The sequence below is a fragment of the Microtus pennsylvanicus genome, chromosome 13, assembly GCF_037038515.1.
Source record: "Microtus pennsylvanicus isolate mMicPen1 chromosome 13, mMicPen1.hap1, whole genome shotgun sequence".
Taxonomy (NCBI): domain Eukaryota; kingdom Metazoa; phylum Chordata; class Mammalia; order Rodentia; family Cricetidae; genus Microtus; species Microtus pennsylvanicus.
The window spans coordinates 81,624,089-81,727,533 of record NC_134591.1 but is presented as its reverse complement, the minus strand read 5'-3'; the positions used below and the strand labels follow the sequence as shown (position 1 = coordinate 81,727,533).

General features: G+C 50.5%; 5 protein-coding genes across 11 annotated transcripts; 2 read left to right on the top strand and 3 right to left on the bottom strand.

Moving 5' to 3' along the window:
• The first annotated feature begins 829 nt into the window (after positions 1-829).
• Smim1 (small integral membrane protein 1 (Vel blood group)) lies at positions 830-3,271 on the top strand. The gene is made up of 3 exons (XM_075945035.1): positions 830-956; positions 2,748-2,866; positions 3,060-3,271. The coding sequence occupies exons 2-3, from the start codon at positions 2,757-2,759 to the stop codon at positions 3,184-3,186; spliced, it is 237 nt and encodes a 78-aa protein (XP_075801150.1). The 5' UTR covers positions 830-956; positions 2,748-2,756; the 3' UTR covers positions 3,187-3,271.
• A 2,160-nt stretch (positions 3,272-5,431) lies between these two features.
• On the bottom strand, positions 5,432-14,077 carry Lrrc47 (leucine rich repeat containing 47). Its single transcript, XM_075945034.1, has 7 exons — positions 13,424-14,077; positions 10,057-10,509; positions 8,813-8,929; positions 7,960-8,075; positions 7,514-7,616; positions 6,923-7,012; positions 5,432-6,798 (listed from the first exon to the last, which is right to left on the bottom strand). Exons 1-7 carry the CDS (start codon positions 14,036-14,038, stop codon positions 6,553-6,555), a joined length of 1,740 nt encoding a protein of 579 aa, XP_075801149.1. The 5' UTR covers positions 14,039-14,077; the 3' UTR covers positions 5,432-6,552.
• Positions 14,078-21,857: 7,780 nt separating this feature from the next.
• On the bottom strand, positions 21,858-59,343 carry Cep104 (centrosomal protein 104). 4 transcript variants are annotated; one of them, XM_075945897.1, is made up of 22 exons: positions 58,934-59,343; positions 53,803-53,954; positions 51,153-51,326; positions 50,819-50,957; positions 49,263-49,325; positions 48,925-49,007; positions 46,137-46,464; positions 44,237-44,464; positions 42,354-42,551; positions 41,571-41,738; positions 40,900-41,073; positions 37,969-38,145; positions 35,728-35,934; positions 35,158-35,265; positions 33,688-33,724; positions 32,738-32,804; positions 32,448-32,556; positions 27,152-27,290; positions 26,990-27,057; positions 24,315-24,405; positions 23,688-23,768; positions 21,861-22,317 (listed from the first exon to the last, which is right to left on the bottom strand). In XM_075945897.1, exons 2-22 carry the CDS (start codon positions 53,913-53,915, stop codon positions 22,310-22,312), a joined length of 2,760 nt encoding a protein of 919 aa, XP_075802012.1. In that variant the 5' UTR covers positions 53,916-53,954; positions 58,934-59,343; the 3' UTR covers positions 21,861-22,309. The 4 variants fall into 4 exon arrangements, with proteins under 4 accessions (XP_075802010.1, XP_075802011.1, XP_075802013.1 ...); XM_075945895.1 differs by having other exon boundaries at positions 21,858-23,768; XM_075945896.1 differs by having other exon boundaries at positions 21,858-23,768; positions 53,803-53,929.
• Positions 59,344-59,407: 64 nt separating this feature from the next.
• Dffb (DNA fragmentation factor subunit beta) lies at positions 59,408-72,427 on the top strand. 3 transcript variants are annotated; one of them, XM_075945901.1, is made up of 7 exons: positions 59,408-59,684; positions 59,841-59,967; positions 61,557-61,745; positions 63,593-63,672; positions 66,165-66,335; positions 67,357-67,457; positions 68,286-71,726. In XM_075945901.1, exons 1-7 carry the CDS (start codon positions 59,562-59,564, stop codon positions 68,443-68,445), a joined length of 951 nt encoding a protein of 316 aa, XP_075802016.1. In that variant the 5' UTR covers positions 59,408-59,561; the 3' UTR covers positions 68,446-71,726. The 3 variants fall into 3 exon arrangements, with proteins under 3 accessions (XP_075802016.1, XP_075802017.1, XP_075802015.1); XM_075945900.1 differs by lacking the exon at positions 68,286-71,726 and adding an exon at positions 72,021-72,427 and having other exon boundaries at positions 59,410-59,684; XM_075945902.1 differs by lacking the exons at positions 67,357-67,457; positions 68,286-71,726 and adding an exon at positions 72,021-72,427.
• On the bottom strand, positions 71,636-77,173 carry C13H1orf174 (chromosome 13 C1orf174 homolog). 2 transcript variants are annotated; one of them, XM_075945903.1, is made up of 4 exons: positions 77,047-77,173; positions 74,654-74,760; positions 73,299-73,763; positions 71,636-72,882 (listed from the first exon to the last, which is right to left on the bottom strand). In XM_075945903.1, exons 1-4 carry the CDS (start codon positions 77,156-77,158, stop codon positions 72,775-72,777), a joined length of 792 nt encoding a protein of 263 aa, XP_075802018.1. In that variant the 5' UTR covers positions 77,159-77,173; the 3' UTR covers positions 71,636-72,774. The 2 variants fall into 2 exon arrangements, with proteins under 2 accessions (XP_075802018.1, XP_075802019.1); XM_075945904.1 differs by having other exon boundaries at positions 72,337-72,882; positions 74,654-74,767; positions 77,047-77,153.
• Positions 77,174-103,445: the final 26,272 nt, after the last annotated feature.

Below are 103,445 nucleotides of genomic sequence, written 5' to 3'. Positions count from 1 at the left end.
TCTGCCTGGGGCATGCTCTTGCTACTGGGGCCCCTTTGGAAGGTGGGAAAAGCATGGGATGGGGTAGGGAGTGAAGGGGCTGAGGACAGCTCTTCTCAATCCACGGCCTCCTGGCGTCTGTGGTCAGGATGTTTTCACGTACGACTGTGCCCCGGTACCCTGATGAATATAAAGCGGCTCTTTACACACATATTATGCCATACACTCTCCTGATCCTGCGGCCGCCCGTGCACTGGGCGGCATTAGTGCAGACAGAAGGCCTGACACCGAGCCTTCTCTGAGCCTGACTCTGAGAGGCTGGGCAAGGACCTGGCGCCCTCTGCAGGTCTCTCCGGTGGCCGGCTCGGTTCCGCAACTCCAGCAGCGAGAGGGGTCTGCCCCTCCCGATCTGGATCAGACTTCCCAGTCCACTGCCCCCTTCTCAGCCGGGCCTCCCTCAACTCGGCCCCGCCCTTCAGACCCGCCCCCAGCCTCGGGCCCCGCCCCCGTCACCCCCAGGGCTGGAGACGCGTCCCGGGCTTGCGCAGCGGCCCTGGCGAGGGGCGCAGGTGAGACGCACTCAGCAGGGATTAGCAGCTTCCCGTTGCAACCCACGGAGGTGGACCCGACAGCTCGCCCCCACCACTCCTATGTCCTCCCTCCGGGGCTAGAGCTTCCCTGGCCCTAGAATTCCGGAGTGGGAAGGGCTAGATAAGGCCTAACTACCAAGGGCTATCAGGCCCGGAACTGGCGGCCCAGCTTCTCTCGGGACCCAGGAACTCCCTTGGGACCTGTTTCTTCCTTTCCTTTAGCTATCTGCTCCTCTTCCCCCCTTTGTTTTCTGTATTTAAGGCTCGAGGCACCAACCCTACCTCACATCCTGGCTTACCCTGCTGGGGGAAGGTGGGATCCACTGACCAGACCCTGACAGCCTTCCTGGGCACCGGAGGCTTCAGCCCCCACCACGACTCGCCTTTGTAAGTTGGGGTCTCAGAGGTACTCTGTGGGCAAACGGGTCTAACGAGCAGCCTTACGGCATGTTGGACTCCTGTGTGCACACCTCTTCGGGGAGGCTCTGGGTTTAGAGGGGCCTCGTAGGCCCTTCCTACTGTGTCTATGACGATTATACAGATCAGGGTGCACGAAACCCAGGAGACCCCGGCCCGAGGAGCCCATTGCTCTCTGGTGGCCTGTCCAGCCACGGATGGTTGGCAGATAACAAGATCCCACTACCTCCGGCTTGAACAAATTGGGGAGACCCCCACACCCCAAATTCCACATGTGGGCAGGTTTTGCTGTAGAGACGGTCCCTGTTAGAGCCAGTGTTACATTGACGTCTAGACTGCATGTGTGGTGTAGCAGCTCCGGCCACTGCAGAAGCAGGAAAGAGGTGGCCACTCTTAACTGTGAAAGAGCAAAAGCTTCCTCTCCCTGCATTCCGCTTCACCCCGCACTTAGCCAACAACCAGTGGCATGGCAAAAGAGGGGTTCGGGTATCAAACTCATCTTGGCGTGGCTGCCACTCGGAGCCAACACTCCTGTTGTCCACCTGGAGGAAGGGATTGAGCCTTGTGCAGGTAGCTGGTGTGCTCTGTCTTGAGGCAGGTAACAAACAGGATACTCCAGTCACGCTTGCCACCCCTGGCGGTCAGCCAGAGGCCCCACCTGAAGACACTTGTGGTTAAGATGGCGTCCCTCTTCCACCCAGCCAGCCTGGCATCCTGGGTTTCTGTAGCCGTCTTCTGCAGCCCGCTGGCCTGCTGTGCCTTTGGGTCACTGGCACAGGGTTATCTAGGACACATGCTGCCTTCCCGTGGCCTCAGCGGCTGTGAGGCAGGGTCTTGGAGCTGGGTGTCGCGAGGGGACACTTGGATGCCCAGAACACAGGAGCCCTAACCTTCTCCTTATCTCAGTCTGTACCTTCTAGTGTGTGCCCTGTTCCCCTCAGGTAAACAAGAGGCCACGGGAGAGGTCAGAGGGTAAATGAGAGGGTTAGTCAAGTATCCAGTGCAGGCAGGCCTGCAGGGAGGCAGGAGCAACCATGCATGGCCACATTGTCACTGTGACTCCTCCTCCTCCCAACCCACTGTCTGTGCCCCTGGGGTGGCTGGCCCTGAAGGAGTCAGGGATGGTTTGGTGGTAGGAACCTTCCTGCTCTAGGCACTCATGTGGCCCCTACTTCCTGCTAATCTATAATCTACAGGGGCCCCAGAAGCCCTTGCTTGACGCCTCTCAGGGGCAGCAGGTGGAGGAGGGGAAGAGGACAGCTGCTGCCCAGCAGCTCCCTGGCTGGCTGGACTGGTGGTACCAGCCACCATCCACTGCTCATCCCTCTCCTTGCCAGCCTCTCTGGAGGGCAGCTCCAGGCCTTATCGGCTGGGCCGGGGAGGAAGACAGTTATCGGGTCCTTGGCAGATACACTTTCCTGGTCTCTGAGGGCGGCACTGGCTGCCTCTCCTGATAAATGTCCCGCAAGGGAGGAGAGCCCCTGACCCCTCAGTAGAGGCCCCAGCTGGCAAAGCAGAGGCTTACATTCCTGAGGGTCAGGGCTTAGCCAGGGACCGCCCTGCCCTCTGGGTTGGAATTCTTGCTTTGCTTAGTCCTTCTGACCCTGAGCTAGTTTCTAGTTACCTTGGTAAGTACCGCCCCCTCCTTCCGGGCTGACCCTTCCGTGACAGCAGCAGGCCCGCCTTCTGGGAGACTGGTCTGATACCTGTCTTGTCTCCACTCTGACTGCTGTAGCCTCCCCCCGTCCCCCACTCCCGCAGGCCTACAGCATGCAGCCCCAGGAGAGTGGTGTCCGCTACAGCAGGTGGGACAACAGCAACCGGGATGAAGTCAGCATGACTGCCATGTCCAGCACAGAGGAGCCCTCATGCTATAGGAGGTAAAATCCCAACAGCCCGTGACCCCCATTGCACTGACCAGCCTTGTCCAACCATTGGGCTGTCCCTCTGGATGGACAGGTAACTCCCAACTCCAGCAGGGCACTCAGGAGGCCCTGATCTTCCTTCCCCATCCAAACCTATCCAGGTCTCCCTGGAGCCCTGGCTTGGGCTCACTGGTGGTTCTCGCTCTAGGCTCTCCCAGAAGTTGTGCTCGGGCAAGCTGGGGATCGCTATGAAGGTGCTGGGTGGAGTGGCCCTCTTCTGGATCATCTTCATCTTGGGCTACGTCACTGGCTACTACGTGCACAAGTGCAAATAAATGCTGCCAGCTCCCATCCCTGGGACTCGCCCCCCCCCCCGGGACTTGCTGCCCCCCACTCCCACACCCCCGGGACTCGCCCTCCCCAGGACTCGCCCCCCCCCCCGGACCCGCTCCCACCCCTGGGATCCGCTCCCACCCCTGGGACTCTCTCCCATGCACACAGACCCCAGGGCATATGAAGATGCCAGGGCGCACTGTGCAGCTCCAACAGCCCGGCGCAGGCAGCGCCAGCCGCTTACTTGCTGGGGATGAGGCTCAGTCTCAGTAGAGCTGGAGGGGACCTCCCCAGGCTGGTCGCTGCCTGTGGTGTCCACATCCCTTTGACCAATGCTAGGCGCCCCAGTCCAGGGCTTGGCCTGTAACTGAGGCAGGCAGGCCACTGTGTGTGCTCCTCCCTGTGGCCTTGGGCTGGGCTCCTGGCCCTCTTAGGCCTTCCAGATTCCTGATTGTGCAGGGAGGGCCCTGAATAATGATGCGTCCCCTACCTATTCTTTTTAGGGGACACAGATAGGGCCCCATATAGAAGACCTGTTTCTGTGCTTGGCACAGAGGCCTTTTCAAACACAACATTGTATGCTTTTTATTTGAGACAGGGTTTCTCTGTGTAGCCTTGGCTGTCCTGGAACTCACTTTGTAAACCAGGCTGGTCTTGAACTCAGATCCACTTGCCTCTTTCTTGAGTGCTGGGATTAAAGGCATGGGCCACCTGGCATACAACATTGTATACTTTTGTTTGGTTTTTGATTTTTTGTTTTTCGAGACAGGGTTTCTCTGTAGCTTTTGGAGCCTGTCCTGAAACTAGCTCTTGTAGATCAGGCTGGCCTCAAACTCACAGAGATCCGTCTGTCTCTGCCTCCCCGAGTGCTGGGATTAAAGGCATGCGCCACCACCCAGCACAACATTGTATTCTTTAGCAAACTAGGGATGTCTTCAGGGATGGCCCTGAGAGAAAAACGGAGGCTGGTGCTCTGCTTGCTGCCTCTCCACAGGCTCCCCCCCCCCTTATAGAGCCTGTAGACAAATCACTGCTTACTGAAGGAACAGTGCTGCCCAGCCAGGCATGACTTGCTGCAGGCCTGACCCTCCTCCACAGCTCTTCCAGTTTGGCTCCATACTGGAATGTGCCCCTCCTGGCTGGGCCATCTCCCAAGAACACAGGAGTCCTAAGGGTCGGGATATGGTTGGACCTATCCCTCCTTATTGGACCATGGAGGACAAGGCCTTCAACACTTGAGGGTACTGTGGCCTCCTCTCCAGTGGTCTACACAGAACCTCTCTGGGCCACCCGTCATCCCTGCCATGCTGTGAAAAGGTTCCAGGCTTGCAGGACATTTGCTAGAAAATATTGAGGTGAAGTCTGCACCCTGGGCTGAGAGGGTGGAGGGTATGGGAGAAGGGGAGCCAGACAGTAGGTGGCAGGTGCCAGAAGACTAAACCCACTGCTCTCGGGTTGGAAAGACTCCCCCCTCCCATTTGCCTTTACCACACTGACAAGTTGAGGGGCTTGGCCACACTGGCTGGGGAGGGCTGGTATGGCTGGCCTCATTCTCAGAACTCCTGGTTTGTATTGTCCTGAGCTTCAGTGGCCCTCATGAGGGAATCTGCAGTGGAATTGCTCCAACTGGCCTGGGTTCTAACAGACACCACCTGTCCCTATTCACAGGCCCCAACTGAGGTAAGACAGTGGAATGCCCTCCTGTCCCCACAATAGCAAAACAGGCATTGGGAGGTCCCAGGGAAGGGACCTCAAGGCCTAGTGTGGCCATTGTCAAGAGCAGGGCACCCTAGCCTCGTAGCCCTTGGAGTAGGAGCAGGTGTGTGCTTGGACAAGTCAGACCTGGCTGAGCCAGGTATATGGGGTGCGGTTTGGTGGGGGGGCGGGACAGGGAGGATCAAGTGTGTTCCACCTAAGGGGCTCCAGGTAAGAGAAAGGAAGTGCCCAGCTTCTCTTGGTAGTCCTGCACCCCTGGGATGACGGTAGTGGATGGGCATCTAGCCATATCCTATACTCCAACTGAGACAGGTGCTCAGCCCTGGCAACTGACCAGTGTCTTCAGCCTAGTGCTCTCTGGCCAGTACTATACAGGGAGTGGGTAGTCTCAAGTAGCCACAGGCCATGGGCCCTGGTGGGCGTCTGGAACCAGGTGGGGATTTGGGCTGTTTTCCCATGTCAATGCCAGGAACAGACCCTGGCACTGTCCTGTTGATGAGAGCGGGCAGAAGGCTGGATGCAGAAAACATGCTGTTTCCAAAGGGTTTTATTAGTTTTATTAGAACAAAGAGGCGTTCTGCTTGTGTCTGTAAAAAGTTCCAAAAATTTTAATCTCATACATGGGACTGTTCTGGAAGAAACAGCAGGAACTGGCAGGGGTGGAGAGGTGGACATGGGGCAGCTCCACCCTTCCACACTTTGGTGAATCCACACAGAATAGGTGAGCCCTTGCCATGGTCACTCACAGGGACCCAAGAGCAACTGTGCAGTCACAGGCTTTGTCCAGGACACTGCGCCTCGAGGGACCCGCAGCCCCACTGGCTCTGACAACCACAGGACCTTGCACAGCCTCAAAACTAAAACCACAAACCCAAACCGTTGTTGTTTTACAGAAGACAGGAACTGTCCTTTGAGGTCAAAGACCACCAAAGAAAGGCAGAAGGGCCGGGTCCCTTCTGCAGCCAGATGGTAAGGCATAGGATAGGGCCACTAAGTCCCTTGTGCAGCTGGCTGGGTCCTCAGGATCAAGCACTTTGGCTCCAAGGATGGCAGGTGTGCCCGGTACATACGCCAACACACGCAGAGTGAGACAGGTGGTGGACAAGGACAGACTGACACGGAAGCCTGTAGGGCCGTGTGTGTGGCACACCTTCCCGCCACTGGCTCAGCTCACAAACCAGCCTTCCCATCACGCACAGAAATCTGTCGACTACCCAGGACTACATGGGAATGACCTCTGGGACTGAGGAGTGGATGGACCGTGCTGGACGCAAGCTCTACAGAGGTTACAATCACATGACGCTCTCCACGTCTCTGCTATTAACATGCTGTCGAGAAGGAAGCGCAGTCCCACAGGATGCCTGCCGCCATTTACCCTGAATTCACACCTGCACATCAAACCCTGCTCAGCTTCCCCCCGTTCCCACACGATTCAGGACATTTCCAGCAGTTATGTGAACATCCACGAGAACAGCAGAATCTATTAGTGCTGTAATGATGACACAACTCATTTTACAACCGTCACCCAGACAAAACGCAGACACCTTAAAACACCCAGAGAAAAGGGACGAAGAACAACCAACCACACAGAGACATCTACAGCCAGTGCCCCCACAGGGGCCACAAGTGGAACCAGTTATGCAGCCTGGATGTCAGCGAACCACAGTCACATAGGGAGGGGTGGTGACCAGGTCGGCCTTGGACGGGTAGACCACCTTCAAGCTGCCCTCCAGGTCCACCACTCGGACCTGCTCCACCACCAGGGGGCACTGTCCATCCTTCCCAGCTCTCTGATTCAAGCTGGGATCAGAAACCCCACAGCTGGCATCAGCTTCCGTCCCCGAGAGTGCATCTTCCTCTTTATTTTCTGAAGTGCTTTTGCTCAGTTCTGCCATTTTCTGCAAAGAAAAATAACTTTTTAACAGGAGAAGTGATCTAGGAAGTCAGGCTGCCGTGATCCAGAGAGCAGCAAGCAGCAGCCATGGAGGGTGGGGACACAAAGCTGCCCTCATGGCCACTCACCAGAATGAGGCTGTCCATGATGTCCTTACAGAGCTGCAGGCTAGTGGCACTTGTGACTTCCAAAAACAAGTCGCATGTGGTTTTCTTAATCTGAAGAGTTAGAGTTCAGGAGAAAGTTATTGGTGCGGGGACACCAGCTGCTCAGTGGATTCAGGAGAAAAATCTATGAGCAGAGTTATGTAGGCTGGAGGTGCAGAGCGCCTGCCTTGTTTGTATGCATGAAGCTGGGTTAAGTCCCCAGCACTGTATAAACCAGGCAGGAATGGCGGTACACACGGTACACACCTATAATCCTATAGCGTTAGGGATGTGGAGGCAGGAGGATTGGAAGTTCATGGTAACTCTTAAGACTATATATCAAGTTAAAGGCCAGCCTGGGCTATGCGAAAACCTGTCTTACACTGAGAACTTGTAGCAAGGGCCACAGGCTGGGGGACAGCACAATGGTGACTTTGTAGAGGTGGGCGGCACCAGGTGTGAGCAACTCCAAGGAGCAGAGGGCCCCAGTCCTCCACTTTGCATATCTCTCACGAGCGGGCACGAGCAGGTGGCGCAGCCTAGAGGACGAGCCACACACCACACACTGCCTACCTTTGTCTTCTCGCTGTTTGTTATAGGTGGAAAAGAAATCACATCTCCTTCGGCATCCACGAGACAGGGGTAGTTTTCCTTCCCATCCAGTAAGTGAAGGTACCTGTGTGGGAGGGAATCCAGGTGACAAGCAGTGTGAGCCCTGCATCCTCATCTGCCCAGAGACCTGGGAGGTGAAGTGACAGAGGCCTTAGGTCTGACAACCCTGACCACCACTGAGAACCTGATGGCTGCATGGAGCATGACCCCCGCCCCCCACCCCCCCGACCACCTAACACCTCACAGTGGAGTCTGGCCCTTTCAGGAGGTACCGACTCTCTCTTAGAAGAAAGTCTGGGGAGGGTCCCTCCCCATCTGCTTATGCTGTCGTCTGGCAGCTGGAGGGCGGGCCGAGATAGAGGGATTTGTGGTGGGCAGTGTGCCGACCTGTCTGCCAGCTGACTGACCTGTGTAGCCCAGAGACGCTTTGCCGCTTCTTCTGCTTTCTCTGCTCCTCAGCCTCCAGCTGCAGCTGCCTTACCAGCTCCTTGGCCTTGGCTTCTTTCCGCCCCAAGGGCACAATCTGTAGGAGCAGAAGCTCATAGCTCATTGTGTTACTGAGGCCACCCATAAGCATGAGGGATGCCATACTCTCTCTACCTTAATCTCTAGCCAGGGAGTGGGCTGCCAAGTCTCCAAGTCTGAAGCAAGAGACTATATTTCCAGAGACCCCTCTGCAGAGGGGGTGCTCAGACACCTGTATTTCTATAACATGCGACTGCTCAGAAGGTCAACAGAGAGATAGGAATCAGTCACCTGAGCTGGCTGAGTCAGGCATGCAGTTGGCACCTGAGTCCCTACCCCTGGGTCTCTATGTAAATCCAAGCCTGGAAATGACAGCCCAGAGAGCAACCTGGTGATTCAGCTCACACTACAGGTGTTAAGTGGGACCAAAATCTTTTGTTAAAGTTGGCAATCTACCTAGGCATGGTAGCACACGCCTTTAATCCCAGCACTTGGTGCAGAGGCAGGTAGATCTCTGTAAGTTCAAGGCCAATCTGCTCTACACAGAAAGTTTCAGGTCAGACAGGGCTACAGAGTGAGACCTCGTCTCAATAAAAGTGGGTAAGTACTGGAAGCCCTTTCCAAGGCCTGCCTTAGGACGGGCATCTGCACAGCCGTGCCCTGGGTCCCAGAGCAAAGGCAGAAATCACGCCCCTTATGCACTTGCCCAGAAAGTACCAGGTTAAGCTTCCCAGGCCCAACCCCCAGCCTGTGAGTACAGGGAAAGTGTGGACAGAGGGGCAGAGCAGTTGGTACCTTCAGGTCATTGGGTGGCCGGGCTGCATACAGCAGGGGCCCACGCACTGCCTGGAGGTCGTGGGTCGCAATGGTTGCTGCTGTCCTCTTCTCACAGAGGTCATCATGGAGCTTGGTCTGCAGATGAGAGCAGAGGAATGGGCTTCAGAGTCCCTGCTGTCCAGGGAGGCCTGAAGCTCACCACCACAAAGCGGCACCTCCCTGCCTCCCAACTCTGTGGCTATCTGGTCACCAGCACCCTTTCTCTTCTCTTTAATTCTAGAACTCTCATCTCAACCTATCACTCCATCTACAGGGCAGATCGCAGGTCTGCTGCTAGGCTGGGCATGGCTGGGGTGGGGAGGGGGCACTACTGGCTTCCTCCCTGAGCTGCTGAGGGACGTCTCAGATGGCAACTCTGGCCTTGCCTGCACAAGGCTGCACCTGTCTCTGCTGGGCACAAAAGGCAAAGATGTGCTTTTCAGTGCACAGGGAGACAGCTGCCAGGAGTGGTCCAGTCAGCCAGACCCAGGAACTTCCATGAGGATGTGCTGCTGAGAAGGGACAATTGTACTATTATTTATTATTTGTTTGTTGTTGAGATAAGACCACACTACATAGTCCTGATTGATCTGGAACTTGCTATGTAAACTAAAATGGCCTCAAGCTCACAGAGATCTGTCTGCCTCTGCTGGGACTAAAAGTGTGTGATACCAAGCTTGGCAAGAAAAGACAATTCTAACATGGTCTCATATAAACAGACTGCATTTTACAGAAATTTCTCACTAGCATCAAACATCATCAATAAATTCATGTCTAGAGTGGGGCGACATGTGGTCACTGTGTGGAGGAACCGATAGCCCAGGCCTGGCAGACACTGGACAAGGGTGTGTGCTCTGGATCCAAGGGGGTAGGCAATGGACTTTCTGCACCCTGAACCAGGGCCTGCCATACTACCACTGATGTAGGGAAACTGAGGCATGGAGACTACCTCACACCTCATGACCCTGACCTGACTGCTGGCTCCAGTGGTACACCCAGGATGCAGCCACTACACCCAGTATACAGGCTCCCCAAATCTATCTGCTGCATGTATGCCCACTCCAGCATGCAGCACCCGTCAAGCCAGCTCGCTACATGCATACCCACCCCAGCATGTAGCACCCATCAAGCCAGCTCGCTGCATGCATACCCACCCCAGCATGTAGCACCCATCAAGCCAGCTCGCTGCATGCATACCCACCCCAGCATGCTTAAGTGCCCACCTGGGAGTTGAGAAAGCGACGGAGTGCATTTCCCGGCTGCAGGTCCATGCCTCTCACGATGGCCCCCACGATGTACGGGCGCACATCCCTGACCTCTGGGCTCACCTTGACTGTCAGGGGTGTGGGGTTCTCAGAGACGTGCAAGACCTTGAGCATCAGCCTGGCTGAGTCTGCTACCTCCTCCTCGCCCTCCCCACTTTCCCGACGCTGCTTCCGCTCCCGCCTCTTCTTTCTGTCCTCCTTTTCAGCACCCTCTTGCCGGCCCTTGCTCCGGCCACCGCGGCCGCCAGCACGTAGGTACTCTAGGATGGATTTGGTCTGGCAGCCACCCACCATCTTCTCCAGGCGCTTGTCTCGAAGCTTGTTCCCTCGGAAGTTGATCTCTTTGAGCTTAGGGCAGTCTGCCAGTTCAGCAGGGATCTCGGTCAGCTGGTTGTTGGAGAGGTCCAGTGTCTGGAATGAAAGAGGAAAAAAAGTCCTGCTGTGGTCCAGGCCCAGGAGCCACAGCCAGGCTAACCCTCCACAGAGGCTGCTAACTCATCAGGCCTGTCAGCAGGCAGGGGACCGACCAGAACTCCTTCCAATCTGAAAACAGGGTCCTCAAATGGCACCCTTCTATTTCTTGAATATAATGACAAAATCAAGCACCAGTAGCCCCCTCCCCAGACCAAGTATGACATCAGGAGTGGAACACCGCCTCAGCTGTGGAAAAGGACATCCTGTTGCTATCCCTACTGCCGGACAATGCTGCTGTTGCCAACATGGGGAACAGTGCAGCCACTCGGCCTCCACAGTCATTGTGGCTGGGGGGAGCTCAGCAGCAGGCTAGGTGTAAAAATCCCTTTCCAGGGAGACAAACTAATGCCTGCCCTGCCTTATAGATCAGGAGCTGGTGGTTTTTAGTGAGCCTTCTCATAGAACGTGGGCCAGGGTTACTTACAGGAACCTCAAAGCGGCCACACCACTGGAAATCCTCATCACAGCATGGGTAATAGATGGAGAGTCTACACAAACACACACCCCAGATCACAAGGCCACATGCACGCGGGGCAGAATTACATACATTCTGAGAATGTAGCTGGGAAGGACTGAGACAGCTCCAGCGACCCTCCTTCTAGGAGTGACATCAACAGTCAACAAGCCTGATCTGGTCAGAGACAGAGGTTTTGGTCCCGGTGTGAGTGACCCTTGGCCAGGAAGAATCTCTATGGGGTATCTTTGATGTCTAAGGTACTGACTGTCTACTTCAGAAGTCTCAAGTGACAGACACTGCAGAAGTAGACCAGAGTGATGTCACAAAACCCTCCCTGGCTTACCACAGCCCTGGCATGATTCCTAAGAGACCACAGAACCCCAGGAGAAGAGAATGGATATTACTCTGGGTTCACAGGTGATGTGGGAGTCCCCTCTGTGTGTTGCTTGTATTGGTTAATAAATAAAGAAACTGCCTTGGCCTGTTGATAGGGCAGAACTTGGGTAGGCAGAGAAGATGGAACTGAATTCTGGGAGGAAGAAAGCAGAGTCAGGGAGATGCCATGGATCCCTGCCAGAGTAAGACATGCTGCTGAAACTTAACCAGTAAGCCACTGCCATGTGTCGATACACAGATTAATAGAAATAAGTTAAAACAAGATGTAAGAGTTAGCCAATAAGAAGCTAGAGCTAATGGGCCAAGCAGTAATTTAATTAATACAGTTTCTGTGTGGTTATTTCGGGGCTAAGCTAGCCGGGCAGCCGAGATGAACAAGTGGGCCCTCTGCCTGCAACACGCAGGTATCCTGCAAAGAGAAACCAAGCCACACAGGTCTGAGGCAGAGCAATGAACTCATGTCCCAGCAAGCATAGTCAACAGAGAGGGACAGGACAGAAGAGGGAGGCCAGCTGCTGCTTGCATTCCTTGCCCCAAAGGCCGAAATAGCAGATTCAAGTTTTCCTATTGTTCTCCTCAGATTAGGGTTGAGGAACTGATCTAGCTTTGTGTTGGTAGTCACTCAGGCTGGTATGGGGCCAGAGGTGGTGGCAGCTCCTGGGCAAAAGCCAAGGCACCTGCGTTCGATTCTCTTTTCTGGAAGTAAAGAGATAAGCAGAGGCCTTGGTGTCAATGCCCTGGGCCTAATCAAGCAGGCTTTGTGTGTCCACATCCTTGCCTGTAATGGATTTGCTTTAACCAGTGGAATGTGGTTTAGTGGCAAGAGGCTAGGCCTAGAGGCCTGACAACCTGCTTCTGAGTTGCCAGGTGAAGAGAGAGAGGAGTTCCAAGATGATGGATGATATGCAGACAACAGTCAGCTGACACACACACACACCCAACAGCAAAGGCAGCTGCAACCATTTGTGGAGCCAGATCAGGTACAAAGAGAGGCACCATGCTATTGCAACCATCGGCCTCCTGGAAAGTCAAAACATCTACTACATAGGAAGGCATAGTGTCCAGCCTGTGTCCCACCTAAGCCATAGGGATGCCTGACCTAGTGGTCCGAGATACCACAGGGAGTGACATCCCACAGCCTCCTCCAGTCCTCATGGAGATTCCAAAAAACAGGTATCATTCTGCAGAGTGGCTGGCTCATTTCTCTCTCTCTCTCTCTCTCTCTCTCTCTCTCTCTCTCTCTCTCTCTCCTCTCTCACACACACACACACACACACACACACAGAGAGAGAGAGAGAGAGAGAGAGAGAGAGAGAACGAACATATTACCAGTCAAGTCTTTTCATTCATTCATATATATATATATATATAGAGAGAGAGAGAGATAGAGAGAGAGAGAGGGGGGGGGAGAGACAGAGACACACAGGCATATTGTCAAAGTGAACCCTTGTGAACCAGCCGCTATGCCAATTCATCCTCATTAGGAAAAGTCTGCATAAGGTTGAGAAGCCGGAGAAGACACAAAGGCCTGCCCTGCCAAGGTTGCACATGGGGTGGGGGTGCCGGCAAGACTGGAGAGATCAGCCTGGAGTCAGGTCCGGCTGTGGCTCTGCATCTTCTGCCTTCCCATCCCTCACTCAAAAGACTTAAAGAGCACCTGGTGGGCGTCAAGCATGGTGTGAGCCTGGGTCCACAGAACGCATGAACCTTCTATGAAGCGGAAGCCCCAACCCAAGCGACCTCTGAAGGCTGCTGTTAGGGTGAACACCGCCAATTCCAGTTCTCTCAGGCTTTTGTGCCTCCTCTGGATGCACTGCCACTTGGAAACCCGATCACTTACACACAAAAGAACGAGACCCGGCTCCCTGCTACTGGACATCACGGGACAACTTTTAAAGTGCCCTACATTCGGAGACGCCCGAGCACGCGGGTCTGCGCCCCGATCTGGGATGGACCGGGGCGGGGGGCCAAGGCAGCCTCCGAGGGGCCCCAGCTGACCTTGAGAGAAGCCAGGTGCGCGATGTCGGGGCTGAGCTCCCGCAGGCAGTTGTCGGCGGCGGCCAGCTCACTGAGCAGGGGCAGAGCTCCCGGGAGGAAGAGCTCGGCGGGGAAGGCGTCCAGGCGGTTGCCGGTGAGGTTGAGGCTCTGCAGGCGAGGGGCGCAGCGCGCCAGGTCGGCGGGCAGCTGGCGTAGGCGGTTGCCGCTGAGGTTGAGGCTCTGCAGTTGGGGCAGGCCGGGCGGCTCGGCGGGGCCCAGGCCCTCGCCCGGCGGCAGCGCTTCTAGCGCGTTGCCGGACAGGTCGAGCACGCGCAGCGCGGGCAGCGGCCCCAGCTCGGGGCTCAGGCCGGGCCCCAGCGCGTTGCGCCGCAGCACCAGGCTGTGCAGCTGCGGGAGGCCCTGGGCCAGGCCGGGCCCCGGCGCACGCAGGCTGCCGCAGCCGCTCACCTCCAGGTAGTGCAGCAGCGGTAGCGTGAAGAGCCGCGGCGGCAGCCGCCCTCCCGCCGCCTTCACCCGCTCCTCCAGCCCCGGCCCCGTCAGTAGCAGCTCGCGACGCCGCTCGCGCTCCGCGAGCTCCAGCTCCGGCCAGGCCTCTGATACCGCCGCCGCCGCCATCACACCCGCCCGCGCGCCGCTTCCGGAGTGCGGCGCCTTAGTTCCGGCGGGAGCCGGAAGTGACGGCAGACAGTTTGCGGGGTGGGTGGCCGGAGACGGTCACTCAGGCTCCCGGGGGCTGTCTAGTGCTGATGGTCCTGGGGATTCTAATAGGCTAGGGTGGCCTCCTTTCCTAACGCCCAAACACCAGCTAAGCACACAGTTGTGCTGGGGATGTCGTTTAATTAGTAAAGCCCTTGTCTGGCGTGCATGAACCAAAGCTGGCGGTTTGATTCCCAGCTTTGCATACTCGGTGCACGGTGGTGCACACCGGTCACCCGAGCCCTCAGCAGGTGGAGGCCGTGCGGGACACTGGGGGAGTATACAGCTGATGGCAGTTAGCATTCAACAGGTCGACCCCCGAGATGAGTAACTCTCTGATGGGGAGCCCCACTTGGCAAAGATCGTGGGGTCACTGACAGTGAATGTTTGTTTTTGTCTGTGATTTTTCTACCTTCCTTCCCTAAAAAGAGCTATGTGTATTTTCCCCACCGCCTGTGTGTTTATCTTGTATTCCATCTTCTGGGCATACATATCTGTGGATGGTCAGGAAGATGATTTCCATTGAAGGTGTATAATGTCGATGAGTAGAAATAGTAGGATTTTTTCATAGCTCAGACTGTCATAGAAAAATTACAATATTCTCAGTTACAAAACAGCTTTTAACTCATTTAATTGATTTTAGACTTCAGTGCAGATTCAAAATGGACTAGCTGCCCTGGCAAAACGTGCACAAGGTCAAGTTCCCAGGTGTCTGTTGAACCAAGTCAGGCTGACAACATTAAAGACATAACTCCGTGCCGCAATTGACTTCTTGCATGCACTCCTGGCCCCAGCTTGTGATTCAGAACACAAGGTCCAGTCAGCAAACTGTTTATTGCTTAGGTCCTAAATTTTGATGTCACTCTCCATGCCTCTCAGGCTATGTGCAGAGAGGCTGTGCCTTCCTTCTGTATGGCCAAGCATTGCCATGCATCCAAATGCTATGTGAGCCTGAAAATATAATTTATATATTGTCCAGAGCCCCCCCCCCCTGTGTGTGTGTGTGATGTAGAAGAGGGATGTAGCAGTGTGAGTGTGTGAAGAAATGTGACAGAGTGGAGCGAGGAAATGTGTGTAGAAGAGAAATATGTGGAGGAAAGAGATGTAACTGTGTAGAGAGATTAAAGAGAGTTTCAAGAGGCAGTAATAAAGTTATTATCATAACACATAAGTTCTTTTCCTAAAGATCCTCAGATAAGAATTTTTTCTAAGTCCTGTTACTCTGAAGGCATTCTTTCTGCAACCCTGGGTGCAGTCCTGGGAGCAGGAGGATTAGGAGTTCACAAGGCAGGAGGATTAGGAGTTCAATGCCAACCTTGGCTCTATAACAAGTTTGAGGTCAGCCTGAGCAACATGAGACTGTATATAGAAGGTAATAAAAGAGACAGGCAATGAGAATAAAATTTAGTCAGTATGGCATACAGGGATGAGGAAAAGATAAAGGGCTCCAGTGAGCCCCTCCCACCAGGGTACTGTCTGCAGGGTACTGACAAGAGCCTTAGATTTAAGTAGAGGAAGAATTGGGACAAGCAACAAGATATAGCCCAGTTGGTAGAAACATATGGTTCAATCCCCAGCCCTGGTGGGAGGGAGCAGTCTTGGGCCAAGGTACGACCTAGCCATCTGTATGTTCTTTCTGGTCCTGGAAGGTGGTTCAAGACATTGAAGTTGTATCTGCTGCCTTCCTTCAAGGGGGAGCTATCAAGTTTCCATGGGTGGGGCCTAGTGGTCAGAAATAATGGGTTAGGACAAAACTCGCTGCACTGGGCCTGGAATGCAGTAGGTTTATTGTGGTGGGATAATCCTTCTGATGTTGTGAAGATGTTTTACTCTCATTGGTTAATAATAAAGCTGATTGGTCTATAGCAGGCCAGGATAAAGTTAGGTGGGACAATCCAATTGAGGACTGGGATGAAGGAGGGAGGACTTGAGATAGAGGCAGCCAGCTGCTGGGAAAGCAAGATGCTAGAGGACAGGTAAAGCCACGAGCCACGTGGCAATACGTGGATTAATAAAATGGGTTAATTTAAATGTAAGACTTTAGTAACAAGCTTGAGCTATTGGCCAAGCATTTGTAATTAATATAAGCCTCTGTGTGTTTATTTAGAAATGGGTGGTCAGGACAATTTGTCATAAGATAATAGGAAGAGTCAGGCACATCTTTGGAGACTGGATTGTGATTACTAATCTTATCTGTAGTTTGCTAGGGAACTGTGCAGGAAAACACAACCAGGGTGAAATGGGGATAGTAGTAATCATGGTGATTATGACTCAGGATGGCTTTGGTTATGTCGGGTGGAACCAATGCAAGAAGAAAGGGCAGTGGTGGCGTAGCCGGGCAGTGGTGGCGTAGCCGGGCAGTGGTGGCGTAGCCGGGCAGTGGTGGTGTAGTCGGGCAGTGGTGGTGTAGTCGGGCAGTGGTGGCGTAGCCGGGTAGTGGTGGCGTAGCCGGGCAGTGGTGGTGTAGTCGGGCAGTGGTGGCGTAGCCGGGCAGTGGTGGCGTAGCCGGGTAGTGGTGGCGTAGCCGGGTAGTGGTGGCGTAGCCGGGTAGTGGTGGTGTAGCTGGGCAGTGGTGGTGTAGTCGGGCAGTGGTGGTGTAGTCGGGCAGTGGTGGCGTAGCCGGGCAGTGGTGGTGTAGCCGGGCAGTGGTGGCGTAGCCGGGCAGTGGTGGTGTAGTCAGGCAGTGGTGGCACACACATTTAAAGCCAGCACTCAAGAGGCAGGTGGATCTCTGTAAGTTTGAGGCCAGCCTGGTCTACAAAAAGAGTTCCAGGACAGCCAGGACTGTTACACAGAGAAACCCTGCCTCAAAAAGACCAAAAAAGAAAAGAGGAAGAAGAAGAAGAAGGAAGAAGAAGGAAAGAAGAAGGAAAAAGAGGAAGAAGAAAAGGAAGAAGGAAGAAGAAAAGAGAAGGAAGGAGGAAGAGGAAGCCCAACACATTGCCAAGGGTCTTTAGAAGTAGGAAAAGGAGGAAGCAGACAGATGCACAGTGGTATAGTGAGTAGAGACATGGAGACACCTTAGCGGGTTCTCCCCTACAAAGGAATGGACTTCATGTATGATTCATTGGTTTGAGTCTGGTGAGATTTGTAGCTGACCTCAGCACAGCAGGACTGTAAGGTGGAGGCCTCTGTGCTATCCTGCTAAGGAAGCATTGTGAAGTACTGTTGTATTTCAGTAGTAATTATTTTCACCTGTAGGTGGAATGGACACTGGGCTGGAGGGAGGTGTGGTGCTTGTTCCTTTACTAGCGCATAAGAGCCTCCTCCCTCTGAGACACACAGTTGTGGTTGGTTGAGCTTTGAAAGTCCTCCACCCTCCTCTCTGGGTCAGAGAGGCAAATGCTGTGCTCCTTGACCTACACATCTGTCCTAGTCAGGGTTACTATTGCTGCGATGAAACACCATGACCCCAAAGCAAAGGTGGGGAGGAAAGGGTTTATTCAGCTTACATTTCTACAGCACTGTTCATCATTGAGGGAAGTTAGGGCAGGAATTCAAGCAGAGCTGGAAACCGGAGGCAGGAGCTGACGCAGAGGCCATGGAGGGGTGCTGCTTACTGACTTGCTCCACATGGCTTGTTCAGCCTGCTTTCTTATAGAACCCAGGACCACCTGCCCAGGGCTGGCACTTACAATGGTGCCCCCATTGATCACTAAGAAAATGTCTTACTGCTGATCTTCTAGGCTTTGGCTGGCTCCACTCCACTGCTCCTTCTGTCCTTGTTGGCCCAGGGTACTGGCATCTCCAACACTGCTGGGGTCCTCTACTGCAACTGGACTGAACTTTCACCAATAGCCTCTCCTAGGCTCTACATGGAACCAAGCCTCCGCTTCTCGTGACCCTTTCATTCCTGGATCTTGAACTGTTACTGAGGCTGCCCCTTCACTAATGGTCTCTCCTGGTCTCCCACAGTGCTAAGCCTCAAGCTGCTCTACATACATGATCCCTTCATGCCTTCAAAACTAATACCACCTGGGTCACTCTTAAAGTCCAGTTCAGCTTCCAGCATGAGACACAACCTAGACCAGTTCCAGAACATGGCTTCTCTGTGCTCTCAGGAAACACTTCCCAGATTTCACCTCCATGATGCTGGTCTCTCCTCTTTTTTTTTTTTTTCCGAGACAGGGTTTCTCTGTGGCTTTGGAGCCTGTCCTGGAACTAGCTCTTGTAGACCAGGCTGGTCTTGAACTCACAGAGATCAGCCTGCCTCTGCCTCCCAAGTGCTGGGATTAAAGGCGTGCGCCACCACCGCCTGGCGTGCTGGTCTCTTTTTAATCACTAATTTCTCACCTCCAGCCAACCAGTATCAATTGTCCCAGTAATGCAAAGGTTTCACTTCAATGGTGCTGGTCTCTTGATAATCGAGGCTGATTATTCAGCCCCAGCTGACAAGAATGACAGACTCTCAGTTCAAAGTAGCAAACCACCCTGACAGAATCGTCAAGCTTTCCCCCACCCCGAAACATCCCAAGCCAGGCCTCCATCAACTGCACTGCCCTCAACATTCTCAGCTTCCAAGCCCCTACAGAACATGCCACAGAGCTCTTAACACTCAAGGCTCTTTTGCCCAAAGTTCCAAAGTCCTTCCTTTATCCTCCTCACAACATGACCAGGTCCATCACAGCATACCCCACTTGTCTTAGACCACTGTTACTGTGATGGAACACCGTGACCAAAAAAGCAAATTGGGAAGGAAAAGGTTTATTCAGCTTACATTTCTACATCACTGCTCACCATTAAAGAAATCAGGACAGGGACTCAAGCATGGCAGGAACCTGGAGGCAGGAGCTGACGCAGAGGCCATGAAGGGGTATTGCTTACTGCTTGCTTCCCGTGGCTTGCTCAGCCTCCTTTCTAACAGAACCCAGGACCACTAGCCTGGGGAAAGCACCACTCACAAAGAGCTGGGCCCTCCCCCAGTGATCACTTTTAGAGGAGCAGCAGGAGGCAATTGAAGTTCAAGGTGTTAGCCCACCAGGAGGCAATTCCCTGGTGGATGAATCTCTGATAGAAGAGGCCCTGAGACCTGAGACTCTGGAATGTCTTTTGTTTCTGCTGTGCCTTTACGTGTTTGCGGCTGCTGTCTTTTTCTGGTATCTGGCTTGGTGTGAATGAGTGTGGGAGATCCCCACTGCCTGTAATATAGTATGCTTATCTCATTCTGCTGGGCATTTTTACCTGTGAATTCTTATGAAGATGATTCCTTCCTAAGCTGTGCTCTCTGATTGATAATAATAATGTTTATACAGAGTTTTGATGAATTAAAATACATACAAGGACATGTTACAGAGCCAGGGCCTATGAGTTTCACCTAAGGAGCTGCACAGATTGCAGCTCAAGTTAATAATGATTAAGAAAAACGATTGAGGGCTGGAGAGATGGCTCAGTGCTTAAGAGCATTGCCTGCTCTTCCAAAGGTCCTGAGTTCATTTCCCGGCAACCACATGGTGGCTCACAACCATCTGTAATGAGGTCTGGTGCCCTCTTCTGGCCTGCAGATATACACACAGACAGAATATTGTATACATTATATATATATATATATATATATATATATATATATATATATATATATATATGAAAAAGAAAAACGATTGAGTCCCAGGAGCCAGGCTGGCTCCAATTCCTTTCATCTTAATGTAGAAAGAAGCACTCACAGACTTCAGTGGGCATCATTAGCTCAAACAAAGCCTCACAATAACCTCAGGTTAGAGCAGATGCTTTGATGATAGCTCTGAGGTCACAAACCCAAGAAGACAATCTAAAGTTTTAGAAAGCCACACAGCTGAATGAAGAACTCTCTAAGTTCAGAGAACAGAATGAAACAGCCTAATTATTACTGGGATTGGTTGACGAACAACGGTGACGATTAATTCCTTGTACCCATTTCTGCCCTCAATCTCCTGATATAAACAATATTTATGAGTGGGTATGGACTCTAAACATTTAAAGTAGAGCTGACCGACTCTTTCCCATATAGAAAATTTTAGATTCATGATTTATTTAAGATTCCTTGTAAGATCACCTTTTAAGATAAGTAGTAAAGTGATTGGTCCTTTCTTTGGCTCTACAAAATGTAGCCTGCCTGTAGAAGAATACCTTGCTTGCTTACACACTGCTGATCTCTAACAAGTTGCGTGAGTGTGAATATGCCTGGGTTCTTGGAATAATCAATTTCTCACCTGTCATACAGAAAATCATGGAAGGGATGTGGAAAACAGGCTGTGTTTTATTTGTACTCATTGTAATAATTCACTTGAAAAACAGAATGTAACCACACTGTAATTTTTATTCTCCCTGAAAGATTTTCCTGAGGTATATAAGATGTAAGTGAAAGAATGAAGAGAGAGTTAAAATAGATTAGAAGGAAAACATCAAGAATAAAGTTAGAAGGAAAACATCAAGAGAGATAGAAGGGACATTTCTGGATAGAGATAGAAAAGAGAAGATAGAACACAGAAGAATAAAGAAGGAAACCTTCAAGAGACAATGTGTCTCTTCCCTTAACCCTCCTCTGCTGTGGGATAATGCTCTTGTACACTGTAAAGATTTGTCATTTGTATTGGTTTAATAAAACGCTTATTGGCCAGTAGCCAGACAGGAAGTATAGGTGGGGCAATGGGACTAGAATTCTAGGAAGAGGAAAGGCAGAGAGTCACACCAGCCAGATGCAGAGGAAGCAAGATGAGAATGCCTTACTGGGAAATGGTTCCAAGCCATGTGACTAAATATAGATAAGAATTATGGGTTAATTTAAGTTGTAAGAGCTAGTTAATAATGAGCCAGAGCTAATAGGCCAAACAGTCTATAATTATATAAGCCCCTATGTGTTTCTTTGGGACTGAATGACTATGGGATTGGGTGGGACAGAAACTTTGTCTACACCCTTCAGATAACGAAGTCACAATAAGTGCTGACTCTGAGGATTCCCTTTGTACCCTGCACTGCTGGGGCTAGTCCCCAAGACATTGATAATCACTAATTGAAGAAATGCCTTCCTGCTGGAGCCATTTCCTCAACTGAGGCTTCTTTCTTTCTGGTGACTCTAGTGTATGTGAAGTTGACATAAAACCAACCAGGACAACACCCAGCTGCTCATCTTTGTTTACATAGGTGACTTATCAAACTTTAATTCTAGAACCATTCATTCATGGTTGGCTGGCTTTATCACTGGGCCTGCGGAGGAGCAGAGACGTGGTGTTGGAAGCAGACAGAAGAGGTGGTACACCTCATGGGAGAGCAAGTCAGAGAGGAGAAGGAGAGGTCAGGGTAGAGAGATCATGCCCAAAGGATGCAACTCTTAAGGCCAGTCTGGTTAATTCTCTCTGGAAACTTGCCCCACAGACACCCAGAACGTGACTTACAAATCCAGTGAGCTGGGCACAGTGGTGATTGCCTTTAGTCCCAGCACCTGGGAGCCAGACTCATGTGGATCTCTGAGCTCGAGGTCAGCCTGGCCTACACCACAAGCTCTAAACCAGCCAGGGCTGCATAGTGAGACCTTGACTCAAACACAGAAACAGGACTGTAGAGGTGGCTCGGTGGTTAAGAGCTCTTATTGCTCTGTAGTGAGCCTTGGTTCAGTTCCCAGTACTCACACGGTGGGTGGCTTATAACGATTACTCCCGTTCCAAAGAATCTGGTGCCCTTTTCTGACTTCCATGGGCACCAGGCACACATGTGGTGCACAAACATACATGTTGGCAAAACACACACATGAAAAAGGAGTAAATCTAGTAAAAAAAATGAAATCTGTATATAAAATCTTGAAATAAAAGTGACAAACACTGAATGATCTTTTTACTGTATTAATGTACTCAAGTCAAATTAGCACATAAATCCTAAAACAATAAAAATATATTATTTTATACTTCTGGCACCTGAAATAAAGACAAATAGAAAAACTATGTTAAAACATTAAAAAGTTGCAGGTTTTCATTAAAGGTATTTACAATGTATTTCAGTATCAGATATGACACAATTCTTTTAAATTAGGTTTAATAGAATATCTTTTATGAAAAATAATATAAATAAATATTAAATATCCACAACGTGTCGTACGTGAAGCTTGAGGAGTGTTCCACACTTTGATATTATGAATGGTGGGCTCTTAGCTCCCTCCCTGAATCAAGCACAGTGGTGTGGAGCTTTGAGGCTGCCGAGACCGCCAGTCACCTCTGCAGAAACTCATGATTCTGTAACAGGCAAACACGGGAGCTAAAATAAGGGATTCTTTTTTGTTCTGTTTAATTTTGAGCCAGCGCCTCACTCTGGAGCCCAGGCTTCCCTTGAACTTGTGGTGAGCTTCTGACTCCGGCCTCTCGAGTGCCAGGAGCACAGGTGTGAGCCACCACGCGGGCTAAGAAGGAAGGATTTTTACAAATATCTTAGTAAAGGCCTCCGACAGGATCCTCCTCTCAACAGATCCTGCTCCACGCGACACTCTCAGCCATGCACAGCAGCTGTCTGCCAACATCAGGGGTGAGCTCATGGGATTGACTACCCAGCATGCTCGCTGCTCAGGCACCTATACATATGGATTTTGTTTTACATGGTTGGGAATTTTAAAGAAATATGCCCTAATTTTATAACACTCATTTTCTCAATCCCAGACATTTCAAGGGGAAATGAGGAAAACCTCAGGAAGCAGGCACAGGGCAGGGCCTCAGTGGCCTCCTTCAGCCTGGGGCGGAGACAGGGGCATGAGTTTCAGATGGACTCAGTTCTCCACAGATGCTTGTCTGCTGGAGCTCCTGGGAGGAAGGCGGGCGGAGGATGCTGTAGCTGCCCCTGAGGTCTTGTGAGTGACATCCTGTGAATGATCTGGGAAAGTGGGTTCACTTACATCATAGGACATAACACAACTTTTTGGGTTAGCAAATGTGGAAGGTGCTTTCTTGTGCCGTAAAGAAACTGAGGCTTGCAGGTGGGTAACCAGGGGACATCACTCAAAGCCCATTGAGGACTCTGCAGCAGAGGATCTGAGCCCACTGAGGGAAGGCATCAAGGTAGGGCTGTCAGTGGGGAATGGGGACAGGTGTGCACAGGAGCACTGGGCAGTGTGTCCTGGAGGGGCTTGTTCTTAGGACGGCTGCCTTTTGCTTGCTTCCCTTTATTTCTTCTCAGTGTATATGCTGTGACAACCTAGCAGACAGGCCGTGAGAGAGACAACACAGGAGGTTCAGTCTGGCTTGCTGCTGTCTGCTAGGGCCACCAACGCTGAGCTTAGCCCTGTGCAAAGTCTAACATGTGCAACAGACACCAGTGAGCTCAAAGTTTGGGGTACATCTCAGTAGTAAGGAAAGTGGGTGCTGTACTTGCTGGCTTCCTGAGCAAGAGGTACTTTTGTGCCTGGGCACTGACAAAGGGCCTAGCGTGGGACAGGTTCTTTGGTCATATCCATACACTCTGTTCCTGTGACACAAGAGGCCAAGGTCAGCAGGCACAGAGTCCTGCATCACTATATCAACACACATGGCTTAGAACGGGGAGACTCGCACAGCCCCTGGCAGAGACAGAAGTGGAAACTGTCACCGTCTCATGTACGTCCTGCTGGAGCTCTTACTCGGGCCCCCCTTTGGGGTGGGGATCTTGCTTCCAACCTTGGGTCCTGAGGTGCCTGACTTCGATGCTGCTGGGCCCTTCCCTGTAGTGGAGACAGACGCACAGAACACAGAACCACATGAAAAGAGGAACTCTTACCTGCAGGTGGACTGCAGACCCCACAGTGACTGTGAGAATGGCCGAGAACCCACACTAGGCTAGAAATGCATATGGCAGCGGGAGAGGAAGACACAGGACGCATGGCACAGAAGGCCATCAGTTCAAAGACCCAGGAAGGGAGTGGAGAGCCTTCCTTGGGCATAAGTACGGAGACGCAGAGCTACACCCCCAGAACGAGCCACTGTTTCACGGTATCACCACATCGGTCTTCTGTTCTCTGGGAGGGTGTCTTAATCTGAAATGAATGCCTTAGATGGTGGGCTGAAAGAAGGCAGTGGCTTCCTCTGTGGGTGCAGCAGCTGTGGGGAGCCTTACAGCCCCCAGTGAGCTGCCAGGAGGCATCTGTGGGGAGCAGCTGCCCCTTGGAGAATGGGGTTAGCAGGTCAGATGCACACGGACAGGAGACTCAGGATGCATCTCACCTAAGTTGCAGCAGAACGCAGGGCTCCACATGTGACTTCTGACTCACCTTGCTGCGGGGCTGTGGCCCTGCTGAGAATGTGTGTTTTGCGCAGGTTCATTGTACAGCCAGTAGGGCCCATCAGATGAGCCTTCCACGCCTGCAACAAAGAGGAGGCTCAGCATGTTAGCCTGGTGGCTCCAAGGGACCCGGGGCGCTGCCAGAGTACAGAACTCACTGTTCATAATGGGAATGAGGTGCCAACCAGTGAGAGACCTGGCTCCCTGCCCTTCTTTGGCCTGAGCACCAAAGTCTTACAGGCTGGTTTTGCATTTCACATTCCACCCTGGATGACTGGAACCTGAGTCCTGTGGCTACGAGGACTTATTTTTGCCAGCTGCTGGAAGGCACTAGGCAGTGGGCTCTTCCCTTGTTGAGCTGCAGGTGAACATGTAGGTTAGCTAGCATCTCCATGGCAGCCCAGCCTGGAGTCAGGGGAACCATGAGGTGGTAAATGGATGTTGTCAGACAGAGCTAAGGTAGCATAGACACCGGAATAGGAAAGTCACGTGACAGCGAACAGCCACCGATATGGACAGGGTATTAGTACATGGCAGATGGTGGGCACAGAGGGCAGAAAGGAGGAAGCTGCTGGCTGGTTCAGTACTGTTCAGGGCAGAGACCAACAGAGCGAGGGCAAGAGAGAGAAGACTGTGGGCAGCTGGAAGTGAGTCAGTAAAGGCAGTGATTATGATGAAAACTGAAGGCTCCTAAATTACAGATGAGTCTGGACGTGAGGACGTGCAGGTATGAACAAGTCCTCTTACACAGGGTAGCAGGGTAAGCACAGCAGTCTCAGCCTGGATGCGGGTCTTACAACAAGCCCTATGTACAGACTGGGGAAACCAACGCTAGAGCCCAAAGCCTGGGCCTGTGAGATGGAAACCATGCACCCAAGCGGGTCTTCAGCGGGCGTCCAGGCTGCTGGAGCCACGCCCTGGGCTCCAGAACAGAACCTGACAATAGCAGGGGCCGGACCCACCGACTCCAGGGTTGTCCTAGGGCACACACATTGTGTCCTTGGACCTTTTTTGGTTGGTGAGGCTACAGAACTTGGGGACAGGGGAGGAGGGAGCATGCAGGGATTCCAGGAAGACAAGGCAAGAAAGGTGCACTGGCTGGGTGTGGATGGGAGACAGCAGACAGCAGTGTGTACTGACAGTGTTGTGACACCAAAGTGTCCCAGCTCTGTCCACTGTGGCTTGGCAGCAGTGGCCCTCCCTGTGCTGAGGCCTGCTGAGAGAGAGGGCCACACATCTTGGCAGGACAGCTGATTCCTGTCTGGGTAGAATGTTCCACACAGGAGGATACACGTCAGCTACAAAGCCTCAGAAGACCAGGCAAAAGGACCCTTGCTGTCCAGAGGTGACCATCTATAGGGCAGGGTGGCCATGGCTCTGTATCTACTCCCATCCATGAGTTTAGCAAGACACTAAAAGCAGACAAGCCGCCACCTAGAGACTAGAGAGCTGGCCTGACATTCTTTTTTATTTTTTGGATTTTTTTAAAGATTTATTTATTTATTATGTATACAACATTCCTTCCATGTATGTTTGTATGCCAGAAGAGGGAACCGGATCTCATTATAGATGGTTGTGAGCCACCATGTGGTTGCTGGGAAATTGAACTCAGGACCTCTGGAAGAGCAATCAGTGCTCTTAACCTCTGAGCCATCTCTCCAGCCCTGGCCTGACATTCTGATAGCCACTAAGAGTTCCTCCAAGATCGAAAAAAAACTCATGCTGTGGGAAAACTCCTTAAGCAGGAAGGTAAACAGCTTCAGGAAGTCCCCAAAACTGACCAGGTTCACTACGCCCCTCCCTGTCAGTAAATGAAGTCAAGCTGCAAAGACCCCAAGACCAGCCCAGCTGCCTGGGAGAGGTTTAGACCAGAGTCACCAGGAAAGGACACCCCATACAGCTCTGTATGCAGAATGTGCAGTGTGCTCCAGGTTCCCAGCTTCAGTAAATTGTCGCTCACGCTGGGGCGAGCTTTGGTGATACGACAGTCTCCTATAAGCAACCCCTCACTTATTCTCCTCCTAAGTTATCCCAGTACTACTCAGGCTTCACCAAGTTGGACTTTGGTAGTTTCTGTACTGTGTGGGCTCCTTCTCTGGGGTGGTTAGATGTGTGTTGTGTCTCCCCAGTGAAAGTCTTGTCACACAACACTGGGGATGAAGAAAGGTGACAGGAAAGAATATTGGACTCCATAGCATCTCCAGGGGCAGAAGCACAGCCAAGAGAAGGTCTCCAGAGCTGCCTGGCATATAGGGCACCACCACTGTGCTATGCAGGCAGAAAGGGGGTAGGCCCGTGGATATCTTGGCCCCTGCATGCATCCCCAAACACCAGAGGCAAAGCACATGACAAAAAGCTGCCTGTGTCACCATGGTACCTGCTCAGGACAGGGGGAGAGCATTGCACTGAGTAGGAAGAGAACCATCAACCACCATGGGGCACATTCTTTTACTCCAAATGGTTATGGGCTACAGACATGACCATGATGCCAGGGAGGCCTGGATTCATATATGAAAGCCACACCAAGAAGTGTAAAACCATGGGTGCCCAGTGACCAAGACTCTGCTGTTAGGAAGTCAGGAGGGCACTGTGCCTCCTAACTGTCATCCTGAGAGTGTGTTCAGTGCTCCCCGGCTGCCCGCATCTTGGTTCAGGCCCCCTTACCTCTTCTCCAGGGGCAAAGTTTTCATGACACAGAGGACATCGGTTTGCCACCTTCTCCGATTTGGCAGCTGCAATGATTTCAATAAGAAGACTTGGTTACTTGGATGACCCCTCAGTGAGAGGAAGGGTCCATCCAACCCCACAATTCTAGATGGCACTCACGGTTGCACTCCTTGGTTTGGATGTGCCTGGGAAGCTCCTCCGTGGGGACAGCCTCGCTGCAGCGGTGGCACTTCCCAAACCCATGCCTCTTGTCACACTCTGTCAGCAGGTGCTCCGTCAGGCTGGAGATCTCAACCACCTGCACCAGAGACAGAGCCGTGTGACTGCTGTGGGGAGGCCAGGGCAGCTGTTCTGGATCCTCTGGCATTTGTTTAACCAACAGTGTCCACAGTCACACACTTCGTAGAGACCCTGGGTCCTCCTCATGTCACCTGAGTGCCATGGAAAGGCCATGGTATGGGCTGGGGCTACAGCTGATCTGAGTGTCTGCTGTGGCTCTGGGTTCAAATTCTGGCTCCCCAGTATTTCTTAAGAATGTGCATATGAAGAAGGTTCTCCCATCCATCCAACACTTGCTCAGAATACCTTCCGCATAGACATGGAACCACACACTGCTGAAGAGGTCAGTTGCACACCCGGGGCTGTCAGAATCTGTACGGCCGGATGGAGGAATGAGTGTCCAAAGGGCGAGACCTGCCCTCTTACATCCTTCCCTGTGCACCAGATGAAACAAAACACTTCCCATTTGTCTTCACTGTTTGAAGACAGAGGCCCAGAGCAGGAGGGAAGCAGCGCAGGGCATGACCCCTAGGAAGGACTTCCGTTGTGGGATATTTGTACACTGTGTGAAGAAGGGTTGTGGTTGGTGCAATACAAAGCTGAATGGCCAATAGGTAGGCAGGAGGTATAGGTGGGACTTCTGGGTCAAGAGTGGAAGGGGAGATACTGGAGGCATGCAGGAGACACCAACGAGACACAGAACAACTCAGACACACAGAATGGGGAAGAGGTTGTGTTTTTGTTTGCACAGGAAATGAAAAGCTATGGATTCCTTCAAAATGAACAAAGATCAGATCTGACCAGGGGAGACCTCCGAGGATCTTAGCTGCAGACGTGAGGGAGGAAGACAGGAAAGACCACAGGACAGATGACATGTACGCTGATTCCTTGACATGGGAATAGCTCTGAGATTGTATGAGACATGGTAAATCCTTCCATGGTGTGGATAGAGGTTGGTTATACAGTTCAGACAAACTGTTTATAAGAATGGCAGATGCCTTTTACTGCTCGAACACAGAGCAGAGAATCATCTTTAGCTGACTGTGCTTACGGCACATTCTGTTCTTGTGTTAATGCTGATATGTATGCTACCTTTAAAAGTCTGTGTTTTCAGAAAAAAATGATCAGACACCAATGAAGTCAAGTAGCCCAGCTGATCCAGTCTCTCAGAATTTCCTCAAAGTTCTGCATCCAGAACAACTTCAAAGCTGCTCGCTAAACTAAGATGGTCCAGTCTCACAGACTACTCCAGCCAGGACTTTCCCTGCACTTTCCCATCACACAGAAACGAAACAAAAAATAATATAGCTAGCTCTCCCAGGACTTGACCATTATCCCAATTTTATCAGGATCCCCTGTAGGTACCATCACCCCAGACACTGGAAGCAGTCTAGAAAACCTAACACCTGCATCCCCAAGAGGTGGGGTGAATGGTTTTTGGTCTTCTGGAAGATTAAGGATGTTTATCATCATTTAGGGGAATTGGTTACAAATTGTTGTTGATCATGGTCAAGAAAAAAAATTGAGCAAAAGAGATTATACTCATGGATCTCATTTTGAAAAGAAAAAGGGGGATATAGGAATGATAGGATAAAAGGGTAAATTATTGAATCTACTTCTAAAGTAAAAAAAAAGCAACTACTAGTCTTAAGTAGTTTACATTGGTAAGGATTTTTGTATACTGATACAAATTTAAAGTTATTTTTATTTTAATATACTGTATATGTGTTCCTACTCTTGTGTAAGGTATTGTACCTATGCAGCTCATTTTAAAATGCAATGTAAAGCTCTAGTCCTTAAAAGCTATTATTACAAATTGTTTAGGACAATTAAGAAAATGTAGGTTAGTAGTTAGTCATCTATAACAGTCAAACTTGTAGCCATGTTAGGTATGTTTTCAAGGTCAAACAGATATTTTAGATAGATGGTCTTCAAATACTTCAGAGACCTACAGGATATGGCATTTAAGATGTTTTTTAATAGCATAAAACTTTTCGTGATAGTGAGACACATCTGCTCCCGGCAGACTCCAAAAAATGACGACAGACATTGAAGAACCTCCATATGGAGTTTGCTTTCATTGGGGTAAAGCTAGCCATTTGGGCAAGAAACTGCCCTTGCCTTGACTGCTGACAGTATACTGTCCAAATTGGACAAGCAGGACACAAAAGAGTGACTGCTGAACTTTGTCAAGACACAGTAGGACAGTCCTTCAAAATTCCTGCTTCACAGAAAAGCCTGTGAAATATTCTAAGCCTGAAGACGTAATGCCCCAACACTGTGGAGGAAACTTTGTTGACTGTCCAGGAAGTCAGCTGTTCTGTCATTTCTACAATTTTAGAAGTTGCTTGCTCTGCACTTCCTGTTTTCTCAGGTAATATTATATCCGTCTCGGGTCTCTGATGGGGTTGAAGATGAGACAGTTAAAGTTATGGTTTTGTTACCAAATTCAGAAAAGACACTCATATAAGAGATGTCAAGCTTATAAAGGTTGAGAGACATATAAACCTAAGTTGTTTGTCTACGAAAACATTTTAAGGTCTAAAAGGTAAAAGGATATTTTTAGGATGGCAATATAAATTATGATAAAAATGATTTAGGGCTGGGTGATAGTGGCACACACCTTTAATTCCAGCACTCAGGAGGCAGAGGCAGATGGATCTCTGTGAGTTTGAGGCCAGTCTGGTCTACAGAGTGAGTTCCAGGACAGGCTCCAAAGATCCAAAGCTACAGAGAAACCCTGCCTTGAAAAACCAATTAAAAAAAAAAAAAGAGCTTAGGTATAAAACCTTGGATTCATCAAGATAGAATACATAATAAAATAATCTTTCCAAATTTGCCAAATAGTTTTACTGTGTTAGAGTTAAAATCTTTCCTTTTTATTTAGACAAAAGGGAGAAATGTTGAGGATATTTGCACACTGTGTGAAGACGTACTGCTGTGATTGGTGTAATGAGAAACTGACCAGCCAATAGCTAGGCAGGAGGTAGAGGCGGGACTTCTGGACAGAGAGAGGAAGAGGAGGCAATCAAGGAATGCAGGAGACACCATTGAAATGCAGAACAAGTTGAACACACTGAACAGAGAATTCTCAACAGAAGAAGTTCAAATGGCCAAAAGACACTTAAGGTCATGCTCAACTTCCTTAGCGATCAGGGAAATGCAAATCAAAACAACTTTAAGATACCATCTTACACCTGTCAGAATGGCTAAAATAAAAAACACCAATGATAGCCTTTGCTGGAGAGGTTGTGGAGAAAGGGGTACCCTCATCCATTGCTGGTGGGAATGCAAACTTGTGCAACCACTCTGGAAAGCAGTGTGGCGGTTTCTCAGGAAATTCGGGATCAACCTACCCCTGGACCCAGCAATACCACTCTTGGGAATATACCCAAGAGAGGCCCTAACATACAACAAAAGTATATGCTCTACTACGTTCATAGCAGCATTGTTTGTAATAGCAGCAGAAGCCATGTGGGAGAATGTAGATTAATAAAAATATGGGCTAATGTAAGTTATAAGAGCTGGTGCAACAAGCCTGAGCCAAGGACCAAGCTCTCATAATTAACAGGGTCTTTGCCATCATTTGTCGGCTGGTGGCCCATCCAAGAGATGCGGCCAAGAATGAGACCGAGGGCTATACCCAGATGTAGAAGATGACAATAAAAAGACACCTAGCAACGGAGGCCAATGACCAGTAGACAAATGGTGCCCGCCTCAGTCACAGGCAGTATGTAGCATGTGAGAACAGAGGTGCCCTCTTTCTCATTGTTGTGAGCTGTAAGGTGGCCAGGACTCTGTACCTCTGGGCACTAGTTCAGTAGAAAAAGCCTGTCCAACAGGACCCGGCTAGACATGTGGCCCAGAGTTGCCCTGTGGTCACATCCACAGGACCACGATTGGACATGTGGCCTAGTGCTGCACTATGGCCCATCAACAGGACCAGGCTAGGCATGTGGCCAGTGCTGTGGTCACATTGAGACTCCATAATTAACTCGACCATGGCCACTGTAGAGCAGAGATTGCTGTGCTGATCTTGAACCCATAGTTATGGCAATAAAATTATGCAAAACAAAACACCGATAGCCTGATACATGGTAAGGGATGGAACTGCAGCCCTCCTGAGATTCCACCCACCATTCCTGATCCTGCCCCTCAGCTGCAGCACACAGGAAGTGGAAGGTTCACTGAGGATGGCACTCCACTGACATGGCTTTTGTCAGCTGTACCCTGAGCTGGTGTCTTATGGAGGTGAACAAATGTTCTGTATATCTCCCTAGGAAGACCCACACAGCAAATCAGAGCCTGAATATAGACACAATAGAGCCAAGGAAGAGTGTTGGACACGCTGCTGCATTGCCTGTTATGGGAAACAAGAGGCATCTGCAACTGCGGCCGAACCATCTAAGGTTGGAGCATGTGCAGGAGAATCTCAGTGTGCCTGTTCTTGTCTTGTACAGCTGGAGGTCCTGAAAACACACTCAGCTGGAGCATAAACACACTCAGGCAGCACACTGGGGACAGGACTGGAAGCAGGCCACAGTAGTGCATATCACCTGGCTACTTGCTGGAGATGGAGGGCCACACAATGCCCACGAGCCATAAGTAGCTAATAAACTTCCTGGTAAGTTGGACTTAGAGGATCCTAATTAGTGTCCTAGCTGGGGACAATGGATGTTTCTTTGTGTGTTCCAGGAGTAATGAAACATGAGAATGCCAACAGTAAAGCTATTCCCAGCAGTCCCAAACTGAAGCAGTCAGGGTATGAATCAATCATGGTCTATGCAAAACACATACATAGCAACAGGCAATGGACACAGGAGAGCGTGGGCCCACACAACAGGATTCCACTTACAGGAAGGCCAAGCAACAAATGCTGTAAATGTTGTCAAAGGGGGACAGGGACAGACTGAGTTGCAGGTGGTAGAGAGTGGCTGACACAGTCAGTCACTCTGGGTCACAGCACAGACTTCTCTGCTCTCTTCCATGACCTCCCTCTCAAGCTTCAAAGATCGGGGCTACCCATGCTTTGGTCTTTTTCTCAAAACCTTGGTGTCTTAGTGCCCAGCACCTGTCCTGCAGTGGTCACCTGTGAGTGGCCATGGCCCATGCCCAGTACCTGACCTGCCTGCAGTGGTCACCTGTGAGTGGCCATGGCCCATGCCCAGCACCTGACCTGCCTGCAGTGGTCGCATCTTGTCAGCATGAGGCAGTGTTTCCAGTAGTGGAGGTCCAGGCCCTCTTCTGTGAAAGATTCATTCCTCTCCCCACAAAAGATGCACAGACTACAATAAATTAGAAAAGGCAGAAGTGAAGGCTTTGCTCTGGCTACCATGACCACTCAACCCCCAATGCATTAGACTCAGAACTCGCTAGGCCCCTCCTGTCCTGAAAGGCCTGGTGCTCTACAGGCAGGCTATTCCCCTTGAGAGCCCCCATGTCACAGACACAGGCAGCGTCACTCACTTATCCAAATAATGGTTATCTGGGATTTCCGGAGCATCTGGTGGGGCAGCTTTCCTTCCTTGAGGGTCTGAGGAGATTAAAAAAGCACAATCTAAGTAATGTTTGGTTGAAATGTTTAAAGTTTCAGCAAAAAATAGTAATTTATGAAACTGTCAGTTTGGTGTCCAAGCACAAAGTAAGCTCCAGTTGGGGCTGCAGAATCAAGAGAAGCAGCTTTCTTTCCTTTTCTTCAGTGCTAGGAGCCAAATCGAGGCCTTGCACATCCCAGGCAAGCACAGGCACCATGAGCTACAGCTGCAGCCTCAGGTTTGTGGCCAAGGCCTTGCGAGGCAGCTTGGAGTAGCTGCAGACTTGCTGCAGTGCTCTAAGTGAGCACGGCCCCCACAGGCTCATGTCTGAACACGTGTCCCCAGGTGGCGGAACTGTTTGGGAAGGATTAAGAGGTGTAGCCTGTTGGAGGAGGTGTCATTGGTGGCAAGCTTTGATGTTTCAAAAGCCCATGCCATTCCCAGCATCTGTCCCTCTCTCTGGTGCCTGCTCCAGCACCATGTCTGCCTGCCTGCAGTCATGCTCCTGCCAGGGTAGTCATGGCTCACCTTCTGAAACTGCAAGCCCCAAATAAAGTTTTTCTTTTATAAGGTGCCTTAGTTATTGACATCTTATCACAACAGAAAAGTAACTAAGGCATTTGCCATCCTCCTGCTTCATCTGCCATTCACTGGGCTCAGATGTCTGACACCAGGCCTGCTAGAGGAAGTGATTTTATTTTGTTTTGACACAGTCTCACTATGCAGCCCTGGCTGGCTTGAAACTTGTTTTGTAGCCCAGGCTGGCATCAAACCCACAAGAAATCCTCCAGTCTCCGAGGGCTGGGATTAAAGGAATGCATAACCATGCTCGACAAAGGAAGTGAGGTCAGTGTTGCGGTGTCTTGGTTGGAATTCGCTCACCTTGATTTCTGAGCTTCACGCCGTCATTCTCCTTCTCCTAGGACAGACAGCAATGGTCAGAGTGAACTGCAGCTGTGAGTTAGTCTACCCAGGACGCACTGTCCTCAAAGTGCATGTCTAGGTTTTGTTTGATATTTCTATCAAAGAATAACAGAATTCATGTTTTTCTATTCATTTGTTCAGGACAGTCCTTCCTGTCTGTCTGTCTGTCTGGCCGTCCATCCATCCATCCATCTATCTATCTGTAACAGTCTCATCTGGCTGCAACATTGCAATCCTCCTGCCTCAGCCTCTTTAGTGCTGTAATTATAGGCACTGGGCTCCACAAAACTATGAAAGAGTTATCAGCAATCTTTTCAAGCCAAACCTGGTGGTGAACACTTGTGATGTTGGCACTTCTTAAGCAGAAGCAAGAGGATCACAAATTTGAGGCCAATCTGTGCTACTGAATGAGTTCTAGGGCAGCCTTAGCTACAACTGTGAGACTCAATGCTAAAAACAAGAACAAAACAACTCCAACATTTTCTCCTGCTCTCTTTAAGCCCCTTAGCTCCACCATTCCATAGACACACAAATACCAAGGCTACCAATCTCCTCCACAGGTGACTGTCATTCCTAGGAGCCAAGTGATCATCAGTCCCAGCACAGGTATGGTGGGCAGCAGGGCCCTGGTCATGGCCTAGCTAGCGTGTGACCTGGAGTGAGCCTCTTGTTCATCACACTTGTGAGCCAGTGGGAAAAACACAGCATGACTGCCCGTCCTCCCTACCCCCCAGTGGTGACTGCCATAGTGCTACAGTGGTAGAGGAGGCAGGGGAAGGAAGCGGCCAGCTCCTGCCCCCACCACTTCTCCTTTCCTTACTGTTCCTCTCACTTTGGTGGGAAGGTCTAGGGACCTCCAGCCCTTCTTGGGCAAATGTATTTGTAGATGTGTTTTCTGCTTCTCTCTTTGTTCTTTCCCGTTTGTGTGGACAGTAGCGTGTAGACCTCTGCCCTCTCCACAGCATCCTTGGGTTTGTGTAGTAGCTGTGGCCACAGGCACAAGCAGCTTGGAGGCAGGCTCCAAGTACACCTGGTAAGACTGAGCCTTCATCTGGGACTGTGGCCCTCCTTAACTCCTCTGCCCTCCTACAGTTTCAAAATCACTTTACTTTGTGTGTACGCGTGTATGGGGGCGGCTGCATGCATACCATGGTGCAAAGTGAAGAGGTCAGAGGACCACTTTATGGAGTCAGTCCTACCACGTGGCTCTCAGGGAGACTGAACTCAGGTTGTCTTGAGAACAGGCAGGAGGATGCTCCCCCCAAGCCTCAGAGCAGCAGTGGAGCTGGCTAACTACTGACATGGGCACCAAAGGCCTGGGGCAGGCCCTCTTTTATCTGTGCCCCTGCCAACCAGAAAGAAAGCAAGGTACCATCTGCATCGCCGTGGCACCCCACACACTCAGGTGGAAGGTGCTGGTGTTCTGACCTGGGCTCCGGCCTGGGTCTCTCTCAGCGCTGCCAACTGGCCCTGCAGAACCTTCACCTCTTCCTTCTTCTGCTTTTCTGCTTCTTTAGTGGCTGCTCTTTTCTGGGCCTGGTTAAAAAAAACATTTTCCCCATTAGAGGAACTTTCTTAGGGTAGCTTCAGACATTGGGAGACAAACTGAAGCATCTAATTTGGACATGACTGTAACTCGTATTAAAAGGAAATTCTTCGGTAATTTACTAAAGGTTTGAACAGCACTGATCCCGCTCTTCCTAGACAGTTAACACTGGTCCTACAGGCAAGGCACAGACAGGCCAGAGCCTCGCTCAGGGGTATGCTTCTTACACGACTGTGCTTCTCCATATGGGCGCTCTCTCTCTCTCTCTCTCTCTCTCTCTCTCTCTCTCTCTCTCTCTCTCTCCTCAGCCCAGCCTGTCCTGTATTCACAGCAATCCTCTCAGCTCAGCCTCCCAATGCTGAGACCACAGGTATGAGTCAGCATGGCTGGTCCGTGGTCCAGGTTACTTCTTCAACCCAGACTGCAGTTTCATCGATCCGTGAGGCACTCACCCTGACTTCAGCCTCCGTCGGCCTGCCATCTATCTTAGCGATTCCCTCAAAAATGGCTTTGTAGAGCAGGTTCCTGCGTGTGCTGCTGTCTTCCGGGGGAAGGTGCTCCAGGGTGAGGGCTGGGTGCTGTCTGTACAAGTCCAGGATGATTCTGACTGCTGTCTCTCGCACCTCATACACCTTGTGTTCCAGGGCACTCAGTGCAAACTGCAAAGAAAGCAGTCTCAGCTCTGCTACTGATTTTCTTTTCTTTTCTCTTTTTTTGGCTTTTCGAGACAGGGTTTCTCTGTGGCTTTGGAGCCTGTCCTGGAACTAGCTTTGTAGACCAGGCTAGTCTCGAACTCACAGAGATCTGCTTGCCTCTGCCTGCTGAGTGCTGAGATTAAAGGCGTGTGCCACCATCGCCCGGCTCTGCTACTGATTTTCTAATAACAAAGAGACCCAGCACAAGAGAGACCCAGGTATACCACAGAGACTTGGAAAATAAAGACAAGAGCAGAGGGGGCCACACACCCAGAGTTTGCTTCCATATGTGACACAACCCACTGGAGTCTAGCACCACTGGTGCACTGGGAAGCCCTCCTTAATTTGCATCCACACACTTCCTACTGGGAAACACTCCAAACAGGGATGAAGTGGGTGGCGCCTCTGGGACTTTTGTCTGTCTGTCTGCCCGGGCTGTTTTCTTCCCCTGCCTGCAGGTTCCCATTTATCGGCAGCTGACACGTGCTGCTGCCTGCAGGCTGTCACTTTGCGCAGTGTCTGCGCACAGCAGTGTCTGTGCAGTTTGTTGTTTTGGCATCACGAGCAGGGTGCTGGGATGCAGCTAGTGTTAAGAGCACTGGTCTAACATATCCATGTGTTCTTTCCCTAGAACCGTAATCGATCAGACCACAAAAAATACTGGTGAGATGGCTCAGCCAGTAAAGGTACTTGCCACCCAGCCTGACTGCCTGAGTCCTGGCCTTGGGAACCAGAGTGGAAAGAGAACATGACTCTTACAAATTATCCTCTGACCTCCACACGCACGTTGTGCTTTCTGCTCGCTCTGTCTGTCTGTCTATCTATCTATGACAGTCTCATCTATGCAGCCCAGGCTGGCCTCAACCTGGTTATCTCCACATGCACACTGTGTCTTCTGCTCCAGCAGCGCTCAACACCATGCTTTCCACACCCTGAGCTCACTCACCTTGTGTCAGTGGTTCCCAACCCCCAAATGACCATCGGAAAACACAGACATCTACATTATGATTCCTAACAGCAGCAAAATTAGTTATGAAGTAGCAACAAAAATAATGTTATGGTTGGGTCACAACATGAAGAGCTGTATTAAAGGGTCCCAGCATTTGGAAGGCTGAGAACCTCTGCCTATGACTTTCGTTTTCACTGCACTGTGGTGCTGTCATACCCAGGTCAATGCCTCCCCAGTGGCTCTGGGCCCTGGGCCTCCCACGCCCCCCATTTCTGAAGAGCCTGAGTCCCACTCTTAGGCTCTACCTAGACCTGGCTGTGCGCTGTCACCATCTGGCTCTCACACTGCGTCTGTGTTTCCTCTACTCTTACATCAGAGATTCTGGTCCACCCTGCTGCCGAGTCTCCCGGCCTCTGCACTGGGTCTACACTGCACAGCCACCCCGGTCCTGCTCACCCAGTCTTGCAGTCACCCCGTACCCTTCTTCCTTTCTTTCATATCATCAGGGGGCGCTGAATGTGATGGCAGCCATCAATGCCCCACTGGTTTGTTTCACCCCAGTCTTGGGTCACATACACTAGGGGTGTCTTGTACTATGGACAGCGAGGTTCAGTCATGAAACAAGTGTCTGGCAATGATTCAGGCTGGAGACCAAGGTAGGGATGGTTTGTTTATATTCTCTGATGTATTCTTAAGCAAATAAGTTTTTTTTTTCTTCAGGTTTTTTGAGACAGAATATTATGTAGCCCAGGCTGGTCTCAAACTCACCGTGCAGCCAATGATAATCCTGACCTCGTGATTCTCCTGCCTCTACCTCCTCTGTGCTGGGATTGCAGGAGTGTAAAGCCTGGTGTATGCAGTGTTGCAGATTGAACCTGGGGGTCTATGCTTGCCAGGTGAGCATTCAGTCAACTCCCCAAAGAATGACTCTCATGATTTGCTCCCCACTTTGGATAGTGACTGCTCCCGCATGCTCCCTGGCTCAGTCACTGATTGGATAGCACTGCCCTAAGCTGTGACCAATATCCTGTCGCATGAGGCTGGCTCACCTTCATCACACTGTCCACGGTGAAGCCTGAGTTCCCAGTGCCAAGGTCTCTCAGCAGCCGGGCCAGAAGGTCCACCTGGCTCATTGCCAGATGAGTGGAAGCATTGGGTTTCAGTGGCTGTACTAAGTAGGATGGAATGAGTTGGAGAGATTTCACCTCCTTAAACAAAGCCATTTCCTACAAAACATAGCATGATTTGTTAATTATTACAGGTAAAAAGCTAGAGGTAATTCAGTACAACTTAGCATGACTGTCACATTGAACACCCGAGGGAACAAACAGGGAAGTGAAGGGACGGTGACAAGCCACACGAGAATTATGAATGGGAGCTGGGGTTTCTTGGAAACAAGTTAGGGAGGGGTAGAACCACAGATCTGAAGCAGAAGAGATCAACATGAGAGTCAGGAGAACATTGAAAACAAACTGAAAACCTGAAGGCTTCTGTTCTTGGAATTTCTCAACCTCAATAAAACCATTTTCTGAATGTAAAATGTGGGAAAAGATTAGGCTTAGAGATAGAATTTCAGCATCAAGTGTCAATGATTCTCTAGTAATGTGATCACCGATGGGCCAGAAGAAAGTCCTATCTATTGCTTCCATTGCTGGGTGACAGGGTCTCACTATGATGCTTAGTCTCCTTGAACTTGCTATACTGTGCTCAGTATGTAGTCACAGTCTCTCTTTGTATTTGGGCCATGAGTGATGAGTGATGGCTCAGATACAAAGGACAAAGGCACAATAAATATGGCCTCCAGAGGTCAGGACAAGAGGTTCCTGAAATGACAAGTGGGCCTGATCATGAAGGCTCAGGGACAGGTAACCTGGCAACTTTGAAAGTTTATTTTTATTCATGTGAGTGTGTCTACGTGTGCACTTGTGCTATGTGTCTGTGTGTATTTGCCACAGGAGTGTAGGTGGAGACCACAAGAGGGTGCTAGATTCTGTGAGCTGGAGTCACAGGACGGTGTGAGAAACCACACATGGGTTCTGGGAACCTAACTGTAGTCCTCGGAAAGAGCAGTAAGCACTCTTCACAGAGCTGTCTCTTCAGCACTAGTGAGGGAGCTTTAGACCACCCAGAAACTAACAGGAAAAGCCAGGCAGAGAGGCACACTCCTGGAGCGCTAGCAAAAGGGATGTTGGGGCAGGGGACCTGTGCGTTGAGGGTAGCATGGCTATATGGTAAAACTGTCTTAAAAAAATATTGAACGTGAGCTGAGTGTGGTGGCACACTCCTGCAGTTCTGGCTGTGGGAAGGCTGATCAGTAGGAGGAATACCTGTGCCCAGAAGGAGGCGGCCTGGGTGACATGGCAGACCCTGTCTCTTCAGGAAAACAAAAACCAAACCGACTTCACACATAGAAAAGAAATGAAGCAATACACATTTTCATTTGTGCTGAGGCTCGTGAAATCCTCCTGCCTTTGTCTTTTTACGGTGACACCCTGCCAAGCTCTGTGCTACAAGCACATGGCAGCACTTCTGCTTTTTGTTCTTTTCATGAGACAGGGTTTCTCTGTGTGTCAGTCCCGGCTGTCCTGAAACTCACTCTGTAGACCAGGCTGGCCTTGAACTCAGAGATCCACGGACCTCTGCCTCCCAGGTGCTGGGATCAAAGGTGTGCGCCACCACCGCCAGCCTGTTCTGCTTATTTTTTTCCATAATTGCTTTCCCTGAAAATAAGTTTCTTAATAAACCAAGTCTGGGATTCCTTACATCTTGATGAATGACAAGAGCCCTAAGACAGATGTTCTATGTCACAAAACTTGCATCAAATTTTAAGGAGTTCTTAGGTTTTCTCCAGTCCAGAAACGGAGCTTTAGGATCCCAAACTCTGCTGGGCAGTGCACACCTGTACAAACCCCAGGGCTTAGGAGGCCGAGCCGGGAGCACCATATCTAGTTTCGGGTTACTCTTGGCTACGCACAGTACCAGCTGAGCCAGGGCTACATGAGACCATGTCTCATAATAAGCAAAGAAAAGCAAAACAAAACTGCTTCCTGAACTAGATGTGCTCATCAGCTAACTTAAATAAAGCCAATACTTTCACAGCACTTCCTAAAGGCTTGCCCAGGTATGACGTGTGACTTTCACACTGAGGACAGAGTAGTGTGCTTGGCGAAAGGGTGAGGACGGACTCAGACAGGACTGGGTTTCCTTTCCATTTTTGTTAGAAGCCCTCTAAGTGACTGCACCCTGTTCCTCTGATCTCGACACCACAGAGGGAGAGTGGAGGGCAAAAGACAGCTTGCTGGAGTTCTTTCCTTCAACTCTGTGAGCCCATCTCAGGGAGTAAACTCAGGTTGTCAGGCTTGGTGACAGGCGCCTTTTACCCACTGAGCCATTGCTCCGGCCCTTTCTTTGTTCATGTGAATGGCATGTGTGTGAATATCTATGTATACCAGCATGTGTGTAGGTGCATGTGGAGGCTTGAGTTGATTTCAGGAATCTTCGTCCATACCTACTCCACCTTATTTGAGGAAGGGTCTCTTAATTAAACCCAGAGACTGCCGACATGGCTAGTCTTGCTAGGCAGCTTGCTCCATGCTCACCCTGTGTTTATGTGGGTTCAAAGGATTGTATCTGTGAATCAGCAACTGCTCTAACTGCTGAATCATCTCCCTAGCTTTATACAATCTTTATTTTTATCTCCGATAAGCTGGGCGTGAGTCATGCTTGCAATCTGAGCACTTGGAAAGTTAGGGCAGGAAGATCATTGAGTCTCAAGGAGCCAGCCTGGACTACATGGTGAGTTCAAGTCCAGCCTGCATTACAGAATGAGGCTGTCTCAAAACAACAACACAAGCTGGTGTAGACAGAGCTCATTCCTCCCAGCACTGGGGAGCATCACGGCAGCTGTCTGAGGATCAGCAGTAGAGAACCCTGTGAGGCAGAGTCAGACAATCACAGGAAGGTGATGGGGAGGTTCAGACCTGAATGAAATTCAAAGCCATGACACGGAGGCGAGCAGAGGAATCTCCGGTTCTGGCGAGTAAAAGGGGAACGGTCCTCTCTACACAGTGCGTCGTCTCCAGTTTGCTCAGCTTGTGCTTGGGAATGTACTGGGTAATTATCATTTTCACCAACTTCAACGCGGCCTGAAAGACCTGAAGAAACGAGGTCAGACACATCAGCCACTGTGGTTGGAGTTCAGGAGGAAACAGGAGACCAACAAATGTGAACCTCATACTACAAACTGCTTCCAAGTACAGCACCCCACACCCGGAGCCCTGATCACTGTGGCCCCCCCACTTGACCCTCCTTACCACGTGATGCCAGCTCAGCACTCCTGAGAGACACCCAGCCTCTCCACTTTTCATTTCTGAACACTCAATCTAAAGCCTGTCCGTAGCTACAAAAAGGAACTCAGCTCGTTGGCCCCACAGTCTCACGAGAAGGAGAGCACTCAGCACACCTGCTGAGCTCTGTGTGGAAACAGGGGCTGTGCGGAGCAGAGACGTGCCCAGGAAGCATGGTATCTCCCATCTGCCATTGTCCTGGAGCTAGGATGTGCCTCTTACTGGAGAACCCTCATTCCTGGTCTCACTGAAAGCTAAGTCACAGTTATGTCAATGACCTGGGGACAGCAGGCAGAGGGACTTACTGAGGTCACGATGTCCTTTATGGCTCTTCTGATGAGAAAGACAGACGCTCTCAGCATGTTTTTCAAATCCTCCTTCTGGGTTCCAACAGGCATCTCCATCAGCTTCTGGTACAGCGCCAGCAGGGCATCTTCCCGGCAGGACCACGTCTTAGAATAGGCCCCAGCCACCTGCCAGCCAACAGCAGTCCTATCTCAGCTCAGGAGGCAGACTGTCCAGCCCCACACAGCCATCCCAACTGCCATCCTGCACTTCAAAACTCTTCTGTAGGAGGAAGCCCTCTGCAGAATTGAGGGGGAGAGCTCAGCTACACTGGGGGGAAATTAAGACCGGAGACCTCCACATGTGAACGGCAGGATGTACGTACACACACACACACACACACACACACACACACACACACACACACACACACACGGTTAGGGTTAGGACACACACACGTTAAACAAAGCAAAACCCCTGCAGCAATTTTCCCCTCTCTCCCTATGCTGATGCTCTGTGTCTGTTTCCCCCTCTCTCCTTATGCTGGTGTTCTCTGTATCTGTTTCCCCCTCTCCCTATGCTGGTGTTCTCTGTATCTGTTTCCCCCTCTCCCTATGCTGGTGTTCTCTGTGTCTGTTTCCCCCTCTCCCTATGCTGGTGTTCTCTGTGTCTGTTTCCCCCTCTCCCTATGCTGGTGTGCTCTGTATCTGTTTCCCCCTCTCCCTATGCTGGTGTGCTCTGTGTCTGCAAGTATCCGCACACTTGCATGCCATACACATGCGTAACTTGGTTTTGATTTTTACCAAGGGTTCGCCTAAGATGTCAATGGCAGAACTGGCTTCTCTCAAGGCCTTCTCTGTCAAGGGCTCTGGTTCCCCTGAGACACCCCGTCTCCGGACGTCACTGCTGTCTGCGTCTTTCACTTCGGGCTCGGTGGATGCTTCCCCCAGTTGCTTCCGAGTAATGGGAAGAGGCCGTTCATCGTAGGGCACGGCGTCCACCTGGAGGTGTGCAGAGGTGAGCAGAGAGCTGGGGGTGGGTGCTCTGCTGGGGTGTCTCCTCACGGACTGCTGGGCGAGAACTCTAAAGGAGTCAGTCTGCTAAGCACCAGGTTAGAATATTCCTACAAGTGGGCTGTAACTGGAAAAAATTGATGAAGCCTTCCATTCCTGTCAGACTCACCCAGACATGGAGCAGCAGCACTGCCACCTCAGAAGTCAGCTCAGACACACACTAGTCACCTGCAGCCACTCCAGTTCGGCTGACACAGAGGACAGGAGGAAGGGTTATCCCATTATTTTTCAGACTAGTGTCTGTTGACATACTCTTACTGCATTGCATAGAGCAATAAACATGCTTCTCCTCTGGGGCCCAGTGAGGGAAGCTGGAACAAGCCTCCTCTGTGGTGTTCCTTGGTGAGGCAGCTGCCAACCCAGCCTTCAGTCCTCAGCACCTAAATCACCAGGCACTGCTCTTGGTGACCACACAGCAGGGAAGATGGACCTTCTGCCCTCACAGCCCCATTCAGTCAGAGACAAAGGCACAGAATTGAAGAGGCAAGGACACAGCAGGGTGAGAGCGGAGAGGGAGCACACGGTGCAGAGAGTGGGTGAGTGCACACATGTGTAAAATCACCGTGTGAACCCGAGACACAGGGGAGGCTAGGCCACAGGGTCAGCACAGGGATCTGCTCTGCTCTCGCGGCTACTGCAGAGGCTGGAGTGCATGGCTAAGTTGGTCCAGCTGACTGAAGTGAGGACCCATGGGCCGTGACAGCAGGCAGCCCAGAGACAAGGAGCCGGGGAGTCACGTGATGGGAGGAAATCTGCTGTGGGAACTCCTTCAGACAACAGCCTTTAAGATACTGGCCCACTTGGGGCATGGTCAAATACACTATATATACAGATATAAAATGTGTGCGGCCCCTTGGCTGCTGGATTCGGCCCACTCATGTAGAAGACTGATGGTCTGTGAGTCGACCCCCAGATAAAGAGGACTTTATTGTACTCCATTCTGGGCTAGTGTGGGGCTTTATTATAATCGACAACAGAAATCAGGTTGCTAATGACAATACTGAGCTCCCAAGTCAAACTAGTCCTGAAACCTGCAGGACCTACTGTGTTCCCAGCTAGAACAGTCAATAAAAAGCCCAGCTTGACTCAGGTTTCCTGTTACCAAGCTGTTCTAAGAGGCATGGTGACCACAGGTACATGACTGAGGTGTCATCTGGAAAAGTATGGATAGGGAATTTACCCATTTATTTTGAGACAGGATCTCACTCTATTGCCTTGGATGTCCTGGTCTTTGCTATGTAGTCCAAGCTAACCTGGCAGCAATCCTGCCTCAGCTTCTTGAGCGCTCCAGGAATGGGCATTTTACACATGCTCTCTTATTCCTTGAAGCAATGCTTGAAGTAGATGTAAAGACTTTGTGAGCCCACAGATGATATGGCAGACCCAGAGGGCCCAACAGGCCAGGTGACAGATGTGCCTCTCAAGGGACGTGGCCAATGGACTATGCTTGCTTGTGCTCTGCTCTAGCCAGCATCCCAGGTCCCTTCTGGACTCAGAGAGGAGGGCTGGCCCTGGAGGTAGGCACGTACCTATGCCTTGGGATTAGTACCCAGTCCAACCCAGGTCCTCAGTGATGCAGCTAGTAGCAGTCAAGCTGGCATGGAGTAACTTACATGGCTCCTAGGTACAGGGCCTGCGGCAGGTGGAGACTGGTCCACTGCTGAATGTCGAGGAGATGATGCCGAGGGATATGCCAAGGGCTTTTCCTGGAGGGCAGGGCCTGCAAATGTGTCTTCTGTTTCCAGCTCTTCTGTGCGTGGCAGTGAGGACGCTGCCTTCCAGTGCTGGGGACTGCTGGGAGATGCAAGGGGCTGGAGGGGCAAAGCGAAGGGCCTCTGCATCTGGAGGAAAGATGGACAAGGGGCCATTACCATTGCAGGCCATCTGAAGGACAAGGGGCCATGACCTTTGCAGATCATCTGAAAAACAAGGGGCCATGACCACTGCAGATCATCTGAAAAACAAGGGGCCATGACCACTGCAGATCATCTGAAGGACAAGGGGCCATGACCACTGCAGATCATCTGAAAAACAAGGGGCCATGACCACTGCAGATCATCTGAAAAACAAGGGGCCATGACCACTGCAGATCATCTGAAAAACAAGGGGCCATGACCACTGCAGATCATCTGAAAAACAAGGGGCCATGACCACTGCAGATCATCTGAAAAACAAGGGGCCATGACCACTGCAGATCATCTGAAGGACAAGGGGCCATGACCACTGCAGGTCATCTGAAGGACAAGGGGCCATGACCACTGCAGGTCATCTGAAGGACAAGGGGCCATGACCACTGCAGGTCATCTGAAGGACAAGGGGCCATGACCACTGCAGGTCATCTGAAGGACAAGGGGCCATGACCACTGCAGGTCATCTGAAGGACAAGGGGCCATGACCACTGCAGGTCATCTGAAGGACAAGGGGCCATGACCACTGCAGGTCATCTGAAGGACAAGGGGCCATGACCACTGCAGGTCATCTGAAGGACAAGGGGCCATGACCACTGCAGGTCATCTGAAGAACAAGGGGCCATGACCACTGCAGGTCATCTGAAGGACAAGGGGCCATGACCACTGCAGGTCATCTGAAGGACAAGGGGCCATGACCACTGCAGGTCATCTGAAGAACAAGGGGCCATGACCACCACAGGCCACCTAAAGGACAAGGGGCCATGACCACTGCAGATCATCTGAAGGACAAGGGGCCATGACCACTGCAGGCCATCTGAAAGAAGCTGTGCTGAGCACACAATGGCCTACTGGTTAGTCACGGGACCATGGCATCACCTCAGCTGCCTCCACCACAGTTACAGCACAGATCACAGCAGCCCCAAATAACTGACAGCCTGAGCATGCGTGCTTGGGCATGATCACAAACATACTTGTGCTAGAAGCACAACAGTAGGCAGGTGGCACTTGGGCAGGACTCTGGGTTCAGAACTGGCCTATGCTGTTCACAGCTGGTCAGGTGACTCTTCACAATCCAAACAGGCAGGGCTGACGGATGGCACACTGTGATTCTCACTGATCTATGTTTTACTTGCCAGGAAGGCAGAGGTAGATATAGAGCCGGCAGTACCAGTCTGAGACCAGCAGCCTGGAGGGTGGGATTGGTGAGAACTGGCAGTCTGTATGCACACCAAGCCTGCCCCCATCTGCATTCAGCATCTGCCTGATGAACCGTAAGGTTATGGATCTTGGTAGAAGTCTGTCTCCACTCAGACTACTCAGGGGTTTACACCTGAGGGCACGTGGCGCAGGTACCACACTCCATACAATATGGTGACTGGGCTGGAGGGGTCCCTGAAAAGTGACAGTGCCTTGATCTTCCAGGCCTGGGCTCCCTCTCCTCATCTTCCACATGAACTCTAGAAGATCCCATCCCAGCAGAAACCTGCTGACTGCACATGGCACGGAGCAGCTGCTTTAGCCCACACATTCACAGAGCCCGAGCACCACTCTGGTTAGCCCTTCACTCTCTCCCACTTGCCCCTACCCTGTGGCCCATTCTGACCTCTGGCTCGCCCTGCAGGAGGCCGTGCAGCTCCAGCTGTTCGTACACCTGGGCACGGTAGCGTGCCATCTGCTGCTTCTTCTCTTTGGCCAGGTCATAGTCTTCCTTCTCCACTGCGCAGCGCTTCTCCACCTCGAAGCGTCCCAGGCGCTCACCGACCTTCTGTAAGTCAGCGATCGCTTGCTTCAGTTTCTTTGCATGATCATAGCGCTCCTTCTTGACAGCATCCCGTTTCTTTTCATCCAGCCTGCGAATGATCTGTGCAACTTCGGGGTCTTGGTACATGTCAAAGGCCAAGTCATCGAGTGGAGAGATGTAGTCAGATCTCCTGAGGAGAGAAGACGACCCCAGGTCAGGAGATTCAAGGGCTCGTGCTGCACACAAAGGTGAGAAGGTCCCCTATGTGAGGGAGTACAGCCTCGGCTGGTCAGGCTGCAGCCATGAACTATCTGGGGCTCTTGCTCCTGGTGCTTGACCGAGCTGTATGTCAGGCCAAACCACAGATAAACTTAGCATCCATGACCACGTGATTATGCCACTATTCTTAAAATTTACAGCATGGCAGTGATGAACTTCACTCTGTGGTCACAAAGTACAGCAATAGCATTGCTGGGGCCACTGCAGACTCAGGACCAGCTCAGGGTCTCACAGCAGCTGCACTGGCTGCATCAAGTAAGCCAAATACAAGCTGTGACCTGGGTATTTTACATAGAGGTAAAGTTGAATTAGATATTATTTGTCACAAAGACTTTAGTTGGAAAACTTTAATAATAAGTTCAAGTGGGACTTGGGCACACACCACATTTAAAAATCCCCAGGTTCCTTTCTGCCACTCCATGCCCTTTGCCTGGCAGCCCAGGGACTGTGAGGGACAGCTGCAGCGGCTCTGGCCATTCCTTCCGTCAAGCAGTGTTAGGGTTGATGTAACAGACATGCTGCCCCGCATGCCACATTATTAACTCTCAACACTATGCTTGCAACTCTACATCACTTGGCCATGATGTCACAGAAATAATATAAAGGTTTTATTTTTAAAAACCTCACCAGAAAAAAAGGAAAAAAAAGTTCCATGTTGCCATAGTCAGAATTTGCAGGGCAGGAGCACACTCACTCTTATGCAGCACCCCAGGGAAGGTCAGGTTCTCACACCATGAGTCTCAGCACCGACACTCAACTCCACAGAGTCCTGGGGGCCAGACAGGTCAGGCCAGGCACAGCCTGCCCTACCACCGAAGCTGGAAGCTCCGCTGGAGCGTGCCATTGCTGCTGTGGCTGCTGTGTGGGCTCAGGCTTTGGGGAGGCAGAAACCAAGGGGTGGCTACCAGGAAGGAGCTGACTAGCGGTGACACAGCTGTGGGTGCACTGGCCCTCCAGCAGGCTGAGAGCTGAGGGTGCACTGGCCCTCCAGCACGCTGAGAGCTGAGGGTGCACTGGCTCTCTCTGAGCACACCCTGAGAGCTGAGGGTGCACTGGCCCTCCAGCAGGCTGAGAGCTGAGGGTGCACTGGCCCTCCAGCAGGCTGAGAGCTGAGGGTGCACTGGCTCTCTCTGAGCACACCCTGAGAGCTGAGGGTGCACTGGCTCTCTCTGAGCACACCCTGAGAGCTGAGGGTGCACTGGCTCTCTCTGAGCACACCCTGAGAGCTGAGGGTGCACTGGCTCTCTCTGAGCACACCCTGAGAGCTGAGGGTGCACTGGCTCTCTCTGAGCACACCCTGAGAGCTGAGGGTGCACTGGCCCTCCAGCAGGCTGAGAGCTGAGGGTGCACTGGCTCTCTCTGAGCACACCCTGAGAGCTGAGGGTGCACTGGCTCTCTCTGAGCACACCCTGAGAGCTGAGGGTGCACTGGCTCTCTCTGAGCACACCCTGAGAGCTGAGGGTGCACTGGCTCTCTCTGAGCACACCCTGAGAGCTGAGGGTGCACTGGCTCTCTCTGAGCACACCCTGAGAGCTGAGGGTGCACTGGCTCTCTCTGAGCACACCCTGAGAGCTGAGGGTGCACTGGCTCTCTCTGAGCACACCCTGAGAGCTGAGGGTGCACTGGCTCTCTCTGAGCACACCCTGAGAGCTGAGGGTGCACTGGCTCTCTCTGAGCACACCCTGAGAGCTGAGGGTGCACTGGCTCTCTCTGAGCACACCCTGAGAGCTGAGGGTGCACTGGCTCTCTCTGAGCACACCCTGAGAGCTGAGGGTGCACTGGCTCTCTCTGAGCACACCCTGAGAGCTGAGGGTGCACTGGCTCTCTCTGAGCACACCCTGAGAGCTGAGGGTGCACTGGCTCTCTCTGAGCACACCCTGAGAGCTGAGGGTGCACTGGCTCTCTCTGAGCACACCCTGAGAGCTGAGGGTGCACTGGCTCTCTCTGAGCACACCCTGAGAGCTGAGGGTGCACTGGCTCTCTCTGAGCACACCCTGAGAGCTGAGGGTGCACTGGCCCTCCAGCAGGCTGAGAGCTGAGGGTGCACTGGCTCTCTCTGAGCACACCCTGAGAGCTGAGGGTGCACTGGCTCTCTCTGAGCACACCCTGAGAGCTGAGGCACGGTGGGCAGCTGCATCACTGTTCTCAGGCACCCGTGCTAACACCTGAACACTCAGAACTGAAGCATCTCTGAACGGCAGCAGTGCAGGCGTGCAAGATATGCAGTCACCTTAATCTCGGCATGGATATGAGACAACCCGACCAGTGGCCTCCTGCTCTCACCTGACCTAAGCCTCATGGAGACCCAAATCCTCCGGAATGACCAAGGTGTTATGAGCTGTCTTGTGAAGGAATGGGGGAAAGGTCTTACCCGGCAAAAGTTCCTTCTAGGGCTGGGTCCTCATTGTGGGGACTGTGGCCAAGGTAATGGTCAATCAGCTTCTCTCTAGAGGTCTTTGGGGACAAAACATCTTCTTAGACTCTCAGCAAAAAAAAAGGACAAAACAAACCTTAATTTTACAATTGTTTAACAGAGAGGTGCCAGTAAGACTCAGTGGCCCTAGTTTTCTGGACAGGCAGCTAAAATCCTTGAGGAAAGTTTTGAGGCCTTCTTAATTGATACATTTGTGTGTGTGTGCGATGAGAATTAGTGATTCCTCCTCCCACAGAAATTCCCTTTACTTTAGGAACTAAACTTCTCATACTTACAATATTGCTTTCATCACCAAAATCTGCAGGGTCTCCAATGATATTTATCGCAACCAAAGCCACCTAAGAAATAGTTAAATCAGCAGAAATCAAGTTTGAAGTGTTTGAGATGCCTTAAGCCCTTGAACCATATCTTGCCCGTGTTGTTATCAGGTAGGAGGGTGTGCGATGACAGTAAGGGTCACGCTGACGTAGAGAACTGTGATGTGCTCAACAGATAACAACCACTGCTCTTCTCATGCTCAACCAAGTTGCTATGGCTTATAGGTTTCTAAAACAGTAACCGCTAACCTAGACTTTTAGTAGTCTCCCAATAAGAGGTCTCTACCCACATTACCCCAGACAAGGAAAAGAAACTAAATTGACACAGCCCAGCTAACCCAGGTGCTTCACCTCTCGCCTTGGCAGGGAAGTCGCTCTCCTTCCCACCCATCACTGTGGTCCAGGTTCCTAACCAGTTCCTAGCAGCTGAGCATCTCACAATCATTCACCTGCCACAACTATGTGACCTGTTAGCTTTCTCCTACTGCTCTTGGAAAGGCAGCAAGGGGTACAAATGTGTGTGCAAACAAGATTGTTCTGAGCACACCAGATCTCCTTTGTCAGGGTGGGATTGAGTTCTACCAAACACTCTACCACTGAGCTACACAGCCTGTCCCTAGTGCTGTGCTGAGCTACACAGGCTGTCCCTAGCACTGGGCTACACAGGCTGTCCCCAGCACTTTTGGCTGGCTTTTGGGAACATATTCCTCATACTGGGTTGCCTTGCCCAGCCTTAGTACAAAGGCAGGTGCTTAGTCCTACCGCAACTCCATATGCCACGCTTTGCTGATATCCATGGGAGGCCTTCCCCTTCCGGAGCAGAAATAGAGGAGTGGACTGGGGGACAGGGGTGGAGGGGAGATGGAGGGAGGGAATGAAGGAGAGGAGGGAGGAGAAACTGAGGTTGGGATGGCAAGTAAATAAATAATTGATTAAATTTTAAGGAAGGAATGAAGGAAGGAAAGGAAGGAAAGGAAGGAAGGAAGGAAGGAAGGAAGGAAGGAAGGAAGGAGAAAAAAAAGGCAGCAGAGCCGTTGGAACAGCTAGAGCAGTGGCGGGCAAGCGGCTTCCCTGGCCATGGACAGTTCAGACAGGTTATCTGCTTGATTCTGCCAGAACAGCTGCCAGTCAAAGTCACACATGCTGTCACACACACCTGAAAATACGAGGTAGGAACCGTGGAAGCGATTTTACCACAGCGGTGTCAAGCTACTGCATACAACTGAAGCGCAAACCCCAGGAACCATTCTGGTACTCTCTTTCATCTGAGTCTGGTCCAATCAGAGGCTCTTGTGTGCCCCATGACTACATGCCAGAGTTAACATATGGGAGAGTCTGGCTTCAGAGAGCAACAGCTGCTCACACAACTGCTTCCAGGAGTGTGCAGGTACGAGGACACCTGAGCAGTCTGCTCATGGAGGTGTGTGGTGAGGGGGTAGAGGGTATGGGGTGTGCTGTGGTGTCAGGACAAAGACACACACACACACATACACACACACACACACACACCTTACCTGATTATATATGTTGTACTTGTTGGTGTGGTTTTGGTGAAAGATCAGCTTAAGAAACTGCCCCACAGCATCCACATAAACAGACTTGAGTTCCCGGGCTTTGCAGCCTGTCTTTTCGTTGTCACACAGAGAGACATAGCTGGAAGGAAAGTCACACCTGATGAACTGTCCACAAAGCTGTTCCCACTCCCACTGAACCCCACAGATACGGTAACCCTGCCTGTTAAGCATATGAATCCCAGGCATGTGTTGGGAAGATCACAAAGGGCTGAGAGGGACAACCCACAAAGCTGTCAGGTTGAGGGCACCCCCGTGCACCGAGTCTCATTCTCACCCCAGTCTGCGGAAGCGCTCTGCTTGGTATGGCACCAGGTACTCAGGCAAGCTTTCACTGATGTAGAACTCAACCTTACTGGAGATCATGTACTGGTGAGCAAGGAGCTGCAGTTTCCTTATCCGACACCTCTCCACCATCTGGAGAACAATCTCTTGTGGAAACTGGCAGAATCTGAAAGCAAACACAGCCTTGGGTTTCTGAGAAACGTCTGTAGTTTCCTGTCGGCCTGCTTCCAGGCAGGGGAGTGTGAGGCGCGGCATTCTGGATGTGGGGTAGCATCTACCTGACTAGAAGACTGTGCTGCCCCTCCCTTCCAAAGCCTGGACCTAAGGCTGACTGGCTCTGCTGGCCACTTGTAAACCTAACTTCAGGCTGCTAAGACTAAAGGCTACAGTGGCCTTCAGGTTAATCAGGAGATAAATCAGCTATTCTTCTGGGACTGTACCAGTAGGCCAGACAGAGCCAAAGGTTTCCCCACAGGAACCTGAGTCCTTAAGCGAAGCATCTACTTACAACACACAGGCTGTCAACAAACAGCAGGGGACTTCCAGGCGCAGGCTGAGCTGAGAGCTACACACTGCATGACCACCAAGCAAGACTTGGCTAGAGCACTGCTTCTGTCAGCAAGGAGCCTACACAGCCAGGCACAGCCGTGACTCAGCACAGTATGCTGAAAGGACAGCAGTGACACACACTAGCCAGCAGGCACTGTGGGCACGGGGAACAAAGGGAGCTCTGAAGAACAGGGCAGTCAGGGAAGGCCCCTCCCTTCACAGGTCTCAACATCACTGCCTGTGACCCGTGTGTGCACGCGTGCTCACGTGTTATCACTGCTGTCCAGGTCCTTCTTCCACATCCCACTAAGAAAACCCATCAACACGGTGAGGCTCCTTTGAGGTTCTTCAAGAGTAGAGCCATTTCCCCGACCAGGTGGAGCACAGTGAGCCTGGGTGCCACTAACACATCAGTCCTGTGCTCACCTCCCAGTTCTGACTTCAACTCAGGGTAAGTGCTCTCCCACTGAACCACACACTTATAAAATACACTGACAGGGACAGACTGCTTTGCCTTGAATAACAACAGCTCAGTGGGTGAAGGTGCCTGCTGCCAACCCCTGGGATCCACACGATGATAAAGAACTGAGTCCTTCAAGTTGACCTCTGCAGTGGCATTTCATTTGTATTCTGATAAATAAAGCCTGCCTGAAGATCAGAGTAGAACAGCCACACTGGTCAGCTTCACAGACCAGGTAGTGGTGACACACATCTTTAATCCTAGTAGTCACAAAAGTTGCCATAGAAACCAGGCAGTGCATGCCTTTAATCTCAGTGGTGCACGCCTTTAATCCCAGCCCTAGAGAGGATTATAAAACGGGAGGAGACAGCTCTCAGACACAGTCTCCTTCTGAGATTCTGGAGGCAGGACTGCCATTTCTGACTGAGGTTGAGGTAAGAGCAAGTGGCTGACTGCTTTGCTTTTCGGATCTTCAGGTTGAAGCCCAATTTCTCTCTGAGTTCTTATTAATCGTGCTTCAGACCTCCGATCTCCACACACATTGAGAGACATGCAAGGACATGCACATTAATAAATGTGGAAAAAAAACCTCTGAAAACTGAGACTATGCAGGCTGCAGTCATCAGCTCTGGAGATTTGAAGCCTGGATCCCAAGGCTTTGAGAAAGACATGGCAGGAACTTCCCCTATCCCATAAGTAGCACCCTGTACCCAGTTCCACCAGAACCCTGAGCAAGCTTTCTGAACCACTCCTGACAGGACCCTTTGTCCATCTTGGTGACACTTGGGGATACTTTCTCTTGACTCCTGCAACACATTTGACCTCAGGTAAACCAGGAGACTCCTGGGCCAAACCTTGTGTGACTCTGTCCGGTGGTTGAGGTACACAACCCTTTCCTTTGGTATCCTCCGGAAGCACGGTACTAACATGGATACAATTAAGAGTTTAAAGGAAAACCACGCCAACGACAAAAGTACCATGCTGGGGTGACTTGCATAATCACTGTTACAAAGTAGCTCTGTGTGTCTACTTAAGAACCTATGAGCTTCATGGACTCGACTTGCAGGGCAGACACAGCTAAGATCTCTGCAGAGGGAAATGCAGAAGGCAGAGAGTGGAAGCTTTGCCCTTAACAACTGGAGGGAAGCAGAACAGAAATGGGGAGCTCGGGAGAAAAGAGGGTGTGGCTAGGAGCATGAACCTGTACTCCTCAGTGGGGACAGCATGCCTGGGAGGGAGTGGACCAGGAAGTTCGACACTGTCAGCTCCAGCAAGTTCTGCTCTATCCTCTCTGCTTGACTCTTCCAGTCTCCCAGAGCTCAGGCACGGAGGTCCTGATTACCTGACACCTACAGCTCCAGCAAGCGCCTCTCTACCCTACCTGTTTGATTTTTCTAGTTCCCGGGAGGTCAGGCATGGGGGCTGGGGAGGGGGTCCTGCTTACTGGGTCCCCTCGGACATTCCAAGAGGAAAATGCACTTTAATTTTAGTGATCTTAATTTAGTTTTCACTGAAATACACCATGTACCCGACTAGAAATGCATTTCGTGTTTTTAGATCGAGAGGCACCAACCCTACCAGGTATTCAGACCCAGAGATGTGCTCTCAGCACTGCCCCTCGGGCCAGCCTTACTTTGGTGACCTCCAGCCACTGACAGTCGGTGCGTGGATCATTAGTTCCCGAGCACTGAAGCCATCTTCATGTCCAGAAGAGCTGACCACTACAAATCCAATCTTGTGGGGCATTCTGCACACATGGGCTGTTCAGAAGATCAGGGAAGAGTTCTGAGAAGGGATTCAACTAGGTTAGATGAGGTGTTAGCTCACGTCATACAAGGTAAGCCACAGAATACTCAGACTGGCCCATCACTCCAAAAAGGTTAGTTTGTCTACAAAACATTTTTAAATGGATGTTCTAATTCTACTTAACACACCATTTAAGCTATCTTGATTTTCCTGAGAGTCTGACCTTTGCTGCGCCTGAGTTACATCCTCACTAATGATCAGAGTCTGCCTTTGTTGTGTGTGAAAGTTACCTCACTGGGGTTTCTGCAGATGTGATCAAATTAAAATGATACCCTATTGGGGAATTCATGTGGCTAGTGCACTTGGAGAAGAGGAAAAGGATCTGGGGTGAGTACCACTAAGGGACAATGCCTACCTAGCATACAGAAGGCTAGGTGTGGACTTCATCTCCAGAACCCATCCCCCACAAAACAATCCCTAAAACACACACACAAGAAACACACGCAAGAAGTGGAGGCTCAGACACACTAGAGGGGTGGGGGTGCCACATACTGAGAGACTGGAGCCACTCAGTTAATGCTAAGGCTGGTACTGGAAACCATCAGGAGCGAGAAAAGGCTTCAGACTTCAGAGATGCTTGTCCCTGCTGCCACCTCAATGCCAGCTCTGAAATTCCTAAGCCTCCCTGCTTGTCACAATCTCATGGTAAAACCAAAGCTTTTGGTAGGGTACAAAGTCTTTTGGTATTATCAAGGAAACAAACAACTAGCAATGATTAGGGAGGACACCTAATCAGTGTAAACATGCAGCCCTACGGAATGCAGGACGCACAGATGCACTGGTGCAGATGTGAGCACAGTTGAGTTGGGAACCTGACTCAGGACATTTAAAAGTGTTATCTGTGAACAAGATGGGCCAGGACCATCTGTTGGCTCCCAGATCCTCAGAGGATGTGGAAAACTACCCAGCGATGTCTCGTAGGACACATTGCTGGGCCACCTGCCCTCGCCCTCCAGATGGGCACAAGCAGTTGTCAGTTTCCCCCTGAACCTAGACAATCAAGCTAGGCAGAAGCAGGGGCAGCTCTCCCAGTCCTAGTGAAGAAGGAGTGTCACTGCTTATACTAACAAAGTCTGCTGGAAGCCAAGTCGAGAGGAGACATGGTCAAACTTGAGGGAGCTTGAAGAGGAAAAACTGGCTGAATGATTCCTTCAGTATGATTTTTTGGTGAACTGACCTGTGCCCACCACTGTCACTTGGAGGACACGTGCTGTCATGTCAGCTTTGCTGACCCGTGCTCTACCTCACCACCGTCACTTGGAGGGTGCGTGCTGACCTGTGTCCTAGCTCACCACTGTCACTTGGAGGACGTGTGCTGACCTGTGTCCTAGCTCACCACTGTCACTTGGAGGACGTGTGCTGTCATGTCTGCTTTGCTGCTTGGCACGCATGCTCTCCATGCTGGAACACAGCACAGAGTCAGCGATGAGCTGGTGTCTCTGCACTCCCCTCCAGCCCTGGTCGGGACCTGTTACACTTTCCTAGGCTCGGACAGTCCGAGAATTCCACATCCATGTACAGTGAGGGTTCATGGATGGGAACACACATATGTGTTGCCCAGAGGGAACAGGTGACACTCAATCCCAGGATTACACTGAGGCCACAGCAGAGGAGCTCTCTCCCCAGAGAGACTCCTAACACAAGAGTCCAAGCCAGGCGATGGTGGCGCACGCCTTTAATCCCAGCACTCGGGAGGCAGAGGCAGGCGGATCTCTGTGAGTTCGAGACCCGTCTGGTCTACAGAGCTAGTTCCAGGACAGGCTCCAAAGCCACAGAGAAACCCTGTCTCGAAAAACCAAAAAAAAAAAAAAAAAAAAGAGTCCAGGGCTACTGAGGCCACTAGGAGAGGAGGCCCTGCCCAAGTGAAGCTAACCTTGGGCTGGAGCAGCAACGTCAGAGAGCAACACGCGGGCATGGCTACTTCTCAGTTATCAAACCAATCAAATACTTGCTAAGTAGACAACTGTTGGTGAAATAAATCATCATCAGAAAAAACAACAATCCTCCTAATACAGGAAAAAGAAGAGCATTGGAGGTTTCTTGGAATAAGATGCATCACTGAAATACTCTGTGGGCAGTGCTATCCAAAGTACCCCGCAGGAGGCCTGGCTCACGTGAAAATGCCTGATGTATAATTCAGAGCTTTTGCTTACTTTCATGGGATTTGAAAAGGACCATTTCAAGGATCAGTGCCAGTCTGATGCTTGCTGGTGTATTTTGTTTTTGGAATGTGTGCACTAAACTACTAAAGCCAGCACAGCAAGTCACCATTAAAGGTGCTCCACTGAGTTCCCTGTGTCTGTCACAGCAGAGCGGAGGAAACTGACCCAGAACACAATCAAGAGTGGTTCATACGCACAGCTGGGTGACTTAACATGCGTCTCCTCTGACCGGGAGACTACACTCTCATAACATGTGTCTCCTCTGACTGTGAGACTACACTCTCATAACATGTGTCTCCTCTGACTGGGAGACTACACTCTCATAACATGCGTCTCCTCTGACTGTGAGACTACACTCCTATAACATGTGTCTCCTCTGACTGTGAGACTACACTCTCATAACATGTGTCTCCTCTGACTGGGAGACTACACTCTCATAACATGTGTCTCCTCTGACTGTGAGACTACACTCTCATAACATGTGTCTCCTCTGACTGTGAGACTACACTCTCATAACATGTGTCTCCTCTGACTGGGAGACTACACTCCTATAACATGTGTCTCCTCTGACTGTGAGACTACACTCTCATAACATGTGTCTCCTCTGACTGTGAGACTACACTCTCATAACATGTGTCTCCTCTGACTGTGAGACTACACTCTCATAACATGTGTCTCCTCTGACTGGGAGACTACACTCTCATAACATGTGTCTCCTCTGACTGGGAGACTACACTCTCATAACATGTGTCTCCTCTGACTGGGAGACTACACTCTCATAACATGTGTCTCCTCTGACTGTGAGACTACACTCCTATAACATGTGTCTCCTCTGACTGTGAGACTACACTCTCATAACATGTGTCTCCTCTGACTGTGAGACTACACTCTCATAACATGTGTCTCCTCTGACTGTGAGACTACACTCCTATAACATGTGTCTCCTCTGACTGGGAGACTACACTCTCATAACATGTGTCTCCTCTGACTGGGAGACTACACTCCTATAACATGCGTCTCCTCTGACTGGGAGACTACACTCTCATAACATGTGTCTCCTCTGACTGGGAGACTACACTCTCATAACATGTGTCTCCTCTGACTGGGAGACTACACTCCTATAACATGTGTCTCCTCTGACTGTGAGACTACACTTTCATAACATGTGTCTCCTCTGACTGGGAGACTACACTCTCATAACATGTGTCTCCTCTGACTGTGAGACTACACTCTCATAACATGTGTCTCCTCTGACTGGGAGACTACACTCTCATAACATGCGTCTCCTCTGACTGTGAGACTACACTCTCATAACATGCGTCTCCTCTGACTGGGAGACCACACTCCTAGGTCACTCAGGTCCCCGAGCCTGGAGCTCCTCTCAGGCACTACACTCCCCTTCAACACCCACGTAAGCATGTAAAGTCTTACTGCATTCAGTCACTTCCACTGCCTTGGCTCTTCTGTTCCACGCATGTTCCTACCAGACAACATTCCTTACACCCAACTTCAGTTACCTCTATTCAGGTCTTAATTCCAAAGCCCTCTGTGGCCTCCATCTAGGAATTAAAATGCTGCTTCTGTTCTGATACCTCGTTTCCCCCATTCTTACATCTTATCTTGAAATTTGTTATTTTTGAGACAGAGTCTCAATATTTAGCTTCGACTAGCCTAGAACTCAGTATGTAGACTGCAATGGCCTCAAACTCACAGAGATCCTCTTGCCTTGGCACGCAAAGTACTGGGATTAAAGGCATGTGCCACTATGCCTCAGCGTGTTGTGAATTTTAGAAGGATCCAAACACTTAGAGGTATATCCCTGGCTCTGACTTCTTCAATTATTTGACCATCTTCAAGGGCCTGGCCTATACCGGTTGTGGTTGCACACACTTTTAATCCCGGCACTTGGAAGGAGGATCTCTGAGTTTGAGGTCAGCATGGTCTATGTAGGAGTAACAGGGCTACATAGTGAGACAGTTTTAGACAGAGAGAGAGAGAGAGAGAGAGAGAGAGAGAGAGAGAGAGAGAGAGAGAGAGAGAGAGCGCGAGAGAGCAGGCAGGCCAGATTTCTACCTTGACAACAGTTTTACTCAGTTGGGTCTGCATCTCTGGTCTTAACTAGCACCTTCTGGGGTGCACAGAGACTTACAAACAGAACGTTAAAGGCAGATACAAGTGTGTCCCCAATAAAACCAGAACAAATAACTGGTACTGAAGACCCTGGCAAGAGGGCTGTGGGGCAGTGTGCGAAACACCCGGAACTCAATACAAAACAATCCACTTTCAGACCTGACACTGCAGGAGATTTCCACTCCCCTACTCCTGCCCTTTGCCCCAATCATCAGGAGCCTCGGCACATGCACATGCTCGTGGCTCCACAAAACACACCGCGGAAACTTCTGGTCACCAGACGTAGGTGGTGTCCCAGCTGTCCCTAGGGCAGCCATAGCCAACAGTGTCAGGTGACATTTACCCTAACATTGCTTAAAAACTGTAACTAGGCACAAACTCTTGTATTTTTGGTTGCGACCCTTCCCTTTAAAGCCATCTCTCTAGCCCTAAGTCCAAAAACAATGTAGCAACTTCAAACATTTTGTTACAAAGAAATAAAAAAAATGTTTCTAGTTTTCTTTTCAATAAACGCAACTGTTACAATATTAAGTGTTGATTGGGGACCGATTAATCTTAAGGATTCAAAGTGTTTTTAGAGAATCTTTAAGCTTAAAAAACATCTCAAACCTAACCCAACTAGGAAACAAACCCCGCAAACAACACGCATCAAAGTGTCTGGCTTACCAGGGGCCAGAGCTACAGTCTTCAGCCTCTTGGTAACTGGTTCTGCTCAGTAACGCATCCAGAAGAGGACAAGGCGGAGCTGGAACCGGATTCCCGACACGAAGGCCGAGGTGCGCTACCTAGAGGCCTCGAGCAGGCAGCGGCCACGTCCCTCCACGGCCAGATGTCTTCCGCCTCGGTGCCGCTGAGGACCGAGGCCGCGCGGGGTCACAGGGCGCCGCGGAGACGAGCAAGAGGGACGCTGCCGCGATGCCGGCCTCCGCTCGCTTCGGAGAGGCCTCGCCTCGGTCCGGCCGCCCCCACCCCGGGCCACTGAGGCGAGGGCAGCGGAGGAGCAGCCCGGGCCTCCCCTGCCCAGCGCCCGGGCCGCAGCCACGCTCCCATGGCAACCAGGCCGGCCCGCGCTGTACGCCTGCGCGGCCGTCCGTAGGCGCCTGCGCGCGCAGCCACGCCTCGCGGGTTCCGGCTGGGGAAAGGTCCTGCAGACGGACGTTTCGGGTCGCGCCTGCCAAGGAGTAGAGAAAAGCGTTCCGGGCGGCGCCTACGCGCCACAGTTCCGGGAGTGGCGAGGAGCGAGGGTCAGTCGTCGTCGTCCGGTGCGTGCAGTGTCTGCTGCCGGAGTCCTGCCATGTGCGCGGTGCTCCGCCAACCCAAGAGCGTCAAGTTGCGAGCCCTACACAGCGAGTGCAAGTTCGGCGTGGCGGCCCGGAGCTGCCAGGAGCTGCTGCACAAGGGTTGCGTCCGTTTCCAGGTGGGTCGGGGTGGCGGGGCGGGGACCCCGGCTACTACGAGCGCACGGTTTCCGTCCCCTTAGATGGACTTGGACGGGCGCTGGGCTCCTGCAGACAGGTGGCACCCTGAGCGGACTGCCTGTGGGCAGGACGAGCCTACTCTTCCTGTTCTCCAGCTCCCGGAGTCCGGCTCCCGGCTGTGCTTGTACGAAGATGGCACGGAGGTGACTGATGACTATTTCCCGGGGCTCCCCGATGACGCCGAACTCCTGCTGCTCACTGCTGGCCAGACCTGGCAGGGTTGTAAGTAGTAAAACTTCGGAGATTGGCGGGACCCACGCCGTTTAAGCCCAGGTCCAGGAGCCCAGGCACGAGCCTAGTAGATAAGGTCAGGGGGCACTGAATGCCAAGAGCTTTTGCTGAAGAACTCTATTTCCAGTGTATTATTTATTTATTTGTTTGTTTGTTTGTTTATTTAGTTATTTATTAACTGGAAAAGCAAGGGGGGAGGATTGGAGGAGCCTGGGGAAGGTTTTGCTGTGCTGGGCTGTGCTGGGCAGGGCAGGGCAGGACAGGCGTTGCTCAGGGCCGTTCTCCGACGTTTGAGTGTTGAAATGCTCCTAGGGATCGTAGTTTTTATTAAAGCTCTTCTAGGTAGGTGTGTGATGACAGCTCAGTGTGGCCTTAATCCGAATTTCCCCGGTGGCTAATGGGATTGGATATCATTCTGTGTTCTTATTTGCCACCTGCAGGCACTTCTTGGTGAAGCAGTCTTCATGTCTTTTGTGTTTTTTAATCAGATTTTTTAAGCCGTTGAAATATTTACCCCACCCTCAGCAAATCCTGGTTATGTCTTCCATGTCAGATAATGTGGTTTTCTAATATCCTCTGTTGGGTTCCGTTTCATTCTCTGTTTTGGAACCAAGCTCCAACCAGCTGAGCTAACCGACCTTGCTCTTTTCATGCTCTGTAATAGAGCAAACGGTTCAGATTTGGGAGGGAAATGGAGGCCAAGGTTACATGTAGCTGAGGCTGGCCTTAAATTCACTCTGTAGCTAAGGCTGGCCTAAAGCTTTTGTTTCTCCTGCCTCCATCTACCAACTGCTGGCATTCCAGGCATGTGTCCCATACCCAGCTTCAAAATTTTTGACTTTGATGACATCCAGATTGTCATTTTCTTCGCTGTGCATTTTCTTTTCTTTCCTTTAATAATATTACTAATTTACTTATTTTTGATGTTTCTTCATGCTCACTGTACATTTTCACTGTCCAGGAATCTCTTGGTGAGTCCTGTCTTCCTGAGGTTTCCCCCTGCATTTTCTACATCTGTTGCTGTGCCCACAAGACCTTATTTCTTCAGCTTGTTGACACAGTGGGTCTCACTGAGTTTTGAGTATGAAGCAGAGTTGGAGCCTCACTTGGCTGTGGTCTGTGCTTTTTAGTTGTCACTGGATTCTGTTTGCTCCTGTTTAGCTAAGATCCTCAGGAGAATACACTTGGCATTCAGCACCTGCTAGGAAAGCCCAATGTAGCTTGCTACTTGTGGAAAGGGCCCATGGGAAAGTCAGGAGAGGGACTGTGAGGCCTGGAAGTTGGGTCCTAAGGGAATGAGCAAAGGAGGTGACCTAGTGTGGAGGAAGAGAAAGCAGAAGAAGAGCAAGTGCACTATTCTAGGGCACTGCAATCCCATCACCTGGCAGGACGTGGCCAGAGGAATGGAATTGGCAGCGTCACCCTGTGGAGGATTCGAGTGTCAAGTGCCAAGGCAAGGGTTGGTGACACCAGAGTCTTGAGTCTTCACTTTTGGCTGTCTCTGGGCTTAGTGGACAAGAGCCTCCTCTTGGGACTAGAACAACATGAATGTGTTTCTGTTTGTCTTGTGGTGGTGGCAGATGTGAGTGACATCACCCGCTTCCTCAGTGTGTTTAATGAGCAACATGCTGGGGTCGTCCGGGCTGCGCAGCAACTGCTGTCACATGAGCAGGACCCACTGAGGCAGAAGCTGCTGGCTGACCTTCTGCATCATGTCAACCAGAACATCACTGCTGAGACCCGGGAGCAGGACCCGTCCTGGTTTGAAGGTACGTAGACTGGGGTGACCATGTGGCCAGGACGTCTGGGACAGGCAGGGAAGGGCCTCTTTGGAGCAGAGGCTCGGGAGGATCTTTGTCCACTTCAGATCCTGATGCTTCCCAACCAAGGGTGACTGGCCTCTGGAGTGAGTGATAACAAAAGGTGTCCATGAGAAGGCATCTGGCCAGGACTCCTGGGTGGGGGCAGTGTCCTGGGCAGCCTTGAAATAGCTTTCTTTCTTTTTTTCTTTTTCTTTTTCTCTCTTCCTTCCTTCCTTTTAAATCATTCTTCCAAAAGCCATGGCAAAATGCATGGAATGTGGAGTTTGTCATCTTACCATTTGAGAGAGAGAGAGAGAGAGAGAGAGAGAGAGAGAGAGAGAGAGAGAGAGAGAGAGCGCATGTGTGCGTGTCTGTGTATCAGAAGACCACCCTGGGTGTCATCCTCAGGAATACTATTCACCTCCCTTGAGATAGGGTCTCATTGGCTAGAGCTAGGCTGGGCTGACTGGCCAGCACACTTCAGAAATCTCTCCTATATATATGATTCATATCCTCCCTAGGTCACTTAAGGTACCTGGTTCCATGCAAATGCTGGGAAAGTAGTTGTCAGCTGGTCCCTTTAAGGAATAATGACAAGAAAAACCAGTCTATAGGGTTCTGGGAGATGGATCAGTGGGCATTGCTTGCTGCTTGAGCTTGGGGACTTGAGTTCAGATCCCCAGCACCCATGTAAAATCCAGGTGTGGTGGCATATGCCAGGCAGAGTCAGGCAGATCCTTGAGGTTCACTGGTCAGCCAATATATTCCAAACAGTGAGCTCCATATTTAGTGAGGGTGGAGGGTGACAGAGGAAGACACTCAGTGGTGACCTCTGCTCTTAACATGAGTGTGCATGGGAGAGTGCACCTGCACAGATATACACACACATGTGCACATTCATGTACACCACAGGCACACATGCACAGACTTAAAATTCTAGAGAACAGGAAACAATCTACATGCTTATTCAGATATAAGTTTTTAAAATGATTTGTTTATTGGTTTTGGTTTGTTGAGACAGGGTTTCTCTGTGTAGCCCTGACTGTCCTGGAACTCACTTGTAGACCAGGCTGGCCTCGAACGCAGAGTTCCATCTGCCTCTGCCTCCCAAGTGCTGGGATTAAAGGTGTGCACCTGCCCGGATGTGAGATTTTTAAAGTGTTAATGTCTGTGGTTGGGTGAATCTACTGTAGAGCAGGCTGGGCTGCAGAGTTAGTGGCACTCCACATATCCAAGCCCCTTCACCCTGTCCTGCCGTCGGCACTGGCGTTTGCTGTCAGAGCCCATGCTCTGTGGGTCTGCAGCCCAAGCCCTCTCATGCCCGTTTCCAGCCCTATGAACAGAACCCCTCCCCAGCTCCTCCTTCACATGGTACCTTGTGTGGGTGGAATCATACAGGGTTTGTCCCACAGCTCCTCTCGTCAGCATGCTGCCCTTTATGTTCGCCTGGGTGACCAGCGTCCTTCCCTTTTAATAGTGTCCAATCGTACGGATGGAGCACACTTTTGGCCCTCTCCTCTGCTGCTGACTACTTGGGTTGTTAAGTCCAGATTGAGGTGTCCTTGAGCAGTTGAAATTTCTTGAGGGTTTGAGGGCCAGCCAAGAAGAAATCTCTTAGCAGTGTTTGAGGTGCCTCAAAACCAGATCCCCCAACTAGAGAACACGCACCCTGCCGTCAGGCATCTCTGCGGCTGATGCAGTCCCTGATACACCTCCCTCTGGTCCTTTCTTGTCTGCTTGGCTTCTGAGCCACTGAGGACACAAACCAAGAGGTCGTGGTCTGCCTGTAGATCCCAGAGTAATCTTTCTTGTAGGTTTGGAGTCTCGATTCAGGAATAAGTCTGGCTACCTGAGATATAGCTGTGAGAGCAGGATCCGGGGCTACCTGAGAGAGGTAAGGCCATGCTCAGATCACGCTGAGGGAGGATGGTGCAGTTGGTGGGGTTGCCACTCCACGGCTGATGCACGTCTGCAAGGTTGCCTGTGAGGCTTGCGTACCTCAGAGGAGCAAGAGCTTCCTGTCTCCTGCATCTGAGCTCTTCTGTACTTTAGCCTCTGACCCCATCATCTAGCAGGTATTAGAACCTTTCTGGGCCGTGTCCTTTGGATAGGGTCAGAGGCCTCAGCCTCAGCTCTTTGCCAAGGATGCTATTACGTAGAACAGCACCAGCTGGCGCCTTATGCAGCGGGCAGGTCTGTTCTGATGAGCTTCATTCCGTTATGGAGAGGTTTTCTGCATCTCCTCCATTGCTCTGATGATACCTTCACGATCGGGTGGTTGTTTCCCCCCAACACTTGTATTTATTTATTCTCTGGGTGCTTGGCAGTCCTCTGACCTTGGAAAAGTGGAACACAGGACCGAAGACACCTTTGCTTGGGGTGCTTTGTAGATAGGCTGTGAGCGACTGACTATTGGGTCTCAGCTCTGGTCTTCTCTGGGAGGGGCGGCCAGCGGCTCCACTGCACCTAGCCTGAACTCCAGGAGGAGGCTGTCCTTGGTGTCCTGATACCCTGGCTTCCTTTCATGAAGACACGAATGCCTGTGAGGTGCAGAGTGGAAGGAAGACCCTCTATGGTGGATGGGACCTGCCCATACCGAGAGCATGAGGTGCCCCTCATTTTGCCAGGTGAGCCTTCTGTGCCTCTCTGCACTGGGCTCCACGTGACTGCCTTCATTCAGATAGGATGAGCAGTGGATGGGTGGTTTGGGGACAGCAACTTGTTTTGGGGACCTTCTTCTCCCTGGTCTCCTTGGGGTAACTTGGGTAACCGCCCAGCAGTTGGCTAGTGGCACAGACCTGGGGCTTCTCCATCTGTCTGTCTTTACAGCATCCTCTTCAGCACCCAGAACATGGATCATATGTCAGTGTCTGTCACCAAGATTCCAGTTCACTAACCAGAACTAACCCAGCATCTGTTTGGGTTCCTACCCCTGAGCTTCTTGGTTAAAAGTAGATCCTAAGGCTGCCTTCTTCCTCCGTGCACACCCTCCTCCGAAATCTTCTTATCTCATGGTGTAGCTCGAGCTGGGTATCTATGGGGAAAACCTGACAGAGCCCCCTGCTGGTTGAAGCCACCCTCCCTTCCTGACCAGGCCTGGAACCAAACTGCCCTGACTGTTCTCTTGTTGCCATGGACACTGCCTGCTTGCCCAGGCCCCGCTGGGCTTAGGATCTCCACTGGACATGCTCTAGGCCTTTCTTCTCAGGCTGCTGCGGCACTTCCTGTACTCACCTACCTGTTAGCTGCCCTCCACACCAGAGTGAGGTCCGCAAGGGCAGTGTGGCGGGCAGTGGGCACAGTGGCGCTCCATGCCTGACTGCTCTGCCCAGGTTTCTTCTAGGTGGCAGTAACAACCCCGGCAGACGGGGGGGGGGGGGCTGATAGAATTCACAGCTCGAGTTTGCAGGAACAAAGCCAGGCGTGAGTCCCCCTTCACCCTGCATGGCCAGGCAGCTGAAACAGCAGGCATGGGTTCCCCTTCACCCTGCGAGGTCAGGCAGCTGAAACGGCAGGCGTGGGTCCCCCTTCACCCTGTGTGGCCAGGCAGCTGAAATGGCAGGCGTGGGTCCCCCTTCACCCTGCGTGGCCAGGCAGCTGGAAGGGCAGGCATGGGTTCCCCTTCACCCTGCACTTTCTTTGTTTTTAAGCCTTTCCCTTTCCCCTCTCTCTCACACAGTGGGGTCAGCTTGGCCTTTGCTGCTCATTTGCATGTCAGGCTCCACATTGATTGGCAGGTAGAAAGTGCTGCAGGAGCCCTTACATGGCTGTGTGCTGTCCCCATACTCCCCATATCTACCTCAACCCGCTCAGTGTGTCACAGCTGCCGATGTATGGTGTCCAGTGTTTTGTACTTCATGTGGCCTTCCTTGGTGATTGTCCCCACATGACCTAACATCGTCGGTGCCCTGACTGATCCTAGTACTGACCCTCTGGCTGCATGGACGGGGGGGGGGCCTTGTGGGTGCTGCTCGCCTTATCACAGAGGGAATGCTCCTCCTGCTGACTATGGGATCTTAATTCACTCCCACCCCCACTCCCCGCCCTCACCATGGGATCTTGCTCTGTAGAGCAGGCTGGCCTTTGGATCCTCCCACCTCAGCCTCCCAAGTGCTAGGATTACAGATGTGAACCTCTCTGCCTGGCCTGTTCTTGTTTCGTTCTCCCAGCCTAATGGGAGCATTGTTGATTCCACTTCACGGCGTCCCGAATGGCCATGATGTGATAGCTGAGCAGTGGTCAGACACTCTGACTGTAGAACTAGGCATAGGCTGGCTCCTGACAGGCGATGCGTGGCATAGGTTGGTGATTGAAGGCAGGCTTTCGGGCACGGGCAGGCCACAGGCAGGCCACGGGCTCAGCGATGCCTCTGGCTCACTCTCACAGGTGAGTGCTAACACCTCTGCGGTGGATGCAGCGGCTCGAGAAGAATTCGAGCGGGTCCTCAGCTCCATGTGCCAGAAGCTCAAATCCCAGAAGTACAATGGCAGCTACTTTGACCGAGGTGCAGAGGCCAGTGAGCGGCTTTGTACTCCAGAAGGCTGGTTCTCCTGCCAGGTGAGCTCTGTGCCCTTCATTCTGGGGTCACTGCCTCCTGGGGGTGAGAGGTGGGTAGGACATTCAGCAGCTGGCCTAAGAGTAGGTGCTGGCAGCCCTCAAGTTCAAAGTGCGGGAGGAGGCAGGGATGGTGGCGTGCAATTGTTGGGGTGTACAATTGTTAGTATATGGCACCGTAGTCCTGCAGGAACATGTTGGGAATAACAGGTCTGCTCCTGTGTGGATCTGTAGAGGCACCTAGCGAAGGATGATTCTCTAGTATCAGGGACAGAAATGCCTTCATCTTTTGAAAACTCAGAATATTAAGATTGGGGCAATGAAATGTTAGGGGCTGTAGAATTCCAAAGACAGCATTTTTAAAAATTAGGCTTAGTTTTTTGAATATGAGTGTTTTGCCTGTGTATATGTCTGTGCCCATGTGTGCTTGGTGCCTGTGGAGACCAGAAGAGGTTGTCAAATCCCCTGGAACTGAGGTTACAGATGGGTGTGAGCCACATATGGGTGCTGGGAATCAAACCTTGGTCCTCTAGAAGAACAGGCAGGAACCTCTGAACCATCACTCCACCCCACAAAGAGAGAATTTTCAGTCTCCAAAGAACAGCAAACACTTTTGTTTTTTAAAATGAGGTCTTAATATGTAGTTGAGGCTAGACTTAAGGTAACTATGTAGCTGAGGCTGACTTAATATTTATTTCCTTTTATGTATATGTGTGTAGTGTTTGTGTGGGAGTGTGCACATGCCACGACATGGGTGTAGTCAGAGGACAGACCACACCTGGCTTTTTCATGACTTCAGGATCCAAACGTGGTTCTCAGGCTTGCATGGAAAGTGCTCTTTCTGCTGAGCCATCCCCCTGTCCTTCACCTCTGCCTCTTAGTGCTGGGGATCACTGCCTGGTTCAAATGTTGGTTCGTGGATTGAACGCCTTGTGGGGCCTGCGCCTTCGCAAGCTTGTTGGCTTGGAGGAGGACAGTAACGTACCTCCCTCTGCCTTTCCAACCCCTGCCTTGGTCCCTGCAGGGCCCCTTTGACCTGGAGAGCTGTCTTTCCAAACACTCCATCAACCCCTATGGCAACAGGGAGAGCCGGATCCTCTTCAGCACCTGGAACCTGGATCATATGTGAGTGTCTGTCACCGAGATTCCAGTTCACTAACCAGAACTAACCCAGCATCTGCTCAGGCAGCTCATGTCTGGTCCATTACACCTGTGTTCTTGGGACAGACCCCAAGCGCTTATGGAAGGTGCGTCTGGAGCGATACTCCTGACCTTCCAGCTGTCAGTGCCCAGTGCTAAACTGTCCCGCCCCCTCCCACCCCCATCTGTGAGAGGATCTGGTGGCCTGGCTCCTCATGGCCCAGTGGTGGATTCTAAGAGAGTGGGTGCTCTGTGTTTGAACCAGGAGTCTGCTTTTGGGCTGTGTTGTGGGAGGTCAGGACCAGTAGGATGGTATCGCAGCTGGGCAGGCTGCAGTCACTTCTAACCAGGGCAGGGCAGGGCAGGACATATTCTTACAGCTCTTGACTGTAACTACCCTTGACCTTGCTTTGTGAAGGCAAAGTGCTCCAAGTGTCCACAAATGGCTACCTGACACTTGGAGTCAAAACTATGAAACATATATAAAGAGTGAGTTTTATTTGAGGGCCCCTTTATCCCTCAGTACTCAGTGCCCCTGCCCTGTTGCCACAGAAAACCACTCTCCTGAAACATGCCCCGTTAATGCCTGTTGTACACCTTTGCCAGCAAGTGTGGACTTCTATGGCTGTGCTGCTCTCTGGCTCCACGGTGCTCTGTCCACACAACTCAGTGCACAGCAGACTCCTTCACTGTTTGCAGACTAGCCCACATTAGTTCCCTCCTGGGCATTTAGGCCGTTACCTAACCCTGGAATGAAACTGTCTCCCAGTTCCATCCCTGTCCTTCTGATCTGTGGACCGGCTGCATCCACAGCTGGCGAGCAATGCAGATTTGGACCCCACCCAGCATCAAGAGGGCCTCCGGGGGTCTGGTGTGGACTCTCCATGAGAAAGAGTGCCCTGGCTCTGACCTCCAGACTCCTTGGGAAATCGATACTGGTGTTCCCCTTCCGAGTATCTCCAGCCTTCTCTGAATGTTCCAGCTCACATGCTTGCGATTTGCTCCATGTCCTCGCCACCACTCGGTGTCACTGTGCCTCTTTGCATTTCCCTGACTGAGGAGAGCACCCACTCTGCGGCTTCTGTGTTTCCTGGCTCCAGGGAAGGCTGAGGCCTCTTTGCCATTCATGGCTTTCTTTCATGTTGCTTCCTTTTGCTCATTGTTTACTTTTTGTCCCGGGCACTGATTCTCTCCTGGCTGTCTGTGAGAGACATTGTTGCTATAGTTTTGCCACATTTCTGATGTCTTTTATAACAACCGGATGGGGTGGCCTTGGCGAGCCCTTGGAGACTGGGCCCCTTTCTTAGGGTCTGAGGCACTGTTGTCAGGATCCTGACTGCAGGCCCAGAGTCTGCACAGATCCTGCCATTCCTCCTGCAGGTGCAGGGGCCTCTGTTTGCTCCCCATTGCCTGCAGCTGCGTTTGCCCTATGCTTAACTGCAGGGTGTTTTGCTGTTATTTTTATTCCTACTTTGCACTCCTCTTAGGGTTTCTCCTTGTTTTCCAGTTTCTCTCTTTTGTCTTTTAACAAATGCTGAAGTCTACGTGTCTCCGGCTGCACCTGACCTTAGTGTTTTGGGGTCAGTGTGATTGTTGGCAGGTCTTGGAGTCCCAGGGCTGTTCCCTCATTCTGCTCTGGTACCTGAAGGTTGCGACTCCTACGCCCACTCAGCTCTTTGTCTCACGCTCCCCCGACTCGGTTTCTGTTGCCATCAAAGAGGAGGTCTCTAGTTAGCACATTAACTGCCTTTTGTCCTGCACGGGTCCCTCCTCCAAGTGGCTGCTCAGCATGAATAAGTGTGACTGGGTTCGTCTCATTTTCTGTTTGCTGTACCTGTGGTCCTGGTCTCACTGTGTAGCCTGGACCCGCCTGTTACTCTTGCAGGAGTGTGTTTTGAGTGCTGTCCTGCCTGGCTGTAAGCCTGCACGGATGCTTGTTTTCATCTTAGTACCTACTTAGGCCGTCCACTTCTCTGCTCACTGCTTCCTGCATCTCCCTGCTCCTGCTAAGGGCTGGCGAATGAGTGACCCTAGTGCTTCTTAAGGAGAGCCTGGGTGAACTCCCTCCTAGAACATCTACCACTGAGCGAGTGCAGGGTGACTGTCTCACACTGGGTCTGGGATCACAGGCATCTAGGTCCCTTCTGCTCTCCCTGGTGGAGGCTGATCACATTGATCCCTGGTGCCTGCTCATGGGAGCTGCTGCCAGTCAGCATTCTCTTTTCAGTGAAGACTGGTTCGTCCCCCTTACCTGAAAGGGATACACATCCAGAGACAGCTCTTTCTCTTTGCTTCTGCTGTGACTTGTCCTCCATTCTGATTCTCCTCTGCAGTCCCTTGGATTCCCATGGGCATTCTCTTTGCTTCTGCTGTGACTTGTCCTCCATTCTGATTCTCCTCTGCAGTCCCTTGGATTCCCATGGGCATTCTGGGAACTCCTTGCCACCTACCCACCCACTTTATGCTGACTCTGCTTGCCTGCTCTGGCTCAGTGCTGTTGTTTTGGGATAACTTCCTGCTGTGGAATCGGTTGCACCCCCCCCCCCCCACGCACCCGTACATTGAAACTGTCACACAATGAGACCGCATCCAGAGATTGGGCCTTTGGGAAACAGTTCAGGTAAATTGGTGTCCTAGGGAGGAGAGTGATCAACAAGAACAGATAGTCTTGTTTGTAGGAGAGCGTGTTCATGGTGTCACTGCCGTGTGAGGACAAGCCAGCAAGTTGGCCCTGATCACAGATAGTCTTGTTTGTAGGAGAGCGTGTTCATGGTGTCACTGCCGTGTGAGGACAAGCCAGCAAGTTGGCCCTGATCAGACCAGACTGTGCAACGGCTTAGACTTCCAGCTCAGAGCTGTGGAGCGATAGATGAGGGGAAGGTGGCTTGCTTTCCACTCTGCTGTTCTTGGGACTGTGTTTGGATCTGAGTTTCTTTGGTGACCATTTTTCTGTCACTGGCTTGTCAAAGTGTCTCTGCAGAGCAGTCTGCACCTTTTCCCTGGAGGCGTCTCAGTTTCAGTAGCTCTGAAGCAACACGTTCCTTTTGCTTGCCACTTCTGTGTCATATTGGTCATACACACTTGGGTCACATGCCTGTGGGAGACACAGGATTGGGGAGGGTGGTTCTGTGGGCACCTGTGTAAACGGGAGTCACTCTGGTGTAGTGAGGAGGAGCGGCTGGCTACCTTCCTGGCACCCGGCCGCCTGCATGGCTAGCTTTATACCCGAAATAATTACACGGACACTGTATTCTTTTAAGCATCGCCTGGCCCATTAGTTTTAACCTCTTATTGGCTAGCTCTTACATATTGATCTAACCCATTTCTAATACCCCTGTAACACCACGAGGTGTCTTACCAGGGAAGATCTTAACCTGCGTCTGTGTCCTGTGGGAGAATCATGGCAACTGCTTGACTCGGCTTCTTTCTCCCAGCATTCTGTTCTGTTTACTCTATCTAAGCTGCTGTCCTAGCAAAAGGGCCAAGGCAGTTTCTTTATTTAACCAATGAAATTAACATGAAACAGAAGACTTTCCCCCATCACTCTGTGCCAAGAAGCACTCCCACGTGGGGCTCGGCTTTGTTGAATGACCATGTGAGCCGCCTGGCCTTGCATTCTTTCTAGTATGTTAAGCAGTACCCACAATTCAAGTTTGCAAAGTAAGACAATGGCGTTGTTAGCACCAAACTCTGCTACACTGACCATGCCTGCCCACAGCCATGTCAGTGTTGGGCTGGTGCCACCGGTCTGTGAAGCACAGTGCTGGGCTTCTCTGGTGATTTATCCACAAGCCCCATCCATTCCACTGCCTCTGCCCTTCTGGGATATTCCCAGCTTAGGTTCCTTAATCTTCAAGATCCTCCCGCCTGTTACACCTGCTAGCAGGTGTATTAGGGTTTCTGCTGCTGCGATAAAGCACCAGCCAAAAGCAGCGTGGGGAGGAAAGGATTTATTTCATCTTAAACTATACAGTTCATCATGAAGGGGTCAGGACAGTCCCTCAAGGCAGGAACGGATGCGGAGCCCACGGAGGGCTGTTGTTCACTGACTTCTTCAGCCTGCTTTTTTATACAGTCCAGGACCACTGGCCTAGGGGTGGCACTGCCCACTGTGAGCTGGGCCCTCCCACACCAATCATTAACCAAGAAAATGCTTCGCAGCCTTTATTTTTTTTATAATTTATTTTTTTATTTGCATTGGTGTCAGATCTTGGAGTTACAGACAGCTGTTAACTGCCATGTGGGTGGTAGGAATTGAACCTGGGTCGTCTGGAAGAGCAGTCAGCACTCTTAACCATAAAGCCATCTCTCCAGCCCCCCGGTTCGCAGCCTTTATACACACCAGTCTGATGCAGGCGTTGTCTCACTTGGGGTTCCCTCTTCCTAAATGACTCCAGCTTGTGTCAAGTTGACCAAAATCTAAGCAGCACAGCAGGGATATTGGCTATGGTAGACTGTGCTGTGAGTGTCTGTGGCTGGTGGGAAGGGCACAGCACCCTGCAGTGCGTGGCACTGACAGCGGATGGGCTGTCTTCCCTGACTTGGCAGGATAGAGAAGAAGCGCACCGTGGTGCCCACGCTGGTGGAAGCCGTCCAGGATGGGAGGGAGGTGAACTGGGAGTACTTCTACAGCCTGCTCTTCACGGCCGAGAACCTGAAGCTGGTGCACATCGCCTGCCACAAGAAGACCACGCACAAGCTGCAGTGTGACCGTAGTAAGATCTACCGGCCCCAGGCAGGATCCAAGAAGAAGCGGCCTGCTCGCAAGCGCCCGCCAGTGACACACGCCAGACCCTCTGGGGTGATGCAGTGGTGATGGGGCTATTACCCTTACATTTTGTCACTCTAGAAGCCCCAGCCTGAGTTTTCTTTTTAAAAACAAGTATATTTTATATGTTTTAAAATGTTTAAAATTTTTTACATTTGCCATACATAAAATAAAGATTTTTCCAAAATAGACATGTCTAAAAAGTGTGCACATATCGAGAAAGGTGGAGCCAAGGGCACAGTAACAGCAGCCGGTGACGGAACCATTGCCCCGGCTGAGTCCGTCTTCACAGCCGGCGCAGCAGTGCCTCAGGACAGCGTGGTGGAGCTTTCTTACAGTCACGGACGCACACTGTTCACAATGTGTGGTCTTCCATGTTTCTGAGGGCTGTCCTTTCCATAGGGGCCGGGTGTTGGCGCTGGTGACCTCGTGTCAATTCTGTGTTCAACTGAGAGTGTGTTCTCTTGGAGACGCCATCCAGAGATCTTCAGACTCGCTGCGCCGTCTGCTGAACACGACAGGGGAAGACCCACACTACATCTCGGCGTCGTCCTCATCCTCATCCTCTTTGGCTCTGAAATGCATTTTTCTGAACTCTCGTCTGCTCATGGAAGGACAAGATGAAGAGGCTGGTGGCAGATCCTTAGAGGGAAGAAAACATGACTTCAGTCTTGAGTGGCACTGCCTGGGCACCAGATCCAAACCTGACCACGGTCTGCTCTGGTCCCTTGGTAAGAAGGACGCTAGCCTACAGACTAGGGGCAGCAACAGAAACATGGCTGCATGCTCACAAAACCACAGCTCTGACTTCCTAACCTGTTCACTGTCCAACATACACCCAGGGGGCTGGAGCCAGGAGCCCTGCCTTCCAGCCTGTAAGCCCGAGAGTGGGGCGCTGCAGGGGAGAAGCCTCCCACTTACACAGACCTCATTTTCTTTTTCTCAGTTATGCTTACCTCTGAGTTGTGGCCTTATGGATACACAGGAACCTGGGAGCCCAGGATGGCAGTTGCAGTTGGCTGCCCGCACTGCAGGAGAGACAGGAGGGCAGCACTTACCTGCATCAGCTCAACATTCCCGAAGAAGCGGCTCACAGGCATGGGCTGGTTGCTGTCATCGTCTAGAAAGACGCTGCTGTCCATCTGGAGCACAGGTGCCTGCACCTCCTCTGTCCTGGGCACTGGCTCAGCCTGTCTGGCAGAACTGCCATCAGGTTCCTGGGCTGCAGCCACCCTGCCGGGTTCTGGTGTGGGCAGGCCACCTTCAGTCTTTGCTGAGGGTTCCTCACTCACAGGCTGGCAGCAGCCCTGGGGAGGCTCTCTACTCTCCGGCACAGGGGCAGCCGTCTTAGCGCTGGCCTCGGCAAACTCACTGTCACAAGAGGCCTCGGGGGCCACTTTTGGCAAAGAAGAAACGTCACTTTTACGGTCAGCTTTCTGTAGTTCTGCCTTTACAAGGTGACCTTTGTCATACTTGAACTTTTTGGAAGTACGTCTGTCTGTAGTCTTGTGTGACGAGGAAGCCTGCCAGGTAAGAAAAATGTAAGAGAAAACCAGACCTATCTGGCAAAGGCACTGGGTTCAGTGCCAGAGCCCCCTCTGTCCTGCTAAGGGGCAAACAGACTGGAGGCCGAGGGAGACTCCACAGCACTGCTCCAACAAGCTTTCCCAGGGCTGTTTTCTAAAGTACATGCTTGCCTGCTTTAAAGTCCTAGTAGGGACATGCAAGATGGCTTAGAGAATAAAGGTGCCTGCTGCCAAGATCACATCCTAGAACCCACATGACAGAAGGAGAATCTCCCATTGCAAGTTATGCACCATGACATGTGTGCCTCACCCCCAAATAAATAAAAATGTAATTCTAAAATATGTAAAAGAAACCAGTTTTCATCTCCTCACTCAGAGCAAGCTCCCGGCTCTTTTGCCTGGACACTGCACACCAGCAGACACTCAGGCTGGCTACAGCAAAGTGTCAGCATGCTGTCCTGAGTGGTGCTGTGTGGTGCTGTGCCAGACACAGAGGCCGGCCCCAGCCCCAGCGCTGTGGGGGTCAATCCCTTGCCTGGGGCAGCTGCACTGTCGTGTGTCCCTCCTTGCTCCACTCTAGGGGTGAAGCAGTGATAGACTCACATGGCTGCACAGGCCACCTTCAAAGCGGCACTATGCAGGAAGCTGTCTTACTGTCTGGATTGCTAGCACACTTCCATCCACGCACGAGCATAGTGCACAAAAGCAAACTCAGCTGTGTCGAACGTGCACCCCTCTGACTGCAGTGACAGCATGTACAGGACCTCTGAAATGTCTCCCAGTCTACACACAGCAGCAATGGCTCATATTTCACACAACACATCTCGGGGTGACAAGTGTAGAAGGGACGGAGGCAAGGCCTCGGTGTTCTTGGTAGCGAAGCTCACCAGACATGCTGTCTTGACAGATGTGGAGCTGGCAATGCCCTCAGTAGAGGCTGAGCTGGCTGCAGAGTAGCTTCGGGCCTGAAGGCGTGCTGAGGATCGCACTCCACCTGTGAGCTGGACAAGAGTGACGCTCAGAGAGCGGGCTATGGCACACCAGCCGAGCTGCGGCTTCTCAGCTCGGAGCCTGAGCTTTCTGCCCACATTCCCTCACCTACAGGCAAAGACTGCTTCGGCCTAAGGTGGTCCAGCCCAACTGTCTAGGTTTAGACACAGGGTCCAGGGTCAGAGAGATGGCTCAGTGGGAAAGGGGGCTTGCCACCAGGACAGCGGACCTGAGTTCAATCCTAAGGACCCAAGTAGTGGAAGGAAAGAACCGACTTCTGGAAGTTGTCTTCTGGCCTCCACCCGTGCTGTGGCACATGCCCCCCCCACGTGCGCGCGCGCGCGCGCGCGCGCGCACGCGCACACACACACACACACACACACAATTTAAAACAAAAGATGCAAGGCTGGCTGCCCACTTGTCCACTGTGGAGGCTCAGGACCATCAGTCCCCCTGGCAAAAGTAAGATGAGACAGAAACACCAGTTCCTGCACTCATCTCTGTCCACCCCCTTCAGCAGTCCCCATCCTATGGACCAGGAGCACATAGCTCCTGGTCCATATGTGTTTATTTTTTATTATTATTTTTTATTCTGGGGTGGCACCCAGGGCCTACTGTGTGCTTGGCGGAATCTGTACCTTGTGCTATAGCTCCAGCCAGGACCTTGCACCCCTGAACCTGCCGCTGTTTCCCAAGTGCTTGGCTTACAGATGTGAGCTGCTACATTTGGTTTATGTGGGAGGGGGATCAAGTCGGCTTCATGCACGCTAGGTAAACGCTCTCCCAGCTGTGCCACATTCCCAGCTCCACCCCTTCAAAACAGTTTTTGAGAAAGGTTCATCTAATTACTCTGACAGGTCTTGAACGCAAGCTCCATCCGTCTGCTCTGGCTGTTTGAGTGCTGGAGTCACAGCCTCCGCCGCCACACACAACTCTCTCATCAGCCTATTGCCGCAGCTGGCCTAGAAATTCCTGGCCTTAAATCAAAAAGTACTCGAAGAAATAATGGCTGAAAAGATCCTCTGTTTACTGAAAACAGAAATCTATACATCGAGGAATCTTAAACTCAACTCCAAGTTGACAGGCCACCTCTGTGACACAAGAGGAGAGGAGGATAAACCACTGACAGGACCACCCCGTAAGAGTGCTAATCTCAGAAAGACTGGTAAGAAGCCAGCCCCTTACTCAGCAGAAACAGTGGGAGCCACACTGAGTGCACTTGGTACACTCAAAACAAAATGCCAGCTAAGAAAATCCGCACCAGGAAACCTGTCCTGTAAAATGAAGGCACGGATAAAGAAATTCCCTGATGCCAACTGAGGACAGCTGCTTTAGAACGGCTGGGAGCGCTGGCTGAAGCTAATGACCCCGGCAGGGGCCCAAACACACACAGGGGCACCCGGCCCCAAGGGAAGTCCGTGTACAGGATACTTTAGACACACTTCTCTCGGGTAAATGAGGCAACCTGGTCATGACATGCAAGCAATAACAAAAGGGTGGATATGAGGGAGCCTTGCTGGCCCAGGCGAGTGGCTCCTGTGGAAAATGGGAAAGTCACGATTGCAGGGCTGGACTGTCAATAGATGGCAAACAAAATATTACACAACGTGGGGAGCGACCCAGGCGAGTGAGGCTGCTCTGTATCTCACTGGCACGCAGGCAGCTCAGCTCTGCAAACCCTCACACGAGGAAGGAAGAAGCACAGCGAAAAACTGCTAAATTCAAACCTCAACGCCTGAGCAAGCAAAGGGGGGACAGCAGCTGACACGGCACACAGCTGCCTATCAGCGACACTACAGGCAGCCGCCTACACAGTTCAGCCTATGTCAGCGGGATTCTGGCCACCTGGAGACGGAGGGCACACTTCAGGCTAAAGGACACGGTCCCCGCCTTGCAAGCCCTGCCAGGTCAGAGTCCCTCTGCAGGGGGGATGAGGCCCAGCCACCCTCCTCACTGTCACACTGCTGGTCCTCTGCCCCGACAACATGACGCGGGGATCTGGCTGAGGCCGGCTGCCCCGTGCGGGCCCGGGTCTGAGCAGCGTGGCCGGGACAGGACGCCAGGGCAGGAAGCCGCACTGTCAGGGGCCCCACTCGGTCCCAGCGCTAGCCCTAAGTCCTGCAGCCCCGAGCCCGGAGGAGACCGTGCAGGAGCCGCACTCCCGGGGCGGGGCTGGAGGGGATCCGAGGCGGCCGGACCGAGCAGCCGCCGCCGGGCGAGCCAAGAGAGGCGCCCGCCCCTCCTCGGCTCCCCAAACGGCGGCGCGCGTCCTGCCCGCCCGGCCGCTCACCTTCCGGCTCCTCATGAGTGAGCACCCCGGACCCAACGCTCCGCCGTCTCAATCGTGCGCCCGCCAACGCCGCCGCCGCTGCCGTCACTGCTGCGTCTGACGTCACCGCCATATCCGGATCACGTGCAGTGGTCCTTCCTGCAACCAGGTTGAATTTATAGCTGGGTCTCACACTGGCAGGTGATAATGGTTGGAAGTTAAGAACTTTCTCTGGGTGGTCTGCTCCTATTAAGCTTATCATTGTTGGCTGAGTCCTACAGTGACGCCTCAGACAGGTGGCCCAGGCCTAGCTCTGCCAGCTGCGGGTCCTGGCTTCATTGTGGGCCTCAGCAAGCGCCTAGCGGGTTAGATGCATTTGCAGGAAACAGTTTTTGAGTTTGACCCCAAGACCCACTAGGTATCCCGTGACCAGATTGACGCTCCCTCACGAGACTGACTCATTCTCTCTCAAAATAAATAATATAAAAAATAATAAAGATCTTGAAATACAAATGAAATCTTTGGTCTCAGCGTCTGGTCTTGCTGGGTGGCTGGGACTGAGTGTAATGGTTTAAGTAAAACGCTGCAGGTTCCCGAGTGGTGACAGTGGGCAACGAGCCAGGAGACCATGCTGCAGGTCCCTGAGCAGTGGCAGGCAGAACCAGAGACCACGGTGGACCACGAAGGCAGCCAGTTCCACGTAGGGAGCTGCATGCTGGGTGAGAGACTGAGACGGATAGGCAGCCATGCAGAGTGAGGTTGGAGTTATGGAGGGGAAAGGGGGAAGGGGAGAAGGGAGGAGAGCAGAGAGAAATGGGGGGGGGATTGGAGCGTAGTTTTCTCCAAACTGCTTCCTACTGTTTATTGGCCGAAGTGTTTTTAGGGTTCATGAAGACCTTTTGGGGACTTGTTCCATCAAATCACTTAGCCTGGAAGGAATCCACAGGTTCTTCTATGCAAACAAAAGCAGAACCTCTTTTCCAAAGTAACATATCCTTAGACTCAAATTTTGAAGTCAAGATAACTTTAAAATATATGTTAGTTTAGGTTAGCAACCCCCAGAAACAAATGTCTCTCTGCAGTCAAAAAATTCAAAGAAAACACAATAATATACATAGTCCAGATTCTCTATGTATTTTTCATCTTTGTGTGGCTTATTTTTCTTTACTCCTTTAATCTATGATTGTCTGTACTCTTTTATATTACTTTAACTGTCTCTTTAAAGACTTTACTTCTTTTTATAACTGTCTATACTCTTTTTTTCTCTCCCAAGCCTTCGTACATTTTTAAACACGTTGTGTCTTGTTTAGAGGTTTTTAATGTCTGAATCTGTCCTATTGTGCATCTGTAATCCTTTTCTGACAAGAAGCATTTAAAAATAGTAAGCAATGTGGTTGTCGCAGCCTTGGATGCCAGCTCCACCTCTCTTGGCCTTTCAATATGACAGAGGTACATTTACTGCCAGTTCTGGGACTGCTGGGTGGGAGCCATGCTTACCACCTCAACTCTTGGAAGCACCATGTGGCACATAAATCTTTTCTGTCTTAGTTAAAGCTAAATCTGCTACGCGGCATGCTGCGTGGCCTCGAAATGTCTCTGTGTATGGTGGCAGTTGTTCCCATGTAGAAGGATCAGCTTACACATCACCTTCCTGTACTCTAACTTAGTTTCCTCTCCCATGTCTATAGCTAAGATACTCAGGAGGTCTCCCATGGTCAAATCTTTTCTCTATTGACCTGGAAGGAATCATCAGACTTTTGATTCCTGTGGAAACAAAAGCATAACTCCTCCCCAAAATAAAACATTTTGGACTTCCATTTTAAAGTGAAGGTATTCCTAATGTATATAGGTTGGTTTAATTCAGCAGTCCCTTCCATAATCCTATGTGTCTCAGCAGCTGTTGTTTGTCCATTAGCATTCAAAAACCTCAAAATTAGCAAAGCACCGTTTAAGGTCCAAACTCCTTGTGTTATATTATTTTCCATCTTTACGTGGCTTATTCTTTTTTAAATTACTTTACTTCTATATTTAAAGACTTTGCTATTTTTAAACTTTTTAAATGATTGTCTATATCCTTTTTCTTTTTTTCTTAAGCCTATGCACATTGTTAAAGACATTGTATCCTGTTTAGAGTTTTTTTTTCTGTGTGAATATATACCATCATGATTGGTTTAATACAGAAGCTGACTGGCCTATATCTAGACAGGATAAGGTAGGTGGAAGAACCAAACTAAGAGGACATTAGGAAGTAGGTGGCAGTTAAAGGGTCATGAGGAGAGAAGCAAAATGAATTTGCCATGCTGAAAGAAGGTACTGCCACCTGGCAGAGGGTAGACAAAAAATATGGATTATGCCAGCCTGCCTGCAGGCTGTGCCCACCCCTACCATACACTAAACTTTGTCTCTCCAAGACCTACTCTGCTTCCCAACCCCATGCACCTGAAATCCTCCCCCTGGCCAACCCTCCCTCTCAACCCCAGCAGACTACATAGGCACAGGTGCTGACCACAGTAGTTGGAAGAACAGGCACAGGCCCAAGCCACACCAGTTGGAAGAAAAGATGAGTAAACGCCACTGTAAGAATACATTCAACAACCAAAAGCCATGTGGCACCACCAGAACCCAGTGATCCTACAACAGTAAGACCTGAACATACCTATGCAACTGAAACACAAGAAAATGAATTTAATTAGTTTATGAAGATGATAGAGGCTCTTAAAGAGGGGATGAAAATTTTCCTTAAAGAAATCGAGGAAAAGACAAGCAAAAATTTGGAAGAAATAACTCCCTTAAAGGAAGCAAAGAAAAAAAATAAAAAGAGGTGAAGGAAACAGTTCAAGATTTCAAAACTGAAACAGAAACGAGAAAACACAAATTGAGGGAATTCTGGTAGTGGAAAATCTGGGGAAGTGAACAGGAGCTACAGATGCCAACATTACCAACAAAATACAAGAGATGGAAGAGAGAATCTCAGACATTGAAAATACGATAGAGGAAATAGCTTCATCAGGCAAAGAAAATGTTAAATTCAATAAATTCCTAACACAAAACACCCAGAAAATCTGGGACACCATGAAAGGACCAATGCTAAGAATAATAGGGATAGTAGAAGGATTCCAGCTCAAAGGCATAGAACACATATTCAATAAAATTATAGGAGAAAACATTTCCAAACTGAAGAAGGACATGTGCATAAAGGTACAAGAAGCTTGCAGAACATCAAATAGGCTGGACAAAAAAAATCCCCTTGTCACATAATAATGATAACACTAAACACACAGAATAAAGAATTTTAAGAGCTGCAAAGGAAAAAGGCATGTAATGTATAAAGGTAGACCTATCAGAATTACACCTGACTTCTCAATGGAGACTCTAAAAGCCAGAAGATTCTGGACAGACATTTTACAGACACTAAGGGACCATGGATGCCATCCCAGACTGCTATACCCAACAAAATTTTCAATCACCGTAGATAGAGAAAACAAGCTATTTCATGACAAAACCAGATTTAAACAACATCTATCCATAAATCTAGTGCTACAGAAATTACTAGAAGGAAAATTCCAACCCAAGAAAGGCAGTTACATCTACAAAAACACAGACAAATGATAATTTCACAGCACCAAAACTCAAAGAAGGGAAATCCAAACACTACCACCACCACCACCAAACCGAAAAATTAGCAGGAATCCACAATCACTGGTCAATAACAACTTAATATGAAGGAATTCAATTCACCAATAAAAAACACAGGCTAACAGAATGGATATGAAAACAGGATCCATCCTTCTGCTGCATACAAGAAACACACCTCAACTTCAAAGACAGAAATTACCTTGGAGTAGAGGTTTGGGAAAAGATTTTCCCATCAAATGAACTTAAGAAGCAAGCTGGTGTAGCTAGTCCAATATCTAACAAAATAGACTTCAAACTAAAATTTATCAAAAGAGATAGAGAAGGACATTTAATATTCATCAAGGGAAAAAATCCATCAAAATTAAGTCTCAGTTCTGAACATGTATGCCTCCAATACAAGGGCACCCTCATTTGTAAAAGAAACATTACTAAAGCTTAAATTACACATCAAACCCCACACATTAATGGTGGGATGACGTGGGATGTCCTTCTGTATGCTGCAGATATGTATTGCTTTTACTGATTGATGAATAAAGCTGCTTTGGCCAATGACAGGGCAGAATATAGCTATATAGGAAAGTCAAACTAAATACAGGGAGAAAGAAGGTGGGGTCAAGGGAGACACCAGTAGCCACCAGAGGAGTAAGATGCCTGAGCAATACCTGTAAGCCATGGGGTCGAGAGAAATGCCAGCAATTGCTGAGGAGTAAAATGCCATTACTTAACTCCTCATTACTGTAGTCATGGACCATGTGGTGATACATAGATTAATAGATATAGGTTAATTTATATGTAAGAGCTAGTTAGTAATAAGCCTGAACCATTGGACAAAATTAATATTAAGTCTCTAAGTGATTCTTTTATAAGTGACTGTGGGACTGAGTAGGATGCAAAAAAGCTTCCAATTGCAGTGGGAGACGCCAACACTCACTCTCACCAGTGGACAGGTCTGCCAGACAGAATCTTAACAGAGAAACAAGGGAACCAACAGATGTTATGTTTCAAATGAACTAACAGACATCTACAGGAAATTTTACCCAAACATATATGAATACACCTTCTTCTTAGCACCTCATGAACCTTCTCTAAAATTGACCACATACTTGGTCATAAAGCAACTCTCAACAGAAGCAAAAGACTGGAATAACCCCTTGTGTCTTATGGGACCATGAGGGGTTAGAGTTCAACAACAACACAAACTACAGAAAGTCTACAAACTCAAGGAAGCTGAACAACTCTCAACTGAATCACCACTGGGTCAGGGAAGAAATAAAGAAATTAAAGACTTCCTACAATTCAATGAAAATGAATCCACAACATACCCAAACCCGTGGGACGCAGTGAAAGCAGTGTTAAGAGGAAAGTTCATATCACTAAGTGCCTACATAAAGGATTTGGAGAAATCTCACATGAGCGACTTAACAGCACACCTGAAAGTTCTAGAACAAAAAGAAGCAGACTCACCCAGGAGGAGTAGATGCAGGAAATTATCAAACTCAGGGCTGGAATCAATAAAACTGACATAAAGAGAACAGTAGAATCAATGAAACAAAGAGTTGGTTCTTTGGGAAAATCAACAAGATAGACAAACCCTTATCTAAACCAACCAAAAGGCAGAGAGAGAATATCCAAAGTAACAAAATCAGAAATGAAAAGGGGGACATAACAACAGACACTGAGAAAATAAAGAGATTCATTAGGTTGTACTTTGAAAACCTATGCTCCACAAAATTGGAAAACTTAACGTTTTTATGTGAGACAGGCATGACAGCACATGCCTGTTGTCTCAGCACTTGGGAGGTGATGGTAGGAGGATCAGGACTTCCTCCATTCCCAGATACATAGAGACTGCAGGGCTATCCAGGCTAACTGTCTCAATGCAATAAATCAAAAAGAATTGTTTGAATTTTGTTCTGATGCAGATTATAATAGGAAAGTATTTCCACCTATGGCCTGGCCTCCAGAGCACCCTGAGGAGAGAAGCCTTGTTTGTCTTGGGCCCTAGACTACATTTTGAAAATTATTTTCTTCAAATATATCTCAATTTGAGAAACACAGAAAATATTGGGTGGGTGATTGTGCAGTTGGAGGGAGAGGTGCTGTAGACCACAAAGCTTGGGAGGGGAAAGGCCTGGGGGAGCACCACTTTGTAGACTTACACAGGCCATTTTACCTATCACAGGTAGTTCCTACTTACAAAATGAAGACAACCGCCTCGTTCTCCTAAGCATTCAGCTGTATTCTGCAAGTAAAGTGCTTCAAACAGTGCCCGTGGCACAATAAACGTAACAGCATGCTTCTGTCATTGTGAATCTTCACATCTGAAAAATGGGGAGAAAAGAACTCCTAGCCAGTCAGGGGATGGATTTTCTAGAGGGCTGGGGAGGGAGCCATCTCTTTATAACTCTGGTAGACCAAGGTCTAGGCATGTCACTGGGGAGGCAGAAAGGACATGACTGTCTGCTCCCTAAGAGTCCATGGTGGAGTCCAAACATGTAAGTCAACAGAAACAGTCCAACATAATTGGGACTGAGGGGCCCAGAGGAAGTTCTTCAGGAGCCTGGGGACATTTCTGAAGGTGTCAGAGTTGTTCAAAGTTACAATACACCATTTATGCCACCATTTCTATACTGCACCCCCTCTTGTTCCCTTCAGAAAGAGGTCCCTAAATCTAATCTTCATGTTCAGCCTTTTTTTCTGACCATGACCAATAACAAATTGTAATTAATTCCCCTAAATGATGACAAACATCCATAACCCATCGTATGACTAAAATCCACCCCCTCCACCTCTTGGGAATGCGGGCATCATGTTCTGTAGACTTCTCCGTTTCTGGGGATGATGGAATCTTTAGGGGACCCTCAGGAGATTGGGATACTGGTCAAGTCCTGGAGAGCCAGCTGTATCATTTGTTGTTCAGTCTCTGTGTAACGGAAAAGTGCAGGGCTTATCCAAAGTCCTGGCGAGAGCAGTCTGTGAGACTGGACCATCTCAGCTAGCAGCTTTGAAGTTGTTCCGGATGTAGAATTTTGAAAAAAGTGTCATCGACATACATTCTGAGAGGCTGGATCACTTGAACTCCTTGTCTTTATTGGTATCTGGTTCGTTTTTTCTGAAAACATACAAACTTTTTTTTTTGTAGTTTCCAATATTTTTATTTACTCAAAAATCTTTTGTTACGTTCATATCATTCATTTCAATTACATGTGATTCTTTTTTTTAAGACTGTGCCTTTTTGGGGATTTTATTTTATTTTTTTATTAAATTTATTTATTAAAGATTTCTGCCTCCTCCCCAAAACAAACTTTTAAAGGTAACATATATCTCCACATTAACCTAAGTATGGAATGTGCAGTGTGCCCGCATAAGTTAAAGATTGTTTTTGTTCTATGTTTGAGCAGGTAAAAGGCACCTGTTAACTTTATAGTTTGTTTGGATTGTATAACCAAACTATAATAAAAATCTTTCTCCATGCCATATGAAATAATGTCTTTCTCGCTAATGCAACACATTGCCCAGCTTCCATTCTGAAGCCCAGTCATCTCTAGAGTAACTAGGGTGGTTAAGGGTGAGCCAAGTTATCTCTAGAGTATCCAGGCTGGTTTGATTCAGCGGTCCTTTCCACAATCCAGTGTCTCTCAGCATCTGCAGGTCTCTCTTCATTAGCATTCAAAAATTCGAAGTCGACCATTGTGGATCTTAGTTTAGGATGTGCCATATTTGTTTATGCTGTGGGAAGTGTGTTTAACGATGCAAAGACAGGCTGCATTCTTTTATGTTCACTTGTTTAACTCTGTGAAGCTGTGTTACTTTGCCTGCCTAAAACACCTGATTGTTCTAATAAAGAGCTGATTGGCCAATAGCAAGGCAGGTGAGGGATAGGTGAGGCTGGCAGGCAGAGAGAATAGATAGGAGGAGAAATCCAGAGAAGGGTGAGGAGCAAGAAAAGAAGGAGAGGAGGACGCCAGGGACCAGCCACCCAGCCACCTAGTCACACAGCCAGCCAGCCACACAGCCACCCAGCCTCCCAGCTACACAGCCTCCCAGCCACACAGCCTCCCAGCCTCCCAGCCACCCAGCCTCCCAGCCACACAGCCTCCCAGCCACACAGCCACTCAGCCACCCAGCCTCCCAGCCACACAGCCTCCCAGCCACTCAGCCACCCAGCTACCCAGCCACCTGGCCACATAGCCACCCAGTCACCCAGCCACCCAGCCACACAGCCACACAGCCACACAGCCACCCAGCCTCCCAGCCACCCATCCACCCAGCCACCCAGCCACCCAGTCACCCAGCCACCCAGCCACCCAGCCATCCAGCCACCCAGCCAGCCACAGAGTAAGAAGGAAAGAAAGAAATATAGAATAAGAAAGGTAAAAAGCCCAGAGGCAAAGCATAGTTAAAGAGAAATGGGATATGTTGAGCTAGAAAAGCTGGCTAGAAACAAGCCCGGATAAGGCTGTGGGCATTCTTAAGAATAAGACTCATGCATTTATTTGGGAGCTGGGTAGTGGGCCCTCAAAGAGCAAAATAACCAATTACAGTCAACAAAACACCCTATGTATCCAGATGCCCTGTGTATTTCCCATCCTTATGTGGATTTAAAAAGATATTATTTTACTCTCTCTTCAAGACTTTATTAATTTTAAACCATTTTTTTTCTATGATGGTCTATACTCTTTTCTTTCTTCAGCATCTGAGCACATTTTTAGATATACTATCAATTTTTAAAGAGCTTTTCTGTGTCTGGACTTGGCTTTTATAAGCATCTGCAGTGTTCTCTGATCATGTGAGACAAATCTTAAACTTCTTGTCAGCAGCTGTGCGGCTCAGCTTAAGTGTGTGGCCCTGGTGGCTGGCTCTAGCCCACAGGCACCAGCCAGTAGCTGTACCTCTGCCTGGCCACCAAACACCAGGCCTCCTGAGAGACTGCAGGGCTAGGAAGCTACATCCAGCTCCTTGTCAAGAACTTTTCTTAGCTTTCTCAGACCCTATGTTTGGACATCAGACACCATATGTAGCAAGTCTTTCTCTGTACCACCAGTTCCCAAATAATGCCATGGAGACTTATTATTAATTATGAAAGCTCAGCCTTTGCTTAGGCTTGACCCACTAGCTCTTATAACTTGAATGAACTCATGTATTTTCATCTGTGGTCAGCTGCGTGGTTTGTTACCTCATTTCTCCACAATGTTCATGCTGCTTTCTCCATGTCTGGCTGGTGACCCCGCCTTTCTTCCTCTCCTAGTCCTCTCTGTCCCCAGAAGTCCCACCTAACAGCTTCCTGCCAGCTATTGGCCATTCAGCTCTTTATTAAACCAATCATAGTGCCACATCTTCACACAGTGTAAAGGGATATTCTGCAACTCCGTCCCTAGGACACCCCTTATCAACAAAACTCCTCCTTTCAGAGCTCCTAAAGGGAGGCTCCAGACAGTCGCCTGGGTCTCTTGAATTGCTTAACCCGAGGGGCTCGTGGCTCTCTTTGTAGTGTATCTGACCCACACGGTTTCTTTTTCATTCATTAGTTTGCATATCATCCATTTATTGTGAAAGGGAGGCATGGCAATGATTTACGTGATGAAATATGTCAGAACTTTAGTGAAAAGGGCAGCTTCATGTCCAAGAATATCGCCAGCTCTAAATGAGAAATAACTCTTGTCATCTAGACCCGCACTGGTGCCTCCGTGCTCGGGTGGGATTGGCTCTGACTTTCACACTATTTGGCAGAATGTCTCTACCCATTCCTTAGCATCTCACCCCACAGCTGCTACTGTTTCCCGGACGACATTTCTTGGGGATTTTTTCTAGAAGCATAGTGCTACCTGGTTGGTTAGTTTCAGCTACACACCTTTTAACCTCCATCAAAACTGTAGAAGAATCTTTCTCAGTGCGTGTCCTGCTATGATTTTCTCTCTTTCTAGAGATGGTAGCCCTTCTAGTGAGCAGGGAGTGGTGGTTAGGGCTCTCCTTCTAGGCTTTTCCAAGTAGCCAGAAAAGTGAATGACCCCGACTTTGCTCTTGGATAATGTTTTTTACAACTTTCCGTTCTGTATTCTCTTCTGCAATTCTTTGATTATAGAACCAGGACCTGAACACCCCTGGTCCAGACAGTGACCTCAGGTAACTGACATCCCCCAAAGACTGAGGGTGTTGTGGGCTTCTGTTTGGAGCTATGTGTTCATCCACAGGCTGTGGTGGCAGAATTCTTCATTTCCCTGCATTACCAAGCTCTTGCTGTGGGTCTGGAGATGTTACAGTATTGGCAAGTGAGTCCCTCTCATGCCTTTTACAGCCTTTGGACCAGCGGGGGATGCAGATGCTACTGAAACACCACACAGAGCGTTCTGAACATTTTCAAGATAACAAGAGCCATGCGGGGGAGGATGGAGAAGCTTCATGGCATGGTGGGTGTCAGACTGTGGCGACCCTTGGTCACCTCTTTCTTTATTCACCCTTTCCAGGCCAACAGGAGAGAACAGTAAGGATTCTCAGAAACAACTGAGATCTGGTAGTGGCCCAGACTGGTCAGGTGACTCTCTCTGTGAGGTGACACACGCTGAAATGGATGGAGATGTTCTTCCGGACTTCTCCCCTCCTTTCTGATTCCCTTGTTGGTGTATTGGGATACAGAAACTCCTGGGATACAAGAGCAAGGACCGACTATTCCCCAAGTACTGGAATACTCTTGTCCACTTCTTATCTTCATTTGGGGATCAGTTCTATCTGCTGACCTCCAGGATGAGGGAGTAGGGGGCTGGAGGGCACCATCCTGTGGCAGGATATGATATTATGCAGCCCTTGTATTTGGTTTGTCTCCCACATGGACCGGGGTCTGTTGAGGACATGGGTCCAGCACAGTGGCTGGGATGTGCTGGCTGAGCCCTGGTAACACTCACAGCCCCATGTAGATGGAACGATGCCCCCACTTCCTTTCCTTTTCTTCTCTACCTGCTCCATGGAGTCCAGCCTCAGGCTTGTCCTCATGCTTCAGCCTCCTGAGTGTTCGCAGAAAAACATTTGTGGGGTGGGTGGCGGTGGCACGCAGAGAGCGGGAGGATGGCAGGCTCTGGGGAAACTTGGTATGCTGGGACACGACCCACATTCACTGTTAAATACTGCGTGTCCGGTGCTCAGTATTTGCCTTTGACCAACTGTAGACCCGAGGAGAATTTTGAACTGATTAGTAATTGGTCAGTAGCCTCGCTCACCGGGGCACCCAAGCCAGAGCATATTTAATTTCTGCTGAGCAATGGAGGCCCCTGTGACGAAGGTGTGTCTCCTGCTTTCTGACTGTGTTTAGAAGAATGTCGCAGTGGCTGGTGAGATGGCTCAGAGGAGAGAGGCAGTTGCCGCTGAGCCTGAGGACCTGAGCTCCATCCCCAGAACCAACATGATGGAAGGAAAGAACCAAGCTGTCCTGTGACCTCTACATGTTCAGACATGTATACACATGCATGCACATATGCACGAATGAACACAAAATAAGTGCAAAATATTGCATGAAAGAGATAATATAAACAAATCCCCAGAGAGATTTACAGCCCATTTTGAGACACATTCTCTTACTTGTCCCAATGAATATTTCCCCATGACCCTGCTTATCTCCTGTTTTGCCGGCAGCAGTGAGCTACAGCAGGATTGCCACCTACGCTGGATCCAGCACACACTGATCCACACACTAGCTAAGGGGCGAGGAGGCAGAAGGAGGGTGAGCGGGATCAAGGACCTCATCGGCAAGGAATAGGAGCAGATGTAGAACCAACTTGGTTAGGACAGACGGCCTGTGGTGGGCGGGACGGCCTTGGGCTCTGGGCTGCAGGAAAAGTCCCTGAAGGTGGAGCGGGCTGAAGGGAGGGGGGCTGAGCTTGGGTCTGCATGGAAGCTCTGTGCCTGCTCCTTTCAGAGCTCACTGGGGTAAACGCTTGTGGCATTTAGGCAGCTCTGCTTTGTAGATGAATCAATAGCCGTGACATTAAAATATTTGAGTACAGTAAGCCATCTTCTGCCTCAGATAGCCCACAACCCGCTGGGATCGGGATCCAGCTGTGGAGCGTCACATTCATTCTTTTTTAAAGTTTTTTATTATTTTTATTAAACTATGTATTTTTCTCTGCTTCCCTCCCTCCCTCTCCCCTCCCCTTCTACCCTTTCCCATGATCCCCATGCTCCCAATTTAATCCCAAATCTAGATTAGATTCATGTATATCTCTTTGGGTCCTCTTTGTTGTCTAAGTTCTCTGGGATTGTGAATTGTAGGCTGGTTTTAACTTTGCTTTATGTCTAAAAGCCACCTATGATGAGTACGTATGATATTTGTCTTTCTGGGTCTGGGTTACCTCATTCAATATGATATTTTCTAGATCCATTTATTTGCCCGCAAATTTCAAGATGTCATTATTTTTTTCTGCTGTGTAGTACTCCATTGTGTAAATATACCACATTTTCCTTATCTATTCTTTGATCGAGGGGCATTTTGGTTGTTTCCAGGTTCTGGCTGTGACAGACAATACTGCTATGAACATAATTGAGCACATGTCCTTGTGGTACAATTGAGCTTCCTTCGGGTATGTACCCGAAAGTGGTATTATTGGGTCTTGAGGAAGGTTGCTTCCTAATTGTCTGAGAAATTGACATACTGATATCCAAAGCGGTTGTACCAGTTTGTATTCCCACCAGCAATGCAGAAGTGTTCCCTTTACCCCACAATCTCTCCAGCATAAGTTGTCATCAGTGTTTTTGATCTTGTCCATTCTTATAGGTATAAGATGGAATCTCAGAGTTGTTTTGATTTGCATTTCTATGATGGCTAAGAATGTTGAGTGTTTTTTTAAGTGTCTTTCAGCCATTTTAGATTCATCTGTTGAGAGTTCTCTGTTTAGGTCTGTACCCCATTTTTTTAAATTGGATTATTTATTCTTTTGATGATCAGTTTCTTGAGTTCTTTGTATATTTTGGAGATCAGACCTCTGTCTGATGTGGGGTTGGTGAGGATCTTTTCCCATTCTGTAGGCTGTCGTTTTGTCTTGTTGACCGTGTCCTTTGCTTCACAGAAGCATCTCAGTTTCAGGAGGTCCCATTTATTAATTGTTCCTCTCAGTGTCTGTGCTTCTGGGGTTATATTTAGGAAGTGGTCTCCTGTGCCAGTCACATTGGTTCTTGGGCCGTAACTTCATAATTCATGCTGAGGGCAGGTTGGTATCAGCTGTCAGAGTCGGTGGCTCCTCAGCCTGCTTCCTGACCTCTCCCAAAGCTCACAGCCCCATCCAGACTTCCCATCTCCCCTCCGCTGCTTGCAGGGAACCAGAGGTTCCATGTCCACCTCCCACACACTGGCAATCCCACTCATTCTCAGTCTCCCGTCTCTTCCTTCTTGGGGGATCTTTCTGTCTCTATCCATCAGTCACGAGTGTTTGAGAAATCGAATCATTTTTTCTTGCAGTTGATGACAGCTCTAGGTCATTTTGGTCACACATCGGATACAAAAGGGAGCTGGGAACCTCCTCGTGGTCAACCAGGAATACTCCCCAGTGGCTCCCCACACTCCCAAACTGTTGATGTCATCTGATTGTTCATCTGATAAACTTCATTTAGCCCTGGAGTGAGTTTCAGCGTGGCAAGGAATGCCAGGACTGCACAGAATGCACAGGCACGGAGCCCCTGGACTTGGCTTGGAAAGGGTGTCTACTTGGAGAGTCCTAGCGTTCACATCCGGGCATCAGAGAAACACCATGGTGCTGTGGGCTTTGGGAATGGTCTGTGTCAGCTTGCCCCAGCAATGCCCGGGGCATCCTTCATTCAAGTGTTAGTGAAACTGCAAACCTTAAAGAGTGTTCACATCATGAACCCCAACATCTCTGGACACAAAGGCTGAGCCTCTCCCAGCCATCTGCCAGGTCTGTGGCCACAGCACAGTCACAATATCCTTTGAATAAGAGGCGTGGCGTTTGCAGAACTTTGAAATGGTTGTCTTTAGTTAAGTAAAAGCAAACCCTATTTTTGAGAACCTTTGGGCAGATAGGAAGAAATACGGATGCAAAGCTCTATTTTGAGGGTCCCTCACCTTTTAGGGGGCACTAGCAACAGTGGGGAGCTCCAGTGATCTCATTAAATGGGAACCGGGGCTCAGACTGCAAAGCAGAGAGGGTGAATCAGCCTTGAAGCAGCTATTTCCTCCCCCACTCGGATGCTCCAGCCTCTCCTTGCCCTTTTGGCTCACTTGGCTAAACATCAGTGTCACAGTAGGGACAGCAGCTGGAGAAGAGGGCTTTGCCTGTGGATGTGATGATCATTAACTGGTGTTTCCTTTTTCTCTGTGTCTGGGTAATGACATTGCTGAACACAGGGAAAAAAGCAAGTTCCAGGAGACCTGTCAGGGCCAGAGGCATCTCCTTTATCAAACCCAGGGCACAAACCACGTGTGGTGGCTCTCGATGGTGATCCCAGTGCCTGGGAGGCTGAGGTAGGAGGATTGCCATCAGTCTGAAACCGAACTGAACTATAAAAAGTGTTCCTAGCCACACTAGGCTTAAACTTCAGTGGTGCAGGGGGGGCTGCTGGTGAGATGGGTTAAGAGCACTCGCTGCTCTTGTGGAGGATAGGAGGTCAGTTCCCAGCACCCACATCAACCAGCCCACTACCTTTTTTTGTTTTGTTTTGTTTTGTTTTCCAGTTCTAGATCTGATGCCCTCTTCTGACTTTGGGGCACCCACAGATGTGATGTGCGCACGTGCAGACATACAGACACACCACACACACACACACAAATCCTTAAAAGAAAGAGCAAAACCCTGTCTCAAAACAACGCAGGCATCCATCTTGTCACCAGGAAGGACACCCAGGAGAGGCTCACAGTGGGGGTTCTGTTTGTCTTTTGATGGTGACAACTGGCTTCAAGCTGGTGTTAAGGTCCGAGTCCATAAAGTGCACACACCCTGAGCTAAATCTCACTGGTTTTTAAGTCATGTGGTTTCTTCTGGCCACAGAGACCAGGGGATGGTGGCCTCTGAGGTGGCAGGGAGGACATCAGGAGGCACAATGAAAGATGGGCACAGCCCCAAAGAGCGGGTAGAGCTGGGAGGCCATCTTCCCACACAAATCATTTTGCTCTGGGGGACTGGATGAATTGGGGACAGCACCATCATCTTCAGGAACAAGAAGGCTCAGGGGAGGAATCTGCCCATTTCCATACCGTGAGTCTGTCCTCCGTGATGTGTTCGGAGATTCACGTAAGAGCATGTACAATGAGCCCACAGGTCAGTAGGAGGCGCTCCAAGTAAACCAGGGTTCTTGATGAGGCCAGAGGGATCTGTTTCTCCGTGTGGGTCTGTGTGGTGTCTCTGTTCACTGCGGCTCCTCTGCACAGAGAAGACCCAGGTACCTTGCAGGGTGTTTGTCTGCTGAAGTCCCCGTGGCAGCAATCCAGCCTGCTGCTTCCTAAAAGCAAGCACAGTTCCAGCTCAGTGCATCTGGGCAGCTAAGTGCTGGATAAATGACACTGTGTGTTCCTATGGGCAGCAGTACCAGGACAGCCTGCTGCCGGTCCCCAGCGGCTAACTGTGAACTAATGTCATAGACACAAACTTGCCTCTCAGGTCAGGCTCTGCTGAGCTTGCTGGGTCCCTGGCTGTCTCCCAGTGGTCTTGTGAAATAGTTTCACCTATTCTCTTGGAGTGTAAGCACCCCAGGCCTCACAGGCTCCTTCTTTGCAGAGTTTGGGTGTGAAGAAGGAGTAGGAGGCAGTGTCCACCTCCTTATCCGGTTTTCACAGTGTCCCTCGGCTTGGGGCATCGGCTCCTGTGTGTAGGCTGCAGCTAAGAAGGTTTGTGTCTTGCCTGGGGTTTTATGGCAACCATCTGGAATTCTTGGACATTCTTAGACTAACTCTGCTGACCTGAATTTATAAGCAAAAAGGTGGGGATAATCGAACCGCTGATTTGCTATTTCTAGGAGTCTACAATTAAGTATCCCCGGGGGACAGAATGGGACCAGATGTTGGGGAAATGGATTTTTTCTCTAATCTCTATCTCTCTCACACATACAGGAGCAAAAGTCCAGGCTTCCCACTAAAGTAAGACACAGAAAATGGCACACGAAATGACTTCTGAAACCGATCGACATACCAAGTCTCCAAGGTCAACTCCAGGTTCCACAGTCCCAGAGGGACTTGTAGAAACCTCACAGCTGTTACCGTCTTGGAGAGCGTTTCTTATGAGGAAAGGGCATAGAGTAAGACCAGCCAATGACATGCTGGAGTGAGGATGGGGGTGGGGCTTCAGGAAAAGATCAGAACATCCTGTGTTGTCTCCTAGGCGTCGATCTTCTGGCCAGATGTGTAATGAGACAGTTAGGGGTGAAACTGCATCTCATGTCTGGAGTTCTTATTAAGGCTCAGTTGCACAAGGAGATCCCGTGGCTGTCATAGCCTCTCTGTTTTAATTGGTATTCATGACCCAAAGTGCTCTTCTGGGTTGGCCAGTCTTACAATCAGTCCGTCTCTTACCACCCTACAATACCATTAGCCTACCCAGGGTGACCCAACATCCCAGACAAAGAGTGCATCCTATTAGGACATCTTAGAGGTCACGCTCCTGCGGGAGCCGAGGACAAAGTCTAGAATCATTGGGATAACGATGGCGTTCTCCCCGCATTGCCCTGGAGAGCACAGCACACACCAACTGGGGGAGTGAGGAGATGAAAGAACACAGCTCTGGTGGGTCTCCAATTCCCCTCTCAGCGGCTGCCTGCTGCTTTCTTCTCTTTCTCTTTTTGTGACTTCTGTTGAAATTCCCCCCAGAACAAACGTCTCTTGCACGCCCCTGATGACAAAGAAAGGTTCTGTAGAACATTTTCCTCCCAGGGAAACAGGCACCCCGCCTCTCTCTCAGTGAGAGGGACATGTTCTTCTGGATACTTTTTAAAAATTTTACTGAAAATCCTGTTGACTCTTTTGCTAAGGGGAAGCAACCTTCCAACAGAGAGACACACAGATAATGTCCTTTTAATATTGGTGCAGAGCCTAAATCAGGCTGGTGACAGCCCAGGGGACATCACACTTGCTAATGGACTCTGCCCTCTCTTTTGAGAGGAAAGCCAGTCTCTCCCTCCCTGTGGTCAAATGGAGCCTTGGTCAGGCTCCCTTCTCAGTCAGCCCTGCCATGACCTCAGGAACGTCACCAATGGGGGCAGGTGTCTCCCCGCTCTCCCTCAGCCCTACCATGACCTCAGGAACATCACCAATGGGGGCAGGTGTCTCCCCGCTCTCCCTCAGCCCTACCATGACCTCAGGAACATCACCATTGCGGGGTGGGCAGATGAACAACCTTTCCTGTTAAGAGGTGACCGCGTCCAGCTGCTGCTACTGCCAGCCTCACTTCTTCCAGCCTGAGGCAGGTCAGGAAAGCCCTTTCCAGGTGGGGAGTGTTGCTGCTCTGTACACAGCAGTCCTTGTACTTGTGGCTTTTGTGGGTACCCACAGGCTGGGAACCACAGAGGAAGATATTTTCTGGCTTGAGAATCTGGGGTTGGATGGAAAGAATGTCCTAGCAATGGCTTTGCAGCTAAGGTCTCAGCAGGAGGGACACCTGACACAGAGACCGCAGGGTCCCTACCAAGCTCCACTGGTCCAGAATTTCCAGCTGTCCCACCTGGGATTTTATTCTTAAGATACTTCTAATGTGGTGTGTGTGTGTGTGGTGTGTGCACACAGACGGTGAGGTATGGTATCAGATGCAGGCTGTGGCTGGTTATGCAGAGGAGAGGATAAACTACCAGATCCCAGGGTCTCCCAAGAGAGCAGAGAAGCAGGGCAGTCTGCTTCAGAAGCTGCATGATGCCCCAGCCTTGTGGACTCAGGCACTCCACTTCTGACCACAGGGCCTGGGGAGTATGGGACTGCAGCAACTGCGGCTTGAAGAAGCTCGTCCTCAGTGAAGCTGTGGACATCCTGTGGCTTGGCTCTTTCTTGATGGTGACAGGGATGGCCGTGTCCATGTGTGTGGAGAGTACCTGGGACTGTATATGGCTAGTTCATAGTTTCTCTGTGTGTCACCAGGTCATTGTCACAAACCTATGGTATGCACAGAGACGGTCTTATGTGACACCATGGGGCACATGGAAGGGGTGTAACTTACCCAAGATCACAAGCAAACAGTTCCTAAGGCCAGAAGTGGCTTTGAACCCACTAGAGGTGTCTCTGGTCACCGACACCAGGGGGCAGGATGAGACAGGAGAACAGGCAAGCAGCCATGCTACGTATTTGCCCACTATTCCCAGGAAGTGGCTGAGATCCAAACTCTCAGGATGCCGTTGAGGAAATGGCACAGGCATCAGGTCAAGGAGAGAGAACAGTTCCTTCCCAGTGGCTTCCAGAATCTTCTGTGAAGAATGGAAATGGTGGCAGCAGAAAAACCCATAGAAAATGTGTCGTGGGCTATGGAGTTCTCCAGAGAGAAAGCATCAAACTCGCATCAGCAAGAAAAGGCAGAGTGGTCGCCTGCAGGATGGGCACACTCCCCGCCAGCCCAGAGCCTGTCTGCTGTGACATAGTTCAGAAACCGCCTTCACTTGTGTTCTCAAGGTACAGGTCAGCTTGGGATGCCATGGGTCCTGGCTGCCCCATGCCATGGTGTTGCTGGGGATCTGCCTTCTGGTATCCCATCCCTGGGATAAATAGTCTCAGGTCTCTTGGTTCTCTCAGCCTTCCCCTTCACTAGCAGTAGGGACTGCTCCTTTCCCTTCACCAGCCACGTGGGAGAAGCCCAACCCCTCTACTGAACTCTCTAGAAACCCACCCACCTATTACACTGGGATCCAGGCCCCCAGGAGACCCACAAAGATTCAGGACCCAGCTTTTCTGATATCCCCTCCTCCCAAACCCCCATTCCCATGGATGCTTTCCAGGATACACCTTTTATCCCTTGAGATCCATTAAATCATGGGGAGGCACTCAAGAGTGTGCTGGTCTACTTAAAGAAACAGGCTTAGACTTGCATGAGGGTTGGCTGAGCCTTGGGCAGGTTGCGGTGCTTGTCTGTAAGTACCCTCCCCTGGAATAGTCCTTCCTACCAAACTCCCTATCTTCTTCCCCAGCACGCCTTTTCTCTGTCTCCTACCTTCAACCTTTCCCCCCTCAGCCTCTCAGTCCCAGCCCCCATCAGAGCAGTAATCCATGTTCCCCACGCCTGCAGGAGGACTCCCTTCCACCAGCCTGGATCTTGATACCTGCCTGAGGAGCCTGGAATGAGCTTTTGGGTTTTCAGAGCCTCTGGAGAGTTGTCCTGAGAGACCCACTCTTACATAACGTGGGCTGTTACCACACACGCTCTGGCGCAGGGGATCCAGACATGCTTCGGTACCCAGCTTGGTAATGTTATCCCAGCCCTTCACTTAACCAGGCATAGAAACAGACGGGATTAAGGTTGACCTAGGATGCAATCAGAAGTATGGGCACAATGGGCACCAGTTTATAGGAGAAGGGTAAGCCGGCAAGGCTGGCTTCCCTTATGACTGGAACCTGCGTTGGTCAGGGAAGGGAGTGTGTGTGATTCTGAGCTGTCACTCATGTTATGGGGACCAAAGAGAACAGGCATTGCCCCTGAATGTTGCAGGACAGCCAGCCATGAACCTCGTGAGCAAAACCGACACAGAGAGTAGAATGGGAGGATGTCTCTGATCCTGTCCTTGCCCAAGTTGGCTACTGCCATGGATCAGGGCAGCCTGCTGGGCTCAACTGCCAACACAAATACAGAGGTGGCATGACTGTCCCATGCCTAGTGAGCATATGCTACCAGGGACTTCTGGGAGAGTCCAGTCCATAGAATAGAGGTGCAGTGTGACACATGTCTACACCATACTGTGAGATGTCACTTGAAGTCACTTAGGCCAGGCCCCATGTCTGCAGCCTCAGCTCCACAGCCCCACGCAGAACTCCACTATATACATCAGAGTATCCAATGAGTGGCCCCAGGGGAACAGTGTGTTAACGTGACTCCCACACTCTCCTTGGACCGCGGGTGAGCTACATGAACACCGCCACCCACAGAGGGCTCATGATACCCTTGTCACCAGGCTGGCTGCTCTCTGGTGTCATCTGCAGCCCTCTCAGAGCTGTCTGTGGGCCCCAGGTTGAAAGGAACGAGGCCGCTTTGCTGTAGGAGGTGGATGTCCGCTGTCTGTGCAGATGTGGGGTTCTCCTGTGAAGGTGAGATTTCCAGGCTGGCCTCTCCAGTTCTTCCTCTCTGGCTGTAACTAAAGCTGTTCTCAGCAGCTTTAGGTTGAGTTTTTGTGCTCACCTTAGATCATCTCTGCACCTCTCTGGAGCCTCAGCAGGACTGGGTCGCTAGGCCCAAAGCTCGTCGCTCTCATCTCCTCCATCACTGACATTGAATGGGATCTATTCTGAGGAATGCATCGGGGATCTGGGGGATTAGGGAGACCATGAAGGGCCACCCCCATGTCTGAAATCTGCACTGTCTTCTGTCTGCCTCCCAGCTACACTCTTTGGGGATTGTCTACGGAACTCTGGTCTGTAGACTCCTAGGCAGGTTAGCTGTGGTCATCAGACCATGTCAGCGGTGATGAAGTCACCTTAACCTTATCATCCCTGGCAAAATTTCTTTGATACCCATCATATCCAGGGAGGTATTGTCCTCAGGGACTTCAAGGCTATGTTTGGTTCCCCTCTAGAGACTAATGGATGCCCCCCCACCAGAGTCATAACGCCCCCTGCAGAAAGAAAAGATCCTGCAAGGATTACTGCTTTCCCACCTTACTTTAATCCTAGTTCTGACCCTTAGCTCTTCTGCTGGACACCTGATTACCTCATGCCGGCTTGCTCTCCACGGCTTCCCTGAGGCCCTACTTTGCTCTGAGGTGGTAGCAGGCCTCCCTTGAGCCATCAGTACCCTCAAGAAGGGAAATAATATGGAGATAAGCATCTTGCCAACCATGTTCTTAGAGTCCTGTTTCTTCTACCCCTTATCCAACATGCTGGGCTGGGCCCTGACCCTGGTTAGAGAACATGCCTCTGCCCCAGCTGATGCAAATAGACCCTCCACAACATCCACACATCTTGGTCTCTCACAAGCCAGAGGATGGGGGTATCACTTTTCACCTAGCCAGCACCATCTCAGCCAGACTGGAAGATGCATATCCTGGAACCTGCCCCTGGGGCGTCTGGGAGTTCTGGTGAGATTTGGAGCTTCAGGGTGGAAGTGATTCCCTGGAGGTCAATGGTGGGCTGTGATAGCATCAAATTCATCATCCTTCATCAAAGTCTCCTTTGTGTCCACACCAAGGGGACCACTTGGGGACTAGACACCCATTCTCAGCTCCCAGAACACACTCAGAGCCTTTAGGTTACAGAGCTACCGGCCTTCTCGCCTATCCCCTTCTAAACTCCCCAACCCTAACATTTGTAAGTCCCTGATTTCTAACTAAACTCCTTTAGGTTACTTCTCGCCTATCCCCTTCTAAACTCCCCACCCCTAACATTTGTAAGTCCCTGATTTCTTGATGGGGTCGCTTCCTTTAAACCTGGTCACAGACTGTGTTCCTTGGATGTCTGTAGGGACTGCTGCCCACTGGCACAGGAGCGGAGCTCTCTATGGGGTTCCCGCTGTGCGTAAAGGAGTTGTGCCAGCTGCAGAGGAGCGTGTCCCTTCCCACACCCTGTATCTCACTGCACCATGGCAGGATGTTCTGTGTGCAGTCATGAGGTCCAGTTCTCCTGAAAGGAAGGAGGACCTGGCTGGGTGTGGCGGCATCTCCTGCCCACTCCTGATGTTTCCATCCAGGTGGAAGTGGTCTCTTCATGGATCATGGCTTCTTGTCCTGGGTGGACTTATGCCCATGGTATACTTGACTCATCAGTTATAACAGAACCTAAGAATCTGTGAGTTGGGAGGATTGTATCTCTCTCCCTGCTCCCCCTGAGCCACAGCTAGATGAAGTGGTGAGCCATCCCGGAGTCTCCCATTAGGAGGGCTTCACTAGGTCTGCTCGGGGTGAAAAGTCTGCTTGGATCTCTCCCAAAGCTGTGTATCCAGACCTCACCTCATTCGTCGCCAATTCCATTGACTCGTGGTTCTTATTCCTCATCTGGTTCATAACTTGAGTTGGAAGAAAGGTGGTATTATTTGGATCCCCTCAAAGCCCTTGACAAAGTCAGGTTAAAGACAGCATTTTAAAGGGTCATTGTTCCCTCCCTGCTTTGGTGTCTCTGTAATTGTCAATGAAACCCTGGCTCTGGCAGTAGCAAGCCTCAGTTGGACTCTGAGAGTTGTCTTACTCCTGTATATGGCCTGGGTGCCTTCCCCAGCCCTATATCCCTACAATGAAACAGTGAATCGTGTTCTACATCACCGAATCAGAGGGGATGCTCACCGGATGTTCAGGTGCTCTGCCAACATCCAACCAAAGGACCCCCTTTCCCATCCCAGCACCTTTGCATGGGCTGTGCCCTGGCAGCAGGTGCCACGTGCTCACCCTCATCCTTGAAACCCTTGTCCAATCACTAACAAAGGATCAGGGAAGAACTGAGGTCCTTCTTTGCCATCTAGAGAGGGGCGGTCACCCAGGCTCAAAGTGGGTAGCAGATTGGAGGACGTCCCAGGTACAGCAGCAGCCTTAACAAACATCTATCCTGCTACTCTCGGCGGCTCCCCAGGGACCACAATGTGCGGGAAACCACAGGCGTCCCTATTGAGTCAGAGGGTGGTATGGCTCTCTCTCATAGTGAGGACGTTTAGAGACGATGGTTCAATCATTTCCATATATTTCCCTTTTTCGTGTATGTACAGATCTCCCAGTAAGTTTGAGTTAAGTGTCCACAACAAGGATTCTAAAAGCAGCGTGTGAGGAATGAATACACTGTTACTGTTCACTCTTGGCGGCTGATCACATGGTAGCAGACTGGAGAGATTGGATACAATGTGGTACTTGCTCCAGACACAGATCTGACTGAAAAATTTAAGTTCAGTGCTGCAATTCAGCAGTGGTATGAACTTGACCACATTACTTAATCCCTTTGAGTGTCAGCTTCTGTATCGCCTGTGAGGCTGATGTGCAATAGGGCTCTTTGAATTCTAGGTGAAAATGTGAAGCAACCCAAATTGGTTCAAGCCAAAGAAAGAATTGACGCACACGCGCAAGCCCTAGAGTCCAGCCTCCATGCTTGCCTTCAGCGATGCTTTAAGAGTTCAGGGCTTACATCCCAGATTTCAGCCACTCTAGGCTGGTCTGCCATCCTTGTGCTCTGATGGGGTACCAGGCCCTGTCACAAGCCAATCTTCGCTGCCATGGAATTGCTAGAGCCTAATTGGTCAGACCTGCCAGGGAGCCGAGGGCAGAGTCAGTTCCATCCTAAAGAAATCTCCTGGGGGCTGGAGAGATGGCTCAGAGGTTAAGAGCATTGCCTGCTCTTCCAAAGGTCCTGAGTTCAATTCCCAGCAACCACATGGGGCTCACAACCATCTGTAATGGGGTCTGGTGCCCTCTTCTGGTCTGCAGGCATACACATAGACAGAATGTTATATACATAATAAATAAATAAATAAATAAATATTTAAAAAAAAGAAATCTCCACTGCCCCTAGAAGGTGGGTGCTTCCCTGGGGTACCCAAACCCAATCTCATAGACCACCACACCTGCTCGCATCTTGAGACGATGTGTGAGTGCCTGTAACAGCGCTTGCTGTAAGTGAGGCTGGTGAGGCTTCACTGGGGGGGGGGGGGGTCTTCCTTTCCTAATGTTGAGAGCTATCTGCTCTTTGGGACTAACCAGGACTAAGCAGCCACACAGACGGCAGGGGTGTGGAGGTGAGGTGAGGAGGGGCCATGACATGCAGAAGGAGGCTTTTGCTGGTAACAGAGCCCGCGTTCTCAGTAAGAGGGGCTCAGAGGACTCACCTCCTATGCAGACTGTGTGCATCTGTGGTGTGAAGGGCCTAGAGAAAACATGTGGATGCTGTCACTGCAGACTTAGGGGGCGAGGAGCTGGCACTCATCCTCCTTCGCTGGGATAAGTGCACGTGTTTCTACACGTGGGGAAAGAAAGTCAACTCTTGAAGTTGCTTTCTGAGACCCACATAGCACATTTCCTGAGAAGCCCCTGAGCTGCTTCCATTGGAATTCTCTCCTAAAATGCTTGCTACGAACATCTCAGCATGTGGGGTGATGACAGGGGGTGGCCAGACAGCTGAGAGGACGAGCCCTGAATCAAGGGCTGCTGGTGGCTCCTCACACTCGGCTCCCCAAGGAGGCAGAGGGCTGTTCTGAGTGGATATGAAGGACTCAGTGCAGAGCCCACCTTATTCGCCCAGCAAGGTCCCCCCTCATTTCCCTCCCACCTCTGGACCCCTATACAGACATTCACCAGCGACAAAGGGCTCAACCTCTACAGTGCTATTTGTGGCTTTCACGACTCGTGGGTCTCCTACTTGGTACGGAGGAAGCCTTTGTGTACCAGGAAGGCCAGCAGAGGAGGCTGGTTCCTCCTGCCATTTAATCCCAGCCCACGGCGTCAGCTGCCTTTGCAGGGACAATTTCTTTCCTTTTCCAAATAGGGACTCAAAGTCATCCTTGTCTCTAGCTGCTACCACTCCTTAGGATCTGTGGTGCGGGGTAGCTGATGCTCGTCTTTGTCCTAGGAAACCATTCTCTGGGAGTAGGCACCTTGAGGGTTGGGTTTACCTTGAGACACATACTCTTTTTGGTTTCTTTACCTGGTGACAGAGGCAAGTTGGCACGGTAGCTGGCCCCAAGGGACCCCAGGAGGCCAAGAGTAAGCAGTGGCAGACTGGGAGCTGCTCACATCATAAAGGTGCTTTGGTTTGAATGGGCAGATAAAACTACTGGAGGATGTTTTCCACCCAAGTCACCTTCATGCAATGCAGCAGGCTGCCCTGGAGGAAGATGCCCAGTCCCGATCACCCTGTACCCCTTGCAATTGGCTCCCTCATCCCTCCCTTTCCACACCTTGCCCTCCATATCTCCTTAGCCTTTGACCCTTCCTTGTTTCTGGGCCCTCACTCCTGCACTGTTGTAAGGAGGCCGCTTGTTCTTTTCCGGCTGCTCAGCCCTGAAATAATCACACAAAAACTGTATTATTTAAATCACTGTCTGGCCCATTAGCTCTAGCTTCTTGTCAGCTAGCTTTTACATATTCATTTAACCCATCTCCAGTAATCTGTGCATCACCACAAGGTCGTGACCTACCAGCAAAGTTTCAGCATGTCTGTCTCTGGCGGAGGCTCCACGGTTTCTCTCTGACTCTGCCCTTCTTTCTCCCAGCATTCAGCTTGGTTTCTCCTGCCTACCTAAGTTCTGCCTTATCCACAGGCCAAGGCAGTTTCTTTATTCACCAATGGTATTCACAGCGTACAGAGGGGACTCCCACAACACTGCACATATCTTAGCTAGGTGAACTCTGCATAACCGAGACTGTCAGATCTTCCTGTTGTTATTACCACTTCCTGGCCTGCCAGGTGCTCACTGGTTGTCACTGGCCTAGCAGTGAAGGTTTGGGGGTGACACAATGCTCCAGTGACCTTGGAGAAGTCAGTCAGACCTGCCTCTTCTTTAGGGAAGGTGGCAGCTCATTGCAGGGAGTTTCTTCAAACTGTCTTGAGGGTCTGGGGAGATGGTTTAACCATGAAGTGCTTGTTTTGAAAATACAAGGACCTTGGTTTGAGTTTCAGGACCTGTAGAAAAAAGCCAGCTTTAGGGATGTGTGTCTTTAATCCCAGCCCTGGGGAGTGGGGGACAGGAGGATGCCCGAAGCTCACTGGCCAGCCAGTCTAGTTTACTTGACAAGTACCACAATAGTGTGAGACCTGTCTTAGAAAACACGGTGGACAGTACCTGAGAAGCATTACCTGACATTGACCTTTTGTCTTTACGTGTATACACACACACACACACACACACACACACACACACACACACACACACGTGCGTGCACACAGAGACAGAGAGAGACAGAAATAAAGAAAGACGCACAGAGACACACACAGAAAATGCACCCATACAAAAACTATAACTAAAGCAAAATCAACAAAAACCTGCACTGAGTTCATCAATAGATAAGCCATGGCCCCTGGGTGAGAGGGCTGGTCTGGAGTGGGGCAATATGTCCTGTTGAATCTCTTCTTCCGGGTCATGACCACATGGGTTCATTCACTTGCCTGTAAAATATAAAATGGAGTTTCACAGCTCCAACAAGTGGGTCTTTTTTTTTATGAGTGAAGTGGGAATTGCCATGAGATTTAAATGAGATGGTTTATCCTTTATATGGGTTCTGGGGATTTGAACAAAAGTCTTATCTACTAAGTCTTCTCCTAGCTCCCGAATCCCCTTCTTACCTTCATGTCCCATGCAGAGAAATGCCGTTGCTTGGGTAGTCACCATGGGTACAGACTGTCTCCTGTCCACTGTTTGCAGGTCACAGGCGGGAGGTTCCCAGTGACTAGGAGCAAGTCTGTGTTCCGCATCACAGAGGCGTGGGTGTCTGTAAACATGTGTGGAATGGTATTCAGAGGATAGTGAGGCTTCTCTTCTTAATCTTGGGCTGTTACAATGTTGTCATGGACTGGTAATGAAATAAAGTGTTACTGACAATTCTGGAGGCCACTATGTCCGAGGTTTGAGGCAGGATCTTGCCATGCAGCCGCAGGTGACCTCAAACTTAGAATCCTTCTGACCCGGCCTCCCTCCCAAGTGCTGGGATGACAGGCATGTGCCCCTTACTAAGTGTTCTGGTTAGTTTAATTTCATTCTGTTTTTGTC

Bases quoted from the DNA above. Each gene is read 5' to 3' on its own strand.
- Smim1 (XM_075945035.1), top strand. From the start codon at position 2,757: ATGCAGCCCCAGGAGAGTGGTGTCCGCTACAGCAGGTGGGACAACAGC. The intron at 2,867-3,059 runs GTAAAATCCCAA...TTCTCGCTCTAG, and splicing joins GAGCCCTCATGCTATAGGAG to GCTCTCCCAGAAGTTGTGCT.
- Lrrc47 (XM_075945034.1), bottom strand. From the start codon at position 14,038: ATGGCGGCGGCGGCGGTATCAGAGGCCTGGCCGGAGCTGGAGCTCGCG. The intron at 10,510-13,423 runs GTCAGCTGGGGC...CTTTCATTCCAG, and splicing joins CGCACCTGGCTTCTCTCAAG to ACACTGGACCTCTCCAACAA. The intron at 8,076-8,812 runs GTACCAACTGCT...CTGCTCCTACAG, and splicing joins GGCCACCCAATGACCTGAAG to ATTGTGCCCTTGGGGCGGAA.
- Cep104 (XM_075945895.1), bottom strand. From the start codon at position 53,915: ATGCCCCACAAGATTGGATTTGTAGTGGTCAGCTCTTCTGGACATGAA. The intron at 51,327-53,802 runs GTAAGGCTGGCC...GTTTGCTTTCAG, and splicing joins AGTGGCTGGAGGTCACCAAA to ATTCTGCCAGTTTCCACAAG. The intron at 38,146-40,899 runs GTCTGAACCTCC...TATGTTTTGTAG, and splicing joins TGGCTTTGAATTTCATTCAG to GAAATGGCTTTGTTTAAGGA.
- Dffb (XM_075945900.1), top strand. From the start codon at position 59,562: ATGTGCGCGGTGCTCCGCCAACCCAAGAGCGTCAAGTTGCGAGCCCTA. The intron at 59,685-59,840 runs GTGGGTCGGGGT...CCTGTTCTCCAG, and splicing joins AGGGTTGCGTCCGTTTCCAG to CTCCCGGAGTCCGGCTCCCG. The intron at 63,673-66,164 runs GTAAGGCCATGC...TCACTCTCACAG, and splicing joins TCCGGGGCTACCTGAGAGAG to GTGAGTGCTAACACCTCTGC.
- C13H1orf174 (XM_075945903.1), bottom strand. From the start codon at position 77,158: ATGGCGGTGACGTCAGACGCAGCAGTGACGGCAGCGGCGGCGGCGTTG. The intron at 74,761-77,046 runs GTGAGCGGCCGG...TCCAGCTCACAG, and splicing joins CACTCATGAGGAGCCGGAAG to GTGGAGTGCGATCCTCAGCA. The intron at 72,883-73,298 runs GTAAGTGCTGCC...CTTCCCTCTAAG, and splicing joins GGAATGTTGAGCTGATGCAG to GATCTGCCACCAGCCTCTTC.